At 39.6% G+C, this 144,179-nt stretch overlaps 2 protein-coding genes across 11 annotated transcripts; one reads left to right on the top strand and one right to left on the bottom strand.

Moving 5' to 3' along the window:
* Positions 1-73,949: 73,949 nt before the first annotated feature.
* On the bottom strand, positions 73,950-80,902 carry CHCHD7 (coiled-coil-helix-coiled-coil-helix domain containing 7). Of its 6 annotated transcripts, none has more exons than XM_002819098.5 (5): positions 80,738-80,901; positions 79,663-79,810; positions 77,887-77,956; positions 76,032-76,130; positions 73,950-75,235 (listed from the first exon to the last, which is right to left on the bottom strand). In XM_002819098.5, exons 2-5 carry the CDS (start codon positions 79,719-79,721, stop codon positions 75,131-75,133), a joined length of 333 nt encoding a protein of 110 aa, XP_002819144.1. In that variant the 5' UTR covers positions 79,722-79,810; positions 80,738-80,901; the 3' UTR covers positions 73,950-75,130. The 6 variants fall into 6 exon arrangements, with proteins under 6 accessions (XP_002819144.1, XP_054417607.1, XP_002819143.1 ...); XM_054561632.2 differs by having other exon boundaries at positions 79,683-79,810; XM_009243819.4 differs by having other exon boundaries at positions 75,092-75,235; positions 76,032-76,174; positions 80,738-80,902.
* A 305-nt stretch (positions 80,903-81,207) lies between these two features.
* On the top strand, positions 81,208-131,866 carry PLAG1 (PLAG1 zinc finger). Of its 5 annotated transcripts, XM_024251613.3 has the most exons (5): positions 81,242-81,457; positions 113,008-113,112; positions 121,364-121,462; positions 124,162-124,520; positions 125,044-131,866. In XM_024251613.3, exons 4-5 carry the CDS (start codon positions 124,279-124,281, stop codon positions 126,302-126,304), a joined length of 1,503 nt encoding a protein of 500 aa, XP_024107381.1. In that variant the 5' UTR covers positions 81,242-81,457; positions 113,008-113,112; positions 121,364-121,462; positions 124,162-124,278; the 3' UTR covers positions 126,305-131,866. The 5 variants fall into 5 exon arrangements, with proteins under 5 accessions (XP_009242093.2, XP_024107381.1, XP_063582726.1 ...); XM_009243818.4 differs by lacking the exon at positions 113,008-113,112 and having other exon boundaries at positions 81,208-81,457; XM_063726656.1 differs by lacking the exon at positions 113,008-113,112 and having other exon boundaries at positions 81,244-81,457; positions 124,162-124,311.
* The last annotated feature ends 12,313 nt before the right edge of the window (positions 131,867-144,179 follow it).

Here is a 144,179-nt window from a genome sequence, read left to right as displayed (position 1 = left end):
ATGGTGTATAGGTACCACAGTTTCTTTATCCAATCCACTGTTAATGGGCACCTGGGTTGATTGTATGTATTTGCTATTGTGAATAGTGCTGCTGTAAACATATAAGTGCATGTGTCTTTTTGATAGAATGATTTATTTTCCTTTGAGTATATACTCAGTAATGGGATTACTGGGTCAAATGGCAGTTCTATTTTTAGTTCTTGAGAAATCTCAGAACTTCTTTCCACAATGGCTGAATTAATTTGCATTCCCACCAACTGTGTATAGATGTTCCCTTTTCTCTGCAATCTCACCAACATCTGTTTTTTGCTGACTAATAATAGCCATTCTGACTGGTATGAGATAGTATCTCATTGTGATTTTGATTTGCATCTTTCTGATGATTAGTGACGTCGAGTATTTTTTCATATGTTTGTTGGCTACTTGTATGTCTTCTTTTGAGAAGTGTCTTTTCATCTTTTGCTCACTTTTAGTGAGGTTATTTGTTTTTTTCCTGTTGATTTGTTTAAGTTCTTTATAGATTCTGGATATTAGTTCTTTGTTGGACACATGGCTTGCAAATATTTTCTCTCATTCTGTAGGTTGTCTGTTTACTCTGCTGATAGTTTCTTTTGTTGTCTTGCATTAATTTGTAAACTGTATATTTTTCTAGGAATGTAGTAATTTTATTCCAGTTTTCAGTTATCGTATAGCTATTTATAATACTCTTTTATTAATTTTAAGTCTCTTTTTTTTCTATAATTGTTTCCCCTTCTTCTGTATTGAAAATGATGGCTAATGCAGCTCTTTCTTCTACACCATATTGCCCTTATTAGAAGTTGACGTTCCCATATTTATTTTAACATGTACATAGTTTTTTTCTAGAAAAAAACATAGAGCTTGGCCTTGTTAAAGAGGCTGCCTTTTCAACAGGGATGTTCACTGTTGACCCTCCCAAGGCAAGTAGCGCAGCCAGGTCCTGAGACTTAATTTGAAGCTGAGGTAAGGGCTGAGGCTGCTGCAAGAATGATTTGATAGGGCCAAAAGAGACCCAGATACTGTGATTGTACAACCTGATTTCTTAATCTGTCACCTGCATGCAGCATATTAGCCCTCTAAGTGTTAGGACAGCATTCTGTGACTGCTCCCAAATAGCACAGAGTTCAGTGCACACATCTGAACTGAGGCTGCCAGTCACTGCTGAATGTGACCTGAACCCTGTCTGAAGAAAATGGGCCAATCCTTAAAACTCGAGAGATTTCATACATATCACACACACAATTCTTACTCAAGTCATCAGAAGGCACTGCATGGCAGTATTTGCTTCAGCAACTATCCTTTTGGGGCATCTTTCCTTTCTGTTGGTATGACATCGCACCTGTTTGTGTTACCTGCCTTCCCATGCTGACATTCAAAGTTTTGGACCCTAGTATAATATTGGCCCTTAACAGTCCTCATGGACCCATCATCCGGGAATGTACATGCACAGACCCTCCATCTCCTCCAGTTTACAGGCTGACCAACCTATACATTCAATCTGCTCACAGCTGACCAGGGATGGTATGGACTTGGTATCCCCAGGAAAGCCCTAGCCACACCCTTATTTTTGAAAATATCATATGAAATTAGAGGTTGCTTCTTGTTCTTAAATTTAACTTTTCATTAGGATGATAAGTGTTTAAATATTTATATTGCATTAAAAAATATGTTTCTAAAAATCTTGTGATGAATGAGAAGTGCTAGTGACAATTGATATAAGAAATAGGTTAATAAATTGTGTATAATCACAACTATATAAAATACGAGTTAAAACAATTCAAACTCATTTGGGGAAAACTTTATGGCTTACATGCTGCTTTAATGGGTAACATGACTATGAGTGATTTTTTTGTTTTTGTTTTTTTTTTTCAGACAGAATTTTGTTCTTGTTGCCTAGGCTGGAGTGCAGTGGTGCAATCCTGGCTCACTGCAACCTCCAACTCCCAGGTTCAAGTGATTCTCCAGCCTCAGCCTCCCGAGTAGCTGGGATTACAGGTGTGTGCCACCACACCCAGCTAATTTTTTTTTGTATTATTAGTAGAGACGGGGTTTCACCATGTTGGCCAGGTTGGTCTCAAACTCCTGACCTCAGGCGATCCACCCACAGCCTCCCAAATTGCTGGGATTACAGGTGTGAGCCACCACGCCTGGCCAACTATGGGTGACCGTATATATTTTTTGTTTTTTTTTTTGTTTTTTTTTGTTTTTTTGAGATGGAGTCTCACTCTGTCTCCCAGGCTAGAGTGCAGTGGCATGGACTATGGGTGACTTTTTAAAATTTTTCTGTTTCCTGTGTCTTCAATTAAAATGAGGATGTCATAGATACTGTTGATGCCCCACCCAGATCTCTACCTACTGATACCATGTCCCCAGCTACTGCAAGTGATTGCTAACAGTTTACCCTGTGGTCTTCTCCCAAGACTCTTGCTTGCCTTACTAGAGCCAGTGATAACTGCCCTGGTGGCCAATGTCTATTTGACTCAGGATACAAGGGGGACAACTCTGTGATACAATTTCAGCTCTAAAATGACCCCTCCTCCCCCATCATGTCAAAGTGAGACTTTACTTAGCCAAACCCTTGCTTAGCTCTTACCCCTTCCCTAAAGCTTCCCTCTCTGCCTTATAGGTTTTTAACAATCAACCCATATTTTATGGAGTGATGTCCATATAACTGCTAGTGTTTAGGCTGCTAGTTTTAAGTGGCCCAGAATAAGAAAGGGCTCTGAAGCACAGCCAAGCTCTACTACTTGGACCATAGGACCCAGAAGTTCCCACGATAGTAGATGTACAACAGATGCAGGCATGCTTCTAGATCTCCGGAGCAAGATTCTGCTATCCACAATAGAAAATCAGCTCCCAACATCTCACCAGGCCCTGGAGCATCTGACTATGGGACATCAAGTAAGTACACAACAGAACTTCCCATATAAGATGAGGACTCTCAGATTACCAAGTAAGTCATAAGATCAGGCAAACCCAATATTAATGATCTCATACATTTAGATCTCATCTCAGGCTCTGCTGCTGGGGAATCTGATCTAAGACAGTTGTTGACACTAGGAGTGGGCCTACAAGGCAGGTTCTAAGGAAGGAAGTCTGGAATTGAATCAACTGCTACCAAGGAGGACCCTGCTAGCGAAAAAGTTTGGCATGTTAAATCAATGGAGTTGTTCAAACATCCCCCTGTGATGAGCTGGGATGGGATGCGCTGATTGGTGAAATGGTAATTATAAAAACTGTGGAATTGGGTGGCTGTTTCTGGATACCCTTGATGCATTAGAGGAAGAAAATTACTGGCTCAGTTTGGTTAATCCCCATATAAAGCAAACTGTGAAGGTCAAAGGGCAGCCTTGGTGCTATTTAAAAAGACCCTCAACACCTGTAGATGTAGGACAGACAGAGCTGAAGAGAAGCACAGAGCTTAATTCAAAGAATCTCAGAACTGCAGACAGTGGGAGACTCTGTCTCAAAAAAAAGAAAAGTTATCCACTATTGCGTGCCAATTTGGCACAAGGTGTCAGATACAAAGAAAAACAGATGGGGTATTTCTGATGTGCATTTCAACCTTAAAAGTGAGAAACTAACTTCACTATTCCAGTAAAGACCTAGGGAAAACCTCCTTCCTAATCTGCTTGTTTCTCCAGTTATTTATTTCAGTAATTAAAACAATTTAGTTTTTTTACTTTTTATCTTGAGCTCTAAAGACCCTGGTAAGGAAGCAGTGGGACCCAGGAACTGGGGCAGACAACCCAAGTTGGTGCAGTTGAGACACTTGATCCTCCAGCTTTTCTTGGGCCACTCTCCTTTGTTAGGGAAGAAGCCTGCCTTTCTGGAATAGTGGCTCCTCCCCATACTTGAAGACCATACTAAGCCTCAAATGATGTCCTTCAACTTTACACTTGCCTTCCTCAAGATATGCTCCCTTCTCCCAGCCATCATGCCAATAACTAGCATCAAATCTCAGCATGGTCCTACCAAGAAAGTTATGGGACTGCTGAGGAAGAACAGAAATTATGAGGCAGCAGAGTTACAGTGCCTGGCCCAAGTGGCTGGCCAGTATCAGAAGAGTAGAACTGGGAGCAACGTCTGAGGGACTGGATTGAGATGAGAGACAGAAAGACACAGCTGTGGCCGGGCACGGTGGCTCATGCCTGTAATCGCAGCACTTTGGGAGGGCGAGGCAGGCGGATCACCTGAGGCCAGGAGTTCCAGACCAGCCTAGCCAACATGGTGAAACCCCATCTCTACTAAAAATACCAACAATTAGCCAGACGTGGTGGCAGGCAACTATAATTCCAGCTACTCAGGAGGCTGAGGCAGGAGAATCACTTGAACCCAGGAGGTGGAGGCTGCAGTGAGCCAAGATTGCACCATTGCACTCCAGCCTGGGCAACAAGAGCAAAATTCTGTCTCAAAGAAAGAAGGAAAGAAAGAAAAAAGAAAGAAAGAAAGAAAGAGAGAGAAAAAGAAAGAAAGAAAGAAAGAAAGAAAGAAAGAAAGAAAGAAAGAAAGAAAGAAAGAAAGAAAGAAAGAAAGAAAGAAAGAAAGAAAAAGAAAGAAAGAAAGAAAGAAAGGAGGGAGGGAGGGAGGGAGGGAGGGAAGGAAGGAAGGAAAGAAAGAAAGAAAGAAAGAAAAGATAAGCAGAGCCCACCAATTAGGAAGAACTCTCCCATGACACAAGAGCTGACACCCTATCAAGGGCCCAAGAAAACATTTCCAGGTTCTTACATAGTGCTAAGGTAGCCACATTAAATGAAGGAGAAATGCTCAAATACCCCATGACAGACTTTGAAGGAAGGGATCAAAAGATGCAGAGAAGTGGGCCTGCTGGGGAAATAAGAGCCACTGGCTGGCAATATCCTTGGGGACGGACCAAGTGAGATGTGGCTCACTGAGGTGGTAACAAATTTACTGGCCAGAAGCATCACTGAGGATCTCAGTAGTGTCTGCCGTCTACTAGCTGGAGCTGAAGGTTAGAGATATTGTTACTGAGCAACCTAGTAGAATAAAGATGCTAGGAGCCCCCAAATAGCAGAAGCAAATGGGAGGAATTTCAGCACTGGAAGCCAGGGACCTAAGCAACTGGGCTCTCTGGGGATGGCTCTTAGAATTCAGTACTTCAAATCCTGCTACTGGATATATATCCAAAATAAATTGTTCTACCAAAAAGACACATGCACATATATGTTCATCACAGCACTATTCACAATAGCAAAGAAATAGAATCAACCTAGGTGCCAATCAACGGTGGACTGGATAAAGAAAATGTGGTACCTATATACCGTGTGATATGGCTTGGATCTGTGTCCCCACCAAATCTCATGTCAAACTGTAATTCCCAATGTTGGAGGTGGGGCCTGGTGGGAGGTGACTGGATCATGAATGCAATTTCTCATGAATAGTTTAGCATCATCCCTGCCTTGGTACTCTACTCAGAGTAGTGAGTTAGTTCTCACGGGATTTGATCATTTAAAAGTGTGTGGCACCTCCCTACTCACTCTCTCTTGCCCCTGCCCCTGTCATGTGACACTCCTCACTCCCCCTTTGCCTTCTGCCATGATTGGAAGCTTCCTGAGGCCTCCCCAGAAGCAGATGCCCCTATGCTTCCTGTACAGCCTGCAGAACCGAGAGCCAATTAAACCTCTTTTCTTTATAAATTACCCAGTCTCAGGTATTTATTTATAGCAGTGTGAGAATGGACCAATACACCATGGAATACTCTGCAGCCATAAAACAAGAACAAAATCATGTCCTTTACAGCAATATGGATGCAGCTGGAGGCCATTACCCTAAGCAAATTAACACAGGAACAGAAAACCAAAAATCACATGTTCTCACTTATAAATGGGTATTCATGGATATAAAAATGGTAACAATAGACACTAGAGACTACTAAAGAGGGGAGAGAGAGAAAGGAGCAACGGTTGAAAAGCTAACTGTTGGGTACTATGCGTACTACCTGGCTGATGGGATCATTGGCATCCCAAACCTCAGCATCACAAAATATATTCATGTAACAAACCTGCATGTGCACCCCCTGAATCTAAAATGAAAGTTGAAAATATTTTTTTAAAAAAAGAATTTAGTACTTCTAGAGCAAAACAGATAGGTAGCCCATAAAGATACTGCTATTATATATAATAATCAAATATATATAGTATGTAATATACATATAATTTATATACAGATTATATAATTATATGTATATATAATCAAAAGATAGCAAGAACAGATAAGCAGAAAGCTGGGGTCAGCTGCTCCAGTGGAAATCCTTTGTCTAATTTTCAGACTAGAGCTAGTTCTCAGAGACCAAGTCCTCTGAGGACGGGCCTGGAATTCTGCAACAAAGGTATATAAACAATGACAGCCCCCTTCCTAGGCTTCCCTCAAAAAAACCTATGAAAAGCTGCAGTCACTTGCGTAACTGTATTCTGGGGAAAGAGAATGTCCAGACTTTTTGAAGACTGTCAGAGCAAGTTTGAGTTGGTACTGATATCCGGAGACTCAAAATGCCATCATTATCCTCCCTTTGAGTAAGGACTTATGGGGACCAAGGAATAAACAAAGTGTGGGCTCAGGTCCATTTCACATGGGTCCACTGGATCCACAAGTCCATCCAGGAATGTTTGCCTTGCCTCCAGAATGTAAGATTGAAATGAACATACTTAGTAATTGGCAGAACCCCCACATAGATTCCTTGATCTGTGCAGTAAGAGTTGCTATAATAGCAAAGTGCAAACCACTCACTGTCCACACCACTGACCCAGTCAAGAAAGTAATTCAATACCAAAGTCACTTCCTAGGGGAAATGGCAGAGTGTAGTGCCACCCTCAGAAACTAACAGGAGGCAGAGATGTGGTGCCCCTCTAATATGCACTTAGCTCATTAGTCTGATCCTTACCCATATTAGGTGGATCATGGCAGAAGACAAAGGACTGCTTACTGCAAGAAGTAAATTCTTACCATAAGAGCTCCACATGTGGCTGTTAATTAGATCCCATTTGTCACTTTTGGCTTTTGTTGCCATTGCTTTTGGTGTTTTAGTCAAGAAGTCTTTGCCCATGCCTATGTCCTGAATGGTATTGCCTAGGTTTTCTTCTAGGGTTTTTATGGTTTTAGGTTTTACATTTAAGTCTTTAATCTATCTTGAGTTAATTTTTGTGTAAGGTGTAAGGAAGGAGTCCAGTTCCTGTTTTCTGCATATGGCTACCCAATTTTCCCAGCACCATTTATTAAATAGGGAATCCTTTCCCCATTGCTTATTTTTGTCAGGTTTGTCGAAGATCAGATGGTTGTAGATGTGTGGTGTTATTTCTGAGACCTCTGTTCTGTTCCATTGGTCTATATATCTGTTTTGGTACCAGTATCATGCTGTTTTGGTTGTAGTATAGTTTGAAGTCAGGTAACGTGATGCCTCCCACTTTGTTCTTTTTGCTTAGGATTGTTTTGGCCATACGGGCTCTTTTTTGGTTCCATATGAAATTTAAAGTAGTTTTTTTAGTTCTGTGAAGAAAGTCAATGGTAGCTTGATGGGAATAGCATTGAATCTAAAAATTACTTTTTCGTGATATTGATTCTTCCTATCCATGAGCATGGAATTTTTTCCATTTGTTTGTGTCCTCTCTTATTTCCTTGAGCAGTGGTTTGTAGTTTTCCTTGAAGAGGTCTTTCACGTCCCTTGTAAGTTGGATTCTTAGGTATTTTATTCTCTTAGCAATTGTGAATGGGAGTTCACTCATGATTTGGCTCTCAGCTTGTCTATTATTGGTGTATAGGAATGCTCGTGATTTTTGCACATTAATTTTGTATCCTGAGACTTTGCTGAAGTTGTTTATCAGCTTAAGAAGTTTTGGGGCTGAGATGGTGGGGTTTTCTAAATATACAATCATGTCATCTGCAAACAGGACAATTTGACTTCCTCTCTTCCTATTTGAATACCCCTTATTTCTTTCTCTGGCCTGATTGCCCTGGCCAGAACTTCCAATACTATGTTGAATAGGAGTGGTGAGAGAGGTCATCCTTGTCTTGTGCTCGTTTTCAAAGGGATTGCTTCCAGCTTTTGCTCATTCAGTATGATATTGACTATGGGTTTCTCATAAATAGCTCTTATTATTTTGAGATATGTGCCATCAATACCTAGTTCATTGAGAGTTTTTAGCACGAAGGTTGTTGAATTTTGTCAAAGGTCTTTTCTGCATCTATTGAGATAATCATGTGGTTTTTGTCATTGGTTCTGTTTATGTGATGGATTACATTTATTTTTATTTTTTTTTTTTTTACATTTTTATTATTATTATTATTATACTTTAGGTTTTATGGTACATGTGCGCAATGTGCAGGTAAGTTACATAAGTATACATGTGCCATGCTGGTGTGCTGCACACACTAACTCGTCATCTAGCATTAGGTATATCTCCCAATGCTATCCCTCCCCCCTCCCCCCACCCCACAACAGTCCCCAGAGTGTGATGTTCCCCTTCCTGAGTCCATGTGTTCTCACTGTTCAATTCCCACCTATGAGTGAGAATGTGCAGTGTTTGGTTTTTTGTTCTTGCGATAGTTTACTGAGAATGATGATTTCCAATTTCATCCATGTCCCTACAAAGGACATGAACTCATCATTTTTTATGGCTGCATAGTATTCCATGGTGTATATGTGCCACATTTTCTTAATCCAGTCTATCATTGTTGGACATTTGGGTTGGTTCCAAGGCTTTGCTATTGTGAATAATGCCGCAATAAACATACGTGTGCATGTGTCTTTATAGCAGCATGATTTATAGTCCTTTGGGTATATACCCAGTAATGGGATGGCTGGGTTGAATGGAATTTCTAGTTCTAGAACCCTGAGGAATCGCCACACTGACTTCCACAAGGGTTGAACTAGTTTACAGTCCCAGCAACAGTGTAAAAGTGTTCCTATTTCTCCAAATCCTCTCCAGCACCTGTTGTTTCCTGACTTTTGAATGATTGCCATTCTAACTGGTGTGAGATGGTATCTCACTGTAGTTTTGATTTGCATTTCTCTGATGGCCAGTGATGGTGAGCATTTTTTCATGTGTCTTTGGCTGAATAAATGTCTTCTTTTGAGAAGTGTCTGTTCATGTCCTTCGCCCACTTTTTGATGGGGTTGTTTGTTTTTTTCTTGTAAATTTGTTGGAGTTCAATGTACATTCTGGATATTAGCCCTTTGTCAGATGAGTAGGTTGCAAAAATTTTCTCCCATTTTGTACGTTGCCTGTTCACTCTGATGGTAGTTTCCTTTGCTGTGCAGAAGCTCTTTAGTTTAATTAGATCCCATTTGTCAATTTTGGCTTTTGTTGCCATTGCTTTTGGTGTTTTAGACATGAAGTCCTTGCCCATGCCTATGTCCTGAATGGTAATGCCTAGGTTTTCTTCTAGGGTTTTTATGGTTTTAGGTCTAACATTTATGTCTTTAATCCATCTTGAATTGATTTTTGTATAAGGTGTAAGGAAAGGATCCAGTTTCAGCTTTCTACATGTGGCTAGCCAGTTTTCCCAGCACCATTTATTAAATAGGGAATCCTTTCCCCATTGCTTGTTTTTCTCAGGTTTGTCAAAGATCAGATAGTTGTAGATATGTGGCATTATTTCAGATGGCTCTGTTCTATTCCATTGATCTATATCTCTGTTTTGGTACCAGTACCATGCTGTTTTGGTTACTGTAGCCTTGTAGTATAGTTTGAAGTCAGGTAGCGTGATGCCTCCAGCTTTGTTCTTTTGGCTTAGGATTGACTTGGCAATGCGGGCTCTTTTTTGGTTCCATATGAACTTTAAAGTAGTTTTTTCCAATTCTGTGAAGAAAGTCATTGGTAGCTTGATGGGGATGGCATTGAATCTGTAAATTACCTTGGGAAGGATGGCCATTTTCACGATATTGATTCTTCCTACCCATGAGCATGGAATGTTCTTCCATTTGTTTGTATCCTCTTTTATTTCATTGAGCAGTAGTTTGTAGTTCTCCTTGAAGAGGTCCTTCACATCCCTTGTAAGTTGGATTCCTAGGTATTTTATTCTCTTTTAAGCAACCGTGAATGAGAGTTCACTCATGATTTGGCTCTCTGTTTGTCTGTTATTGATGTATAAGAATGCTTGTGATTTTTGTACATTGATTTTGTATCCTGAGACTTTGCTGAAGTTGCTTATCAGCTTAAGGAGATTTTGGGCTGAGACAATGGGGTTTTCTAGATATGCAATCATGTTGTCTGCAAACAGGGACAATTTGACTTCCTCTTTTCCTAAATGAATGCCCTTTATTTCCTTCTCCTGCCTGATTGCCCTGGCCAGAACTTCCAGCACTATGTTGAATAGGAGTGGTGAGAGAGGGCATCCCTGTCTTGTGCCAGTTTTCAAAGGGAATGCTTCCAGTTTTTGCCCATTCAGTATGATATTGGCTGTGGGTTTGTCATAGATAGCTCTTATTATTTTGAGATACGTCCCATCAATACCTAATTTATTGAGAGTTTTTAGCATGCATGGCTGTTGAATTTTGTCAAAGGCCTTTTCTGCATCTATTGAGATAATCATGTGGTTTTTGTCTTTGGTTCTGTTTATATGCTGGATTACATTTATTGATTTGCATATATTGAACCAGCCTTGCATCCCAGGGATGAAGCCCACTTGATCATGGTGGATAAGCTTTTTGATGTGCTGCTGGATTCTGTTTGCCAGTATTTTGTTGAGGATTTTTGCATCAATGTTCATCAAGGATATTGGTCTAAAATTCTCTTTTTTGGTTGTGTCTCTGCCAGGCTTTGGTATCAGGATGATGCTGGCCTCATGAAATGAGTTAGGGAGGATTCCCTCTTTTTCTATTGATTGGAATCGTTTCAGAAGGAATGGTACCAGCTCCTCCTTGTACTTCTGGTAGAATTCGGCTGTGAACCCATCTGGTCCTGGACTTTTTTTGGTTGGTAAGCTATTGATTATTGCCACAATTTCAGCTCCTGTTATTGGTCTATTCAGAGATTCAACTTCTTCCTGGTTTAGTCTTGGGAGGGTGTATGTGTTGAGGAATTTATCCATTTCTTCTAGATTTTCTAGTTTATTTGCGTAGAGGTGTTTGTAATATTCTCTGATGGTAGTTTGTATTTCTGTGGGATCGGTGGTGGTATCCTCTTTATCATTTTTTATTGCATCTATTTGATTCTTCTCTCTTTTTTTCTTTATGAATCTTGCTAGCGGTCTATCAATTTTGTTGATCCTTTCAAAAAAACCAGCTCCTGGATTCATTTATTTTTTGAAGGGATTTTTGTGTCTCTATTTCCTTCAGTTCTGCTCTGATTTTAGTTATTTCTTGCCTTCTGCTAGCTTTTGAATGTGTTTGTTCTTGCTTTTCTAGTTCTTTTAATTGTGATGTTAGGGTGTCAATTTTGGATCTTTCCTGCTTTCTCTTGTAGGCACTTAGTGCTATAAATTTCCCTCTACACACTGCTTTGAATGCATCCCAGAGATTCTGGTATGTTGTGTCTTGGTTCTCATTGGTTTCAAAGAACATCTTTATTTCTGCCTTCATTTCGTTATGTACCCAGTAGTCATTCAGGAGCAGGTTGTTCAGTTTCCACGTAGTTGAGCGGTTTTGAGTGAGATTCTCAATCCTGAGTTCTAGCTTGATTGCACTGTGATCTGAGAGATAGTTTGTTATAATTTCTGTTCTTTTACATTTATTGAGGAGAGCTTTACTTCCAAGTATGTGGTCAATTTTGGAATAGGTGTGGTGTGGTGCTGAAAAAATGTATATTCTGTTGATTTGGGGTGGAGAGTTTTGTAGATGTCTATTAGGTCTGCTTGGTGCAGAGCTGAGTTCAATTCCTGGGTATCCTTGTTGACTTTCTGTCTCGTAGATCTGTCTAATGTTGACAGTGGGGTGTTAAAGTCTCCCATTATTAATGTGTGGGAGTCTAAGTCTCTTTGTAAGTCACTCAGGACTTGCTTTATGAATCTGGGTGCTCCTGTATTGGGTGCATATATATTTAGGATAGTTAGCTCTTCTCGTTGAATTAATCCCTTTACCATTATGTAATGGCCTTCTTTGTCTCTTTTGATCTTTGTTGGTTTAAAGTCTGTTTTATCAGAGACTAGGATTGCAACCCCTGCCTTTTTTGTTTTCCATTTGCTTGGTAGATCTTCCTCCATCCTTTTATTTTGAGCCTATGTGTGTCTCTGCACGTGAGATGGGTTTCCTGAATACAGCACACTGATGGGTCTTGAGTCTTTATCCAATTTGCCAGTCTGTGTCTTTTAATTGGAGCATTTAGTCCATTTACATTTAAAGTTAATATTGTTATGTGTGTATTTGATCCGTCATTATGATGTTAGCTGGTTATTTTGCTCGTTAGTTGATGCAGTCTCTTCCTAGTCTCGATGGTCTTTACATTTTGGCATGATTTTGCAGTGGCTGGTACCGGTTGTGCCTTTCCATGTTTAGCACTTCCTTCAGGAGCTCTTTTAGGGCACGCCTGGTGGTGACAAAATCTCTCAGCATTTGCTTGTCTGTAAAGGATTTTATTTCCCCTTCACTTATGAAGCTTAGTTTGGCTGGATATGAAATTCTGGGTTGAAAATTCTTTTCTTTAAGAATGTTGAATATTGGCCCCCACTCTCTTCTGGCTTGTAGGGTTTCTGCCGAGAGATCCGCTGTTAGTCTGATGGGCTTCCCTTTGATGGTAACCCGACCTTTCTCTCTGGCTGCCCTTAACATTTTTTCCTTCATTTCAACTTTGGTGAATCTGACAATTATGTGTCTTGGAGTTGCTCTTCTCGAGGAGTATCTTTGTGGCGTTCTCTGTATTTCCTGAATCTGAATGTTGGCCTGCCTTGCTAGATTGGGGAAGTTCTCCTGGATAATATGCTGCAGAGTGTTTTCCAACTTGTTTCCATTCTCCCTGTCACTTTCAGGTACACCAATCAGACGTAGATTTGGTCTTTTCACATAGTCCCACATTTCTTGGAGGCTTTGCTCGTTTCTTTTTATTCTTTTTTCTCTAAACTTCCCTTCTCGCTTCATTTCATTCATTTCATCTTCCAGGGCTGATACCCTTTCTTCCATTTGATCGCATCAGCTCCTGAGGCTTCTGCATTCTTCACGTAGTTCTCGAGCCTTGGTTTTCAGCTCCATCAGCTCCTTTAAGCACTTCTATGTATTGGTTATTCTAGTTATACATTCTTCTAAATTTTTTTCAAGTTTTCAACTTCTTTGCCTTTGGTTTGAATATCCTCCCATAGCTCGGAGTAATTTGATCGTCTGAAGCCTTCTTCTCTCAGCTCGTCAAAGTCATTCTCTGTCCAGCTTTGTTCCATTGCTGGTGAGGAACTGTGTTCCTTTGGAGGAGGAGAGGTACTCTGCTTTTTAGAGTTTCCAGTTTTTCTGCTCTGTTTTTTCCCCATCTTTGTGGTTTTATCTACTTTTGGTCTTTGATGATGGTGATGTACAGATGGGTTTTTGGTGTGGATGTCCTTTCTGTTAGTTTTCCTTCTAACAGACAGAACCCTCAGCTGCAGGTCTGTTGGAGTACCTGGCCGGCCGTGTGAGGTGTCAGTCTGCCCCTGCTGGGGGGTGCCTTCCAGTTAGGCTGCTTGGGGGTCAGGGGTCAGGGACCCACTTGAGGAGGCAGTCTGCCTGTTCTCAGATCTCCAGCTGCATGCTGGGAGAACCACTGCTCTCCTCAAAGCTGTCAGACAGGGACATTTAAGTCTGCAGAGGTTACTGCTGTCTTTTTGTTTGTCTGTGCCCTGCCCCCAGAGGTGGAGCCTACAGAGGCAGGCAGGCCTCCTTGAGCTGTGGTGGGCTCCACCCAGTTCAAGCTTCCAGGCTGCTTTGTTTACCTAAGCGAGCCTGGGCAATGGCAGGCGCCCCTCCCCAGCCTCACTGCCAACTTGCTGTTTGATCTCAGACTGCTGTGCTAGCAATCAGTGAGACTCCGTGGGCATAGGACCCTCTGATCCAGGTGTGGGCTATACTCTCCTGGGGCACCATTTCCTAAGCCTGTTGGAAACACACAGTATTCGGGTGGGAGTGGCCCGATTTTCCAGGTGCCGTCTGTCACCCCTGGAAAGGGAACTCCCTGACCCCTTGCGCTTCCCGAGTGAGGCAATGCCTCACCCCTGCTTCGGCTGGCGCACGGTGCACTCACCCACTGACCTGCGCCCACTGTCTGGCACTCCCTAGTGAGATGAACACAGTATCTCAGATGGAAATGCAGAAATCACCCGTCTTCTGCGTCGCTCACGCTGGGAGCTGTAGACCGGAGCTGTTCCTATTCGGCCATCTTGGCGCCTCCCCCCGGATTACATTTATTGATTTACATATGTTGGACCAGCCTTGCATCCCAGGGAGGAAGCCAACTTTGTCTTGGCTTTTGATGTGCTGCTGGATTCAGTTTGCCAGTGTTTTACTGAGGATTTTTGCATCGATGTTTATCAGAGATATTGGCCTGAAATTTTCTTTTTTTGATATGTGTCTGTCAGGTTTTGAAATCAAGATGATACTGGCCTCATAAAATCAGTTAGGGAGGAGTCCCTCTTTTTCTATTGTTTGGATTCATTTCGGAAGGAATGGTACAAGCTCCTCTTTGTACCTCTGGTAGAATTCAGCTGTGAATCTGTCTGGCCCTGGGCTTTTTTTGGTTGGTAGGCTATTAATTACTGTCTCAATTTCAGAACTTGTTATTGGTCTATTCACAGATTCGACTTCTTCCTGGTTTAGTCGTGGGAGTGTGTATGTGTCCAGGAATTTATCCATTTCTTCTAGATTTTCTTTTTCTTTTTTTTGGGGGGGGACAGAGTTTCCCTCTTGTTGCCCAGGCTGGAGTGCAATGGCATGATCTCGGCTCACCGCAAACTCCGACTCCTGGGTTCAAGTGATTCTCTTGCCTCAGCCTCCCAAGTAGCTGGGATTACAGGCATGTGCCACCATGCCTGGCTAATTTTCTATTTTTTAGCAGAGACGGGGTTTCTCCATGTTGGTCAGGCTGGTCTTGAACTCCCAACCTCACATGATTCACCCACCTCAGCCTCCCAAAGTGCTGGGATTACAGGTGTGAGCCACCGTGCCTGGCCAATTTTCTAGTTTATTTGCATAGAGGTGTTTATAGTATTCTCTGATGGTAGATTGTATTTCTGTGGGATCAGTGGTGATATCTCCTTTATCATTTTTTATTATGTCTATTTGATTTTTCTCTCTTGTCTTTTTTATTAGTCCAGCTAGTGGTCTATCTATTTTGTTAATCTTGTCAAAAAAACAGCTCCTGGATTCATTGATTTTTTAAAGGGTTTTTCGTGTCTCTATCTTCTTCAGTTCTGCTCTGATCTTAGTTATTTCTTGTCTTCTGCTAGCTTTTGAATTTGTTTGCTCTTCCTTCTCTAGTTCTTTTAATTGTGATTTTAGGATGTCGATATTGGAGCTTTCTCACTTTCTGATATGGGCATTTAGTGCTATAAATTTCCCTCTAAACACTGCTTTAGCTCTGTCCCAGAGATTACGGTAAGTTGTCTCTTTGTTCTCATTGGTTTCAAAGAACTTCATAATTTCTGCCTTAATTTCATTATTTACACCTTAATTTCATTATTTACCCAGTGGTCATCCAGGAGCAGGTTGTTCAGTTTTCATGTAGTTGTACAGTTTTGAGTGAGTTTCCTAATCCTGAGTTCTAATTTTATTGCACTGTGGTCTGAGAGACTGTTAGGATTTCCATTCTTTTGCATTTGCTGAGGAGTGTTTTACTTCCAATTTTGTGGTCGATTTTAGAATAAGTGCAATGTGGTGCTGAGAAGAACGTATATTCTGTTGATTTGGGGTGGAGAGTTCTGTAGATATCTATTAGGTCTGCTTGGTCCAGAGCTGAGTTCAAGTCCTGAATATCCTTGTTAATTTTCTGTCTCATTGATCTGTCTAATATTGACAGTGGGATGTTAAAGTCTCCCACTATTATTGTTTGGGAGTCTAAGTCTCTTTGTAGGTCTCTAAGAACTTGTTTTATGCATCTGGGTGCTCCTGTATTAGGTGCATATACGTTTAGGATAGTTAGCTCTTCTTGTTGCATTGATTCCTTTACCATTATGTAATGCCCTTCTTTGTCTTTTTTGATCTTTGTTGGTTTAAAGTATGTTTTATCAGAGACTAGGATTGCAACTCCTGCTTTTTTTGCTTTCCATTTGCTTGGTAAATATTCCTCCATCCCTTTATTTTGAGCCTATGTGTGTCTTTGCACATGAGATGAGTCTCCTGAATACAGCACAGCAATGGATCTTCATTCTTTATCCAATTTGCCAATCTGTGCCTTTTAATTGGGGCATTTAGCCCATTTACATTTAAGGTTAATATTGTTATGTGTGAATTTGATCCTGTCATCATGACACTAGCTGGTTATTTTGCACATTCATTGATGCAGTTTCTTCATAGTGTTGATAGTCATTATATTTTGGTGTGTTTTTGCAGTGGCTGGTACCAGTTTTTCCTTTCCATATTTAGTGCTTCCTTCAGGAGTTCTTGTAAGGCAGGGCTGGTGGTGACAAAATCCCTCAGCATTTGCTTGTCTATAAAGGCTTTTATTTCTCCTTCACTTATGAAGCTCAGTTTGGCTGGATATGAAATTCTGGTTTGAAAATTCTTTTCTTTAAGAATGTTGAATATTGGCCCCCACTCTCTTCTGGCTTGTACAGTTTCTGCAGAGAGATCCACTGCTAGTCTGATGGGCTTCCCTTTATGGGTAACCTGACCTTTCTCTCTGGCTGCCCTTAACATTTTTTCCTCTGTTTTAACCTTGGAGAACCTGATGATTATGTGTCTTGGAGTTGCTCTTCTCGGGGAGTATCTTGGTATTCTCTGTATTTCCTGAATATGAATGTTGGCCTATCTTGCTAGGTTGGAGAAGTTTTTCTGGATAATATCCTGTTGTGTGTTTTCCAACTTGATTCCATTCTCCCTGTCACTTTCAGGGACCCCAATCAATTGTAGGTTTGGTCTTTTCGCATAGTCCCATATTTCTTGGAGGCTTTGTTCTTTCCTTTTCATTCTTTTTTCTCTAGTCTTGTCTTCACACCTTATTTCAGTAAGTTGGTCTTCAAACTCTGATATCCTTTCTTCTGTTTGATCAGTTCATCTATTGATACTGTGTATGCTTCATGAAGTTCTTGTGCTGTGTTTTTCAACTCCATCAGATCATTTATGTTCTGCTCTAAACTGGTTATTCTAGTTAGCAGTTCCTGTAACCTTTTGTCAAGGTTCTTAGCTTCCCTGTGATGGGTTAGAACATGGTCCTTTAGCTCAGAGGTATCAAGGAACCAGCCCCCAATATTTCAATATAGGTTCTTTCTATTTTTCCCTAAGTGTCGGCCAGTCTGAGAAATAAAGAGAAAGAGTACAAAGAGAGAAATTTTACAGCTGGGGCTCCTGAGGTGTCATCACATATTGGTAGGACCATGATGGTGACCTCGAGCCATAAAACCAGCCAGTTTTTATTAGCGATTTTAAAAGGGGAGGGGGTGTACAAACAGGGAGTAGGTCACAAGGATCACATGCTTCAAAGGGATGTAAAGATCACAAGGCAAAGGCAAAATTAGAATTACTGATGAGGGTCTATGTCCTGCTGTGCATGCATTGTCTTGATAAACATCTTAACAGGAAACAGGGTTTGAGAGCAGACAACTGGTCTGACTTGATAGCAGACAACCCGTCCGACTAGAATTTACCAGGCTGGAATTTCCCAATCCTACTAAGCCTCAGGGTACTGCAGGAGACCAGGGCATATTTCAGTCCTAATCTCAACTGCATAAGACAGACACTCCCAGAGAAGCTGTCTACAGACCTACCCCCAGGAATGCATTCCTTCCCCGGGGTCTCAATTATTGACATTCCTTGCTGGGAAAAGAATTCAGCAATATTTCTCTTACTTGCACGTCCATTTATAGGCTCCCTGCAAGAAGAAAAATATGGCTCTATTCTGCCCGACCCCACAGGCAGTCAGACCTTATGGTTATCTTCCCTTGTTCCCAGAAAATTGCGTTATTCTGTTCTTTTTCAGGGTGTACTGATTTCATATTGTTCAAACACACATGTTTTACAATCAGATTTCATATTGTTCAAACACATGTTCTACAATCAGTTTGTGCAATAGTGGTCCTGAGACAACATACGTTCTCAGCTTATGAAGATAACAGGATTAAGAGATTAAAGTAAAAACAGGCACAAGAAATTATAAGAGTATTGATTGGGGAAGTGATAAATGTCCATGAAATCTTCACAATTTATGTTCAGAGATTGCAGTAAAGACAGGTGTAAGAAATTATAAAAGTATTAATTTGGGGAACGGATAAATATCCATGAAATCTTCACAATTTATGTTCTTCTGCCTTGGCTCCAGCTGGTCCCTCCGTTCGGGGTCCCTGACTTCCTGCTACACAGAGGAGTTTGTTATCACCCACCTTCTGAAGCCTACTTCTCTCAATTTGTCAAACTCACTCTCTGTCCAGCTTTATGCCCTTGCTGGAGAAGAGTTGCAATCATTTGAAGAAGAGGCATTTTGATTTTAGGAATTTTCAGCCTCTTTGCATGAGTTTTTCCTCATCTTCCTGGATTCATCTACCTTTGATTTTTGAGGCTGATGATCTTTGGATGGGGTTTCTGTTTAGGGGTCCTCTTTGTTGATGTTGATGTTATTGCTTTCTGTTTGTTAGTTTTTCTTGTAGCGGTCAGGCCCCTCTTCTGCAGTTTGCTGGAGGCCCACTCCAGACCCTATTTGCCTAGGTATCACCAGCAGAGGCTGCAGAACAGCAAAGATTGCTGCCTGCTGCTTCCTCTGAAAGCTTCATCTTAGAGGGGCACTGACCTGATGCCAGCCAGAGCTCTCCTCTGTGATGTATCTGTCAACTCCTGTTGGGAGGTCTCTCCCAGTCAGGAGGCACTGGGGTCAGGGACCCACTTGAGGAGGCAGTCTGTTCCTTAGCAGTGCTCAAGCACTGTGCTGGGAGAACCCTCCTTGTTAGGATCCACTGTTCTCTTCAGAGCAGGAAGGCAGGGATGTTTAAGTCCACTGAAGCTGCGCATTCCCCCAGGTGCTCTGTCCCAGGGAGATGTGAGTTTTATCTTTAAGCCCCTGACTGGGGCTGCTGCTTTCTTTTGGAGATGCCCTGCCCATTGAGGAGGAATCTAGAGAGGCAGTCTGGCCACAGCCTCTTTGCTGCACTGTGTTGAGTTCTGCCCAGTCCAAACTTCCAGGCCTCCTTAGTGTCGTCAGGGGAAAACTGCCTACTCAAGCCTCAGTAATGGTGAATATCCCCCTTCCCCACCAAGCTTGATTGTACCAGGTCAACTTCAGACTGCTGTGCTGACAGTGAGAATTTCAAGCCAGTGGTTCTTAGTTTGGTCGGCTCCATGGGAGTGGGACCCCCTGAGAAAGACCACTTGGCTCACTGGCTTCAGCCCCCTTTCCAGGGGAGTGAATGGCTCTGTCTCACTGGGGTTCCAGGCACCACTGGAAACTCCTGCAGCTGGCTCAGTGCCTGCCTGAACAGCTGCCCAGTTTTATGCTTGAAACCAGGGCCCTGGTGGTGTAGACACAAGAGGGAATCTCCTGGTCTGTGGATTGCAAAAGCCATGGGGAAAGTGTAGTATCTGGGCTATATAGCACAGTCCCTCACAGCTTCCCTTGGCTGGGAAAGGGAGACCCCCCCTACCCTGCTCCTTGCACTTCCTGGGCAAAGTGACACCCCACCCTGCTTCTGCTCACCCTCCATGGGCTGCACCCACTGCCTAACCAGTCCCAGTGAGATGAAGAGGGTACCTCAGTTGGAAATATAGAAATCACCTGCCTTCTGCATTGGTCTTGCTGGGAGCTATAGGCTGGAGCTGTGCCTATTCAGCCATCTTTCCCAGCAATTCAAGAATGTATTAAATGTGTTCTGGGTACAATGGTGTGAGCCTGTAATCTCAGCTACTTGGGAGCCTGAGGTGGAAGGATCACACTTAAGCCCAGGAGTTTGAGTCCAGCCTCACAACATAGCAAGACCCCATCTCAAACCAATAAAATCATGTCATATATTAAATGTGAAAAGCAAGGAATACTATATTCACTTTTTTAAAGGTAACAATTTGGGATTTCTCAGGCATCTTCATTATAGTTAGAACAAGTTTCAGATTAAAAGACAACTCTTCTGAATTGTGCTGTTGAAAATGTTCTCCACTCTGAGCTTCAGCCCTGTGAAGGATTAAATCACTATTCAGCAAATATTCATTCCCTTCCTCTTTGAGATTCAGGCAGAGTATAATTCCATGCTTCACTGACCTTGGACTTGGTTAGGTAAGGTGTCTTGCTTTTGCTTTAGACAGAGGAGCTTCAGTGAAAATGATGCAAGCAGATGTCTTAAGGGGCATGGAAATAGGCTGACTCACATCCTAAACAAAGCCTCTCCTGTAAGCAAAAAAAATGAATACATAAACAAATGCTTATCTTTGTAATTCCTAGAGCTTTGGGGTGGTTCCTTGTGCAACATTATTGGGCAATAGCTGGCAATTACAAATATTATTTACATTGTCTAAGTATGATTCTAGGTAAAGACCATTCATCTGAAAGTAGCTGAGCTGTCAAACCAGAAGATGTGGAGCTCCACCTTGAAAAGACTTGGATGAGATTATTCACCTAGAGAATGACCTGTTTTGTAAGCCTGGAATTATATAGATTACACTGAATCTTATGAAACTGAAGGCTCCATAGATTACCATTGGCTTAGCTTGATTTCATCAACTTTATCGATTTTATCAATGTGCCATGTACATCACACCTGGAAACCCTAAAAAAATGCCTTTGCCCTTGTGCTGTACCTTATGGAGAATCTACAGTCATTTTCTAGTTCACACCACACAAATCCTATCTTCAAATATCCTGCAGCCATATTCTACCTTTAACACAAATAACGTGTCCAAGGTTTATCTGTAACTGACACTAGTTGTGAAAGAATTAGGAAAGGAAGTTTGGGCCCAAATAAGACAAATACAAAATAAATAAAATCAGCCACAGGGAGATGCAGGGAGTTTCCAATCAATTATTTCCCAAATGGAAAGATGACTTGAGCAAATGTTGCTGCAACATGTCTATAGCAAGCACATGACAGTTGAGAGAAGGCTGAGGTAATTGGACAGATATATATATATATATATATATATAAAATCAATGCCCAGAATTACACTTAGCAACTGTGGTATAATAAATAATATTTGGTCTTTGTTCCCAGTTCCAGGCCCACAGTTCCTATAGTCCTTGGGACCCCTGGAGCAATGAGTGTCTTTTAAATGTTAATGGGATGACTGGTGGCTGGGGACTCCTAGACAGCTTCAGGATGGAGCTGGTTGCCCAAAGAACCAATCATGTGATTAGAGGGTTGGAACTTTCAGCCCCACCTCCCAACCTCCTGGGAGAAAGGGAAGAGGCACTGGAGACTAAGTCAGTCATCAATAGTCAATGATTTAATCAATCATGCCTACATAATAAAACCTCCACAAAAACCCCTAAACAACAGGGTCCAGAGAGCATCTGAGTTGGTATACACACTGAGGTGCAGAGAGGGTGGTGTACCCCAGTTCCATGGGGACAGAAGCTCCTATGCTAGAGACCCTTCTGGACCTTGCCCCATATACCTCGTTATCTGGCTGTTCACTTTTATCCTTTATAACAAGCCAGCAAACATAAGACAAGTGCCCTCCTGAGTTCGGTGAGCCATTCCAGCAAATTATCAAACCTGGGGAGTGGGTCGTGGGAATTTCCAATTTATAGCTGATCAGTCAGAAGTACATATGGCCCAAAAATTGCAATTGGCATCTGAATTGCAATTTTTTGGGACCAAGCCCTTTACTTTGTGTGATCTGATGCTAATTCTAGGCAGATAGTGTCAGGATTGAATTCAATTGTAGGACACCTCATTGGTGTCAGAAATTTGAAGAAGTGGACTTTGAAAAGACACCACACATTTGGTGTCAGAAGGAGAGAAACCTTTCATCTGGTGTCAGAAGTGGTGTGAGAAAAAAAATCACTTAGCAACCATCCAGAATACATTCTGAGAGGGGTGTAGTCAAGGGGTACACAAGTCTGAAGCACATGTAGAGTGTCCCTGAAAATGGCAGACTGATGGGTTATGTACAAACATAGTCAAGGAAGCTTTCATTTACCAGAGTCTAAAACACTTTTTGAGGGTGTCGCTTGTCTTTTGATGGTTCTTGTGCTCCTTCTTTAGCCTAGGCTTTTCCTCTGCTGGGTGTGAAGTGTCTCTTCTGTAGCCTGTGTAAGTGCCCAGTACCTGACTGTTCACCTGATTCAGCCGTCCCTTGATAGCTCCTTAACACATCATTCTCTTGACTCAATTCCCACCTTTCTGGCAGCTCCTCCTGTCTTCTATGCCAGTTCCCTTCTTCTACTATAGGTTGCAGTTTTCTGTGTTCCATCTTCAACCCCCTCACTAAACATATTATTTCTGGGTGATCTCATGGCCGCAATCATGATTTAGTTGGTAATAAGCCTAAAATATATGTCTTTTATATAACTCCACATCCACATATTTAATTGCCTGCTTAAACAGACCCACCTATTTCTGAGATACTTCAATCTCAACAAGTCCAAAATTGAACTCATTATTCTTCTCTGGTATTGACCACCCCATCCTCCCATCCCCTAGCCTCTCTGTAATGCACACACAAAAAGGGACAAAGCCATTAAGTTGCAAGTCATCACTGACTCCCCACTCCTGCAACACCCCCATACCCCATATGAGAAGTCTCTTTTTAGATATGGGGTCTTGCTGTATTGCCCAGGCTGGATTCAAACTCCTAGGCTTAACTGATCCTCTTACCTCAGCCTCCTAAGTAGCTGGGATTATAGGCACATACCACCACATCCAGCATCCAATCTAAGAAGTCTTGACTTAAGCTTTTTTTTTTTTTTTTTTTTTTGACAGAGTGTTGCTCTTTTGCCCAGGATGGAGTGCAGGGGTGTGATCTCAGCTCACTGCAATTTCCACCTCATAGATTCAGATGATTCTCTGGCCTCAGCCTCCCGAGTAGCTGGGATTACAGGTGTGCGCCACCACACCCAGCTGATTTTTGTATTTTTAGTAGAGACCAGGTTTCATCAAGTTGGCCAGACTGGTCTCAAACTCCTGACCTCAGATAATCTGCTCACTTTGGCCTCCCAAAGTGCTGGGATTACAGGTGTGAGCCACCACACATGGCAATTTAAGCTTTTAACTAGGAATGGGAAACAAGTTATTCTGTGACTCAGAGATGGAGCCATTGATGAAAACAGAAGAATCAGAAAGGAGAACTATTTATATTAGAAGTGGTTTTTTAGAAATACAAAGTTGAGCTGTTTACTATTACAACATCCATGCATGGCTACTTAACAATCAGTAGGAAATTTGAAATTAAATATATAAACTTGAGGGTTTTCTGGGTGGATGCAACCGTTGAAATCATAGAAATTTTAAAATACAGAAAAAGAACAAGGTTAGAGAACAGAACTTTGAAAAATGCCTAAATTTCTACACTGAGTAGAACAAAGGAATTTAGTGAGAAAGTTTATTAAAAAACAGTTAGACCTAAAGGAAGGACTAAAGTAGTAAAATATATTGAAAGCAACAAAGGAAAGAGTTATAAGAATAAAGCAGAGGTCAACTTTCTCCATTATAAGAAAAATGTAAAGCAAAATTTGAGTAAGATTCTACTTTCACCTATCAGATAAGTGGAGATATAAACATTTTATATTATTCTATGTTAATGAAAGTCTAGGGGAAAAGGCACTCCTGTACATTTTTAGTGGAGTGTAACTTGGTTCAATATCATTGGAGACAATTTGGCAGAAACAATTGTTATTATAATTTGTGATAGTCATTTGACCCAAAAATTTCCTTAGAGAAAAAATTTAGCCCACAGACATATTTACATACTCAAGCAATTATTGTAGAAGACAATTTATTGTAGGATTATTTATTGTAAATAAAGGCAAGAAACAAGTAACCATTATTAAGGACTAGTTAAAGAAATTACAGTACATACATAAAATGAAACAATATGCACTTGTTAAAAATAATGACTTGTGTCTGTATGCACTGATATGGGCAATTCTCAAGATGTATTATTAATGAAAAAGACAGGTGCACACAGGATGCTACCACTTCTACAAAAGGCTGTCTCGTGGAAGAGCAGGTGGGTCTGAATAGGTATGCTTTTATACACACAGACTACCTCTGGAAATCTTCACACATGCACAAACTAGCAACAGAGGGATTTGGGGGACTGGAGAAAAAGGTTTCCTTTTTCTGCATTTGTATTATTTAATATTTTTAATATAAGCGAATTTTTTAAAAATGAGAGACTTTATTTTTTTTTCTTGGCAAATTGGTTTCCCTGCCTTGGCCAACCAATAACAACCACTAGAAGTGCTCAAAGTTTGTTTTCAAAATATCTTTTTAAATGTGTAGGTAAACTGACCAAGAAAGAGGATTCCTAATTGGCCAAAAACTAAGTGGAAAGAGGAATTCGAAGAGATAAGTTGGCATTTTCCCCGACAGCATTTGTTGAACTCAAAGAACTAGACTTTGGGTTTTCAAATATAAAGTCTTTAGGGTCTTCCCAAGTTGGGGAGTTAAATAAGAGACGCTCCTCTTAAAGACACACTCTCGGGATAAAGGTGACCTTTAAGTAACTCTTGCTCCTTCTTTCCACCCTTGGCCCCACCAGAGGACAGAAAGGATATTTTCCTATTATGAAGCTTGGTTTATAGAAAAGAAGGAAAAATTACAAACTAACCTTCACATGATTTTGTTGTCCAAATAACAACCAGTATGAGAGAGCTTAAAATATATTAAGCCAAGAATTTAGCTGAAAATACCCGAAGTTTCCAGTGCTGAGAAGTCCACCATATAAGTCCCACAGATAAACTTCCAAGGAGCTGGACTTCACGATTAGAAATTATGAAAACACGAGGGAACAAAACACTATGAATGAGATAAACAGAAGAAAGAGACCCACAAATACATGTGACTTTTAGAATTTTCAGATACAAAATATAAAATAAGAATGGGTTGAAAATATTCTTGTAAAGTACAAGAAGAATTGTTCCTTACATGAATTGTTCCTAAAATATGATAATATTTTTAAAACAAGCTTATTTAAGAAATAACTAAATATAACTTCTAGACATTTTTAAAACATAATAAAAATTAAAATATCAATAAATGAATTTAGTAGAATCCAGATTTAATGAATTACAGAACAGAATTAGAGAAGTGTTTCCTAATGTAGCACAAAGAAAAGCAAAAGAGAAATGAGGGGAATGGAGTTCAGAGTGTCACGTTCCAATATAAATGTGCTGTGAGAATTTCAGCAGAAGGGAGAAAATGGAAGAAATGTAATATTTGAGCAGATAATGACTGAGAGTCTTTGAGAATTGATGAACTGGTTAAAGAACACCAGTCCTCAGATTCAGATTTGAATAATCTCAAGCACAATAAATAAAATAAATCCACACTTAGACGTGTCGTGGTAAATGTACTGAAAACTAATGACAAAAGTAATCTGCATCGTAACTTGAAAAAAGATACCTAAACAGAAATGACAATTAGTCTGGACAATTGAACTCTCAAAAGCAATAACTGAAGTCTGAAAGAGTGAAATAGGATCTTCAACATGAGAAAAATTAACTGTCAATATAAAACTATACAAAATATCTTTGTAGGAAACAAAAATTCCTCTTAGAAGTATCTTTTCTTAAGTTCCCTTAGAAAAACTTTTTGGAAGATTTTTTAGAAATAAAATGAGCCAAAATGTCTTTTTATCGTATTAAGAATGTCCTTTAAACACAGTATCTTTTGGAACTGAAAATTAAAAAAAAAAAAAACAGTTTCAGTCAAGTAGAAACTGAGAACATTGCCACCAGCAAACCTTGTAAGCAAAATGGTCCCAGAAAGAATGATGAGCAAAGAAAGTCGTAAAATGTGAATAATAAATCCAAACAAACACTAGCTACATACAACAATAATAAGTGTGTTGTTTTAAATGGTTAAGATAAGATTGACACATCCAAAACCATCACAGGTAGAGATGATCAGATTTGAAGTGGTCTGAGGTTCTTGTACTGCTTCAGAGGAGATTGTAGATTTTAAAGAAATAAATAATTGTATATGCTAACATTGCTAGGGTTATTTAAAGAAAGTAGAAATGCAGTATATAACTTATAAACAAAACTAAGAAATGATCAAGCATATTCTATCCTTCCAAAAGAAGGAACAGAAATCACAGGAGAGAGAGAAAAAGAACCACAGAAAAGGCAGAACCAGGGCATTGTGGGGAGATGCAGAGGTTGAGCCCTGGCATTCCAGTATATCCAAATCCACACAAGAGATTTAAAAAACCAGACAGAGCCTCCATAGCAATGACAAGAACCCACAGATAACGTTCCAACAAAATTAGGTGACAAGTGAGAACCAACCAGCAAGACCTTCATGGTATCCAGCTTCCATAGAGGGAGAGGAGGGAAGCAACAGACGGCTGACAGATCAAGGACAAGGGAACCCAAAACAGCCAACAAGTAGCACCTTAAAGTGTGTTGGGCCAATTTGAGAACAGCAGCAGAAATAGAAGGGGTCAACCCACTCCTACAGAAGGTGAGTACAGTGCATCCATGGTAGGAACTGACTGTGCTACTGCAGCCTAATCCCTAGCAAGTCCACACACCCACCCACCCAGGCTCCCGTCCAAGAGAGGGCCCAGCAATGAGGAGACATTTCTAACAGAGTAATTAAAATTTTGGGGGTGGAGCCAAGATGGCCAAATAGGAAGAGCTCCAGTCTACAACTCCCAGCATGAGCGATGCAGAAGACGGGTGATTTCTGCATTTCCAACTGAGGTACCGGGTTCATCTCACAGGGGAGTGCTGGACAGTGGGTGCAGGACAGTGGGTGCAGCGCACCGTGCATGAGCTGAAGCAGGGCAAGGCATCGCCTCACCCGGGAAGTGCAAGGGGTCAGGGAATATTCCCTTTCCTAGTCAAAGAAAGGGGTGACAGATGGCATCTGGAAATTCAGGTCACTCCCACCCTAATACTGCACTTTTCCAACAGGCTTCACAAACGGCACATCAGGAGATTATATCCCGCACCAGGCTCGGAGGGTCCTATGCCCACAGAGCCTCGCTGATTGCTAGCACAGCAGTCTGAGATCAAACTGCAAGGCAGCAGTGAGGCTGGGGGAGGGGTGCCCGTCATTGCTCTGGCTTGAGTAGGTAAACAAAGCTGCAGGGAAGCTCGAACTGGGTAGAGCCCACCACAGCTCAAGGAGGCCTGCCTGCCTCTGTAGGCTCCACCTCTGGGGGCAGGGCACAGACAAACAAAAGACAACAATAACCTCTGCAGACTTAAATGTCCCTGTCTGACAGCTTGGAAGAGAGTAGTGGTTCTCCCAGCACGCAGTTTGAGATCTGAGAATGGGCAGACTGCCTCCTCAAGTGGGTCCCTGACCCCCGAGTAGCCTAACTGGGAGGCACCCCCCAGTAGGGGCAGACTGACACCTCACACGGCCAGGTACTCCTCAGAGACAAAACTTCCAGAGAAATGATCAGGCAGCAGCATTTGTGGTTCACCAATATCTGCTGTTCTGCAGCCACCCCTGCTGATACCCAGGCAAACAGGGTCTGGAGTGGACCTCCAGCAAACTCCAACAGACCTGCATTTGAGGGTCCTGACTGTTAGAAGGAAAACTAACAAACAGAAAGGACATCCACACCAAAAACCCATCTGTACATCACCATCATCAAAGACCAAAGGTAGATAAAACCAAAAGATGGGGAATAAACAGAGCAGAAAAACTGGAAACTCTAAAAATCAGAGCACCTCTCCTCCTCCAAGGAATGCAGCTCCTCACCAGCAACGGAAAGTCAGCTCCTCACCAGCAACAGAACAAAGCTGGATGGAGAATGACTTTGATGAGTTGAGAGAGGAAGTCTTCAGAAGATCAAACTACTCCCAGCTAAAGGAGGAAGTTCGAACCAATGGCAAAGAAGTTAAAAACTTTGAAAAAAAATTAGACAAATGGATAACTAGAATAATAATGCAGAGAAGTCCTTAAAGGACCCGATGGAGCTGAAAACCATGGCACAAGAACTATGTGACGAATGCACAAGCCTCAGTAACCGATGCGATCAAATGAAGAAAGGGTATCAGCTATGGAAGATGAAATGAATGAAATGAAGCGTGAAGAGAAGTTTAGAGAAAAAAGAATAAAAAGAAATGAACAAAGCCTCCAAGAAGTGTGGGACTATGTGGATATTATCCAGGAGAACTTCCCCAATCTAGCAAGGCAGGCCAACATTCAAATTCAGGAAATACAGAGAATGCCACAAAGATACTCCTCGAGAAGAGCAACTCTAAGACACATAATTGTCAGATTCACCAAAGTTGAAATGAAGGAAAAAATGTAAGGGCAGCCAGAGAGAAAGGTTGGGTTACCCACAAAGGGAAACCCATCAGACTAACAGCTGATCTCTCGGCAGAAACTCTACAAGCCAGAAGAGAATGGGGGCCGATATTCAACATTCTTTAAAAAAAGAATTTTCAACCCACAATTTCATATCCAGCCAAACTAAGCTTCATAAGTGAAGGAGAAATAAAATACTTCACAGACAAGCAAAGGCTGAGAGATTTTGTCACCACCAGGCCTGCCTTACAAGAGCTCCTGAAGGAAGCACTAAACATGGAAAGGAACAACCGGTACCAGCCACTGCAAAATCATGCCAAAATGTGAAGACCATCAAGGCCAGGAAGAAACTGCATCAACTAACGAGCAAAATAACCAGCTAACATCATAATGACAGGATCAAATTCACATATAACAATACTAACCTTAAATGGAAATGGGCTAAATGCTCCAATTAAAAGGCACAGACTGGCAAATTGGATAAAGAGTCAAGACCCATCAGTGTGCTGTATTCAGGAAACCCATCTGACATGCAGAGACACACATAGGCTCAAAATAAAGGGATGGAGGAATATCTACCAAGAAATCGAAAACAAAAAAAGGCAGGGGTTGCAATCCTAGTCTCGGATAAAACAGACTTTAAACCAACAAAGATCAAAAGAGACAAAGAAGGCCGTTACATAATGGTAAAGGGATCAATTCAACAAGAAGAACTAACTATCCTAAATATATATGCACCCAATCCAGGAGCACCCAGATTCATAAAGCAAGTCCTTGGTGACCTACAAAGAGACTTAGACTCCCACACAATAATAATGGGAGACTTTAACACCCCACTGTCAACATTAGACAGATCAACGAGACACAAAGTTAAAAAGGGTATCCAGGAATTGAACTCAGCTCTGCACCAAGTGGACCTAATAGACATCTACAGAACTCTCCACCCCAAATCAACAGAATATACATTCTTTTCAGCACCACACCACACCTATTCCAAAACTGACCACATACTTGGAAGTAAAGCACTCCTCAGCAAATGTAAAAGAACAGAAATTATAACAAACTGTCTCTCAGACCACAGTGCAATCAAACTAGAACTCAGGATTAAGAAACTCACTCAAAACCGCTCAACTACATGGAAACTGAACAACCTGCCCCTGAATGACTACTGGGTACATAACGAAATGAAGGCAGAAATAAAGATGTTCTTTGAAACCAATGAGAACAAAGACACAACATACCAGAATCTCTGGGACACATCCAAAGCAGTGTGTGGAGGGAAATTCATAGCACTAAATGCCCACAAGAGAAAGCAGGAAAGATCTAAAATTGACACCCTAACATCACAATTAAAACAACTAGAGAAACAAGAGCAAACACATTCAAAAGCTAGCAGAAGGCAAGAAATAACTAGGATCAGAGCAGAACTGAAGGAAATAGGGACACAAAAAACCCTTCAAAAAATCAATGAATCCAGGAGCTGGTTTTTTGAAAAGATCAACAAAATTGATAGACCGCTAGCAAGACTAATGAAGAAGAAAAGAGAGAAGATCAAATAGATGCAATAAAAAAATGACAAAGGGGATATCACCACTGATCCCACAGAAATACAAACTACCATCAGAGAATAAGAGCTATCTATGACAAACCCACAGCCAATATCATACTGAATGGACAAAAACTGGAAGCATTGCCTTTGAAAACTGGCACAAGACAAGGATGCCCTCTCTCACCACTCCTATTCAACATAGTGTTGGAAGTTCTGGCCAGGGCACTCAGGCAGGAGAAGGAAATAAAGGACATTCAATTAGGAAAAGAGGAAGTCAAATTGTCCCTGTTTGCAGATGACACGATTGTATATCTAGAAAACCCCATCGTCTCAGCCCAAAATCTCTTTAAGCTGATAAGCAACTTCAGCAAAGTCTCAGGATACAAAATCAATGTGCAAAAATCACAAGCATTCTTATACACCAATAACAGACAAACAGAGAGCCAAATCATGAGTGAACTCCCATTCACAATTGCTTCAAAGAGAATAAAATAGCTAGGAATCCAACTTACAAGGGATGTGAAGGACCTCTTCAAGGAGAACTACAAACCACTGCTCAATGAAATAAAAGAGGATACAAACAAACGGAAGAACATGCCATGCTCATGAGTAGGAAGAATCAATATCATGAAAATGGCCATACTGCCCAAGGTAATTTATAGATTCAATGCCATCCCCATCAAGCTACCAACGACTTTCTTCACAGAATTGGGAAAAACTACTTTAAAGTTCATATGGAACCAAAAAAGAGCCCGCATTGCCAAGTCAATCCTAAGCCAAAAGAACAAAGCTGGAGGGATCACGCTACCTGACTTCAAACTATACTACAAGGCTACAGTAACCAAAACAGCATGGTACTTGTACCAAAACAGAGATATAGACCCATGGAACAGAACAGAGCCCTCAGAAATAATGCCACATATCTACAACTATCTGATCTTTGAGAAACCTGACAAAGAGAAGAAATGGGGAAAGGATTCCCTATTTAATAAATGGTGCTGGGAAAACTGGCTAGCCATATGTAGAAAGCTGAAACTGGATCCCTTCCTTACACCTTATACAAAAATTAATTCAAGATGGATTAAAGACTTAAATGTTAGACCTAAAACCATAAAAATCCTAGAAGAAAACCTAGGCAATACCATTCAGGACATAGGCATGAGCAAGGACTTCATGTCTAAAACACAAAAAGCAATAGCAACAAAAGCCAAAATTGACAAATGGGATCTAATTAAACTAAAGAGCTTCTGCACAGCAAAAAAAGCCACCATCAGAGTGAACAGGCAACCTACAGAATGGGAGAAAATTTTTGCAACCTACTCATCTGACAAAGGGCTAATATCCAGAATCTACAATGAACTCAAACAAATTTACAAGAAAAAAACAAACAACCCCATCAAAAAGTGAGTGAAGCATATGAACAGACATTTCTCAAAAGAAGACTTTATGCAACCAAAAAACACATGAGAAAATGCTCATCATCACTGGCCATCAGAGAAATGCAAATCAAAACCACAATGAGATACCGTCTCACACCAGTTAGTAATGGCGATCATTAAAATGTCAGGAAACAACAGGTGCTGGAGAGGATGTGGAGAAATAGGAACACTTTTACACTGTTGATGGGACTGTAAACTAGTTCAACCATTGTGGAAGACAGTGTGGCATTCCTCAGGGATCTAGAATTAAAAATACCTTTTGACCCAGCCATCCCATTGCTGGGTATATACCCAAAGGATTATAAATCATGCTGCTATAAAGACACATGCACACGTATGTTTATTGTGGCACTATTCACAATAGCAAAGACTTGGAACCAACCCAAATGTCCAACAATGATAGACTGGATTAAGAAAATGTGGCACATATACACCATGGAATACTATGTAGCCATAAAAAAGGACGAGTTCGTGTCCTTTGTAGGGACATGGATGAAGCTGGAAACCATCATTCTCAGCAAACTATCTCAAGGACAAAAAATCACACATGTTCTCGCTCATAGGTGGGAATTGAACAATGAGAACACATGGACACAGGAAGGGGAACATCACACACCGGGGCCTGTTGTGGGGTGGGGGGGGGGGATAGCATTAGGAGATATACCTAATGCTAAATGACCAGTTAATGGGTGCAGCACACCAACATGGCACATGTATACATATGTAACAAACCTGCACGTTGTGCACATGTACCCTAAAACTTAAAGTATAATAATAAAAAAAATTTTTATAGGAGAAAAACAGTAGAAAATAAGAGATGAGAAAGGTCCAGGTGAAAGAGATGAGAGGAAGAAAAAGTCAGGAAATCTCAGAAAGAAAGCTACTAATTTTTAAACACTCCAAAAAAAACAAACAAACTTGAAAAGGAGACTTTGGAACTTAGAAGAGCTACCCTGAACATCACCACCTTCTAATATGCAGGAAATATACTTTCTCATTAAAAAAAAAAATACAGGAGAAAACTCTCAAAGTTAAATCTCATGCAAAGTTATTTTAAGAAAAAAAAGGGAACAAAGCAACACCTTTAACACAATAAAAAGAAGCATGGCAAAAGAATTGCCCATAGAACAGGTCAAACTGTAACTTTCTATTTTAAAATTAGTCAGAAACAACCAGGCATGGTGGTTCATGCCTGTAATCCCAGCACTTTGGGAGGCCGAGGCAGGTGGATAACCTGAGGTCAGGAGTTTGAGACCAGTCTGGCCAACATGGCGAAACCCCGCTTTACTAAAAATACAAAAATTAGCCGGGTATGGTGGTGCATGCCTATAGTCCCAGCTATTCGGGAGGCTGAGGCAGGAGAATCGCTTGAACCCAGGAGGCAGAGGTTGCAGTGAACTGACATCATGCCACTGTACTCTAGCCTGGGTGACAGCGTGAGACTCTTATCTCAAAAAAAAAAAATGAAGAAAATAATACAAGAAGGAACATGACCCAGAAACTAGAACTAGAAAAAGTCAGATATAAGTTGACATAACTAAGGAAATAATCCAAAATAAAAGGAAAACTGATTTCAGAAGTGAAGATTAAGCTAGAAGTAACACAAGAGTGAATAAGCACAACAGGTAATACCTTAAAAGAGATAGTTAAAAAGGGGAAATGATAAAAATCAAAGCTAAATGAAAAATTTTACATGAGTATTTATAACAGCATATTCATCATAACCAAAAAGTGGAAACACCACAAACGTCTAGCAACTGATGGATGGATAAATAAAAAATAGCATACACAATGAAACATTATTCAGCAATAAAAATACATAAGTGCATGCCACGATATGAATGTATCTTGAAAACATACTAGGTGCAAGAAGCCAGTCACAAATGCCCACATATTGTATTATTCCACTTATATTAAATGGTCAGACTAGACAAACTCATAGAGAGAAAAGTTACTGATTGCTGGGGACTAACAGAGTTGGGAGGAAATGGGGTATGATTACTCACGGGTATGGATACCTATGGTATGGGGCTATCAAAATGTTCTAAAATTGATTGTGGTGATGGTAGCACAACTCTGAATATACTAAAAACCATTGACCTGTCCACTTTAAGTGGGTTAGTTATATTGTATAAAAGTTATATATCAATTTTAAAAGTAAATAAATGAAAAAAGGGATTTGAGAGAAATTGAGACTAATATTGAAGATAGGCTAAGAAGATTCAACATATTACATGAAAGGAGACTGTGAAGAAAACCAAAACAAGGGAGCAGAATATTTAAATTAAAATTCTAGAAAACTTTCCTGAAATATCAAATAGATTTGAAAATGTATGTTGAAATAGCATGCCATATACCTTATCATATTTATCCAGAAGACGACACCAATAATTATTCTAGAAAAAAAATTGCTGGGCTTTAAGAAAACTAAAAAATTATTTGAATATCTAGACAAAAATATCAAGAAACTTATACAGAAACAAAAATGAATTATCTCTAGACTTTTCTACAGCAACATTTATGCAGGAAGTAATTATGTAACATATTCAAGATACTGAAGGAAAGAAAGTGTGAGCCAAGAATTTTTATATTGAGAAGAATATTAAGTATATAAAGCACAGATAAATATGTAATCAACATTCTCAGGGAATACTGTTCCTATGAATCCTTCTTGTGGAATCTACTAGAGAACAAGCTTCAGTCCAGGCGTGGTGGGCTCACACCTGTAATCCCAGCACTTTGGGAGGCCAAGGCAGGCAGATCACTTGAGGTCAGAAGTTCAAGACCAGCCTGGCCAACATGGAGAAACCCTGTCTCTACTAAAAATACAAACTTAGACAGTTGTGGCGGCATGCACCTGTTGTCCTAGCTACCCGGGAGGCTGAGGCACTGGAATCACTTGAACCCAGGAGGCAGAGGTTGCAGTGAGCTGAGATCACACCACTGCACTCCAGCCTGGGCAATACAGCAAGATTCGGTCTTAAAAAAAAAAAAAAAACAAAACAAGCTTCAGACAAGCAAAAAAAAAAAAAAAAAAAAAAAGGCTGTTAAAAACTATGTAGTAAAGAATTTAGTCTTGCCCAAAAAGAGTTCTGGTCCTTGCCCTCACATTCTGGGAAGCAATGTCTAGGCCCTTGGCTATCATGCCTGATGATAGTATCTCTGTTTGCCTGGGGGGATGGGGTCACACTGGATTGTCTAGCAATATGACTTAGAGGGTGGGTTGGCCCTAAACTTAGGGTAGGAGCTGGCCACTCCAGAAAGAACAACAATGTGATTTAAGGTAAGGGCTTTGAGTCATCTGATATCAGTTGAACTGGAGATCAATCACATGGACAATCAATCAGTGATACCCTTGTGGTGGAGCACCGATAAGTACTCTGAACACCAAGGTTGGGTGAGCCTCCCTGGCTGACAAAACTGCATCTTGTCACACATCAATGCCAGAAAAGTAACACATCCTGACACCATGAAGAAAGGCCAATGGGAGCTCCATTTTTGTTACTTCCACAGATTCCACCCCATGTACTTCTTGAACTCTTGAGTGACTTTAATCCATATTCTTTCCCTATAATAAATGATAATTGTAAGTATAATAGCTTTAGTGAGTTTTATGGGCCCTTATACCAAATCATTGAACATGAGTATGGTTTGGGAAACTCTTCTACATTTGCCGTTGGTGTCAGAAGTGAGGGAGGTCTTGTGTGAACCATGTACCCTCTAACAATTGTAGCTGGCCAAGCCCTTGCAGACCACAACATAAGGATTTGTCAGGCCAGGCACAGTGACTCACTCCTGTAATCCTAGCACTTTGGGAGGCCGAGGTGGGAGGATCACTCGAGGCTAGGAGTCCAAGACCAGCCTGGTCAACATTGTGAGACTCCGTCTCTACTAAAAATACAAAAATTAGCCAGGCATGGTGGCGCACATCTGTGGTCCCAGCTACTTGGGAGGCTGAGATACAAGATGGTGCCACTGCACTCCAGCCTGGGCGACAGAGCGAGACTCTGTCTCAAGAAAAAAAAAAGGGGATTGGTGGTAAGCATTAGAAATATAATTACTATTAGAAGTAAGATTAAGTAGGAGTTAAAAGGGAAAAAGTCTGGTTTGTAATGTCTGTTTGCTCAATTTAGATCTTGTATAATTATAAAAATAAGGGGAAATAGGAACAGCATATACCAAAAATGTTCACTCTTGTCAGTAGATATATTGAGATTGGCAATATTATTATTATTCTAAAACTTGTGTGTGTGATGTGTGATTTGAAAAGAATGAGTAATTATCATTTCAATTCTATAATCTTCTGTGTCCCTTAGAACCAGGATTCTGAGTGTGAAGAAAGGACATGCAGATATAACAAAGAAGAAATTTCTAGAAATATTTTCTAGTCCTATTTGAATGTGTGTGTGAGGCCTAGAAAAAGTAGCCCAATAGCAATGAATATCCCAAGTCCCCAGAAGGTGGTCTTATATGGTCTTAAAATACCATTCACCTAGTTACTAAAGGAAACAAGGGTTTCTTGGAGCTGATTGCAAGACTGGAATATGAAATACACAAGATGTGCCTGGAAAAGTTATCATACCAGATAGCAGGGAAGCTATTTATTAAAGACTGCTAGAGTTGTGTCAAAGGACTTGGGAGACAACTTGAAGAGGCTCCCACTGGCCAGATTAAGCTTTAAAAAGCTCAAATTCATCAATAATTTATCAATTAATAATTCATCAATAGTTTAAATCCATGAGTTCACAATAACACTGTTTTGAACAAATGTGTTTTCCTTAGAGGAATGATATAGAAGAAATTATTATCTTGGAAACTAGTTCAGAAAGAGAAAGAATCAATAATTTCTCCTGCATTTTCAACATGAACTATACCACTGGGAAACTGCAGAGTAAATGGAGAAATTGATAGGCTAATCCTTGTATTTACTTAATATTGTATTCTCAAAATAGATAAAGCTAATAAACAAAGTTATAAGTAACAGAACTAAAAGGAGCAATATACAAATTTATAATCATAAGAGATTTAGCACACCCTATTCAATAATTAATTCCTTAAGGAAACAAAAATTAATGAGTAGTAATCAGTAGTCCTGAAGAAAAAATAAATAAGCTTAATCTACTGGTTGTTTCTAAAGCATTGCAACCAACAAGAGCTATACTAATTATGTATTGCCGTGTAACAAATTATCCCCAAATTTAGCAGCTTAAAATAACAGACATTTCTTATCACACAGTTTCTATGGGTCAAGAATCCAGAAGCAACTTAACTTGTTGGGTAATTTCATCTGAAGGCTCAGCTGGGGAGGATCTGGTCATTCACAGGGTTGTTAGAACTTTGGTAGGCCAGAGACTTCGCTTTCTCACCATATGGGCCTCTCATAGCCTAGCAGCTTGCTTCCCCCAGACCAAGCAGTCTAAAAAAGGCAGGGAGTGGGTGAGAACAAGTGAGAGCATCCAAGATGGAAGCCACAGACTTTTTTTTCTTTTCTTGGTAATAGCTTTAGTGATATATAATTCACATACCATTCCAGTCACCCATTTAAGTGTACCATTTAATGGTTTTTAGTATATTCACTATTCATAGAGTTGTGCAATAATTACCACAATCAATGTCAGAACATTTTCATTACCCCAGAAAGGTGTCCCCCACATACCCTTTCATTGCCATCCCATTAGCCCATCCCTCTTCCTGACTCCTAGATAATAACCAATCTACTTTCTGTCTCTGTAGATTTTCCTATTCTGGACATTTTCATATAAATGGAATCATATAATGCACGGTCATTTGTGACTGGCTTCTTTCCCTTAGTATAATGTTTTTAAGGTTCATATATGTTGTAGTATGTATCAACACTTCATTTCTTTTTAAGGCTACACAATATTCCACATTTTGCTTATCCATTCATCAGCTGATGGATTTTCAGTTGTTTCCACTTTTTAGCTATTATGAATACTGCTGCTATGAACATTCAGGTACAAGTTTTTATGTGAACATATGTTATTGTTTCTCTATCTGGGTATATGGCTATAATAGAATTTCTGTGTTGAATTGTAACTCTATGTTTAATCATTTGAGGAAATGCCAGACTGTTTTTCAAAGCAGCTGTATCATCTTACATTTCCACCAACAATGTATTAGTGTTTCAATTTCTCCACATCCTAACCAACACTTATTATCTGACTTTTTTATTATAGCTACCCTAGTGGGTGTGAAGTGGTATTTCATTGTGGTTTTTATTTGCATTTTTATGATGACTAATAATGTTGAACATGTTTTCACATGCCTATGGCCATTTGTGTAGTCTTCTTTGGAAAAATAGACATTTTTCAGATCCTTTACCATGTTTTCATTGGATTGTTATTTTTGTTGTTATTATTGAATTATAAGAGTTTTTTTTCAGAGCAAGTCCATAAAGAGGAAGAAGTTCTCTATATAATCTAAATGGAAGTTCCTTATCAGATATATGATTTGCAAATACGTTCTCCCATTTTGTGAGTTGTCTTCTCACTTTATTAATAATGTCCTTTGAAATGCAAAAGCTTTTAAATTTTGGTGAAGTTTAATTATTTTTTCTTTTGTTGTTTGTGTTTTTGTTGTCATATATAAAAATACTTTGCCTACACCAAGGACACAAAGATTTACTCTTATGTTTTCTTTTAAGTAGCTCTTACATTTAAGTCTTTCATCCATTTTGAGTTAGTTTTTGTATTTGGTATGAGATAAGGGTCCAACTTCATTTTTTTGCATTTGGATATTCAGTTGTCACAACATTTATTGAAATGACTATTCTTTCCCCCTTTGTATGGTCTTAGCATCCTTGTCCAAAATTAATTGACCACAAATACATGGGTTTATTTCTGGATTCCCAATTATTTCAATAATAGATATGTCTATCCTTATACTATTACCACGTCATCTTGATTAGCTTTTTAGTACATTTTGAAATTGGAAATTGTGCATCTTCCAAATTTGTTCCACTTTTTAGAATTGTTTTGGCAATTCTGGATCTCTTGAGTTTTCATATGGATTTAAGTATCAGCTTGTCAATTTCTACAAAGAATGCAAGTAAAGAGCCAGAATTGGTGGTGGACTACTGTAATCCTAGCTACTCAGGGGGCTGAGGTGAGAGGATCACTTGAGGCCAGGAGTTCAAGACTAGCCTGGGCAGCATAGCAAGACCTCTGTCTCTACAAAAAAAAAAAAAAAAAAATGCAAGTGGGTTTCTGACAGGGATTGCGTTGAATCTATAATTCAATTCAGAGGTATTTCCATCTTAACTATATTAAGTTTTTTGACCTGTTAACATGAGATAGAGAAATTAGAAGAAAATAAAGAAGTTCAATTATTTTCTACAATATTTTGCAGCTTTCCTAGTACAAGTGTTGCACCCTTTTTTTAACTTTGTTCCTAAGTATTTATTTTTATGCTATTGCAAATTTTTTCTTAAATTCATTTTGAGATTGTTCATTGCTAGTGTATAGAAATACAATTGATTTTTATATGCTGAGCTTCTATACTGCAACCTTGCTGAACTCATTTATAAATTAGTTCTGATAGGTTTTTTAGTGACTTTTATTCCATTTTCTTGCCTAATTGTCCGTGATAGAACTTTTAGTACAATACTTAATAGAAGCAGTGGGAGTGGGCATCCTTGTCTTGTTCCTAATCTCAGAGGAAACCATCTACTCTTTCGCCATTAAGTACAATGTTAACAGTGAAATGTTTGTAGATGCCCTTTATCAGGTTAAGAAAATTTCCGTCTTTTCGGAGTTTGTTGAGTATTTTATCATAAAATGTTGTAGGTTCATCTATGCCACAAGGCAGCACTGTCCTTCACACAGTTCTTTGTGCTGTTGCTGTGGTGCCAAAGGAAGTTGAGGAGGCTGGGGTGCCACCACAGAGGCCTGGAGAGGCATCTTTTCAAACTGGAAGGAAAAGTTGCCCACAGCGTCCTGGCATGCTTCAGAAGTGATACAGGTGTCAAATATGGCTTGATGGGACTGGAGCCCACCAAGATGGCCCTGGATATGGAGCGCTTCTGGGAGTGGGCAGTGGTGCTGGAGGACACTGTGGTCTCCAGTGGCAGATGCTACCGGGAGGTGGCAGTTCTGGTGCATGGGAGCCGGGTCTTTGTGGTCCACATGCTACAGATTTCCAGGGTCCAGTGGTGTCTGCCTTTGCTCTTTAGGATGGAGAGCTGCTGACCCATTCAGGGCTCAAGGCACCCGAGGACCTCTAGTATGTCCATGACTGGAGTCCCTAATCATGCTCTTGGCCAGCCACCTTTTGAAAGGGTCAGAAGCCTTTTTACTTTGCCCGAAGCAACCTCTAGCTCCCACAATTCAGTGCCGGGTCCTCTGTGCAGTATCCTAGTCATCTTCCTCTTTCCCGCCCTGTGAAATTAGGGATACAGCCAGGCCTTCCTCCCCTCATTTTCCAACTACTGAAAATTTCCTAGGCTATAATGAGCGTACCTTCCCTGACATGATTCCTTTGGTGCCTCTGCCCAGGCCTTTCTCAGAGCATATTCAGTCCTGGGGTCTTATCCTCCAGCTTTGTTTGAATTTATTCATTATTTTGATATCTCTTCCTCCTTTTGTCCACATGTAACTTGCTTGTTCTTGGAGCTCTACCAAATCTCTCCAGAGTAAATTCTTTCTACCTCTGGGTCAGGTAGTGTTGCACTCAATGACTTGGCCCTTTCTCTACAGTACTGAGTCAGGGCTCTGGCTTCCTCCAAGAGCACTTTATTGACTCTAGGTCAGAATGAAAACAGAGCCCCGCTTCCCTAGTACCTCAATGCCACAGACCCTCAGCCCCACACAGCTGCAGCTATCCTCATCCCGAGTCCACCTACCTTACTCTATACCTCTGACAGACACCTAGGGGATCTGTCATGATCATTATCCCAGTTATAATCATGACCAAAGGGGAAAGGATACTTGGGGGATATGTAGGGGATTCTTGCTAGAAGCTGTTGATTCTTGAGAAGTTCCATCTTCATTTCTTCCACAGTTGTAACTTCCAGAGGAAGGAGGGAGGCCTGAGGTTTTGCGCAATCCATTTTGGAGCCTGTTCAGACTCAAACCTTCACTTCTCTTGGCAGACAAATACCTAAAGCAGTATTATTCTACCTTCTATGATGAGACTGGATACCCCTAGGGGAGAAAGAGAAGGACTGGATTTAGCAAAAATGATTTGTGTCATTAAATTTTATTTGAGCATATGCACACACACAAAGCTGTCATATACTGTAATATTGTAACATGCTTTTCAGTATTCTATTGAAATGCTCATATGGGTTTTTTGGTTTTTATTCTATTGATAGGGGACAACACTTGCTGATATTCATGTTTAAACAATCACGCATTTCTGGCATAAACTCCACTTGGTCATGGTGTGTAATTCTTTTTATATGTTTCTGTATTTAGTTTGCTAGTATTTTACTAAGTACTTTTGCATTTGTATTCATAAGAGATATTGGTTTATAGTTTTCTTTTCTTATGATATTTTTGGTTTGGGTATCAAGAAATATTGGTCCCATAAAATGAATTGGGCAGTACCTTTCTTCCCCTCTATTTTTTGGAAGAATGTGTGAATAATTGATATTAATTCTTCTTTAAGTGTTTATTAGAATCCACCAGTAAAGCCATCTGGGCCTGGGCTTTTTTTCATGGGAGTTCTTGATTACTAATTCAATTTTATTATAAGTCTATTCACTATTTCTTCTTGATTCAGTTTCAGTAGTTTGTGTCTTTCTAGGAATATATTCATTTCAACTAAGCTGTCTACTTTATGGGCACACAATTGTTTATAGCATTTCTTTATAAATCTTTCAATTTCTATAAAGTTGGTAGTAATGTCCCCTGTTTCCTCTCTGATTTTATTATTTGAGGCTTCTCTCTTTTCTTCCTGGTTAATTTAGCTAACAGTTTGTCAATTTTGTTGATAGTTTCAAAGATCCAATATTTGGTCTCATTGTTTGTCTCTACTTTCCATTCTCTATTTTATCTCCTCTATAGGCTGGAGAGAGATCCCCTGAGGTGAGGTGGCAGATGCAGGGGGGCGGAAGGGGTCATGCTTCACATGCTGCAGACTCTCACTGTTCTCAGCAAGTTTTAGTGATTTTTACTGGATAAATGTTTCTTCAGTTGTAGTATATCCTTAGGATCATTTTTAGAGACTTTAGTTAGAGTTTTTATTATAATTTCCATTCATTTCACTGGGAAGTTGGTCTACAGAGCTCCTCACATTGTCTTGCCAGAAGCAGAAGTCCTTCAGTCTATTCATGAGCTAATATTGAAACGATGTGCTGTTTTGCCATATTGCCATACTCATACTCATAGAAGTAAGTCACTAAGTCCAGCTCACACTTAAGGGGAAAGGATTACACAAAGGTATGAATACAGGAGTTGGGGATTATTGGGACTTACCTTAGAGGCTGGGGAACATAGATTAATTTTGAGTATCATGAAACATTTCTGAAAATTTTCGACTAGCTAGACCGTATTTAAGATTCAATGTATTTCAAAAGACTGGGTCTTATACAAATCATATTCTCAAACCAAGGGTAATTAAGTTCGAGATAATAACAAAAAGATTGCAAGGAAAACTTTGTTGGAAAATTACAAAACATATTTATAAATAATATGTTTGTCAAAGACAATTATAATAGGAATAGGAAACTACCTATACCTGAACATTAATGAAAATATAAAGATTGCAACCTATATATGTACCCAAAGAAAGTACTGGATGGAAATGCATAGACATCAGTAATTATAATAGAAAAGAGAAGATTAAATAAAAATTAATAAGATAATTATCTAACTTACCAAGTTAGAAAATAATTTATAGAATAAACATAAAAACAGCAAAAGGAAGAAAATTATAGGGATAAGAGCAGAAATTCAAGAAATAGAAAACCTAAAATTGAGAGGATAAAAAATATCAGGAGTTGGTTATTCAGAAAGTCTAATAAAAAGTGGAATGTAACTGCCAGATCCTGCAAAGACTTAAAAATTACTCAGAGAATATTTTGAGCAATCTTATGTCAATAAACTTGAAAACTTAGATGAGACAGCCAAACGATTAGGAAAATATAACCTGCCAAACAGTACTTCAAGATGAAATGGAAACCTTAAATGTACCTATAACCCTTAAGGAAAATAAACTAGCTAAAAATTTTCCCATAAAGCAAACATTAGGCACGCATGGTTTTACAGGTGAGTTTGAGTAATCATTTAAGAAATATAAAAGAAAAGAAGATTCCACAACTCATTTCTTGAGGTTAACATAACTTTTATAACAAAACTGACAAGTACATTCTGAAAAAGGAAAATTATAGGCCATTATCACTGATTAGCATAGATGCAAAAATCCTAAATAAAATGATGGCAAACTGCATCCAGCAATACACAGCAGAATAAGAATAAGAATAAGAATAGGAAGAAAGAAGAAGAAAGAAGAAGAAGAAGAAGAAGAGGAAGAGGAAGAGGAAGAAGAAGAAGAGGAGGAAGAGGAAGAGGAAGAGTCAATCAAGACTAACTTAAAGTTTGTGGGAAAGCAAATTTAAAGGATTTATGGTTGTCTCAATATATGCAGAAAAAGTATTTAATTATAATGAAATATCAAAGAAACTCAGCAAACTATGGACAGAATGGTATCTTCTTTTTTTTTTTTTTTTTTTTGAGATGAAGTCTTGCTCTGTCAAACAGGCTGGAGTTCAGTGGCGCTATCTCGGCTCACTGTAACCTCCACCTCCCGGGTTCAAGTGATTCTCCTGCCTCAGCCTCCTGAGTGCTGGGATTACAGGCATGCGCCACCACACCCGGCTAATTTTTTGTATTTTTAGTAGAGACAGGGTTTCACCATGCTGGTCAGGCTGATCTTGAATTCCTGACCTTGTAATCCACCTGCCTAGGCCTCCCAAAGTGCTGGGATTACAGGCGTTAGCCACCACGCCCGGCCGAGAATGGTATCTTCTTAATAATCTACTAGTTGTGTTTCTGTTTCCTCCAAACAAGTTCAGAGCTCTTTAAAGGCAAAGACCATAACTCATGCATCTTTACATCCTTTGAGCTTAACAAAGCCTAGCACACAGTAGGTACTGATTGAATGATTGTTGACTGATGATTATTATTATTCTGCCATTACTTTTAATAGCAAAACTGCAATTACTTTTGCACCAACCTAATGAATGAATGAATGAAAAAGTGAAGGCTTGATCTTCTTGATGAAATAGTAGATGGGTCATCTGCCTAGAGTAAGAGATCTAGTAAGTCAGCATATTGGAAAGAAGAGAATATTTAGGAATGTGGCTGCAAGTCATCAAGGGAAAAAGGAATCAAATTTTGCAAACACTAAAGTAAAATACAGGAGTAAACCTCTTTACTGTAGTTGAAATATTGACTTACCCATGCATTTCATTGTTTGTGCAAGGTACTGTAGGTGCTGTATAGGGCTGCAATTAATTAGCTAATTCCCAAAGAGGATTTAATAACTGTTGTAATGGATTATCAGCCCTTTACACCTTAGTGTAAATAAAAGCTCTGAAGGTAGGGGAAGGGTGCCATCTACTGAGAAAAAGGAGCATGACAGAGCAGTGAAAGCTGAAATTTCCCATTTTTAAATTGTTTCTAGGAGTTGCCCTGTCTAATTTCTTGCTCTGTCCACCACATATTTTATTAAGTATTTTTTTCCAGATTATTTTAAAGCATTAATTTTTAAGAAAACTTTACATCTCTTCAATAAATATTTCATGCCCTTTGCAAATACATCACACTTTGTTCATATCTTTCTTAAAATTTGTAAGGTTGTCTAAATATCTGTAATTAAAAATTTAAAAATAAAAACTAGTGAATACTACATCTCCAAAGTCCAGACTATTATTTATTAACAAACAAAACTACCACTTGTTTTGTTAATAAATTGAGGAAAAGTTTTGTTAATGTGAGGAAAACATTTTCACACAAAGTGAGGACAAGGTATGTTCACATTATTTAATGCAAAATGCAAACAAGGTGCAATTATTAACAAATGCCGAGGTGGAGGCTTTGGCAAAAAGGCATGATTGGCACTGCCATAGACACAGGAAAGCAGATGAAATCACCAGATCAGACAAATGAGTTGTCAGTCTGAACAGACAAATAAAGAATGCCACTTAAAACACACTTTAGTTCCTAAGGGCACAGCATGGACAATACTCTCTTTAAGTTGCATGAGATATTTTGTCAAGATCCTTCCTTGTACACAGAGACTCAGTTATTATTCACCTAGGGGCTGAGCCAAACACACAGACTTTGGCTCTGTGGCATTCAAGCTGATCTCCCCTGAAAGTCCAAACATAGCAGAAATGACGTTTATTGAGCACTTTCTATATGCCAGTCACTCGGCTTTTCACCTTATATATGGTGTATCATTTACTTAAGTAACCATATGAGGCAGGTTTTACATTGAATTTAATGATGAAGTAAGAGACTCAAAGAAACTGAAGAAACTTACCCAAGTTCTTACATTTAGTAAATGGTTGAAATGCTAAGGCTAACCTCTTTGATTCTTAAACCTCTAATATTGTTTTGCACTTGTCCAGGCTGCTTAATAAGGAAAAAGTAGACAATCTAGCCAAGAAAAGTACAGTAGGCAACATCAAAGTAGACACTCTAATTCTTACATTGGGGAGATAGAGTTGAGTGAATCCTCATTAATTGGAACTCTTTGCAATATATACAAGGTAGTGTTTCTCAAAGAGTTTCCATTGAAATGCTAATTCCTCACAGTGCCCCATGAAAAAGGAATTCTGCATGTTCAGTTGGGTTTGAGAAATGCTGCATCTGGTATCCTCTCTTAAAGAGCCAAAATGGGGCTACTCTGGGCACACTGCCTGTGGGGTAGCTCTGCTCCGTGAGGAGCAGAAGAAAAAAAAAAGCAGCCAAAATGTACATTCATGTGTTAAGAAGTCCAAGGTAAGGAACTCTGTCTAAATGTGTTTATCCAAAGTTTCACGCAGAATTTTCCTGTGGCACATCTAACATCCCAGTGATCACCGGGTAGAAAATGCTGCCCTGGCCAGAAAGGAGTCATTGATGGGTTGAAAGTAGGGGAGTGCTAAGGTTAGATTTGTGTATTTTTTTAAGACACAGGGTCTTGCTCTGTCACCCAAGCTGGAGTGCAGTGGCACAACCATAGCTCACTGCAGCCTCAAATTCCCGGGCTCAAGCAATCCTCTCACCTCAGCCACCCAAGTAGCTGCCACCACAGGTGCACACTATCATTCCCAGCCTAGATTTTCATGTTTGACATAGAATTCTGGCAGCTTGGGTTTGAAGATAGAAAAGATTGAATGTGAAGGGAAGCCAGAACCTGAAATAGGGATATTTAGGGGAATAGGGATGGAGAGAGAGAGACAAATGAAGAAATGCTTAAGAGATGGAATCAATAGCACTTGGAGATGGATCAGACATAAGAGAGAAATAAATAAACTCACAAATTGCTAGATTGGACAACTGAATAAACGTTGTAACATATGAGATAGAGAAATTTGTTTAACTTTTTTTTTTTTTAGGTGGAGTCTTGCTCTGTTGCCCAGGCTGGAGTGCAGTGGCACAATCTCAGCTCACTGCAACCTCCTTCTCCCAGGTTCAAACAATTCTCCTGTCTCAGCCTCCCAAGTAGCTGGGATTACAGGCGTAAACCACCACACTTGGCTAATTTTTGTATTATTAGTAGAGATGGGGTTTCACCATGTTGGACATGCTGGTCTTGAACTTTTGACCTCGTGATCTGCCCACCTTGGCCTCCCAAAGTGCTGGGATTACAGGCATAAGCCACTGCCCCTGGCCTAATTTGACATTTTAAACCCATTGTTTTCCAAATGTGTTTACCCATTTCCTCCCCCCGCCATGAGATATCCCATGGAACTAGTGTCCTATAGAACACACTTCTGGAAACACTGCTGTGGGAGGATCATGCATCAGAAAGCCAACTGCACCATATCATCCAACTCCTACTGGGAAAATCCTAAGAAAAACTGTGTGGTGACAAAGGAATTTTGCTGTGAAAGGAACAATGTAAACATGATTTAAAGGGATATACACAGCCATCCCTTAGTATTCATAAGGGATTGGTTCCAGAACTGCCCAAAGATACCAAAATATGCACATACTCAAGTCCCAAGGTGGGACTTAAGTACATAAAGTATCTATATGCAGGTTTCAGATCCCAGAAATACTGTATTTTCCATCCACAGTGTTTGGTTGTAGATGTGCAACTCACTGATAAGGAGGGTCAACTTTATTTATTGAAAAAAAATCCATATATAAGTAGGTCCTTGTAGTTAAAACCCACGTTATTCAAGAGTCAACTGTATATCTAACTTAAAACAAAAACCTAACTTTTTTTTTGAGACAGAGTCTCACTCTGTTACCCAGACTGAAATGCAGTGGTGTGATCACAGTTCACTGCTGCCTCAAATCCTTTGTCAGCCTCTCAAGTAGCTGGGACTATAGGTGGGCACCACCACATCCAGCTAATGTTTTATTTTTATTTTTTAGAGATGAGGTCTCACTATGTTGCCCAGGCTGGTTTCAAACTTCTAGTCTCAAGCGATCTTCCTACCTCAGCTTCCCAAAGTGCTGGGATTACAGGTGTGAGCCACCACACCCAACCCTAACTTTTTTGTTGTTGTTGGTGGTGCCACTATAAGATCTGGAGCAAAGGGTTGGCAAATAGTTCTCACACTAAATCCAGGATGCGGGCTGTTTTTGTAACCTTTTATTGGAACACAGCCATCCTTCTTTCTGTAGCTGTTGTCTGTGGTTACTTTCATGCAACAATGATAGCATGGAGTGGTTGAGGCAGAGACTGAATGGCCAGCAGAGCCCAAAATATTTACTATCTAGACTTTTATAGAAAAAGTTTGCCAAACTCTGATCTAGTGAACTGTTAAGCACATAGTGGATTCTTGGAAAGAAATGAGCTGGCTGGATGCGGTGGCTCACAACTATAATCCCAGCACTGGGAGGCTGAGGCGTGCAGATCACCTGAGGTCAGGAGTTTGAGACCAACCTGGCCAACATGGTGAAACCACTTCTCTACTAAAAATACAAATTAGCCAGGCATGGTGGCACATGCCTATAGTCCCAGCTACTTGGGAGGCTGAGGCGGGAGAATCGCTTGAACCTGGGAGGCAGAGGTTGCAGTGAGCTGGGATCGTGCCACTGCACTACAGCCTGGGTGACAGAGTGAGACTCCATAAAGAAAAAAAAAAAAACCTAATTGATACATTAAAATTCATAAATGTGAACATCAAAAAATTTGCAACCCAAGTTTCCTCAGGCTATACCAGCTGATGAGTACAAAGGAATCCCAACAACAACAAAAATCCAGCGTGTAAATCTCTGGTTCAGCCTCCCACTCCACTTGAAGAAATTAGGAACTCCATCCCTCCTAACCTACTAAAGTTTCTAATTATGGCGCTTCTGGTGGCTACCACTTGGCCTCCTTCAGTTCTCCCCCCTGCGACTCCCAATGTTTCCTCGTGAATCTCTGGCTCCCACTCCCCAAAGTGGGCTAGTCCAGCTAGTACCAACACCACCCCAGTGCTCATCAGCAAACACTTAGGTTTCTCAGAGCTTTCATGAGTTAGAAATGCATTCAGTGGCAAGTAGCAGAAATTCATACCAAAGAGGCTTAAACAAAATAGGTGTTTGTTTATCCATTCAAAAAGAAGTCTAGTCATAGATGTCCAGGGCTGATTCTGAGAAGGAAAGAAAAAGAAGGAAGGGCAAAGTGCCGAAGGAAGCATTCCAGCCAAAGTTGTCTTTTTTCAAAAACTTCACTGGTAGCCCAATCTAGTGGCTTCCACTTCCATCTTGTTGTCCAGAACTAGCTCACCTGGCAACCTGTCTGTAAGAGCATCTTTAAAAGTTAGTGTGTGAGCTTTCCAGCTCCCCAGTAGAGGGGGGGGAAAGGAAATTGGAAATGGCTTTTGGAGTAGCCAAACTCCAGTATGTGACTCAGAGCCTCGGCTGTGTTCTCCATCGTGCCCTCACCGTTGTTTGGCCAAGTGCAGACAGTGCCCCCAACTCTTATTGGTGCCCTACTTGGATATGGACCCCATCCAACCCTGTTGGCTGTGTTCAGTGGCTCATTGAGATGTGGAGGCTGTGGCTTCATGTGTGTCACAGCCTCAATTCATCCCAGAGCTAGACATGGGACATAGCATGCTATGGCATATTTGGAGCAATGCCACCTTCCCAAACCAACTTTGCCATGCTCTCCCTCCCATCTTATTCTGAAGCTGGTCATTGAAATAAAGTTTGTAGGTCTGCCAGGCATCTTAAAGAAAATTGCTTCCCATGCCTTCTCTAGCATTTCGTGTTAGTTCATCTTTGGGAGGTCTTCTATGTCTCTCCAGACATGGCTGCGTCTGTAGAGGGCATGCAGCTTGGGATCTGACTCTGGAATCTTCACAAATCTAAAAGGGGGAATGAAAGAAAGTGGAAGGAAATGGAGTTTCAGGAATGCCTGTGCTCAGGGCTTAGGTGAGGCCACAGAAGGGAGTATTGATGGAACACCTACCACTTGCCATAAGCTTAAAGTCTACATTTTAATTATAAATGTGTTGTCTATTTATAAAACAGATCAGAAAAAAAAGTCTTGGAAATACAGTGACTAGTACAACACTATATTCATAAGTTTCATAAGAATTTGTATTTGATTGGTTAGATATTGGTTTGCTGGTTGGCTATTACTTTTAGTTACATTATATGCTAAGAAATAAAATACGTAATTTTTATTGCATATTCTAGAAATAGCCTCACTTTAAAATCAATGATACAGAGTTCTAAATTTTTCAAATCAGAGAAGTTGTACCCAACTCAAATGCATCATGAAAACAATACTTACCCCTCTACTGAATATGTTAAATTGGTCATATGTGAACATTAACTAAGAATATAGCTAACATTATTGCATAGTAATAATTAATTTTGGTGCAGAACATCCAAATCTCATTCATGTGCATTCTCATTTGACTTTTACAATTACTAAGTCACTCCAATTTTTCTAGATTTATCAGCCACTTCAGAAAAGTGACTGCCTTTATAGGCAGATTTTAAGGGGCACTAGTTGAGGGCCCCAGATATCCCAAAATATTTTTGCAACCTGCTCACTAAAGCTTGACATAAGAGAGAAACTTTCATTCCACAATTAGAAGTGAGACCAAACAAAATTTCCACGGGATCGACCATATATTCTTCAGTGTCACAAGAAAGTCCAAAGGCAATGTAGTGATTAGGAATTCAAGCTCTAGACAGACCAGCCAGTGATCAACATTTGCTCAATTATTGTTAACTACGTAAAATGGAAAAATAATTCTCTCTTCTCCCATGTGTTTGTGTCCAGGATTGAAGAAAATAATATTTAGAAAGCACTCAGTGAGTCTGGCAGCTAGGAGGATTCAATAAATGTTAGTCATTTTCTTGTTTTTCTTTTTGTTTTTTATTTTTGTTGTTGTTGTTGCTGTGGTTGTTTGATGGGGAAAGGAAAGACGATACAAAAGGCACCAAGTTATCTAAAGGGAAGTGGATACGTATTCCACAGAGGAGGAGAGAAAAGGACACCAAAAGAAGGGGGAAACTTCTGTGGCACATAATGAACAAACAACCCAACCTTCCCAGTTTTTCTCTTTGGTCCACAGGGGCCAGCCAAGAGCCCACGGGCTGGAGACTAGGACTTACTGAGGGAGGCAATGCAGCAGTATACCACCAGATGGCAGCATGGAGCCACTGCTGTTTTCACCCTTCGGCAGCATTGCGGCTTCATCATGCTGAACTCCACAAGGTTCCAAAGAATTGGTTCACAGCAATGGAAATAGCAAATGTCCCAGCCAAGCTCCCCACCTTGCACCATCTAAGCCCTGAACATTGGTGTTCCTGAAATGCTATTTCCATCCACTTTCCCTCACTCAATCTTGTTGTTCTTGGGAATGTAAAATGACTAGCAAATCTGATTTACTGCAAATTCTCTTAAAAGAGAACCATTTCACACCCAAAGGAAAGAATTGCAAGGCCCACTCTGCAGCAAGTATTTGGCCTGTTTCTTTCAAATCCACAGTGGCTCAGCTACGGCTAAAATATTATTAAAACAAAACAGCTCACATGCTTATAGGCAAATCACATTTTGGCATGATTAGTTCAAAAGCAAAGATGCCAGAGAGAGCTTTTTTGTAGAAAAGTCAAGCATTAGTCTATCAACACCTTTGAAGAAAAATTTTCAGACACTGAGTAGCTTATAAATGGATTCATACAAATAAAGTATATTTCTTCCAAAAACTCAAAAGATTGTATAAAATTTTAGCATGGATCTAAAGAAATGGGTCATTTTCCTTTATGGCTACCAATAGGAATGACTATGAAGTGATCCATCATAGATTAAAGTATACATTATTGTTTACGACAGTCATCCTACAGTGGTACAGAACGCTAGGATTTATTCCTCCTATCTAGTTGTAATTTTATAACCTTTAACAAATCTCTCCCTATCCTTCCCTACCCTCTACCCTTCCCAGCCTCTAGTATCCTCTGTTCTACTTTTGAATATATTCTTTTTTAATTTTTAATTTAATATTTTAAATTGATAAATAATAATTGTACATATTCTGGGGTACCTAATGATGTTTTGAGACAAATAATATATGGTGCTCAGATCAGGGGATTTTGCATATCCATCACCTCAAAGATTCATCATTTCTTTGTGTTAAAAACACTCAATATCCTCTTTCTAGCTCTTGAAACTCTCTAATTAATACATTATTGTTTACAACAGTCACCCTACAGTGGTACAGAACACTAGAATTTATTCCTCCTATCCAGCCGTAATTTTATAACCTTTAACAAATCTCTCCCTATCCCTCCCTTCCCTCTACTCTTCCCAGCCTCTAGTATCCTCTGTTCTAATTTTTACTTCCGTGACATCAACCATTTTCCAGTTTCCACATATAAATGAGAAGATGTGGTGTTCAATTTTCCATTCTTGGCTTATTTCACTTAACATAATGTTATCCAGGCTCATCTCTGTTGCTGCAAAAGACAGGATTTCATTCTTTGTATGGCTGAATAGTATTCCATGGCATATATATCCATATTTTCTTTATCCATTTACCTGTTGTTGGACACCTAGGTTGATTCCCTATCTTGGCTATTGTGAATAGTGCTGCAATAAACAAAGAGGTGCAGATGTTTCTTCAATATACTGATTTCCTTTCCTTTGGATAAGTTTCCAATAGTGAGATGGCTGGATCATATGGTAGTCCCATTTGTAGTTTTTTGAGGAACCTTCATATTGTTCTTCATAGTGGCTGTACTAGTTTGCATTCCTGCCAACAGGGGATAAAAGTTCCCTTTTCTTTGCATCCTTGCCAAAGTTTGTTATTTTTGGTCTTTTTGATAAAGAGAAGGTAAAAAGTGTACATAATATCCCCAAATGCTACAACTTACATTTGGCTCATAGATTTAGTCAACAGATGAGAAAAACATCCAAATAACTCCCTAGAAAATAAGCACATCCAGAATCTGAAAACAAGTTATCCCTGCTTATGTCAGGATTGACTTATACTTAACCTGCTTTTGTATTGTAATAACCTAGCCTGACATAGCAATTATGTGCACACCCCTTTTCTCTGGAGATATGTGTAACGTACTGTGGGGTAAATGTGAGCCCATATTAATTTAAATAGATAATTTTAAAACACCGTTTAACAGTGACACTACTTTGAGCCAAAGAAAACAAAAGAATCTACCATTTAAAATATGTAGTCTTACCTTAAAATTAGTACCACCAGTAATTAACTTTATCAGTGATATTAACATACCATATCATGTGCCTCTAGATACAGTGCACTGGGAAGGACACAACAGCATTTAGATAGTACTATGGCCAAAAAACTCCAGGTTAAATAACTCCAGGTTATTTAAACCTAGATCCAATGATGAGGAAATCACAGATAAACTCAAATTAACGGAAATTCTACAAATAAATGACCTGTACTCTGCAAAACTGCGGAACATGAAAGGCAAAAAAAAAAAAAAAAAAAAAAATGAGGAAGTGATCCAGAATAAAGGAAATGAAAAAGACATGAAAACTAAATGCAATATGTGATCCTGGACTGGCTCTTTGACCAGAAAAATAAATTGCTATACAGGACATTACTGAGACAGTTGGCAAAATTCTCATGAAGACTATATATTAGACAATACTAATTTATCAATATAAAACTTCCTGATTTTGATCATTGTACATAGTTACATAAGCCAAGTGTCCTTGTTCCTAAGAAATATACACTTCAAGTATTTGGGAGTAAATGTACATCTTGTACAAATGTATGCCTTGAGAGGCGATGTACTCTCAAGTGGTCCAGAAAAAATATATAATTACATGTGTAGGAGGAGAGGAAAAAAAGAAAAAGAATGTGCAAATGTGGCAAAATGTTAACAACTGGTGGATCAGAGTAGAGCATATTTGAAAGTCCTTTGCACTATTCTTGCAACACTTCTATAAATTTAAAATTGTTTCAAAACAAAAAATAATCCATTTTAAAAATCATAGCAACATCATCATTCCAGGCCAAAATCCTGTTATTACTTTATTAACAAAGCACCACTGTGCACAAAAAACAAGAAAATTTTTAAAAGAAAATGAAATCACCCATAATCCTCCTCCCTGTTCTCCAGGTATCACCTGTCTACAGGTTTCTTCCCCTGTCTCTAAGTCACGTGTCTCTTGCATCCTCTGCTCCAAGCCTCCATCGTCTCTTGATTGGAGACTGGGTTATCCACTTTTTCTTGTCCCCTTTCCATCTGATCTCAGCAGATGTGTGCCCCTTGTGCTCGGCACTTGGTAGGGGCTCAACAAACATTTGTTGAATTAATGAGTGAATGAATCATAGTAAAAACATTCTGTCATTTGCCTTTTTAGGTAAAGCAAATTGAAATGATGTTGTACACATTCACATTTTTTTAAAAAACAGAAGTAGAGATTTGGGCAAAATGCATTCTAAAGTGCCTGCCTGAATATTTTAGCATTTGCAAAACATCCAAATGTTTAATCTCAGTTAAATTCCTTCTGCTGTAGCTCATCCCTAGAGTAACAAGTGCCCCTGACTTTACCTTTATGCCCCCTTTTCCACACCATCTTCAGCTGGCTGCCCACATTCTGTTGTACACTGTGGTTCTCTACCTGGGCATTATAAATCCAGGTGGCTATATCCAAATCTCTCAAATCAGATTAGATTGGGTTCTGCCTTCTGGTTGAACTAGAGCCTCCTGGGCCTCACTGAAATTGTGGGCCTCACTGAAATGGAAATCTGCAGGCATTTCCATAACCTGCAGGGTTGGGCACCTGATAGTAAGCATGACTCCATCACTAACCAGCTGTAGCCCTTTCTAAATTTTTAAATCTTTCCTGTTCTCAATTTTCAATAGAGTAAAAGGGAGGTGAGATTAAATAATATTTAAAATCACCTTTAGTTCTGAAACACTATGATTCTATTATTCTAACGCCAGGAAAAGTAGAAATCAGATAACAGAAAATCAGGAGTGGAAAATTTTTTAAACTCAGCAGAATATAAGTGTGGTGATCATGATTTATTTTAGGGTTTGGATGCAGAGGACAAAAGAACAGGACTCCCTTCACACAAACTGGTGGAATAGAATTAAGGTAATTACAGACTGGTAGTTGCTGAAGACGATAAATGACTTAATAAAACAGTTGACCATGACTCTTAACAGCTATGGTTGAATGACACATGCCCAAATGCTATAATTAAATTCCTCTGTAACCAAATTCTGGCAGTGAGTAAGCTTTTCTTCCTTTATATTTTCAAAGGCTTGGGAAATTAAGTACAGTCAGTTTTTTAGATTACTATATCAATGGTTCTCAAAGCATGGTCTACAAATCTATTTGACAGATTAGAACAGAGATCAGAGCACTTCAGAGTGAGACAGGAAGGGTTGATGAACAAGTCCCACTTGAGAAAAGTAAAGGCCAGACTAGTTAAGTGGCTTGTCAAAGGTCACATAAAATGACACAACAGACTCACTTCCTGAATGTCTGATTGGGTATATCACCACCATGCATCTCATCCATAAAACACTTCTAACCAGTCATTCATGAGCTGGTAGCTGGTGCTGTTGTTGAAGTCATGGGCATATTTCACTTCTGACATTGATTCACACACTTCATCCTTGTTCACACCTCTGGGACTGCCTGTAAGCTTAGGTAGGTCTTGTACAATGGGACTCTTTGCAGTCCTGGAGTCATTGCACTACCCTGGAATGGAGGCCAAGATGGATATCCCCTGCCTCCATGATGTGCGTCCTTCCCTAAACTGCCTGGCGAATACAATCTCAGACAACTCTTCAGGCACAAGCATTCCATTCAACTGTTTTTGCAATGGTAGTAGGAGAAGAAGGCTACATATTCTTCTGGGGGCTATATTGCCACCAGAGTGCATTCTGGAAATTTGGACCGTTAGAAAGCCATTGCATCACAGCACCTTGTGCATGTTTTGAATTCAAACTAAAATGTTAAATTAAAAAGCCAGTTCTTTTCTATAGACACCCAGCATGCCTCTTTTCTAGATTTGCCCAGATAGACAAGATGGAATTCAGAGGTACTCTCATGATGGAAGATAATTTTCTTCATTGTAACTATTGGCAAGAATAAAGATCACCTTTGCTATCTGACATGGTGATAGTAGTTTCCACTTTACCATGTGATGGAGAAGAATGAGCACATGATCATGCCTGTGCCAGCCTTGCAGTAAGCCACCTTCAGCACCTGGCTAATCCCTTTACCCTGCCAAAGCTAGATGAGAACTAAGCTTTTGCAGGTCCCCCCCTGCTCTGTGTAAAGACTCCTCTCTTCAAAGGCTTGGGATCCAGAGAGACAGCAAAAGAATCAGTCACAGAGCCCCTTGCAGTATTTTCTCACAAAAACCATATGAGGTTTTTTTAAATCAGGTCCAAAGCATCCTTAGGACAAACAAGAATGTGATTTTCTGAATCTCATGGTCTCAGGCTTCTGCACCATCAGTAAGCCTTTCATAATCATTGGGAAGTTTCCATATATGTGGCTCCAGCCTTTCCAGGTCTCTCAAGCTCTTCTGTCATTCATAACAGTCCCATGAAATGAAAGTGATTCCTTGTCAATTCAAAAGTTTGAGCATTCCCGAGCAGGAAATTTGGATTTGGGAGGATATAATATCTAAGTCCCTTTTTCTAGAGAATTGAGACCTGTAACTTAATTTGTGAGATCATTCACAGGAAGGGGAAGTGATCAAATCATGGGGTTCCACTCCCCTTTTTTGGGAATCAGACTGTATGAATCTGTATCCCTATTCATTGTTGTTGGTTTTATTCACATAAAGAAAATGTTCTTTACTTCATCTTTCTGGTGGATGGAGAAGAAAAAGAATTTCCAAAAAATGTAAAATTACCAATAGGCCCTCTTATAGGTGTGTTTCTCAAGTTCCCACTATCAACGTTTCCCTAAAAATTAATAGCCAATAATTCATATTAAATGTTCCCAAATTATTAAAAAGCATATCCTCTCTAAAGAAATGTATTTACAAAGAAGTCTTACAGATAAAGTTCTAAAGAACATATTCATAATCAAAAACCACCAAACACAAACTAGAACAGGACACCACTGCATGCAAACCACATGAAACAATAGGCAAGAGAATAAGATCTGCAGAAATATTAAATACTGGGAACTTCATACATGGAATCACATATATATATGTGTGATTAATAGATTTAAATTAAAGATCTACGTGATGTTCTATGTACAGCAGCGATCCCCAACCTTTTTGGCACGGGAATCGGTTTCATGGAAGAAAATTTTTCCATGGACCGGGGTAAGGGATGGTTTTAGGATGATCCAGGCACATTATATTTATTGTGAACTTTATTTATATTATTATTACATTATAATATATAATGAAATAATTATACAACTCACCATTATGTAGAATCAGTGGGAGCCCTGACCTTGTTTACCTGCAACCAGGCGGTCCCATCTGGGGGCAATGGGAGACAGTGACAGATCATCAGCCATTAGATTTTTATAAGGAGCATGCAACCTAGATCCCTCACATACACAGCACTCCTATGAGAATCTAATGCCGCCTCTGATCTGACAGGAGGCGGAGCTCAGGCAGTAATGCAAGTGATGGAGAGCAGCTGTAAATACAGATGAAGCTTTGCTCACTCACCCTCTGCTCACCTCCTGCTGTGTGTCCCAGTTTCCAACAAGCAACAGACCAGTACCAGTTCGTGGCACAGAGATTGGGGACCCCTGATCTACAAGATTGAACATATGAATAAAGAATGGGAGATTATGAAATAATCAAGAATATCAAGCAAAGAATCAAAGAAAACTTCTAGTAGTTAAAATGTGGCATAATTACAAGTAATAATTAAATGGACAATTTAAAAAGCAGATTAGCCACAGATGAGAAAAAAGCAAATTGGAAGGTAGAGTTGAAGAAATACCAAGACTGCATCTGTTGAAGAAATACCAAGACTACATCTCAGAGACATAAGGAATAGGGAAATATGAGAAGTTAAAACACTTGAGGATAGAGAACTTTCTACATTTCTAGAAGCGAAATGAAGACTGAATACGGGATGGACAATATGTTAAAGGATAACGATGAAGTTTAATTTTTAAAAATTAATGTAAGATACAAATTTTCAAATTCAAGAAGCCTAAAGAAATGCATACCTAGACAAATCAACAAGAAACTAAAAACACAAAATACAAAAAAAAAGAGTCTAAATATATCCCAAGAAATAATACAGGCTACCTATAAAGGAATAACAGCTAGACAGACAGATTTCTCCTAAACAAGAAGAGCAAAATTCTGAAACTATTGTATAACAACTTCACAGTACCAAAACAATAACAAAAACAAAAAGACCCTCAACCCAGAAAGATTTATCCGGAATAAGCAGCTTATAAAGAGGAGGACCCCAAAAAAGGATAATTTTGTATAGGTAAAAATGAAGATAATTTCTAAAAATTATATTATAACTAAATAAAATTATAATTAAAATTCTTTAGAAATATGAAAGAAGAAATTACATGTTTAAGTACATTCATTTTGTTTTTAAAAAGTAGATATTAATGTCTTATTAAAATATAGAGTTAAGAAGATGAATTAAAAACTTAAACATAAGACCTGAAATTATAAAATCCTAGAAGAAAATCTAGGAAAAACTTTCTGGACATTAGCCCAAGCAAAGAAGGTATGATGAAGACCCCAAAAGCAAATGCAACAAAAACAAAAATAGAGAAATGGGACGTAATTAAGGACTCTGCACAGCACAAGAAATAATCAACAGAGTAAACAGACAACCTACAGAATGAGAGAAAATATTTGCAGGTTGGGTGCAATGGCTCATGTCTGAAATCCCAGAACTTTGGGAGGCCAAGACAGGTGGATCGCTTGAGGTCAGGAGGTTGAGACCAACCTGGCCAACATGGTGAAACCCCATATCTACTAAAAATACAAAAATTAGCTGGGCTTGGTGGCATGCATCTATAATCCCAGCTACTCCGGGGGCTGAGGCAGGAGAATCGCTTGAACTTGGGAGGAGGAGGTTGCAGTGAGCCAACATCACACCACTGACCTCCAGCCTGGGTGACATAGTGAGACTCCATCTCAAAAAAAAAAAAAAAAAAAAAAAATTTGCAAATTATGCTTCTGACAAAGGACTAATATCCAGACTCTACAAGGAACTTAAACAACTCAAGAAGAAAAAAACAACTCCATTAAAAGCTAGGCAAAGGACATGAACAGACATTTCTCACGAGAAGAAATTCATGCAGCCAACAATCATATGAAAAAATGCTCAATATCATCAGAGAAATGCAGATTAAAACCACAATGAAATACCATCTTACACCAGTCAGAATGGCTATTATTAAAAAGTCAAAACACAAGATGTTGGCGTGGATGCAGAGAAAAGGAAATACTTATACATTGTTGGTGGAAATGTAAATTAGTTCAACCTTTATGGAAAACAGTATGGAGATTTTTCAAATAACTAAAAATAGAACTACCATTCAACCCAGCAATCCCACTACCAGGTATCTACCCAAAAGAAAAGAAATCACTGTACAAAAGACATCTGTACTCATATGTTAATCACAGCACTATTCACAATAACAAAGTCATGGAACCAACCTTACTTAGTGTCTATCAAAGTTGGCTGGATAAAGAAAAATGTGGTATATACATATCATGGAATACTATGCAGCCATAAAAAAGAATGAAATAATGTCCTTTGCAGCAACATGGATGGAGCTGGAGGCCATTATCCTAAATGAAGTAACTCAGAAATAGTCAAATACTGTTATGTTCTCACTTGTAAGTGGGGTCTAAACAATGGGCATGGGCATAAAGATGGAAATAATAGACACTGCGGACTCCAAAAGTGGGGAGGATGAGAGGAAGTTGAGGGTTGAAAAATTACCTATTGGGTACAATGTGCCCTATTTGAGTAATGGGTACACTAGAAGCCAGTTTTGCAATATACTTATGTAACAAACATAAACATACACACATACTCCCAAATCTAAATTTTTTTAAATAAAGTATAGAGTTAAGATATCATATAACAATCATTAAAGCTGAATGGTGGATAAGGTATTCTAAATGGATCCCTATTTTCTAGCTTACTAGCCATGTGAACTTCAGCAAGTCACTTCACCTCTTCAAATCTCCTTTAGTTTATTTGTGAAAACAAGTTTGACAACCAGTTTGACAATAAACAATTAATACATTTAAACTTTTATTATAAATTCTGCTGGGAAGGTAATGTCACATTACATTTATGCTCATGGGTTCTGGAATTATACTGTTTGAGTTCAAATCCTGGCTCCATCCCATACTACTTATGTGACTATGGGCAAATTATTTAACCTCAAGTCACAGGTTTTTCTCCTGTAATATGAGAATGAGAGTTATTATGAAGAATAAATGAGAAGGAAAAGCAATGTATCCACAGGAAGTGCATGGCATGGTGCTTGGTGCATACTAAGCATTTTTAAAATATTGGTAATTGTTAGCCGGGCGCAGTGGCTCATGCCTGCAATCCCAGCACTTTGGGAGGCAGAGCCGGTGGATCACTTGAGGCCAGCCTGACCAACGTGGCGAAATCCCATCTCTACTAAAAATACAAAAAGCCAGGTGTGGTGGTACACACCTGTAATCCGAGCTACTTGGGAGGCTGAGGCAGGAGAATCACTTGAACCTGGGAGGCAGAAGTTGCAGTGAGCCGAGATCGCACCATTGCTCTCCAGCCTGAGCAACAAGAGCGAAACTCCATCTCAAAAAAAAAGTATATAGGTAATTGTTATCATTAATATTAATGTAGTAGCAGCAGCAACAGTCATGGTAGCAATATTGCTCTATCTGGGAGACAACTTATAATTATTAACTGTGGAATATCTTTGAAAAATGTTTTTGGCAGAAGTTATGTTCCCATTCCTGACTGGAGCTCATTATAAATACCCATCTTCTCTGAATAGCCCAAGGACCTTCGAAAAAGTGTTCTGAGTAAACTAAAAGTGCTCAGCGTCCAGGAACATTCTAGATGGGGAACATTCTAGATGGGGAAAAAATTTTTCCCCCTTGAGGTTCCATTTAATTCATTTAAAATCTTTCTTGTGCTATTTTAACTGACAATCAGCATAATTAAAAACAACAAAACAAAAATTCCTGCCAATATTTCTAACATAAAAATTTTAAATGGCCTAACATTATGAATGTTATTTTACTTGAAGTGAACTTCCTTTCTTTTTTTTTTTTTTTTTTTTTTGAGATGGAGTCTCACTCTCTCGCGCTGGCTGGAGTGCAGTGGCGTGATCTTGACTCACTGTAACCTCTGCCTCCCAGGTTCAACCGATTCTCCTGCCTCAGCCTCCTGAGTAGCTGGGACTACAGGTGCCGGCACAACACTCAGCTAATTTTTTTTTTCTTTTTTCCGAGACAGAGTCTTGCTCTGTTGCCCAGACTGGAGTGCAGTGGCGTGATCTTGACTCACTGTAACCTCTGCCTCCCAGGTTCAACTGATTCTCCTGCCTCAGCCTCCTGAGTAGCTGGGACTACAGGCGCCCGCCACAACACCTGGCTAAATTTTTTTTCTTTTTTCTGAGACAGAGTCTTTCTTTGTTGCCCAAACTGGAGTGCAGTGGCATGATCTTGACTCACTGCAACCTCTGCCTCCTGGGTTCAAGAGATTCTCTTGCCTCAGCCTCCCAAGTAGCTGGGATTACAGGTGCCCGCCACCATGCCCGGCTAATTTTTGTATTCTTAGTAGAGTCGGGAGTTTCACAATATTGGCCAGGCTGGTCTCAAACTCTTGACCTGGTGATCTGCCCGCCTCGGCCTCCCAAAGAGCTGGGATTACAGACGTGACCCCCATGCCTGGCCGTGAATTTACTTTCGAGAGGCTTTATATTATATAATGGATGTGCACTGGATTTGAAGTTAAAACAAAACCAAACAGGCATATTTAAATGATTCTTCATCTACTGTATTAGGAAGAATATTGTGGTCCTGGACATCGCTGATTAATATTTAATCTCAATTTTCCTCAACTGTGAAAATAGAGACTTTAGAATCTGACTTGTTTTACAAAGTTGTTACTGGATATCAGCTGAGAAAAACTTGGATTAAGTTGTAATTGAAGTCATTGTACAAACTTAAGTTTTCTTATTTCAGAATGTGAGCTCACTCACCCATACAGATGCTGGTTCTTGAATTTTGTTTGTAGTAACTGAAAAACAACTTATTTGGTTGGTTGACACATTTACCCCACTGGGGCCTAAATTCAGCTCCCTTTTAGGAGGGACAGTTTCAGAATATGCCATGAGATGTCTGCGATGTAGATCCACGCTCTCTGCAAACGGGGCTGCGCCTCTGTAGCTGAGTCCTTTCACAGACTCCTTTAAGGAATTTCCACAGGCTTTCGCAGAGCTGTGCACGCTCCAAAATATACATTGACATGATAAACCACAATGGATTTAAGTGTTTAGAGTTAGAAATACACTTTTCAAAATAAGTACTTCAGTTGGCCGGTAGAGCAGTAATACCTGGATGCTGAATTGAATTTGTTTAGAATAAACCACAGAGTAAACTTTTTCATTTTAACATTTTGCAATGAAGCAAGGAAAAACAAAGGGGAAAATACAATTCCATGAAATGCTTCCTTCTTTCTACAATATGAAACAATTGCAACTCGTAGCCGACTTAGGCAGCCAAGCCAGAAACCCTGAAGTCTCCATAAAAATGTTTAGATTCGAATTAAAATTAAATATACTTTCTGTGCCTCCAGATCTGTCTGCTTCTTTCTGTCTTTCACTTGTTTCTTACATCTCCTGTAATCCCTTTCTGGTGCCCAGAAAATCTGCTGCAAAAGAATCCCCCAAGCTTGAAAAAAAATTGCAAAAACATTCAAGTGCCTATTTTTCACTTATTTATTCTCTATTTGCCTGTCAGTGTTAAGAAACTTTCTCGTCCTTTGTTGATGTATAGTTCCTATATCACTGTCTAGTTGTCTCCATTGCTTTAATTTGGGTGGAATATTGTGGAATATTTTGATGTAAGCAGCATCTTGTGTGGCTGGGCTACCCAGAGTGAACTCCAGTGTTCTGTAGTGTGGAGGTGATTTTGTCTCATTCATTCCATTCACTCAGACGTCACTGCCCCCAGCATATCCTGAGAAGTGATATATTGTTTTATTATTTTGGAAGCATTCAAGCCCCAACTTGGAGCATCAGAGGCTAAAAACCCTGTTTAACTAGATAGGTGGTTCAGCGAACGCTCACCCCATATCGTGCCTTCCAATCTGTGTGGTGTTCAGACGAAAGGCTGAGCTCACCCTGGGGGTAGCCCTGGGAAGGTCTGAGAACTTGGCACAAGGGCCCTTGCTCCTCTGTTTCTCCTAAATTGGTTCTCTAGTCAAGAGGTGGGAATTGGAAAACAGTACTCCCACTGTGCCATCAATTTATAACAGAGTAGAGGTTGGCAAATTCTCCCTGTGGCTTAGAGGGGCCCTCCACATTTTGAAACGTGGACTCACTGTGCTTGCCTCTGTCAGAAATAAAGGTCCACCACTAAACAATGTGGTTAGGATAGCATGGCCTCCAGCAGCCAGGACAACAAACGGAATGTTTTCTAAAAGAGGGGAAAATGTTTCTTCCTTCTACCTAAGATTGCACTGCTCCAATCTCACACAGGTATCTTACACCAGCCCCCTGATCCCAGCTCCAGGCTTGACCCTGAGTACACAGTGCAATGTCCTGGAGAAGTAAGAAATTGAGGCAATCATCTAGGAGCTTGGCATTATAATAGCAAAGGACTAACTGAATTTTCCACCTAGGACCTTAGAATCCTCTGTGCTAAGGGATTTGTCTTCAAAGACGTTTGGCATATTTTTTTTTAACCTTGCAAGGATGCGTCAGACAGCATAGCAGAGAAGGAGCTGTCTGCCAAAGATGTTTGGCATTCTATACATTCAAAATTGAAAGTATTTTTGAACTTCATGTACAGCCTTCATTTATTTTTTGTACGACAATACACAAACTCACTCCCTGCTGTCTGTGGATTCAAAGTTCATTGCACTGTCTTTGTCCTGGCATCCCTAGAATCCTTTTCTGCCTGAACCCTAGAAAGCTTTCACACTACTATTCACGGCTGCATTTTCATTACCTCAATAAACATTATTTCCAAGTTCCTTAAATGCCCACTCCTGCTCTCATAGGGACACTCATATGACCTCTTTTATTTGCACATTCTAAAACCCAGGAGAGGTTCAATAGATACACAGTCAGATAGGATAGCAAGAAGCTAAGTCACCCATCTGGGTGGTAGCCAGGAAGGAACAAGTTTTGCTGCCCCTGCCCGTTGTCATGTTCAGTACAGTCACACTCCCTCCTCCCCAGCATCCCTTTATTCCCCACCCCTAGCCCTCTAGGCACACACCTCCAGCCCCTCTTATCTTGCCTTATGGATCCTTTTGTTCACAGCATTTATAACTTCCTGATATTGTATCTGGTTCACTTATTGCGCTTATTGCAAATTGTCCATCTCTCTCCACTATCATATAGGTTCCATGAGGGTAGGGATCTTGCCTATTTTGTTCAGTTATGAACCTCCAGTTCCAAGGACAGTGTAACACACGGCAAGTACTCAATATTTATTGTACAAATGAACGAATGCTGAAAGATAGCTATGTCTCTAATGCTCAAGTCATTATGTGTACCCTGCTCATCTCTAAATCTTTTCCTTGCTTGCTTTCCTCATTTCTAGGTGCAAAGCCTTGGCAAAATTTCAAATTAAACTTTGTCCATGTCATTCTTCTCTCTCTCTTTTTTTTGTTTTTGTTTTTGTTTTTGTTTTTGTTTTTGTTTTGAGACAGTCTTGCTCTGTCACCCAGGCTAGGGTGTAAGAGCATGATCTCGGCTCACCGCAACCTCTGCCTCCCAGGTTCAAGCGATTCTCCTGCCTCAACCTCCTGAGTAGCTGGGATTACAGGCACCCGCCACCACACCCAGCTAATTTTTGTATTTTTAGTACAGACAGGGTTTCACCATGTTGGTCAAGCTGGTCTCAAACTCCTGACCTTGTGATCCACCTGCCTCGGCCTCCCAAAGTGCTGGGATTACAGGTGTGAGCCACTGTGCCTGGCTTCTTCTCTCTTTTGTTACCTTCTTCCCACATTCCCCATTGCCCAGAACTTTTATTTAATCTAAACACATCCTTTCCTTGTCCCACTCTAGCCTATATTCTTCAGAGTGCCCAATGTTTCATTATACAATGCAGTCCCTCTTATGGTTACTCACCCCTTCTAAGAAATCCCATCCCATCATTTATTTTATAGTTTAGGAGGAAGGTCTCTATTCCAATTAATTGCTATAATATGCTCTGGCTATCTTTGGAAATATGTTACTGTCTTCTTGAAGATTAATGACTTGCAACACCATGCAATTTTATCGAGTCTGCCCTCTCCCTTAGAGATATCCAGATACTAAAATAACTATAATTAGTTTTATAATCATTCAGCAATAACGAATTCTTACTCAAGACTAGGATGCAATTTTGAGAACATCAGGAGCTCAACAGCATGGCGGTTAGGGAATATTGATCTATTATTTCACCAGATAAAAACCAAAATATAACCCCATTGTTTCAACAGAGATTTCATAAGTGTCTTTTTATTTTCCTTTCTCTTCAAAAGGTAGCAATAGAGAATAATAAAAGTAGCCAATATTTATTGGTGCTTCCTATGAACCAGTCACGGTGCTGTTTTTTACAGACATTGTCTTACTCAGTATCCACAGGTCACTCTTTGAGGCTGGCATTTTACAGTTACAGAACTTGAGACTTTTAAATCTAAGAATGTATCCAAAGCTCCCAGTTAAAAATAAGTAAGGAGAATTATAAATCCAGCCAGTGAAAAGAAGAGACCATGCCTCTAATCACCAGTGACACACCTCCCATTGTATACCCTCTTTCCTCAGCTTTTCATATCTTCTCTTCCATCCCCATACAACAATTAAAAATAAATAAGCAAATAAGTAATGAGATTTAAAAAGGAAACATAGGAAACTGACCCAAACACTAGTCTAACACCCTTGTACTAGGCATGGGGAGTCATAACGCTGAGAAGGCTGGAGATGTACAGCCTCAGCTTAGCAGGATTGCAGGAGTATTGTCTGGGTTTTATGTTGCAGTGGTGGTCCTTTGGTTTTGTTTTCCAGAGAGGGAGACAAATGCAATCTATTAAAGTTACGAAAGACATTCTTCAAAATCAGGAATTATATACAGAAGCTGTCAAGGGTTTGGAATTCTGTTCTACAAGATGACATATATGTATACATGAAGTGAAAGAAACAGGGAGATGACACTCGTTGCCCAGGGTGTGTACCGTAAATTCAAAACACCCCATGCCAGTCCACAACTCCCAAGTCTTTAAGGAGTCCACTTATGTGTTAGGAAACTCCAGCATAAGAAAATGACAAAACCAGCCTACTTATCCAGGGGGGGAGAAGTCCACTTTGCAGATGATCAAGTCTTTTTTCCTTATTCTTCCTTCTGACTTTATGACAAAGGGCATGTTATCATCTCTTACCAATGTCATCTCTCACTGTTATCAGAGGATAACAGTGGATGGGATGAGGGTGTGATGAGGTTGGCAGGGTATACAGAATCAAACATTTTGAAAGACTTCTTAGAGTTCATAAGAAGGTTTAGTAGAGAATCAGTTATCCAATCAATGGTATTTGTTAATTTGTAATTTTCTCCTACAGTATAAACATCCTCATTCACTTTTACATCTTCTACAGAAGCATTTTTTTTGTGCGTGTACCACTCAGTAAGTATGAAATGGTGAAATGAATAGTAATTTGAATAATAGTCACAGTCAGGAGCTGCAAAGGAAATGAAGGACACTGAGCAGGTGGAGTTCACCACAGGAGAAACTGGGCAGGGGGGGCAACATAGAACCCTGTTCAGTAGGCAGGTCACTTAAACTTTGTGAGTTTCCATCTTGCACCTACAAAGTAGGACAAATACCGACTTCATTGGGTTGTATTGCGTCTTAAAGGTGATCATGTTTCTGACAATATCTTATAAACTGCAAAGGGCTGTGCAAATATGAAGTACCCCAGTGGTCTCTGCTTCTGCATTTTCATGCAGGATGTGACAGATAAAACCTATGTGTACAATGTGGGATAAAATGATAGACACCAACATATAATCATGTACAGAGCCACCTAGAGCTGTACTCAGCGCTACAGCACAGGGAAGGTGGAAAGCAAGGAAGCTGCAGGTGAGGTTGAAGAGTTGCTTGAGGAACAGGACTAGGAGAGGCAGAATTAGCACACAGATTTCAGTGGAAGTGAGAAGAGACTAGAGCAGTTCTTGAAGGAAATGAAACACAGCTTTGGAAGGAAGAGAAAGCAGAGGACTTCTGGTTATGGTTAGTGGGACAATCCAGCTGACAGTCAGCTTTACCTATATATGTTGTGCTCTAAATGTTGATGGATGCTATTAAGTTTCTTCTCAATGATTTGGTATATAGGTCCAATTCCTTTTACAATCTCGCCAACTCCCCCCAATAAAATGTTTTTGTACTCCTTGCTTATTGGAGATTCCAGGTATATATCAAGGAACTATGATCATGGTAGGATGTGAAGGAGAAGAAAATTATCGAGAGAGAACATTCTGGACCAAGTTATATAATAAAACTAAAAGGAGTGAAATAAAAGAACAAACAATTTGGCTTTTTGTAACTTTTCATAGGAGAGGTGGAGAAGTTTTTTAAATTGTCATTTTGGATTTTTGAGGGGTGGGTGGGAGAGAGGTTTAAGAGGTGGCTGAGTAAGAAGAGTAAAGTAAGTAAGAAGTAGTAGTTGATATTATGGCTTTACCAGAGTCAATCAACAATTAGCTGAGGCTTTTACTTATTACAAATACATCGAGTATCTATGTAGATGCATTTCAAATATTAATAATGTCTACTTGCACAACACATGGGAACCTTCTTTGGGTTTCACAACAACCTATAGATTATTTTTTTAAATATATATTTCACAGAAGGAAAGGTGCTGAAGATGAAGCAATCTACTCAAGACCATCCAGGTGATAAGAGACAAGGCCAGAACTCACACCCAGATATTTGGACTCTGAATGCAACATTCTTTCCACACCCTGCTCTGTTTTACTTCTGCGTGTGCAGCAGGATTTGTGGTTGAGATTCTGGCATGAGGATCTTCATGTTTATGGTAGATGATCTTTTATCCTCAGGACCTACTGCAATACACAGCCCCCATCCTGTACTCAGTGAACCATTCTCTTCTTCTTGCTAGTGCCTCATCAGTCTCTATCACTTCCTCTCTTCCTGCTTAAACTTCCTTATAACTGGCCCTGTTTCCTTCAGCCCACCAATACTGAAGTATGAGGCTTTGCAATGAACCTGATTTTCCTTTAGTTTCCTTTAGTTTCTTACCGGGACTGGTGGGAGTAATCTGAGTCTATCTCAAGCCTATTCATTTGTGGTCACTAAGCAATGACAAAAGAAGCAGAAAATAGAGTGTACAGTCACCTAAAGTTTTTGTAGGTTAACAGTTTTTTAAATGTAATTTAAGAGTTTTCCTGGAAAAAAAGCATGTGTTCTGAAACAGACTTTGCATTTCGTTGCATAATAGCACCATCCAGTTGTCAGAGGAAAAGCCCAGCAGCTCTGAGAGAAACCGCGGGCTCTGAACGGGGCAGGAAGCCTGGCTTCAGACCTCACCAGCACCACACTTGACACTTGCAGGGCTGTCATGTGCTGACGGACACAAGCAATGACAGACACTACTCATAACATGGAAGATTATGAGTGAAAATTGTTCTTGTGTTTATAACTGAAAAGCAAAACAAATCTGCCTCTTTTAGTCTCCTTTTTGGAATAAAGCAACTGATGCTTAAACTACATTTTATTCTTTTATTTTTCCTCTGCAAAATAAAAACTGAAGGTGAAATAATTAGAGTGCATTTAGGTGACTTGATTTGCCGAATTTTACCACGTTCAGTAATGTACCCAGCTACCCAGAGTACAAAAAGTGAATATTACGGTAGAGATGAGGGCGAATTAAGAGGAAGGGAGAAGAATTCTGACTGGGCATATGAGGAAGGCCTTAGGGAGATTTCATATGAGCTGAGCCTGAACAGACAAGTGAAATTTTAACTGGGCAGTCAAGAGATGGCCATTCAAGTTCAGAAAATAGGATACATTGGGAATGGTGAGTGTGCATAGAAGGAATGCACAGGGTGAGCATCCCAAATTTGAAAATCTGAAATCTAAAGTGCTGAAATCCCAGATTTGACGCTCATAGAAAATGCTTATTAGAGCATACCAATTTCGGATTTTCAGATTTGGGATGCTCAACTGATAAGTATAATGCAAGTACTCCAAAATTTTTTTAAAAATCAAAATAAAAAACATTTCCGGTCCTAAGTATTTCGGATAAGGGATGCTCAGCCTGTAGTTAGATAATTTTATGTTTGTCTATCTAACTAAAATCTAAGGTCATTGAGGACATGGGCTGGGTCTTATGTGTCCAAAACCAAATCCCTTTCTAACTTCCTCAAGCTGCTCCCTTCATAAACGTGTCAGCTCTCAGAGCATTTTGTAAACCAAGGGAAGAAATGTGAACGTGTGCCTGAGGTGGTGAGCAGGTCTTGGGAATTTTTTCCCAAGCAGAGGAATTATTTCATTTGTGTTTTAGAAAGATTTGCCTGGCCATAGTATAGAGAAGGAATGGCAGTGGGAGGTCGGGGGTAAGATTCGATGGGAGAAAAGTTAAGACAGCTGCACTGTGATTCAGAATCACTGTAATAACCTGTCTGCCTCAATGCCTCTAGATTTTTCTAAACACAAACTAGATTTGATCCTCTCCATCTCAAAATCCTTCATAGCTTTCTCTTGCATACAGAATAAGGTCTAAAATACCAAGCATTGCATTCAAGGCCCTTCATAATCTACACTCATTTTACCTTTCTAGACTTTTTCTCTTGCTACCTCCCTTTACACACCCTGGCTCCAGGAAGTACTTCTCCTCCAACATGCTATGTGTTTATTGCCCCTTTGTATTTATTGAGGCTCCCCTCTTAGAAGTTTGCTCTTATTCCTATTATGGTGCTTGTTTCATTTTCCCTTACAGCAGAGTGGAATTCTTTGAGGGCCAGGAAAGTGTTATTCATCCATGCTCCTCCACAATGTTAGCCTAGCATTTTGCACATTATAGACACCTGGCAAATATCTGTGGAGTAGAATTGAACAGTAACAGCAGTACTGGTACTTGGAATCACTTAATATTTATTGAGCTCCAGAAATCATAAATAAAAAAACTGATCCACTTAATTACATTGAAATGTAAAACACTGTACAGAAATATCTTTACAAGCAAAAAATAAAGTTAAAAGACAAACTAGAGAAAACACATAGAATACATACGACAAAAAGGTAATTTCTTTGATAGACCAAGGGTCCCCAAATCATTCACACCAACATTTTTTAAATGGGCAAGAGAATACCAATAACCTGCAGTTCCATTTTTCACTGATTAGATTGGTAAGGATGAAAGAGTTTTAAAGTATCCAGTGGGACTGAGGGTGTCAGGTAAGAAACACTCACAGGCTTTGTTTATAAGCATATAAATTGGTGTGGTCCTTTTTGGAGGGCAATTGATTTGCAGTATCTAGACATTTACAAATGCAGAAAGCTTTAACCTAGAAATTCCACTCTTAGAAATTTTACAGATAAAAACATGCACAGACAAAGACCCAAGAACAAAGATGTTGCAACCTTGTTTATAGCATACTCATCAACAGGAGATTGCTTCAATAATGGTATATCATAAAACAGAAACTGAAGCCACTGAAAGAAATAAAGTAAATCTATAATCACAGATAGAAAATCATTCCAAACTTAATATCGCTTAATATCATTAAATGAAAAAAGCAAGGTATCCTATAGCTCATGTACTATGATGTTCTTTTTATGTAATAGACAAGCTTTTATATGCATGGAAAATCTTGAAAACTTGACACCGGCTGCTTCTGGGGCAGATTTATTGTACACTGTATATATACCCTTTTGCATTGTTTGAACCTGCATGTTTTTCAGTGTGGTCAATTTTAAAAGCCACCACCTCCTCAAACACACACATTTGTTGACCATTTACTATATAATAGAAGCAGACCAGGCATTATGGCTATAACTGTGAATGATATTATGTCCTCCAGGAGCTTATAAATACTAGATCCGATTCTCAAAAAGGAAAAAAAAAAAAGATGCTTTTCCATGCTACAGACACAGTGCACCATCCTCCCCCAACCCACTAAGAATCTGTAATAAGATGGTTCCTGCAAGACAGAGATGCACATGAACACAGTAAAATGCCTTCTCTATATTTTGTTAGTTGATAATTGATATCAAAGGCTTGCCTGACGCCAAAATTTCTCATGGCGCCCACTGACACAATTTATCAAATTAATTAGCTTCACCTCTCCCAGAGTAGAATCTTGGAAATAAATACAATAGAGGCAAATTTAACAGTGGTGATGAGAAAAACTCCCAAGACTGCCACTCAAAAGTGGTGCCATGAGATCTTGAACAACCAGGTTGTAAGAAGAGTATACTGAAGTTTTCAGGGTAGGTGTAAAGAGGCAAACTAGGAATTAGGGAATTACTGAAGACAAATTTTAAACTGAACAAGTTTTGCCTGGACAGAGTCATTACATATATGTTAAGGATTTGCTGATTAAAAATCCCAAAACAATTAGTTTGTTATTGAAAGTACTTTATAAAAAACACACTTATAGAAACCAATCATCAAAGAGCTGTGCCATTACTACAAAGCTACAGTAATCAAGACAGTGTGGTGCTGGCATAAGGATAGACCTATACAGATCAATGGAATAGAATTTCAGGCCAGAAATAAACTCTCACATGTACAAGTCAACAAATTTGCAACAAGGGTGCCAAGACAATTCAATGAAGAATAGTCTTTGTCAATAAACGGTGCTGGGAACACTGAATAGCCATATACAAAAGAATGAAGCCTAACTCCTACCTCATAATGTACAAAAATTAACTCAAAATATACAAAGCCCTAAATGTAAGAGCTAAAACCATAACACTCTACGAAAAAAGGTGGAAATCTTTGTGACTTTGGATTAGGCAATGCTTTCCCTAGATATGATACCAAAAGCAACAAAAGAAAATAAAAAATTGGAGTTCATCAAAATCAAAAACTTTTGTGCTTCAAAGTACACCATAAAGTGAAAATACAACTCACGGAATGGGAGAAAAAAATTGCAAACCACGTATCTGATAAGGAATTTGTATCTGGTATATATAGAACTCTTAAAACTCAGTAATTAAGACAACTCAATTTAAAAATGGGCAAAGGATCCAAATCAACATTTCTCCAAAGAGATACAAACTGCCAATAAACACATTAAAATTTGGTCGACATCATTAGCCATCAAGGAAATGCAAATCAAAGCCATAAGGAGATACCAGTTCACACCCACTAGGATGGCTGTAATCCAGAGCAGATAACAAGTGTTAATGAGGAAGTTGAGAAATTTGGAACTCTCATACACTGCTGATGGGATTGTAAAACAGTGCAGCCACTTTGAAAAACTGTTTGTGCCTCGAAAGGTTAAACAGTTACCACCTGACCCAGCAATTCGACTCCTAGGTACATATCTTAAGGAGAAATTAATGTCCACATAAAAACTTGTACAAAATGTTCAAAAAACAGCATGACTCATAATAGGCAAAAAGAGGAAATCCAAATGCCCATCAGCTGATTCATGGATAAATAAAATGCGGTATAGCCATACAACGGAATGCTAAAGTACTGATACATCCAACAACATAAATGAACCTTGAAAACATTAGGTTGTCAAAGAGGCCAGTCACAAAAGACCACATATTATATGATTCCATTTATATAAATGTCCATAAATAGGCAATAAGATAAACAGAAAGTAGATTACCAGTTGCCTAAGTGTTGGAGGTTGGCATTAGGAGAAAATGGGAGCCAGGCACGCAGATACAACTCCAGGTACTCAGGAGGCTGAGGCGGAAGGATGCTTTGAGGCCAGGAGCTGAAGGCTGCAGTGAACTATGATGATGCCAATGCACTGAAGCCTGGGCAACAAAGTGAAATCTCATCTCTAAAAAATAAAATGAGCCAGGCGCGGTGGCTCACGCCTGTAATCCCAGCACTTTGGGAGGCTGGGGAGGGTGGATTACCTGAGGTCAGCAGTTCGAGACAGTCTGGCCAACGTGGTGAAACCCCGTCACTATTAAAAACACAAAAATTAGCGTGGTGGCTCACGCCTGTAATCCCAGGTACTCGGGAGTCTGAGGCACGAGAATCGCTGGAGCCTGGCAGGCAGAGGTTGCAGTGAGTCGAGATTGCGCCACTGCACTGCAGCCTGAGCAATAGAGCAAGTCTCTCTCAAAAAAAAATATAAAAAGTAAAATGAAAAGGGGAGTGAGTACTAACGGGTACAGGGTTTCAGTTGGGGGTAATGAAATGATTACTTTCTAAAATCGATTGTGGTGATGGCTGCACAACTTCATGAATACACAAGATCACTGAATTGCATACTTTTAAGAGTTGATATACATGACATATCTCAATAAGGCTGTTATCTTTTTAAAGTCTTTCGGGATGTCAAGTAAGAGGCCTGTCTTTGTGTGCACTCCCTGTGCCACAGTCCTAGGAGGGAGGCTCTGGTGATCACTCGAACCCTGCAGCTCTAGTTCTGCCCCCACATCCAGGTTTGGACTGACCTACCCCTTGGTCCTGAGCATTTAAACGTTTCTCCCCTGGGCCAGGTGCAGTGGCTCATGCCTGTAATCCTGGCACTTTAGGAGGCTGAGGCAGGTGGATCACTTGAGGCCAGGAGTTTGAGACCAGCCTGGCAACATGGTGAAACCCCATCTCTACTAAAAATACAAAAATTAGCTGGGCGTGGTGATGGGTGCCTGTAATCCCAGCTACTTGGGAGGCTGAGGCACGAGAATCACTTCAACCTGGCAGGCAGAGGTTCCAGTGAGCCAAGATCACACCACTGCACTCCAGCCTAGGCAACAGAGTGGCACTCATCTCAAAAAAAGTTTCTTCCCCAGTCTCCAGAACTATAGCTCCCTACAGAGTGCCACTGGTAAGCCAACTGTAGTTCTTTTTTTTTTTTTATGATGGAGTCTCGCTCTGTCGCCCAGGCTGGAGTGCAGTGGCGCCATCATGGCTCACTGCAAGCTCCACCTCCCAGGTTCATGCCATTCTCCTGCCTCAGCCTCCCAAGTAGCTGGGACTACAGGTGCCCACCACCACGCCCAGCTGATTTTTTTTTTTTTTTTGTATTTTTAGTAGAGACAGGGTTTCACCATGTTAGCCAGGATGGTCTTGATCTTCTGACCTCGTGATCCACCTGCCTCGGCCTCCCAAAGCGCTGGGATTACAGGCGTAAGCCACCGCGCCCAGCAGCCAACTGCAGTTCTTGAACCTACATCAACCTCAACCCAGAGGCCCAGTGGGCACAAGGGCCTGGTGGAAAGGTGGGTGTCCAAGTCTTTACCTGAAGTGCTCAGCAATAAGGCAAAGTACTGAAAATAAAGACTCAACAAGAGTGAAATCAGGACAACTAGTTACAAGATGAATGTTGATATTGGTATGTACCTTCAAAGAAGTGACATTAAAATTCCAAGCCCTTTAACAAGTGTGCTTAAAAGTACAAAAATACTTCTTACACAGGTATGCATTCATTCTTTTCTGGTCCTATTTTAATCCATCATTTTTATAGCAGTCAATACAAATCAAAAGAATTTTAGAAATGATCCATTTTTTATTCAAATATAACTACATTTAACAATCAAGGTCATGTAGCTTAGAAACCTGAGCTTGGTTTTAGACTCAGACAGACAGTTCATTGTCGGCAGCCATTAAAACAATGTTCTTGACCCAAGACCAGATGAAGAGAAGGGACAAAAGCAATGTTTTCAAGTACACATTAAATTTCATTTAATAATAGTATGTCTTCATAAAACTACCGTGAATGAAACAAACGATTCTAAAAGGCAGTGGGCATAAGGAGGGCTGCTTCACAATCTACCCCAGTCACCACACTGAATAATCGTATTGTGTTTATATCATAAAGTGAAGTTCTAGTCTCATCCCAGTGTTGAGTTCACGGGATGAACCCTGACCCTTTTCCCTGCCCAACTCATCCTGCAAATAAAAATCCTACTTTTAAGGGAATCCATTTGTCTTTCTTCTCATTACTGTGGTTCAAAAACTGATACTACAGCTGCAGAAGGCTACCCAATATTTAAGGATTTTAATCACAGAATCCTGTAACTAAGACTTTCTTTAAAGAAAGACAACCAGTTCTTTTTTATGTCATTTATTTAGAAAAACCCATTTACCCCTAGTGAATGTACTACTTATTTAAACAAAGATAAGTGAGGGAAGTAAGAAGTGATTTGAGGAATGAGCCTGGGATCTGAGGCCCACCACACATTCCTTACCTTCAACTTACCTTTCCAGTCTTCTCCCACCACTGCTCCACCCACCTGAGATTCTAGGTGGAGCAATCTACAGGATACTCTCTGAATGTGGTTCCAGCTTCCCTTGCCTCACACTCTTGCTCATAACATTTCCTTTCCTTGGAAACATGCCTTCATCTCAGCCCCATTCAGTCTTTACTTGTTCACATCATACTCTTCTTTCAAAACCCAGTGGAAAAGCTCAATTTCTCATGTAGCCTTACCTAACTCCATGCCTCCAGAAAGTCATACAAACTCATGTCACAGCACAGCCAGCAGCAACATACCATCAGCATGGCACTGAGAGCAAGCAAAAAGGACACGGGGTGACTTCACTGTCTCCACTTGAAGAACTTAAGATCTGTATGGGTGAGGGGTGTACAGTCCTAAATATTACAGCAAGCATTTATTAGAAATATTCATCTGCTTCTAAGTTATATAAACACTTTTAATGCAAACATTCAATAGGGCATATTTCCCACTGCTCTCAAGATTTCATCTCTTTCTGCTGCTGTAGGCATAAATGGCTTCACTCCGTTCTTTCTTCTCTGCATCATGATAGAATTCTGTGTACAGGCATTAAAATAAAAAAGAAGAAACCAAAATCAGTCATGTATTAAATGCTAATCATTTGCCAGTAATTTGCTATTGCTTCCTCAAAAAGGAAATTCTAAAAACCAAGTTTTTTTAAAAAAAAAAAGAAAACCCAAAACCTAATTATAGGACTCCAGATAAACGTATTTAAATTATTAACAATTAAATAGAAGTAGTCATTCCCACAGGAATACATTAACAGCAATTGGGATGGGAATATACAAAGTACAAAAGTATATACAGTCCGTCAAGAAGAGCTACTGAATAATCGTGAAATAAAACCAACAGTGCATTTAGCAAAGGGAAAGGAAATAGCTGGATCCAGTGGTTCAAGGAAACAGAAATTATATACCAATGTTTTCAGAAAAATGGACGATCTTAACTTCCACGGATGGCAGTGAGAAAGAAAAAGGCAGAAATGGAAGCCTAACATGATGTGTTATGACAAGGGAAGTTAAACATTCTGTTCATCTCCAGGAAAACTAAATTTATAACAAAGACATTGTTTTAGGGCCGCAGATACTTAAATGCCTAAGAAGACCCACCTATATTAAAACCGCATTCTTATAGCTTAGAGGACGACGAGGCAGCTAACAAGAGCTCTCAAGGATCTTTCAGGGCTAAAGTAGCACACAGAGGATAAAGCTGAAAAGTTAAGTTTCCCTACAGCCATGAGTGGGAAAGGATTATGGGTACTGACTAATTTTAGGCTTCAGTTTCAACCCTAGGAGATGGGTTTTAACACAAAGCTAACCAATCTAGGCTTACCCAGAATCTCCGGCAGTTTTTGTACCTCAAGAAGTAAGTGGAACACCTCTCCCTGTCATAGTTATTTTCATCCAGACATCTGGTGGAAGCATCAGATTCCTTACAGACATAAGAGAGGCATCATTTAAAAGGTACAATAGGATCTAAAAAGCAAACAAACAAACAAACAAACAAAAAGCTGCTTCCCCAGAAGCAAATAATGTGAAATAGTTCATTTGTGTTCATTTTGATGGGGAGACTAATAAAAACTGGACAATCTCGCCAACTATCCCAGTATGCACTCTGCTCAGGCTAACACCTTCCTTTTTATAATGTGGGCCAGTTTTCTGAATATGTGATCACAGGAATTTGAACCAAATAACTGTGATCAATTAATCCAGTAACCATTTTAGTAAGAAACTGAGGCAAAGTGCAATGTGTTAAATGACTACTGCACAACTAGAATCAGAATCCATCTCCTGACTCACAGTACATCTCTCCTGCTTTTCCAGATTTTCACTTTGGCTTGAATGTTTGATCATAATATTGGTTTCAAGATTCCAAGTAAATCACTAATAACTGGTCTACATCAAGACAACCTAAATTAACACCATTCATCTCAATGCATTTTTGGCTACCATTTATTCCATTATACAAATACACTATTATATAAGCAATTTTAATAGATATTACTTCAAAACCAAAGTCAACAACACAAGCTATAAATTCAAAGCAAAGTAGGTGCCACATAGGGATTAAATTTAAGCTGTGTGAACTGGAAGTAGATTGAATAACTGGAAGTTTTAAGAAAAACTTAAAAGTGAAAGGTATGATTCTGGGAGGTCACCTAAAGCAGGGGTCCCCAACCCCCAGGCCACAAAGTGGTACTGGTCTGTGGTCTGCTAGGAACCCGGCCAGATAGCAGGAGATGAGCAGTGGGCAAGTGAGCCTTACCGCCTGAGCTCCCCTTCCTGTCACATCAGTGGCAGCATTAGATTCTCATAGGAGCATGAACCCTATTGTGAACTGCGTGCATGTGAGGGATCTAGGCTGCAAGCTCCTTATGAGAATCTAATGCCTGTTGACGCCCACCCCCTTCCCCGTCTGTGGAAAAATTGTCTTCCACAAAACCGGTCCTTGGTGCCCAAAAGGTTGGGCACCACAGATCTAAAGGAAAGCTTTAGCTATATGGGTAGACAGTTTGCAACACATATCTAAGAAACATGTTCTACCTAAACAGAACAAAGCTGAATTTCTATGCCAAATATTTAATGAATGTATATATTTAGAAAATGCATATAACTAAAGAGTATAATTTTCATGGGACCAGTATGATAACTACATTATTCAAACGTAGCAAAGCCACAAGTAAGTATTGCAAATCATACCAAATAAATGCCAATGAAAGCTTACTCTTAAAACATTGTGTTTATCAGATACCTTTGTGAAAACCTTTAAGCTTTAAATAGGCTAATTCTATTATCAGCCCATTACTCTCAGCCAGGTTGTCAAGGACATGATGATATTATTGCTAGTGAAACAATAAATGTTAGTGACAGTTTAAAAATATCATACCTTCCAGTTTTCCATGTTTGGACTAAATATTCTCAGTGTTACATTTTCCTGTCTAGTTTTACAGTGACAACCAAATGCTTGCATATTATACAAATAAGGAAAACTAAAGAAAAGATGAATGTTTGTTAGAGAAATTATAAACATCTAAAAATGCTCTATTTAAATAGGATACGCTGGCCAGCAATATTTTTTCTAGATAAATAACTTTATTCAACAACTGCAGAAAACAAAGGCCCACAAAACTAGAAGCAGCCTGGTTTTCCAACTTAACACTCATGAAAATTAAAGCAAACCATCCTACCGACAAACAAGGATTTATGTCAGGATCTCTCAGCCTCTGTGTTACCAAGGGCATTCTAACAGTCTTCTTACTGAGGGTAGACAGAAAAAAAATAATTATACAGTAGTTGACAGAAAATAAATCAATACATCTCAACACCACTAAAAGTACCTGAAATTTTGATTTTGGCATAATGATCACTTAGTGAGGAACTTCATGTATTCTCTGTATTTTGTGAATAAAAACTTGAACGTGTTTTTCCTTTGTATTGCCATGCCTCAACACAAAGGCCATATATTGGATTCAAATGCATCTACCGGCCGGGTGCGGTGTCTCGCGCCTGTAATCCCAGCACTTTGGGAGGCTGGAGCGGGAGGGCTGCTTAAGCTCAGCAGTTCGAGATCAACCTAGGCGACACAGAGAAACCCCATTTCTACCAAAAATACAAAAATTAGCCTGGTGTCGTGCCGTGTGCCTGTGGTCCCAGCTACTTGGAAGGCTAAGGTGGGATAGCCCAGGAAGTCAAGGCTGCAGTGAGCTGTGATTGCACCACTGCACTCCAGCCTGGGCGACAGAGAGAGACCCTGTCTCAAAAAAACAAAAAAGAAAGATAGTTCAATTATAATCCAGTTGTTGTTTACTCTTCTTCTTAAGTTTAAGCAACCAAATGTACTAATAAAACCTAAGAATACAGTATGCATTCCAACAATTACTTCCTTATTTTACACTAATTAGCATACAAAATAAGAATGAAATTCAGTACAGTCCAACTTTAGCAAAAACATTCATCAACTGAAGTACCAGAGTGCCTATTTTATGGCCAACAGTAGGGTAGCCAACACACCAAAAAGCCAAGTTATTGCTTAGTTGACATTATGAAAAGCTATACTGTTTCAAAAACAAAACAGTTGAAATTTTACTTCCAGTGGCATCTTCTTTTTAACTGATTATTTCCCTGCGTTGCAGGAAGTCAGGGAATGCTACTGTGCTTCAGTAATCCTCCAATTCAATTCCCAGAGATACAGCTTTGCAAAAGTTTAGGAGGCCGAGTCGGGCGGATCACGAGGTCATGAGTTCAAGACCAGCCTGGCCAACATGGTGAAACCACCTCTCTACTAAAAATACAAAAATTAGCTGAGCGTGGTGGCACGCGCCTGTAATCCCAGCTACTCAGGAGGCTAAGGCAAGAGAATCGCTGAACTTGGGAAGCAGAGGTTGCAGTGAGCCGAGATCGCGCCACTGCACTCCAGCCCAAGCGACAGCAGTGGAAGACGCCGTCTCAAAAAAAAAAAAAAAAAAGAGACACCCAGCCCAGTTCTACTATGGGAAAGATCAGGACGTGCAGGCCAAAGGAGACCAGCCTTTGCAAAAAAAAGAATGGAAAAGGGTTTGGTTATTCTGGTGTCCATTAAGTAATCACTGAATAATAATTTTATGATTTTCATTGAACAATACAAGAAAATATCCAGCCAACAGTAACATCTTGGCAAAAAAGAAATCAAGATGCTGTTCAATTATATCTACAAGCTTCTTCCTCTCCTGAAGACAATTTTTTTCCACACTTGACTTCTTCCTAACCTAAGAGAGATGATAATAGTAAATAAATTCACAGCTTTCTTTTTTACATCTATCGTGTGATGGGAGAACACAGAACTCTTCTTAGCTGTTCATACACCTTAGACTTAATAATCTCAACAAGGATCAGACAACCTTGCATTAAATTTAAGTTTCGTGCCTTACATGAAAGTATTCTACTCTATATTTTATTGTCAGTCAGAAATTCTTCAAAAATAATACCTAGGTAACATCACATATACCCAGTTCGAGTTTGGTGCATGAGTTTCTTCACATTTCATTTCCTTTTCCTTCCGGATTCTAAATACAAGGCACTCTAAGTTTGGATTTCCGAAAGTCCCCTCCTTTGCATGAGTTCCTCGTGTATTAACTGGAATTGAAGAGGAAATGTCAATTTACAGTGAGGAGCAGGGCTGAAGTGCAACATCGAGTGCTCCGCTAAAGGGGCCTTATCTATTACTTTTTGAATGTACTAAACAAATGTTACAAGGCTCTACTAATTGCAGAGGATAGCCAGAAAGAAAAACCAAGCAAAGATATGAAGGAGGGGGCCACAAAACCATAGCACATTCGGAGAATAACTCTAAAATCCACTCCAAAGGGCAAACTGCTTAATAAAACAGTTCCTGATTTCCCATCCAGTGGTTCACGTCCCCCCTCTCTAAGTAGCTTTGAAAGACGAGGGGGAAGGAAACGTTTCTGAACACGTTCATGCCCACACGCCCAGTGGTCGGAGCCCGGGCAGGGTCCGCGGCTTTGCTAAACCCGGAAGCTGCACACGCCGTGACGTTAGCCCACTGCCAGGTGCAGAGGGGAAGGGGGCAAGAAGTCAAGGGTGGCCTGCCGGAGGTGGGCGGGCAGGGCAAGGAGAAACGAGGGGCGAACCCGAGGCCTCGCCGCCTTCCGCATTGTAGCCCGTCAGCGTCTGATCCTGGACGGCGCGCACAGGTGAACACACCTTGCTGTGCCCTGAGACCATGCCGAGAGAGGCAAGGGGCGAGGAAAACGCAGGGAACTGGGGGTGGGGCCGGCAACTGCGCTTCAGAGGCTACACAAGAGAGTGGAAGAAGAGCTGGGGTTGCCCGGACTAGGCAGGGGTCATCTTCCTCGCCCCGGGAGCGAACAGACCCGTGTGGCGGGAGGAGGAGCAACGGGAAGAGGTTCACGCTGCGGTGAAGCCTGGCGGGAGCGCCTCCGCGCCGCAGAAGTGGATTCGGGCCCCACTACGGCCCAAGAGCATCCCTCTCTTCCCGCTTTTCTGCGGCCGCCGCGGAGTTAGGGCGGGGGAACCACTCACCTCGGGCCTCCGCTTCGCCAGCACCCAGGCCGTCTCCAGCTCCAAACACGTCAATGGCTCACGCAGCAGGACCTTAAGTAGCGCGCATCCCAACTTGCTGCCCCCGCTCCCCGGCGGCAGCCCGCCCAATCGGCGCGCGCCGCCGCCAGACTGACAGCCGCGCGGGGCCCTGGGCCGCAGGGGCGGGCGGGCCTCGCCCCGCCTCCGCCTGGCGAAAGGAGGGCCGAGGCGGGAGGAGTGGGCGGGGCGGTGAGCGCGACCCCGCCCCCTCTTCCCCCGCCCCACCGCGCCCCCCAGCCGCGGCCCGTCTCTTAACACTTCGGCTTGACGGGCGGCGTCATGGCCCAATGGGCGGGCCGACTCCCGCCAGCGGCGGCTCCGAGTGGCCAGCTCCCGGGCGGAGCGCGCGCGGGGGGCGGGCGCAGCGGCGGGCGGGGGTTGGGGGCGGGCCGACGGGAGGCGGGGGCGGTGGCCGAACAGGCAGGGGGAGGCAGCGGTGGGCGCGACGTCGGCGGCGGCGGCGGCGGCGGCGGCGGCGGCAGCTGCAAGTTGGGCTGCAGGGGCAGCGCATACACTACAATGGCTGCTGGAAAGAGGCGTAAGGAAACAATTTCCAGGCCCGCCGCGTCCAGCCCGAAATATGAGAAAAAAATTATTAGAAATTCCGCGGGCGGTGTAGAGGCGGCGGACGGGCCGGAGGGAGGATGTTAAAGCCCCGCGGTGAGTTCTCCGGGGGTCCGGGGCGGCGGCGAGGCGTTTAGCGGGAGAAATATCAGGGTTATTTAAATTATGGGACTAGCCGAGGGGGCAGAGGAGCAGCGGCGGCGGCAGGAGGAGGAAAAGTTTGTGCTACTCTCAGCCCCTGCTCAGGACCCCAGAGAGAAAAAATAATAATAAAAAATAAAATAAAATAATTACGCGGGGCTGCGAGGACTCCCGAAGTCGCTTCTGACAGGGCAGGGGGCGATGCGGCTGGGGACCCGAAGGTGAGGTCGGTGGGAAAAAAAAAAAAACCTTTATTCAGGGTCTGGAAAGTTTGAAAAGTTTTCCTCCTCCTCCTCCTCCTCCTCTCTGGTGCTGTGAATATTGTGACAGCGGCAGCGGCAGCAGCGAGAGCGGAAGACATTAGAGACCCGAAAAATAAGGGAAAAATTAATATAAATTCAGTTTTGAGAGTAAACTCTCCGCATTTTCCACCAAAACATCCCGGGGGAAGGTCGCTTCCCAAAGGGCCTGGCGGAAACCCGCAGTCGGCAATATTTGGGGGGCACTTTGAGTGACTTGGGGTAACTTTGCCCCTTTTTCAAAAGAGGTTTTTCTTTTCTGGAGAAATGAATTTGTTTTTGCCCTTTCCTCAGGTGGGCAAGCCGGGGTCGGGGTGCGGGGTCTGCAGGGAGGTGTGAGCCCGGGGTGTGTGGCTGCGAGGGGGGGTAGGGGGAGGGGGTGCTAAATGAAAGCAGGAGATCGGCACAGAGCAGGGACAGCTTGTTGTCAGTATCATAAACAACCAAAATGGAGGGAGAACTCAGGCATATAACCAAATAAAAATTTTTAAAAAATCGCAAAAAATCCCTAAAAATCCGGGATGCTCCCCCTTTTCTCGCTAAAGGTAAAAGTATGTACCGCCTTTCCCCTGAAGTCCATTTTGACTTTGCAGGGACCAAGGAGTTAATATTTATTTATTTTTTAAAACTTTCGAAGGGCAAAAGCCTTTTATAACTCAACCGACAATGAGAAAACGTGAAAATCCGATGCAAGAGAAGCAGGGGGAGCGAAGGGGGAGGTGGTAGTGCAGAAACTGCTAAACTTATTGGTAATGTGGACTGATCTGAGATAAGATAAACACTATATTTGCTATTTTATAACTCTCTTTTAATGATCTTTGCGGGGTTTTTTTGGGTGGAAAAAAAAGTGATGCCATTTTCTTAATAGAGTTAATATGTGTGATTGGAAGAATAAACCTTTCCGGCTTTAGATTGCATTTTCGTCGCATTTATGCTTCAGGTTTTGTTAGTGGCTCCCTCCTTTCTTTAAACTGGGCTCTGCAGAGGAGGGATAGAGAGGTGATGGTGCTCAGAGAGGCTGGAGTGCAAGGCTGGAGTACCTTTTTGGGAGGGGTGTGGAGTTGCTTGGTTTCCCCCTTCCTGACACGTTTGCTTCACCTGTTCATCCTTCCTAAAGAATGTTAAGCTGAGGTTTTCTGGTTTTATGTATATAAAAGGATGATGTCTCTTGCATCACATTGATGTTAATGGGAAAGTGCTGCTGATGTTGGTTCCACGTGGGATATGGGACAGAGCAGGGCATTTTAAAGGGACAGCTTCTCTTTTCTTATGGTTTTCATCACCTACACAGAATCACTGTCTGAGGACCAAAAGCAGAGGTGCTGGGAGGGTGTGGTGATGGAAGAGCCTTCCCTTTCTGTTACTCCAGTGCACCCACCCATAGGAGTGATGGAGGGACAGGAGGGATAAACAGCCTCAACCGAAGATGGATATGTGTATAGTTTGTATCCAAGCTGTTCCTTTGTGTAACAAGCCCTCCCAGGAACTTTTCATGTTACATTGCTTTGCTTTGGAAGCTGATTTTGGAAGGAATTGTGGAAAAATGGAAATAGTTTAAGGTGTGTGGTGTAATGGTATAGCATTATTGAACAGTTATGAATTCTGTGCAGTGAGATCAAAGAGCTGTGTATGCCAATAATGTGATTTTACATCCATTTTGTAAAAACTGTAAAATACCTAATATTCAATTTGGCTTAAGGTACATTGAGGACTTCTGGTTGAAAATTACAGAGTGGTGAAGATTCTTTAAAATTGTAAGCAGTAGGCATTTCTTTAGGGGGAAGGAAAGCACACACACCAACACCATGGAAAAGTTTACACATCCATTTTTAAAGTCTATCCTATGCATGGGCTGTAACTTTGCGCCTTTGAAATGAAAAGATTTTTAAAATCCTGAGCCCTATGATTTTTCATTTTCTAAGTTGAATTTATTTGTGTTATTTAACAGAAAGTGTTTACTGACCATAAACTACTATCGGCTCTTATGTTTTAGATTTCCACGATATTTTCAAAATTTAAAATGTGTAAATTGTTAGCTGTACTATAATGGGGATTAAGGTTAATCTTCAGTAGAAATTACTTGTGTTCCATTTTCCACAGGTATATGGAGTTTCTGAAATAAATTCTTATTTCCTCTTCTTTTTATGATTTATAGACATGGATTAAAGTTAGAGCTGAATTTTTAGACTTCTTATATAGAATGTTTTTTCTTGCCCTACTGTATAAACAAGTTATTTTTGTAGTCTATTGTATGTTAACTTGTGTTTACAACTGAGTTCTTCCAACTTTCTGTAAACACCTCCATACAACATCACATCGGTAACGTGTTTGAGTACATCATCTTGTGGTTTCTGATTTTGGAAGCAATTACAACTTTCTAAGAACTCATTAAAAGATTAATCTCATCACCCACAGTTAAATCAAAATTGATTGGAAAAGGATTAAGCTATCAATAGAGAAGGGAAACTCCTCCATGCCCAATGATCTTCTGTCCAGAGGTTTCAGAATGCCATTAAGACTTACAAAGCCTTTTCATTTTATCTTACGTTTTCATTGTATTTTGGCTCAAGACAGTTACATTGACTATAAGTAGTCAGAATTATGCTGTGCATTTAAAATAAATGAGACTTAGATCTTGAATAATTGCCACTTTGACAAACCAGATACTAATATCAATAAATTCAATCTCTATAAAAAAATGAAGGAATTCAAGTTATATTAGATCATCGTGTTATTCAGGTTGTGTGGACACTATGACTGGTTTATTGTCAATCTAAATAAAAGTGCTGTTGTTGTGATTTTTTTTCTTCCTCTCATATAGGGTGGTGTAAAACTTTCTTCATGTTTGTATTTTATGCAACTAGCTACTTGTCTGATTAGAAAATGCACTCAGAGTGCACCAATCTAAAATCTGTAATCGCTTAGAAAGTCTTATTTAGATGGGGCACAGCACAATATTTAATTTGAAGTGATTGTACTGAGCTTTTGTGATGCCTTAGAAATACTACCTGTTGAACATCCTTTTCTGAAGCTACTATTAAATTATACCAATATACAGAAATAATGTCATGATGTTATGTACTCAAAATCTTTATTTCAGTTGGAATCGGAGAAACCTCATATATTGATAGTCTTATTTGAAATTTATGTGCCTACTTTTGCTACTTGAAATTCTATAAAGAATTTAGCTGCTGTGGAAGATTTATAAGTGTGTGCTAATATTGACACATTCTATATCTGTATATTATTACCAAAATATTTTAGTAAATAGTAAATAGATATTTATAGCAAAATAAATTAGTGAATTTGCTTTATCAGTATAGTTTTAAAATTTGAAGGGTGCTATTTGTGTTTTAATAACATGCACAGGTGGGGGTTATTCCTTCATTTTTAATGTAATCCTGATTGTCACTATGTACATTTTGGTTTGATATTCTGCAAATTTTCCTTTCTAAGGATTAAATTTGTTGTTTCCTAAATTAAATGTGATGCTCCTGTCTTAAGTGAGATTTGGAAAGCCAGATAACTAAAACATATCTATAGCTATCTTTGAAGTTTTGTTTCAGTAATCATTTGCCTCTTGAGCTGTGTAGTCAAAATAATTTTATCTAAGAATGTTTTAATATTTTTTCTTTAGAATCCTGTTCTTTGGAAAATTAAGATATATAAAAAATTACCAGTTACACACATCCCCAAGGAAAAAAAACTTCTACTGAAGAAACTTACTTACATTGCTTGGAATACATATTCTTTTTGGTGTGTTTGCAAGTGTATAAGAAATAAATATTAATTTTTTCTCTTTATATTGATAACATTTTAGATTGTTTAATTATTTGAGTAAGGGAAGAGTTTCAAAAGGAGGAAACTGAATCTGTTCAACAAAATCCAAGGTAGTGAATATGATCAAGGTAAAAGGGCTATAAATCATCCCTTGAGCCATTTTTAAATGTCTTAAGAACCTGATAAACACCTTTTCTGAAACATTGAATACTTTGAAACTATATCAGTCACTTCTGAAAAACAAAGGTAGACCTTTAGTTTCTTTAGTTTTAGCGGGAATTAATATAGGTAGCATATTTAACCAATTAGAAAGTGTTTAGGTAGTCATGGAAAAGTATTTACAAATAAGTAAAATATGAATGCAGGGTAAATCAGATTGATTAGCTGTAAAGTTAACCTGATTTTAGAATTCATGCATGGGAATTCTTTTCTATTTTACCGTAAGAATACTTTGGAGGTAACTAATTTTTGCTTTTTGTATTTTATTGCCTAAATTTTTTGAAATGCTCAAACCTGAAATCCGTTGTTACTACTTTTCATTTATATTAGGTTAACTTTTATATCTTATTTGCAAATTTCATTGTAAAATATCATTTGAGAAATTAAATTAAGATTTTTAGATTATAACATTTTATAAAAGTATTGAGCTATTAACATTTGAAGTTATAAGAAATGTATGTGTATGAAAGCCTAGTAGAAATTATTACAGGGACATAATTTGATTTTTACTTTTAAATCGATTAGCCTGCTGCCCAGAGGTTTGCATTATACTCACTGTTTATAGCTATCCCTGCCTCCTCTTTACAGGGTGGTACTGACAAGGATATGGTGGTGTGGAACTTCCAAGGGCACTTGGGTATTTTTGTTTTCTGATTTTGCGTATGTATTGGTGTTTGTTGTTAAGAATTTTGCTCTTTTAAAAAAAATGCTTATCAGAACATTTAAAAATTTTATAAAACAGAAATATCTTATTTTTTTAAAAAGGTAGTGTTATGCTGCATTAAAATTGTTAGTATTTAAAAGTCCCTGGATGTCTTATAAACAGAGTTACTACAGGATCATGGTATTAAAACTAACCACAGTGTGTGTTGGGAATTTGAGATGACTACCTAAAAAATGTGTGTGCATGTGTAGAATGAATGAACTTATGCAGTTATGTCCTAGGTTAATAGGACAAGAAATTTGCTTAAAATATTCCCTTACATTTAAAAGTGGAATCTTCTTAATCTAAAAACATAGAAAACCTAGCAATGTGAAGGTGTTAGGAAGCAAAAATTTTTTTTGGTGCCTTTTAAAAATAAGAATTTTAAACAATGAAAGTATATAACAATAAGTATGGACTAAAATGTCCAAAATTCATGGTAAAGAATTTGGTAGATAAGAATTTCAGAGTAAAATAACAATTGTGGTAAATTAAAAATTCATCTTATGTGAATAAATAATAACCAACTACAAGGCAAAAGTTATAATTTTGCCTTAAAAATTAGATAATTGGGGAGATCTACCAAAGAATATTTTTAATACCAATTGCTGGTTTCATAATGACCTTTTTAAAATAGATCCCCAAAGCCTGCCTTCCTTCTCTTCTTAGATTTGAATTAAACTAAATTAAATTCTAAGAATAATTTGTAATGGTTATTCAGAATTTTTTTTAAATAAGAAAAATTACTTTTTGCTATTTTTATAAAAGATTTTAAAGATTATTTTAAATGTGTGTCTTCGTGAAGTGTCCTGAGAAAGTTAGAAATTATTGAAAATCATTTTCTTCATTGTTCATCAGAAAGCTTAAAACTTTAAGTTAATGAAATAAATTTTAAAACCTCAGTCTAAGAATAGTTTGCTTCATGGACTTTTTTAGAGCAATTTAAATAATTTGTTACAGACTTAGTCACATTTAAAAAGCCTTTCACAAGATAATGATAACATTTTACCAACAAAGTTCTTAATTTCTGGTATGTTTTTAGGTCTATGCTGCCGATTAAAGGAATTTTGTCTTTCCCATTTATTAATTAGCAATTGCTTTTCTGAAAGAGTATCTAAACTTCTGGTATTATCTTCTGGGATAGAAGTTGCCTTTAGTATTAGAAAATATTTTGAGGGAGGAGGGGGCATCTTTTCTTAAAAGGCAACAGAATCTTTTACAGATTGTGAAGGATGTGCCATTAGAGAGTCTTGAACTCTTCTTTTTTGAGAATGAGAGCCCCATTTTAGCCTTTCACTCATTAAATATTTGAATTATTATTGCAGACCAATATTGGAATTGCACATATACATATTGATTGTGATTTCCTATTTTTTTGTTTCTGAATGTGATAATATTCTCAGAATAAATGCTACATGTAAAAGGCTGCCATATCAGTTTTTAAAAAATTATCTCTCTCTAACCAATGGTTAGACATTAGAGCCCTTTAACTTTAAAATACATTTTTGGAGACTGTTAAACTAGAAATCAATTAGCAAATGAGGAATTTAGCCCCTTTGGCTCAAAGGCAAAATTGGAAAGTGTCATAATCAATTTTATTCCTTTGAAGATACATTAGTAAATATTTATTGAATTGTTCTTGATCATGAGAATTTTAAGAAATTAAACCTGGAAACTTAAGATAGTTCAAGTGTACAGGTTCAAAATAACACCGGTTGGATTTTAGTCTACCAGATTTTCTCAATAACTTGATTTTTTCTTGTATTGTCTTAATGCTGGAGTTACATAGAGCTCACATCACTTTTCATCATACCCTGAGAGAGTTATAATAAGTAGGTTTTATTTTTATCAACTTTGGGCAATGAAGGGAAAATGCTGTTTTATTATATATGAGCACTTTCCTTTTCTTAAGCTATCTTCTGTATTTCCTAAACATAATTCATTTAAGCATTGCATTCCATTGAAGAGAAATTATCTCCATTATTCTATGTTACACAATTGCAACTTATGGAACAGTTGTCACTTTATATATTTGGATTGTTATGACCTTATAACCTATTATAAGCCTAAAAACAAATATTAATATGACCAGCATATCCTATTATAAATAAGCTACACCTCAAACATGAATTTGTTTTCCTTGCACCTTTAAAATTGTTTCTAAATAAATCTGAGAAAATGTTCTTCGTGTGTTTTGCTAATTTGTCATAGACTGAGGTAATTTAATTGTATAAATTTCAATCTAGATTTTTCTCTTCTAATATTGGTAGCATTTTACTTGATGTTTACTATTCAGTTTCATAGGATTTTAGCATTAGAGTAGAAATAGATGTATAATAAAATAGGTTAATTACACCAAGAGTGGTGGAAGCAGCCCTACTAGTTATTTGGAAGATTTTTAAAATGTTTCAAAGAAGGAAAGTTTCTGTGATGATCGGGCACACCAAACAGGAGTTAGTGACATTTTATGTTTTTCTTTATCTTGCTTCATAAAACGTGAGCATTCTCAGGGCTACTGTCATACAAACAAATAACTGATTTAACTATGCTGTATGTTAAGCACATCTATCAGGTCTAGCTTTTAATGTAATTTGCTCAGTTCATTTTTAAGAAAAATGTGTAAGACATTTTTTCAGCAATAATTTGGCATATATTACGTTTTGAAAGATGCTGTATTAAAATATATTGTCATATTTGCTTACCCAAATCAAAATGAAAGTAAACTATCAAGTAATAGGCTTAATTAGACATAGAATGAAAGCTTTAAATATTTAACTGAATAACTTGATTTACTGCTGAAATATACATAATTTTAATTCAAATAGTTGTTTTTGTATCTGAATCTACTTTTTATGCCTAGAAGTTTGTAAACAAAGTACAAAAAATACATATAAAATTCTGTAGAAGTTACTAAGCAGCTAGCCTTTAACAGTTAATAAATTTATTAATTTTTTTTCAAATATATAGTCAAAATTACTTAAAGATCATGATACAGTCAATTATTTTTATTATTTTTCAAAGGAAAATAGTGACAAATAGGTCAGTACTTGGTTGAATGTCTGTTGTATTTAAATTCTTAGTTATCAAGCATTTAATACTTTTAATGGTATTTCAACTTTTTAAGTACAGTTACAGATGTTTTTCTTAAAAGCCCTTCTTTTGGGAAAGTATAAACTAATGTCTGTACTTCCTATCTCACAATATTGCTGTTGAGAGATTGCTGATAGACAGTTATCTTAAAACTTTACTTCTGTAACTGCTTTTATTTAATATGTTCTCAAGATCGTGTTATTCTTAAATTCCTATCTGGGAGCACTTTTAATCATAGCCTGGATTATCTTTTCAGATGTATACCAGAGATACAGTTGCTCTACTTAAACGTTAGATCTCATGTGGTGCTTGAATTTAATTATTCTTAGTTCACCTTTTATCCCTCAGTGCAGGGAAAAGTAGAGAAAGCAGTTTGTTGTGGGAGAAGTGCAATTGATCACATTCAGAGGCTGACTCATAATAGCTTTTGTACAATGCATGATACTCTTCCAGAATTAAAAGAAATGTTTTAATTAAAGCCAAAATACCCGCATGTCTAAGTTTGTCCTAATCAGATTTCAGGCACACTTGTGTGCTTCCATTGGCCCTTCCAAGTGTTCTTGCTGTTTGCATGTGTTTGGTTCTCAGTGCTGCCACCCTGTGTATGGCAGTGCCTTACGTAGACTAGTTTTCTGTGCTTTTTAAAATCAAGCAATAACATCCAAAATCACTTCTGGAAAATGAGCATACGTATTAAAATTAATATAAAAGTCATTGTGGTATACTCCGGTTCTGCGTTTAATGCTGTACTAAAATCTAGATCTTTTTCAAGTTGCACAGTTCAGAAGTGTGGTCTTCAACTGCTAAGTATAAAATTCAGAAAATTTTAAAGATAAGTAACTTTATTTCATCCATCATTTCACTGAAATAAAGTAGAATTAGACTAGTATTTTAAATCTAGCTTGAAATTGATCAAATAAGAAAGCAGAGGTTCTGATCCTTTAAAGATGAGATGTTACAAAATTTTTTATTTCTGCCAAGTTTTAGTTAAAGGTTTTTCATAGTAAAAACAAAACAAAAAAAAAAGAGCACAAAAAGAAACTGTTTATGTTTAAAAGAAAAAGAAACTCAACTTGATTGGTTGAATTATTCCCTGAATCGTTAGCAACATGACTTTTATAACTCTCAAAATATTTTGAGTATTAATGCTATGCTTCAGACATAAAATACTTTGGCTACCTCTCAGTCTTTGCTTTTACTTATATTATCTCATTTAGTTTTCACAGCAATCTCATGAGATAGGAATTGCAGGGATAATGTGTATGCAAGAAGCAATAATGATTTCAGAAATTGGAATTCTGTTACTTTTTATAAGTAAATCTTTAGAATGGACAGACCTATAGCAGCTAATTATTATATGTTATTTGGGTAGTATAAACCTAAATTATGTCCATATTGAAGTTCATATATTTAAGAAAATTGTACATTCTTACAAAATGAAGAGTTCAGGCATAGAGTTGACAGAGTATTTCAAGTTAGAAAGTGCTAAATGTCAACTTATCTTTAAGCTGTACATAAGGAATTGGGGAAATTTATCAACTTATTAAGCTAAAGGAGATTTTTCTAAAGATATAAGCATAAACTTTGTCTCATAATAAGGATCTTAAATAGGTAGTTTTATTAATTTTGGCCTTAAACAAATTTGTTGCAAAGCTGTCTGATTTCAGAATAATGAATAAACATTTTTCCCCAAATTTTTGAATGGTCTTATTTCATTAAACAATGTAATTCTACATGATGACAATTGAAAATATTGCTTAGCTTGGTTAATTTTAGATGTTAGGCTTCCAAGCTAGAAATGCCACTGATGATCTTCCCACCCAGGAGAGTTAAAAGAATTTAATACAGTATATGGTATATGTCCCAATTACTAAAGAATTCCAAGTTTCACATCTCCATTTTGTTATTCATGTAATCTCCATGGGTTTGGGGGATTTGAGTATTTCTCTCTTCCTTTGTGTCTCCCCTATAATAGACACATAAATATTCCTTAAATTTATTTTAAAATAAAAATGTGATTGTCACGGGAAATGTGGCTAAATGTTGAATTGGGAGAAAAAGAAAAAATTTTTAAACTTCTTTGCTTTTATGCCTTTGGATGATGAGTTAATATATAAAGAGATCCCAGAGCATTATTTTTTAAAATGCTAAATGAATGGTAAAGACAGTAAAAACTATGGGTGCTCAAGGGAGGGAGAGGTGGAACTTGAGATGGGCTTTGAAAAAGGCATGAGTTAGGAATCAGCAGAAAGAAGCAGGGCTGTTCAGGTGAGAGGAATGGTTTTGGCAGAGGTTAGGAGACAGAGAAGACCAGTCTGACTGGAGAGGATGGTTTGCAAGGGGACAGTTCAGGAGCCGCTAGAAAGGTGTGCTGAGATCTGATTGTGAAAAGCCTTTATTACCAGCCTGAGAAATGTGCACTATGTGCTGCAGAAGGCATTGTAGCTTTTTGAGCAGAGGAGGATGAATTAGGAAAGTTAAGTTGATCCAGAGTCCAGAATAAGCTGACCCCATGGATGTAAGACTAGAGTTACAGGAATATGAATATATTCCACATTGGAAGTGGGGCCCGCTGCACGCAGAGGTCTCAGGTCTTTACCACTAGGTCCATTCTGCTAGCAATTCAGACTTCAGGTATTCTGTGAATGGCTCTACCATTTTTTAGTTCCCCAGTCACGGAACCACCTTTTTCTATATTCAGTTGGAACTTCCGTCATGGGTTTAATACTTGTGTTATAGAGACATTAACGAAGTGGACACATAGAAGAAGTTAATACCACCTGGGGGAATTAGACTCACAGAGGAGGTAGCTGTAGAGCCGAGAATGGGGGGGAAGGCCAGGGAATCCAGGGAAGGATGCTTGGGCCCGCATATGCAGCACGTGCCCCATTGTTCTGCAGTTGAGTGTCAGGGTGTCAGGGGTGAGCAGAATGATGGTGGAGAAAGCTAGAAAGGGAGACAGGCCAGGAGGCATCAGGTCCCGAAGGCCACACAGAAGGGGTTTTATTCCGTTGAGAGGGTACCCACTGAGGTTCAGAGCTGGGTCTTTCATGGTGTAAACCCACTCTTTTACCTGCGTCCCCATTTTCTCTCCTTTTGCTCATTCCTCTCACCAGTGATTCTCAACATCTAATGTTCTCCTATAACCCTCTCACCAGATGTCTAGCTTAGTTCCCAGAGAAGACTGGGACTGTCAGTGCCCTCTTTACCTCTGGATTCCTCTGTAATGATGCCCAGCCCTCCTGTAGGGGAGGATCGGGGGGGTGGCAGAGACGTACTGCCTAGTGCCAGGAAGGGTTGGCCTAGCTGGGGAGGCTGGGCCCCAGGGCTGTATGCCGGGGCTTCTGGAGCCAGCCCGTTACTCCAGCCCCTCGTAGGTCCTTGTATTGTCACTCACCCCTCCCATCTTGGAATTTCCCATCTCTTCCTCTCCACTTGCAAAATATGCTCAGATCTCCCCAAATCAAAAAAATAAAATACACCTTTGGCTTCATCATCCCCCTTCCCTAAGTACCTTTCTCCTCATCAGTGCCAGACTTTCTGGAAGAGTGGTCCATGTGCTGTCTGATTCTTTCATCTCCCCTTACTCTTTAGCTATCCTGCCCCTTCATTTTGAGTCTGCATTTGAAGGGAACATCCATCAACAGCCTCCCAGGCACCAAAGCTGGTGGCATCATTTCCATTTTATCCCCACTTGCCTTTCTGCGGGATTCCACATGTTTGGCAAACTCCTGCATCTCTGACTTTTCTGGCTTTGCTGTTCCTTCTCTGGCACCTCCTTTGCACTTTGGTTGGGTGTCACCGTTTTTCTACCTGTCCCCCCAGCCACCAGCATTTTGGCATTCCCCAGGGTTTGCAGCATTCCCCAGTCCACTTCTCTCAGTGTACACTTTTCCTGAGCACCCGTTCCCACTCCTGCGGTACCTTTAGCTTGCAGCTTCTTGCTAATGAAACTTTAGTCTCTACCTCTCTCTAGGGCCTCCATGTCTCTTTTCTGTTTACACTAACATCTCCACATCTATGTGCAAGACACCTTTCCTTTTATATCTTATTCATTCAGCAAATTTTACAAAGTGCCTGCCACACAGGTCAAGTACCATGCTGGGTACTAAGCCAGGCCCCACCCTCAATGAGCAAAGGACACAGTAGTTAGTAGAGCTCCCTCGGGGTGCAGTAGGCAGCATGAAGGAATTAAGAAGGAGTTCAGAGGTGAGGAGTCCTTGGGGCCAGGGAAGAGGGACCCTAAGAGACAGAGATCCGGGGAGACCTCTTGATAAAAGGCCCTTTGTATAGAGGCCTGAATAATGAGAAGGGGTGGGCCAGGAGTGACCTGGAGGGACGCTCCAGACAGAGGCCCTGAGGTCTTCAGGAGGAGCTCTACGTGCTGGAGGCAGAGGGAGCGAGATAGGGGACCGGGCAGAAAGCCATCTTGCTGGACTGTCTTGTAACCTCTGTGAGGACCGCTGGCCCTGAGTGCAGTAGAACTCCGGAGCAGAACGGGGGTTGTCCTTTGCAGGGTGGCTGTCACCTCCAGCCTCATCCTCATCTGTGCTGCCCTCTGCACATGGCTATAGGACCTGGGTGCTCCCGTCACCTCCTTCCTCCCCTGCCCCTTTGAGAGGCGTATTGCTGGGGCACCTGCAGCCTGCCTGCCATAGCTGTGGTGACCCCTCTGTGCCTGCACAGCCATGTCCTTCTCACTGGCCCTGGAGCACCACTCCATACCATGCGTGCGTATGCAGCTTCCTCTCGGGGCTGAGCCTTGGAGGGCAAGGACCGCGTGCTGTCCTCCACCTCGCTTTCTCTGTCTCAGAACCGGCACACAGTAAATTCCTGAAGAGGAGTGCTCTGTTTTCAGGGGCAGTCCAGAGGTTTGACTGTGGTGAAGGGAAGCTGGAGGAAGCCCTGAGCAGCAGTTAGAGGCTGTGTGATGCGGGTCATCCATTCCAGAGGGTGTCTGGGATGACATGAGTTCCAGGGAGAAGTCAGTAATAGGAGGCCTGGGATCACTTCTTTGGAGTCACCCAGCCCCTTGTTAACTGTGAAGTGTGGAACAGCAAGGTTGGGAGAGAGGAGGTGGTTAAGTTTGTCTCTGCTGCTCCCTACCCACCCTGTTCCCTGCTCCCTCCATAGCTAAGCCCTGCCCAACAAGTACAGACAGACCTCCTGACCGCCACCAGGCCAGCCCTCACCTGCAGCAAGCCTTGTTACCATGGGGGTGGCAGAGACAACTACACATGCTCCAAAGAAAGACAGACACAGATGCATGAGGGAAAAGGATGCAGACCCCCCAGAACCCAGAGCAGGGGAGACCCACAATCCCAGACAGAGAAACACGTGGACCTAAGCACAGTGGGCGTGGGAGGCTGTATCTGTCTGTGCAGGTATGTGTAAATTATGTTTACATTTATATATTTCAGGAGAAAGCCAGTGGGAGAAAGACAAGCACAGAGAAAGAAGAGAGAAATACACCCAGTTCACACCCAGAGAGGGGAAAGAGATGCACCAGCAACTCTGACTCTGTCTTTCCCCTGCTTGAGGGGAGACCCCAAAGCGGGGAAAGACACTGCACACTCACCAGGATAGGCTGGGAAAAGACACTGAGGACACCTGGACTTGGGGAGAGAGTGACACATCCAGAAGGTGGAGGTGGGAGAGACAGATTCCAGGATGGGCGGGAGAAGGAGTTACACTCACGCCAGGATGTGAGCAGAGACGCACTCATTCCCACGGCGGAGGGAGACACACAGTCCCGGATGTGAGGGCAGGACACCAGTCCCACCAGGATTTGGGGAGAGAGGCACACATGCTCAGATGGGGGTAGACACACAGAAGCATGCAGAGGTGGGAGAGAGACACAGACACCTGGTCTGCAGCAGGGAGAGAAAGACCCCCAGAGAGAAAGAGAGAGACAGACCCCCAGAGTTGGGGGGAGAGAGAGAAATACACGCCAGAGTGGGAGGGCCCCAGAGATCCACAAACATACACAGCCCTGGAGGGGAGAGAGGAGCACACACACATACACACACACACACACACACACACACACACACAAGGGAGGGAGAGGGTGCCTGCACCCCATGTGGGAACACAAGACAGAGCAACTCCAAAGGGAGGCAGCACATGTGTGCATACACATGCACACCCCCACGCATCTGGATGGGGTGAGGGGAGAGAGAGACACATGCATAGAGGAGGATGCACACACGTGTACGCACGCCAGGAGGCAGGAGGGAGGCCCACACCCTTGCAGAGGAGTTAAGACAGGCCAGGTGAAGGACAGCACACCAAGGGCAGTGAGAGGAGACACACGAGGTCAAGAGATGTGCACACGCTACCATCCCCGAGACTTGGGGCAGGAAACGCTCGTGGTGCCACCCAGTTCTGACTGACATGTCTTCACACCCCACTGGGTGTGCCCATAGAGCCAGGTCTGAATGGCAGTCAGCGCTTGGCCCCTGAAAGTACCTGAACTCTTCCTGTCCTCCTCAGGTCACCCATATCCAGACAGAAGGTCACACCAAGTTCCTTTACCCTAATTAAAATGCTGGAAGTATACAACGGAGGCATCACACACTCATATAGCTGGTTCTATCCTCTGAGTGTGATGTACACACTTGAGAGTACAACAGTAGAGTGAAGAACCCCTTGGTTAAACCAATACAGTAAATGCTGGTGTATCACCAGTTTCAACAGTTAGTGCCTCCACAGCCAGGCTTGTTTCTTCTATCCCGTACCCATGCCTGTCCCCATTCCCTTGGGCTTGTTTATTTTCCTGCGGGTGTGAAGTTATTTCATGTCATTTGTATATTTATGATCATGTGCCTTTGGCTCCCCAGCTTGTTCTACTAGGGATTCTCTTTTCCCCTGCTCCCTAGACAGCACCTTTCCGGCCAACTCTGGTTCCATGGCACTTCTGTGCTCCCCAGATTCCCCTGTGGTGCCCATGTTATAGCAGTGAGCATGCAGCTGGCTTGCCTTGCAGTTAGGTGTGTCCTCCCACACCCGCGAGACTAGGTCCGTCATCTTGATATCACTACTCACCTGCACACAGCAAGCACTTGGGAGGTTTTGTGAGACAAGTGCCCCGAGCTGTAACAGCTCAAAGGAGAGACTTGTGTTGCCCATCTTGGGCCCTGTCTTCTCACCAACCCAGGGTTCCCTGGGTGCTGGCCCCCTCCCGGCTTGCACTATCACCTGTTCTCCCACAAGAAGCCAGGCACCTTGAGCTTCAGGACCTCCTGCCTTCTTAGATTTGGGCTGAGGTGGCCTCAGGCAAGGGAACCTGCTCGATGCTCTCTCCAGCCGCTGGCTATGAACTTTGGGCCTCCTCACATCTGTCTCGCCCCCTGCAGTCTTCACCAGCCCTGGACACTGGCTTTCTGGGTCCTGGCTCCACCACCACCCTACCCCAGCCTCTCTGGCACCTGCCCTCTGCATATTCTCCCCTGCTGGCCCAAGAAGGCTGGTTAGCTTCCATGAAGAGTGCAGGTGGTGGGCCAGCTAGCTCTGTAACAGACCTCGTGAACTGGGAAGTGACTCCCTTATCTGGAATAATAGTGCTGTCTGACTGAAGTGCTTGCCCTGTGCTGACTGTTCAGGGCACCTACACATAGTGATGCCATTTATCCTGGTAATGGCTCCCTAACATGGGTATTGTCTTGATTCCCAGTTATAGAGGAAGAAAATGAGCAGAGAGAATTTAAGTCACTAAGTATTAAATGAGATAATGCATGAAAAAAATTATCAGCATAACACCTGGTTCCATTCAAGTGGTCAAATGGTTTTTGGTTGTTTGTTCTAAACAAGCTTATTCACTCTATTTCATGAAATTTTGGCTAATAGTTATAATAATAGTCTCTAATAGAACTAGAAATCTCTGATAGTCATTAGGTAACTTTACCCCCCAAGTTCACTGAGAAAATTGAGTCTATCAGATGTGCACCCTCAGCAGCTTCTTCTCTCACCACCCACCTTATTTGCTTTCTAACCCCTCCTTTTGTTGGCTGCAGAGGAGCTCTGCTCTTCTGCCCAAGGCTCATCCACTCTTTCACTGTCCCATTGAATATGGGATTGTGTTTGGTCCCACTGACTTCTTCCCTTCAGCCAGAGGTGGTGTTCAAGATTCTCCAGACCAAAACGGTTCAGACTCTTCACTTGTCTCTGCCATCTCCATTCTCTTTCTCCTACAGGCCTTCACGTCTTTCTCAAACCACACCCGACAGATTCCTGCCTCATCACTCCCCCGAAGCAACTTTGGCAAAGGTTTCATGATGGCCTCCTGCCGCACACGCACGCTGCACCCACATACACACATGCCCCCCAGCCCTCCCCCCCAACACACACACACACACACCCGGTGCTGAGTCCAGCAGATGCTCTTCCGGTTCCTCCATCTGCCTGCTCCACGATCCAAGTCTCTCCCACTGTAGTGCACCCACCGCATGCATGAGCCACCATATTCTGCCACCTCAGCCTGACACAGCTCCTTGATCTTGGTACGCTCATTTATTCTCCACCTTTATTAGTTAAAAAATAATTAGTCATCATATGCTGAATAGTTGCTTGATAGCCTAACTGCAATATTTCTTTTTCCTTTTTTTTTTTTTTGAGACAGAGTTGTGCCCTCTCACCCAGGCTGCAGTGCAGTTGCACGATCTCAGCTCACTGCAACCTCCGCATCCTGGGTTCAGGTGATTCTCTTGCCTCAGCCTCCTGAGTAGCTGGGACTACAGGCATGTGCCACCATACCCAGCACATTTTTTGTATTTTTTTAGTAGAGATGGGGTTTCGCTATGTTGGCCAGGCTGGTCTCAAACTACTAGCCTAAAGTGATCCAACAGTCTTAGCTTCTCAAAGTGCTGGGATTACAGGAATATTTATTTCTAAAAAAAAGTTTACCTAATGAAGGCCGGGTGCGGTGGCTCACGCCTGTAATCCCAGCACTTTGGAAGGCCGAGGTGAGTGGATCATGAGGTCAAGAGATCGAGACCATCCTGGCTAACATGGTGAAACCCCATCTCTACTAAAAATACAAAAAATTACCCAGGTGTGGTAGCAGGTGCCTGTAGTCCCAGCTATTCGGGAGGCTGAGGCAGGAGAATGGCATGAACCTGGGAGGCAGAGCTTGCAGTGAACCAGGATCGTGCCACTGCACTCCAGCCTGGGCGACAGAGCGAGACTCCGTCTCAAAAAAAAAAAAAAAAAAAAAAAAAAAGTTTACTTAATGAAAGATCTGACTGTTAAACATCTGTTACTGTGTTACTTGTACATCAGTCTCGAATGCTTAGAAATAACCGTTTAGCCTCTCAGTAGAGTAGAATTATCAGTTGAATGGTCTATGGCCTTTGTAGCAGGGTCAAGGGTACAAAAATGATCATGTGCATTCCTTAGGTTGGAGAAGATGTAAACATCATAAACTGTACAATAATTTCTGACTTTGTCATTGTCAACCAGCTTTTTTTATGTACCCAGAGCTTGTGGTACATGTACATGTAGGTTTACTGGGTAGGGTGAAGTGTAGTGCTGCCTTTAGTTATTTTTAAAAAACTTTTTATTGTAGAATATTTTAAAGATATACAGAAGTACAGAGAACAATAGAATGAATCCTCACACCCATCGCCAGTTTCAAGTCACCACACCTCAGCAGCCAGTCTTGTTTCCTTCGTCCCCTACCCATACCCATTGCCTCTCCTGCAGACTCTTTTGATGCAGTTATTTCATATCATTTGTATATTTCTTGGTGTTTCCAAAAAGTATAGGCTCTTTTTAAAGGTATAATTACAATACAATTGTCACACACCGAAAGAACAATAATTCCTTAATATCTAGTGAGTTTTCAAATCTGCCTACTTATCTTTTGTTTTTGAAGATTTCCATGATCCAAATCTAGTAAGGTCCATACCTGCTGTTAGCTGTTATATTTCTTAAGTCTTTTTTGACCCACAGTTACTCATTTTTTTTTTCTTCCTTAAAACGCATTTGTTAAAGAAATGGGTGTTTTGTCTTTTGTTTTTGTGTCTGTCTGTCTGTCCTGTAGTGTTTCCCCCAAGTCTGAGTTCTGTGGATTGCATCCCTGTTGTATTCTTTACATGCTCTGTAAGGTTCAGGTTCTGCTTTTTGCCTCCAAACACGTTATAGTCTCTTAAAAAGGAAAGCTGGAAAGATTGAATGTGGAAGAAATACATATTAAATTAAGTACCATAAGCAATCATGATAACATTGCCACCAATATAGTAAATATAGCTATTTATCATAGCTGTAGTATTATGGTGTAGAATTAGTGTTCCCATCATTTTAAAAAATGCATTAAAAACTAACAGATATTTGCTTCTGGAATGTTCTTCTATAAAACTATGTAACACTTTAAAAAATTGAATTGGAATCTTTGTTTTGTATCTTGCTTTTTAAAAACGTAACATTGTATAAAGATTGTTTCCCATGTACTTGTATGTTACTTCTTTGTATTCCTCAAAAGCTAGACCACTTGAGAATGAATGACCACAGTTTATTTAGCCTTCCCTAGTTGTTGGCAAGTAGGTAGTTTCCAGTCCAGTCTTTAAATAATGCAGTAATGAATGACCTCATGCATGACTCTTTATGGGTGTCTCAGGTTATTTCTTAAGTTAAATGCTTAGGTGTAAAATGAGTGGGCGAAAAGATAAGTGCCCACTTTTCTTTGGCTTGGCAATTGCATGGCAGCTTTGACCTCCAGGGAAGACTTACAGTCGCTGTCGCTGGTAGTACACAGGAGTGCCCATTTCCTTCACTTTCCCCACTATGGGCCACAGCCACTTACAGCAACCTTCCCTCTCTCTACACTTGTTGATTTCTTTTGTTTTAATTTGTCCTTCGTGTTTTCCATTCTTAGCCATCACCCACCTGCCGTCATTGCATTTCCCTTTGATAACTGGGGCTGCTAATCTTCCCTGTACCAAAAATCCCAGTTAACCCCAACTTGTTATGGTTTTGCCTAAAAGATTGACACTGAATGAGAGTGCATAGTACATTCCTCAATATGAAATGCTTGATATGTGTAGATTTGTAGTATCTACCTTGGCTGTTCAGAACCTGTGTTCCTCCTTTCTGGGTTTTTTTTTTTCCCCCTGTGTTTTAGATTATTGATGTTGCCAGATAAATGAAAGATCACCGTATGTTAATACCGCAGGTTCTGTCAAGGTGGGGAGAAAAACACACCTGCCAAACTCTGAATTAAATGGAATTTGTAAAGCAGATAAATTAAGGGAATAATTATTCACATTACCCAACAATTTGCCTTTAAAAAAAAGAAAGGATTGAAATTGGCACCTCTTTTGGTACCTTTAGTTGTTATCTATCTGAGCAATGTCAATTGAGAATCTAAAGTATTAGAACTCCAAAAGTCATCATCGAAGTGCTCTGAAATTACAGTGCATACTAAAAATACCTCACATTTGCATAATGCTTGTAAAGTCGCATCATTGTCTGGAACACCCCACCCCTGTGAATTTGAACCCTAAAATGGCCATTGCTGACCACAGGCTCGCGTCCTCTGCCTCCACTTCCTTCCTTGCTCCTGCCGACTTTGTCTCTGCTGCTACAGTTTATGCTTCTGGGCCTCCTTCTCTCTAGCTCAGGTCTCACATGCTCCCTGCTGCCACCGCTGGTTCCTGCTAGTGCTCTAGAATGTTCTGCTTCTCCACTGCTCTCTACTTCATCTTCCTGCTGCCAGCCCTGGGAGAATCCTCTCCTCTTGCCTTTTCCAGATGACTCAGGACAGTGACATTACTGGGTGATCTAAAAGCAGCGTGTGTAAAGCAGGCCTGCAGTGATGGCATGAGTCCAGGGCCTGTGGTCGTTTGGCCCTCCTTGGTCACTCTCCAGCCCTGTCATGGGAACATACCCCCATTCCCTTTAAATTCCATAGCGTTGGGCTCCCACGTTCCTCCAGCACGTCAAGCCACATTTCCCATGCCTGCCCTTGCACGTGCTGTTTCCTCTGCTGGAATGTTCTTACCCCTTTAGTTCACTGGACCAATACCTATTCATCCTTGAAAACTGCTCATGTGTCACCTACTCTATGAAGCAAAATTAATTACTGTGTCCTCCCCCTGTGCCTTGATGGTCTTTGGTTTGGCATCTGCACACACCCTGTCCTCCTCTATCTCTTCTTATGCCCTGGGTCCCGTCCCCTCTAATTCATTATCCTTTCTCTCCCTTTCCCTCTCCACCTGCTCCTTCCTGTCAGCATTTAAACATGACAAATCTCTGCCTTCTTCTAAAAAATAAAACAGTGACAGCTCACTCTCCTCTCTGTACCTTCCCCTTCAGCTGATAGCATTTCTCCAAAGAGGGATGTGGACTTAGTGCCCCAGGTTCCTCATGCAGCACTCCTTCCTCACCCCAGGCCTCCGTTCTGGTTCCCCAAAATATAATAGTTCTTTTCAAGTTTACTAAAAACCTGTATGTCACACAACCAAGAGGAAGTAGGGTTTAGTCCTTACCTTGGCTGTGCCTCCCTGAAGCATTCTCTTCCCTTGGCTTCTGTGACCTTAGAGCATCCTGGCTTTCCCTGCTACTCAGTGGCATACCTTCGACCTGTTGCTGGCTTCCCCACTCTGTCCATTCTCCAGGTAGTCCCTCCTTTCCCCTCTCCATGCCCCTTTCCACACCTTGCAGTGCCATGGTCTCTGCCGTATGCCATCTTCCCCCTAGTCTTTACCCTGCTCTTCAAATCCTTTGCTGGTGTGCCACTCACTGTTATGTGTCTTTACATGCAGTATCATTTATTCCTCACAACAACTCTGTAGGGCTTCATTATCTCACTTTATAGCTGAGGAAACTGAAACTGAAGAAAGATAAGTCATTTACCCAAGGCCGTGAGCTAGTCCACTTGACTTGCAGTCACCAGGTGAGATTGCTTCCACACCACTGGCTGAGTGACCTGTCCTGAAGCCCTTCCATCTCCAGTTACACTTGTTAAAGCAGCAGCTCTCAGCCTTCAGTCGACTCCAGCCTTGCCTTTCTGCAGCCTCCCTTCCCACCACTTTCCTTAAGACACCATCAGCTCCAGTCACAGGAGGAATAAGCATTTCTACCCTAGTCTGCCCTTTTCTTCTTCTCCCCCGACTGGGACGCACTCCCCACCTCTCCAGCCTCACCTGTGCAGGCCCACATCTTACCTCCCCCCAATCTCAGTTCATTTGGCTCTTCCGTCCCAAATTCCCATCTCCAAAGCTTGGAAAGATCTTTTCTTTCTGTGAATTCCCACTGTACCTAATCTATACTTACCTTGTGGCATCTTCTACCTTCTGTTTTGCATTATCAATAATTATAAATTATGAGTATCCTTTTGGGATACCTCCCCTACTAGACCCCAAGCTCCTTGATGGTAGAACTGGTGACTGATTAATCTTTGTGTTCACCATGATACCCCTTGATAGTTAAATTAAATGATAAGGATTTGTTTATCTGTAAGTTTGTTCTTATATCCCTTACCCGGAGCTCTGTGCAGATAGGGGGACTATACTGGTCTGCTGGGGAAGACGAACTTTCTGGACATGACCACAAGATGGCAACAGTGACTGCAGCGTCCTGTTATCTGTAGAGGGTGGGCCAAGTCAAGAAAGAAAACAATGTCTTCTTGATTGCAGGAGACTCAAGGAAAATCCAAGAGAATTTTCAAATTTAAAGCATTGTGTCAATTCCCAGTTATTCACAGAGGTGAGCAAATAGATGAGACAACTGTTTTCTTCTGTGGGTTCATTTGGCCAACAGCATGGAAAGCTCTCCTCCTGCCCTTCCTCTCATCTTCCTTTTATTCATTCAGCGCATACTTGAGTTTCCCCTGTGTGCATCCGCTGTTCTAGGTACTAGACATACAGAACTGGTCAGTAAAAGGCAGGATCCTGTTCTGATGGAGCTTACATTTTGTGGCCTTCACTGGGACCCAGTGGAAGATATTGGAGACAGAACCAAGAGTTTCCTTGCTGTTTTTTGTTATTTCTGGAGTCATCTTTTCCCCTTTCCCCCAGCATGGATCGATCCGTAGTTTTATATTATCCACACACGTTTCATTTCAACAAGCAAAGGCACCACTGGTCAGCAAATCACAGTGACTAATTTTGTTTTAGCCATGATTATTGGTGGCCTTCTCCCCTGCTTCCCAGTTACCCAGTTAATCAAGAATCGACTGTGTTCTTCTTACAGTTGAAGATATGGAAGTTAAAGAAAGGTAAAAAATCATGTCTAATGTTGCACAGGTAGATACATGAGAAAGTACATACTCAGGTCTTGGTATCATTCATTCCTTTCTGATCATTGTCAGTAAAGTTTTTTAAAGCAAAAGAAAGCAAACAAGTCCAGCATTGTGATAGGTGCCTATAGACAAATTTGACATACACTGTGTCCGTGCTAAAGGTGACTGATAAGGTGGACCTAATGTAAGTTTACTTAAAGTTGCATCTAGTGTTTAGAAACATTTCTTCAAGGGGTAAACAAGAGTGTAAGAAAAATATACATGTAATAATTTAGAAGCATCAGCTATCACACATTGCTTGTTTTAAGACTAAGAAGTTACTATCTGTTAGAGCAGCCTCCTTTGCGGTATGAATCTTAGTTGAGTATTCATTTTTTTTCCAGTATCAGATCCCTGTCCCCTCCCTCCATCTTGCCCGCATACCAAATGGCTCTGCAAGATGGGATTCAGTTCCACACAACCTCTTGCCAAACCTTGCCTTCATTTCAGGAGGACGAAAGAAGGGGATTAATTTGAAAGGCTACGTGAAAGAGGCATCCTGTGTTGTAGAAGTCACAGTATGGAATCTTGGCTTCTGTGTGCTTCAGTCGAGTAGATTTTTTTCTGACATGTAGCTATTTTCTCTGATTTTTAGCTATTATAATATTTTCACAGGTGCATTATCATCTTTTACCAACCAAAGTTAAGCCATAAACAGGGATCAGTCCATTGCTGGATAGTCAATAATTGCATATTACCCAAGTTACATTTCAGTTTAACATGCGAACTGACTGCTGGCTTCCGGTGGATCAGTTTTACTTTAGCTGTGATTTGGGTTTATGTATGACCATGGCCACCATAAAATTTAAGGTACACCCTGCCTATGCCACAGAGATGAGTAAAATCAGAAGTATGCTACTTCACCAAATATCACTTTTAATACAAATCTCATTATATATGAGCCTTCTTCTCAGGAAGTATTCATTGTTTGTCCTTCAAAGATTCCATTGACTGTGATTCTGTATAAGAGCCTGTGCCCAAAAAAAACAAACCCTTATTTTTTAAATCCATATCAGGCCAGGGCAGCACTTACTTCTGAGTAACACTCTGAATATAATAGCTTTGCATTTTGAGCCCTCAGAACTATGCTAGAGACTTTACATACATCACTTTAATTCACACACTACTGCAAGGTAAGTGTTTTTCCCATCCTACAGAGGAAAATGCTGAAGAGAGACTAAATACATCATTGAAAGTAGTTACACAGATAGTGAAGGTCAGACAGGATTCAAGCCTAGTTCTGATTCTTGCCTTCGCCCCTCTGCTGCTATTCCCCTGCACTGCTTTAGGCTCTGAATGAGGGCAAGGATTCATGTTTTGGGGCCCTCTCCAAGTCAGAGTTTTAAAGTAGCATTGCAAAGGTGATTTCCAGAGCTATACTGCCTGAGATGATGGAAAGACCTTCTCTCTGTAACACATCTGTGTATCGCAGTAGGGAAGGAGACCAGGGGAATGGGGGCAAACTGAGGAGTGTGTCGTCATGCAGTGTAGGGGCCACCCCAGATCCTGGTGCTGAAGCTTCAAGAAAGGGGAGGCTGGGACTTTGCATTGATGGGTTTGAACCCCATTTTGTTAATTAACTGTCAGCAAACACTGCTAAGGCTTAAGTGAGTTTATAATTTAGGAAGGTCAGGCCAGGCACAGTGGCTTATGCCTGTAATCCCAACACTTTGGGAGGCTGAGGCAGGTGGATTACCTGAGGTCAGGAGTTCAAGACCAGCCTGACGAACATGGTGAAACCCCATCTCTACTAAAAATACAAAATTAGCCAGGCATGGTAGTGCATGCCTGTAATCCCAGCTACTCAGGAGGCTGAGGCAGGAGAATCGCTTGAATACGGGAGGCGGAGGTTGCAATGAGCTAAGATCGCGCCATTGCACTCCAGCCTGAGCAACAAGAGTGAAACTTGGTCTCAAAATAATGTAATAATAGTAATTTAGGAAGGTCGCTTTTTTTTTTTTTTTTTAATGCTAACCAGCTGGGCGCCGTGGCTCACGCCTATAATCCCAACACTTTAGGAGGCCAAGGCTGGCAGATTGCTTGAGGTCAGGAGTTCAAGACCAGCCTGGGCAACATGGCAAAACCCCGTCTCTACCAAAAATACAAAAAATTAGCTGGGCGTGGTGACATGCACTTGTGGTCCTACCTACTCAGGAGGCTGAGGTAGGAGGATCACTTGAGCCCAGGAGGCGGAGGTTGCAGTGAGCCAAGATTGTGCCGCTGCACTCCAGCCTGGATGACAGAGTGAGATCCCATCTCAAAAAAAATAAAAATAAATAAAAATGAATAAAATAACCTAATTAGAAACTGAAAGGAGAATGACCACTTAATTGTTTCGGAGAGCAACAAAGGCACACAAAGATTGGTTGCTTTCTGAAGAATCTAAGGCATTGGGTATAGGAGTTGGGGAAGCAAGTTGTATAGGCACCTACACTTAAGATAATTTGTAAATTATACAAATAATTTTTAAAGTTTAAGCCCCTTCTGACATGACACGTCCATGGCTCCTTCACCCTTCTTGTCTCCTGCAGAGCGCCAGTCTGCCTCTCTTGCTCTTAGCTCCAAAAACAGTGAATCTCCTGAAGTTGCCTAGACCCACCATACAGTTTGTGACTCCCTATACCTGGAGTACCTGCCCATGCCTGGCTAATTCTTGTTCTTTTGTTATCTTGGCTTCTGTGTTACTTCATTTGTTTTATTGAATTAATCAAAGGCAAGCCTATCAATTAGCATGGGACTTCTTTCTTTAAAGCATCTGCTAATGAACATTTTTTAAAAGACTATGCAGAGGCTGAATTGAAACACTTCAGGGGGTACTTCCTTTGGTATTTGATAAATGGAACGTATCCCAGAACTATTTATCATCTGTAGGTCTCAGTTCCAGTTAGATGTATTCTTGGAGCCTTTAAATCACGTAGTGTGATACGCCAGCCCATAACGCAACAGGTGAACCGAACTGGCTTCCTCCAAGTTTGACAGCTGAGAATGTGGCTCTAAAACCTGCCTAGATATATATCCTTTTCTAGTAAGGACTGAATGCAACTCACATTTAAGCCAATATTCCTTTCCTCTTTTTTCCCTCCCTCTGAATGGGAAGGAGAGATTTTAGTCATTTTGAGTCATTGCACTTAAAGGCTTTTAGTTTATCAGTTTGCAGAAAGTTTTATTTTCATACTTCTGTAAATTTATATGATGACGAGTTTCTCATCCTCATTAATTTTGTTTTTTATAATATGAAAACTCTGCCATTTTGTTGCTTTTTAACAGTTTTGGGGGGTATAATTGATATTGTACAAACTGCCCATATGTAAAGGGTGCTTGCAGTTTTCACATATATATGCATACATCCCTGAAAGCATCACCATTATCAACATAGTGAGCATATCCGTCATTTCTAAAAGTTTGCTCATGCCCTTTTGTGATGGATGCCTCCCTATCCTACCTCCTGTCGCTAGACAACCACTGATCTGCTTCCTGTCCCCTATGGATAAGCTTGCATTTCCTAGACATTTGTATAGATGGAATCGTGCAGTATGTACTCTTTGTTTTGCCCAACTTCTTTCATTCAGCCTGCTTATTTTGAGGTTCATCCATGTTACTGTATGCATCAATAGCTTATTCCTTTTTGCTGCTGATTAGTAGCCCATTATAGGAATATACTACAACTTGTTTATTTGTTTTGGGGTTTTTGTTTTTGTTTTTCTGAGACAGAGTCGCACTCTGTCACCCAGACTGGAGTGCAGTGGCATGATCTTGGCTCACTGCAACCTCCGACTCCCGGGTTCAAGCATCCCAAGTTCACGCCTCCCAGGTTCAAGTGATTCTCGTGCCTCAGCCTCCCGAGTAGCTGGGATTACAGGCGCCCGCCACCACAGCCGGCTAATTTTTGTATTTTCAGTAGAGATGGGGTTTCACCATGTTGCCCAGGCTGGACTCGAACTCCTGACCTCAAATGATCCACTCACCTTGGCCGCTCACTCATCTTGGCCTCCCAGAGTGCTGGGATTACAGACATGAGCTACTGTGCCCAGCTAAAACCTGATTTTATCCATTCACACAAGGATAGACCTTTGGGTTGCATCTAGTTTTGACTATTATAAACAAAGCTACTATGAATATTCATGAACAAGTCTTTGTGAAGACCTGTGTTTTCAGATCTCTTGGTAAATAGCTAGATGTGAAATGCTGTGTCATATGGTAGACACATGTTCAACTTTTAAATAAATTGCCAAACTGTTTTTTAAAACAATTGTACCAGTTTTACCTTCCTGTCCATGGTAGATAGGAATTCTGTTTGTTTCACATTCTCAGCAGCTCTTGATACTGTCCAGTGTTTTTAATTTTGGTCATTCTAATGGGTAGATAGCATTATCTCACTGTGGTATTAATTTGCATTTCCCTAATGATCAATGATCTTTTCGTGTGCTCCTTTACCATTCATATATTTTCATTGGTGAAATGTCTGATCAGATCTTTTGCTCATTTGTTAATTGAGTTGTTTTTTTATTGTTGAGTTTTGGAAGTTCTTTATATATTCTGGATACAAGTAATTTATCAACTTACAGTTGATCTCTGCTTTGCAGAGATGTTCTAATCTTCTGATGGCTTGTCCTTTTTATTCTCTTAACATTGTCTTTTGTGGGGAAGTTTTACATTTTGATGAAATCTGACTTATCAGTGTGTTTATTTTATGGGTTGTGCTTTTGGTGTTGTGACCAAGGACTTTTTGACTAAATGAATGCCACAGAAATTTTTCTGTTTTCTTCCAGAAGTTTTATAGTTTTAGGTTTTACACTTAGGTTCATGATCCATTTAGAGTTAAGTTTTCTATATGGTGTGAGATGTGATTCCAATTTCATTTTCTTGATGTGTAGATATCAAACTTTTCCAGCAGCATTTGTTAAAAAAACATTATTTTTGGTGAAATAATTTTTTCTGATTATAAAGACATTTGTAAAGATTGTAAAGACATTATAAAGATTATAAAGACATTTGTACAATGTAGAAAAGTATAAAGCTTATATCTTCCTAATCTTCTGTTTGTAATTTACCCAGGTACATTTAACAGTATTGGGAGAAGGAGAGCTAGTTTTAAGTGCATACTTTTAAAAAATTGGAATAATAGTGTAAATGCTTACTGTATGTCCTGCTTTTTACAATTTTAACATTATAACTTTCCCCACGTAACTTAGTATTCTTTAACTGCTCTTTCCCGTAGGATTTAATATTCTTTAACTGCATGGTTTTTAATGGCTGCATAGCTGTTCTATCACATGCATATCACACTTCACCTCTTTTGACATTATCAATTTTTAATCTTAAAATATACTTTGAACATCTTTATACTTAAATATTTTTTATTTTTGCTTAAATTTTTCTAAATGAATTATCAGGTCAACATATATTAACTTTTATATGGCTTTGATTACATAGTTGCACAATATATTCCAGAAAGGTTTCAACAATTTACACTCCCATCAGCAGTAACTAAGCAATTTAATCCTTTATTGCAAGTTTTGTTTGTTTTTGTAAAACCCTCAAGGATACCCTGGACACTCCTGTGCTTCTCTTAAAGGCAAATATTTTTCCCCTAGCCAAGTGCCATTCTCCTTTCTCATTCTTCCCAGACATAGGACCCTTCTACTCAGCACTGGCCAAGGTGAGCAAACTCCATGCATTTCTTGCCTTTGCTACCAAAAAACTTAGCAGGATGAACATACCTCCCTCCTAAGTCTAGTTTGATAAAGAAGCCCCTTTTCTTATCCAGGGCAAAAGCCTCTCCATCTTCTCTAGATCCCATTCTACCCTGATTCTTCCAAGAATGCCCCACTTTCTTCCCCGCCTCTTTATCTTCAGCATGGAAGCATTCTCTAGTCTCTCCCTCTGGGATCTTGAGTTTCCCTCTACCTTGTTTTTCTCTTCTCTTTAGGTGCAAAGCTCCTAGAAAGAAAACATCCTCTTGTTGGATGTCATTTCCTTATCACCCAATGAGCTATCCTTATTTACACATTCTCATTCTCCCTGCCCCCATTCTCTCACTCCCTCCCGCCCCACCCAGTAACTTCTCTTGCTGAAGTTTGGCGTCCTCATGCTTAAGTGGTGAACCTATGGGCCAGTTCTGTAGCTCTTAGCATTTTTATCTTTTTATGGTTTCCGCCACATTTTTCTTCCTTCTCCTTAAAGTTCTATCTCTGCTCTTTCTCCCCTTAAATTAGCTGATTTTGCCTCATAGAGGTGATCTTTAGGCCCTATCAGCAATTAACCAGTAACTTGGCTTGAATCTGTCTCTGTAAGAGTTGTCTGTACAACTATCATTGTCTTTCTTCCTCATATCTCTTTTTGTTAATACTATTAGGCACGTAAGTGGACTTTCTTCTAGTAAATCTTATTTTTGCTGGTTTTCATCTCTGCTTTGGATAACTCCAACACATATCTTCTGTGTCTCATTCAAACAAGCACTTCCTTTCCTCCCTCTCCCGTCCTACCTCCCCAAGCATTTGCTGTTCTCAGTGCTTTCGATCCATCTCATAATGAGTACAAGAGTGTGAACAGTCCAGCCCATTGGGCACTTTTCTCATCTGAATCCGTACAGCATGTATAAATTACGCTTCACGGTAGCCAGAAGGTCATCTTAGAATCTAATCATCTGTGGTTCTAATCTCTGACTTCTTTTTTGGCAGTCATGCCCTCCCCTACAACCACACACGCACTTTTTTCTTTATCTTTCTTAATTGTACATTTTTGAAGGCAAAAATCACCAAATATCCATAGTACTCTTTTCCTTTTCTGACCTTCCGTGGTACTTTTTTATACCATATAATATTGTTTTTAAATGTTGATTTGTCACTCTGATACCACCTTATGGCAGATCTTATTTAACATTTATATTTCTTAACTTGACAAAAGGTATATATTTTTTTTTATATACATACTTTAAGTTCTGGGATACATGTGCAGAACGTGCAGGTTTGTTACATAGGTATACACGTGCCATAGTGGTTTGTTGCACCCATCAACCCGTCATCTATATTAGGTATTTCTCCTAATGCTATCCCTCCCCTACTCCCACCCCCCACCCAACGACAGGCCCCGGTGTGTGATGTTCCCCTCCCTGTGTCCGTGTGTTCTTATTGTTCAACTCCCACTTATGAGTGAGAACATGTGGTATTTGGTTTTCCGTTCTTGTGGTAGTTTGCTGAGAATGATGGTTTCCAGCTTCATCCATGTCTCTGCAAAGGACATGAACTCATCCTTTTTTATGGCGGCATAGTATTCCATGGTGTATATGTGCCACATTTTCTTAATCCAGTCTATCATTGATGGACACTTGGGCTGGTTCCAAGTCTTTGCTATTGTGAACAGTGCCACAATAAACATACGTGTGCATGTGTCTTTATAGTAGAATGATTTATAATCCTTTGGGTATGTACCCAGTAATGGGATTGCTGGTCAAATGGTATTTCTAGTTCAAGATCCTTGAGGACTCACCAAACTGTCTTCCACAATGGTTGAACTAATTTGCACTCCCACCAATAGTGTAAAAGCTTTCCTATTTCTCCACATCCTCTCCAGCATCTGTTGTTTCCTGACTATTTAATGATTGCCATTCTAACTGGCGTGAGATGGTATCTCATTGTGGTTTTGATTTGCATTTCTCTAATGACCAGTGATGATGAGCTTTTTTTCTTATGTTTGTTTGAAACATTTCATATGTTTCAAATGTCTTCTTTTGAGAAGTGTCTGTTCATATCCTTCGCCCACTTTTTGACTGGGTTTTTTCTTGTGAATTTGCTTAAGTTCCTTGTAGATTCTGGATATTATCCCTTTGTCAGATGGATAGATTGCAAAAATTTTCTCCCGTTCTATAGGTTGCCTGTTCACTCTTTGATAAACCTGACAAAAACAAGCAATGGGGAAAGGATTCCCTATTTAATAAATGGTGTTGGGAAAACTGGCTAGCCATTTGCAGAAAACTGAAACTGGACACCTTCCTTACACCTTATACAAAAATTAACTCAAGATGGATTTAAGACTTAAACGTAAGACCTAAAACCATAAAAACCCTAGAAGAAAACCTAGGCAATACCATTCAGGACACAGGCATGGGCAAAGACTTGATGACTAAAACACCAAAAGCAATGGCAACAAAAGCCAAAATTGACAAATGGGATCTAATTAAACTAAAGAGCTTCTGCACGACAAAAGGTATATATTCTGTAGCCACAACTAACTTGTGTGCTCCCACGGAGCAGGGATCATGTCGGTCTATACCCACAGTAACTCAGATGGGTACCATACGTAATAGGTGTTGGTAATGTTTATTCCATCAGTGTCAGATAATCGTCTTAGTAGAGTGGTAACCATGTATAATTGAGCCTTGACCCTCTGTTGTAGGGAAATGAAGCAGGTGATTTTCTGCATAGAACTTGTGGCTTCTTTTTCTCTCTTAGTTAATATCTCTAGAGATCGGTCTTCATAACCTGCACCAACAGACGGATGCAAACATTGAATACTTCAGAATACATTTTGCATTTTCTTTGTATGTCGTTGAGGATGGACATGACCTGGGAATTAATTGAAAACAAGCAATAATCACATCATAAAGACTAATTCAAGAGCTCAGAAATTGTCCCTGGCCCCTTATTCCGCCTCTGCTTGAGGGCGCTCAGTGGCTTGCACCCTTCTCTGTGGACAGGTGGCCTGGTCTCTGACTGAGGAAAGCACTCATGGGGCAAGATTTCTCCCATAGCGATTGTTAAGGACAAGATAGACACCACAAAAGGTTTTTCTGAAAGCCTTTTGCAGAGAAGATAATGGGTGTGTTTAGAACATAAATAAAGAAAATAAGCAGCAGTTTTGAGAAATGACAGTAAACTTGAAATAATTTATCAAAATAAAAAAGTGAATAATCTAGATAACTGTGATTCCAGAGGAAATATATAAATCTAGGGATATTAATTTGTGTACTTTTCATTTTTCTATGTACTATACATTTTTAACAGGATTTAAGATGCATTTTTCAATAAAGTGCAAAGAATGTGAATAAATGATAATGAATTAAAAGCAGTTTGGTTCATATGCCATTAACCAGATTGGCCTGACTTTTGGAATTTAAAACTAACTCTTCTTTTCTTTTTAGGTTGCCTCTTGGTGCTGCCTTGGCCGTATTTGGCACCCAGAATGCTTCATTCTGTGACGGTCTATTAATAAGGTTGCCTTGCTAGAGTTTGGAGCAGGGCCTCAGGTAGGTGGCTTTTATCATTATATGGCATGACTTTCAAAGTGATTAATTATTCCAGTTCCTAAATACTATAAGATATAATATTAAAAGCTTTGAAAAGCATGCCACATAATAAGCATGCCACTTACAATCTTAGGGTCTATCAGTATGTACTGTGATGGGGACTTCAGTAATAATTGTGGTTGAATGGGAGGCTTGAAATACTAGCAAGGAGCAATCTTCCTCACTCTTTGCACAAAACACATAGCTGCTGTAAAAACTTAATTTGTTCCTGTTCCCCAGATAGCCCACAGATGTACTCTTAAGCTCTTCTTTCTCTAAATCTTGCACAGTGATACACTATCCCATGTTGCCCATATATATATATATATACTTTTTTTTTTTTTTTTTTTTTTTTTTGTCTCCTGAGCGGGATCCTATTACCTATGGGCAGGTGGAGAGGAGTACTAGACTTGCTCACAGGGATGGGGCAGATGCTAGAATAAGGAACCCAATGCAACAATAGCAATTTGCCAGCATTGTTGGGAAGAGGACACACACAAGCTATCTAGATTTCCCAACCTGTAGGCGCAGCTCAGTGTCACAGAATCAAGGTGTAGCAATACTTGGAAATCCAGGCACACGTGGATTTGGTACCAGGTAAGTCTGTCAGTACGACCTTCAAGATAGGGTAGAGGTTGAGAGGCCAGGACCCCCAGCCCTAGGACGGGGAGACTGAAAAAAAACCAATGGTGGCTGTGACAGATACCAGGGGATGGGCTCCTGAACTCTTCACTGATGGCAGATGGGGGAAAGGAGGCCTTGGGCAGGGTTTCACAAGATACATGAACAGAGCTTGACGATCAAATCAAAGGTACACGAATTAATCGGGCTAAAATTTTCTATAAGAACAACATTCTATGGGTTTAAGCATCAACACCGTTAGCATTAAAATTTTAGCTATCTGTATACTATAAATATTTTAGCTATCTGTATACTATAAAAATTTTAGCTATCTGTATACTATAAAAATCTTTAGTGTTAGGGGTTATGGATTTTTTTTTTCTTTTTCTACTTTACTGTAGTTTTTAAACTTGTTTTCAATGAAGTTGTTTTTTAGTAGCTAGAAAAAGGAAAAATGACTAGTTTTACTTAGCCAAACTAAATTTATGCAGGTTTTCTCCTTTTTTATTCTCCTATATCTGTAATCAGTTGAAAATTTTCTCTGATATTTTAAACATGATCCTCACATTTTATTTTCACATGAAGGTTACCCTCTTTTAAAGATTTTGAATTTTACTTTGTTCCTTTTTCCTTCCCATAGAACTTCACTGGCTATTTCTAAATGATAAATCATGATCAATACAGGTTCCATGTGCTTAAGGAGCTATGGAACAGGACATTTAAAGCAGAAGTATTCTAAACGTCCAGGCTGGCTGAGTGCTACCCAGGTTTGTATCCGTGCTTGGTGGGCTCTGGGTAGCACGTGCCTGAGACTCCCTGGCTTTTGAGGTCTGCCGAAGCAGGTGACGCCTCTCCTGGGGACACAGAAGCAGTACGGACTCCTAGGTGGCGGTGGTGTTTTCCCTAAGTTCCTACCTCTCTGCCAAAACAAACTAACCATGTATTTCTCTGGGGCTTGTCTTCTGAGCTTGCTTTATAACCAATTTGAAATTTCAGGAGACCTGAAACATATTTACCTGCTAGCTTTGATTCCTGAAATTTCCTTAAAGGGACCTCAGTTCTGTTCAGCAAATGTCTATCAAATGTCTGCTACATGCTAGGGTGCTGACCAGGTGCTAGGGATACGAGGATGAATAACAGCATCCCTGCAGATGAATTTACTGTCGCTGGGGGAGAGACATGTCAGACAGGTCATTTCAAGAAGAGCTTTCCAGTCCATATTAAGGGTGAAAGGTTCAGAGAGGTAAGGTTTTCAAGGTAATGACCTTGAATAGAATTGGTCAAGGAATATAGATAACTAATCTCTTCTAATTGTTCCAGCCAGGAGAGTACATGGGGTCCTCTGGAGGCAGAGGAGAGAGCGGCTACCCTTGACATGACGGTTTTGCCTAGAACTGATCCTGTTTACCCTTAACTATGTGGAAATAAATAGAAATGGTTGTTTCTGGAAGTGATTTTATCCTGGACATGCACATGAGCATAACTTAGGGAGGACAGATGGATGGTATGTGCAGACCTGAACCAGGCCACGAATTCTGTTTTCATTACATTTTTTAGTGCTACTCAAGCATCAGCACATACACAATATTTATGCCATAGCACAAGCCCGTCTTTAAAGTACACTTTACTTTGAGATGGCTTAAAACTAGTTTCTGCTTGAGCTTTTATAGATAAGTAAAACTTATATTTATAGCTAAGTAAAACTTTCTTTCTTTAGCACTTTTCTTATAAAGTGTCTGATGTCTGTCTTTTTGTTTGAATTTATAGACAGATTCAGTATGGGTGCTTGACAGTTCAGACATGAAATCTGGATTATTCTGTATTTGCGATTTTAATAGCATTAGGCAATTTACTATACATGAATGGAGGCATGTTCTCCAGATGTTTAGGGTCCTTCATTGTGAACATTTTTATAGTTGGTGTCAAACATTTTTGTTGTACCCCCAGAAACTTAAGCAGTTACTGGTAATAAGATCAATAACTTACCACAATTTGGGATACATGCAGTTTTCAGATTGAGCTGACCTGTGGGCTACCTACTTTGTAATCAGACCCAGATCACCAATATTTTGGGACTGTTTTATAGAAAAAAAAAAAAGCACAGGAAATTATCTAAAAATAGAGTATTGATTAAGCAATCTTACTTTGCATTCAGATACAATTGTCCTCCTTTGCTCTCTGAGGCATCATTGCTTCCCTTTTGCACAATTTCTTTTTCATTTCCTCTTTGAAAATACTAATGGCCCTATGTGAAGAAAATGAAAATATCTCAGTGTTGTACCACCCATTGTATTTTTAAGTCTTTTTATTTTGATAAAAATACACAATCATAGGGAACCCCCCACCCCCACCCCACATAGCAGTTAAAATGAAGTGCTTCTAAGTTGTGGATCATTAGAAGGGAGCTTTCAGTTGGGCATGGTGGCTCACGCCTGTAATCCCAGCACTTTGGGAGGCCAAGACGGGTGGATCACTTGAGGCCAGGAGTTCGAGACCAGCCTGGCCAACATAGCAAAACCCCCATCTCTACTAAAGACACAAAAAATTAGCCGGGTATGATGGTACATGCCTGTAATCCCAGCTGCTGCGGAGGCTGAGGCATGAGAATCGCTTACACCTGGGAGTTGGAGGTTTCAGTGAGCCGAGATTGCACCACTGTACTCCAGCCTAGGTGACAGAGGGAGACCCTGTCTCAAAAAAAAAAAAAAGAAAGAAAGAAAAGAAAAGGGAGTTTTCAAAAGAGAAAAAAAAATTTTAACTTAACGTGGCATTTTTGCTCTATAAAATAAATAACCAAGGAAAATATGTCTGAATTGGGAGATAAAATTTGCTTGATACTCCTTCTTCATTGGGTTATCTGTTCATTCTCTCTGGCTACTCTAGAAAATGAGTGGCCTGAAAAGGAACATCTTGCTTGTACAGATAAGAGAACTGATATTGGAGTTTTCTGATTCCACTTTGGAATTCATTGACTTTTTCCTGTTGGTTCTTACAGACAAAAAGTTATGCCATTTTTCCCCTCACTTCTCACTTTTCAATTAGTTTTTATTAGCTGTATACTAAATATAAAACATTTCTAAACATCAGTAAGGCTAATTTTTATGGTAAATTTCAAAAAGATGTCCTAGAACTATATTTTAATGAATTGCTCAAGATGAGTTAAAAATATAAAACACAATAATTCAAAAAGGGCATCCTTATTTTTGATTAACTTTAGTTAACTATGACATCTAATTTAGGAAAGTAAATACTGTAGTTTTCCACAATCCAGTTATAAAATACATTTTTGGGGACCTGCGGTAAACTCAGGCGAGTTAGGTGCATGTCTTGGCTATGTCTCCTGCTTCACAGTAGTTGCTCCAGCTCCTTTCTGTTCCCCTCTGTAGGGACCAGCAGCCCCAACTGAGAGTCTCGTCCTTCCTGCCCCATACCAAGGACTAATGCAGGCATCAGGCATGTTTTCACTTTGGAAATTTTTATTAGGAATGGGAGCCAGACTGATGTTATCTACTTGTATTAGTTGATTTCTTAGTATTAAGATTAGAGAATGCTTGTTTTCTGAGGCAAAATAAGTATTTTTAGATAACCTTTTATTACAATTGCTATTGTTTTAATCTAAGACTTTTCAAATAGCTGCTTAGTTTCAAAAAAAAAAAAATACTGTTCTATTAGCTTATTCAATTTGTTGGACCAAATTGTGTTCATACTACATTGTCTTTGACTTGAATATAGATACACACAGTTGTCCCTTGCTATCCATGAGGGATTCGTTTCAGGACTTCCCTGGGATACCAAAATTCACAGATGCTCAAGTCCCTGATATAAAATGGCATAGTATTTGCATATAACCTATGCACATCCTGCCATGAACTCTTCACATCGTCTCTAAATTACTTATAATACTTAACACAATGTAAATACTATGTAAATAGTTGTTATACTGTACTGCGTAGGGAATAATGACCAAAAAAGTCTGTACATTTTCAATACAAATGCAGTTTTTAAAAAATATTTTCAATCCATGGTTGGCTGAGTCCATGGATGCAAAACCCACAAATACAGAGGGTCACCTGTAAATTCTGTCTTATGTCTATTACGATGACTAAGCAAGCCTGTGGTCACTGTGATGCTGTAAGCACTTAGCTCTGTTTTAATTTTTTTCATTCATTCAACAGTTATTTTAATTGCCTTTTATGGGAAACAACAGTGAATAAAACTGGCACAACCTCTCTGCCCCTGTACCGTCTGCAGTTGATTTTTCATTCTTAGGTTTTTATAAGATAGTTTTTTTCCTGTTATTTTTCACTAATAAGTGATTTTACAGACCTATGGAAAGTGAATGCTATAAAAATTTACAAATTATGCAGAAACACCGAAGTTGTTTCTTAAAAATATTCTAAGTATACTGTTGCCCTTACTTCAAAACTGACTGCCTTCAGTTGGGTTATCTTAGTAATAGATTCTTTCACATTATTCAAAACTCTCTTGTGTTTCATACATGTAAATTACAATATTAAGAACTGGTAAGTTTCCTTTTGCAACCTACTTTATTTACTCTATATGAAAAACCTGTTTTAAGGAAATTTTTTGACATCTTCTGAATTACTTACTAAAGGCATCTTGTAAGCATACAGGAGAATAAAGCTTTGATGCTTGATGGTATTTGCCCTTAATTAGCAAAATCTATGTTTGACTTTTAAATATGAAATAATTATTGATGCAGGTAAGTGAAACAATTCACAGCTCTTAGCAAAATGATTATCAGAACTATGGAATTTAAAATAAGCAGTTTTAATACAGGCCTATTCTTTCGCTGGCATCTCATAGGAACTGATTTTAGTAGACCCTCTGATGTATGACTCATTTTGGCTTGTTAGTTTTTTATATGAGTCACTGTTTTAGAATAATGTAAAACATCGGAAGATAAATCTGAGTGTGTGTGCACAAAACACACCATACTCTCTCTATTGTTTCTGTATGCAAAGTTGCCCTGGAAAAAATTGCTTCTTCTGGTACCAACAAAAACTAGAAGTGTATTCTGAACTGCTGTTCATCTTAGAGTGATTTGAAATGGGTGTATGTATTTTCTACTTTGGTTCACAGTTCATCAGACCAAGGCAAAGAAGAATTTTCATCACTTGAAAAGCACAATAACCAATCTTTGTGAGTTTTGTTTTTTTTTAAGTAGAAAAGAAAAACATGAGTACAAAACCAAGTTCTGTTGCACTTTTCAGAATAGTACTCCTGGTGCTTTTTAAGTTTTTCTTAATCCTATACAAGAGAATATACAGATAATTTTATCTAACTTTTCAGTTAGGATTACATAAATACAAACTGTATATTTTTTATTATATCAATCCAAAGAATAATTTCTAACCAGTCCTGCTTTCTTTTTTGGGGGGAAATATTTAGCAGAACTTTGAAATTATTTGGCAACTCATAAGAACTCAAAATAGGTTCATTTTAGGGAAATTAAGAAATTAAAGATTATGTTTTGGGATAAAATAAAGTAAAATGATTGGCTGTGTTATTTTAGACTGTAAAATACATGGTATGGGTGATTTCTAGACTATTGGAATATGTCACAATATACATAATTTTAAACTGTGTTGAAATACTTAGATGCTAAAGGTTTTTATTCTAAAATGCCATTGAACAATAAGCATAAAGATTTTATGAATGTATTTGAGAATGCAATAAAATTTATATGGATTGGAGAATAAAGGAAAAAATACATAAACTTATTGTTTACTAGTTAACTTGGGTTTTCAATTTGTTTCTACCCAAATCGTTTTCCACTCAGACAGATGTATTAGCTATTACTTTACATTAACAGTTGTTTAAATTATTTAAAACTGCCTTTATAAACTGTCTTTTAAACTTTTTAAGTCTTAAATTTATTTCCTTTTGGATATTTGGCAGCTCTAAAAGAGAAAATAGGCATTATCTCCTCTTTTGATCTTTTAAGTATAGTGACAGGATTTATCCACTTGCAAATTGGTTTGCTAACCTGCCTTGTCATAGAAAACAGTAGAATAAAAGTGAAGTCGCGGTTTTAGGGCATTCATCCCTTCTTTATCACACACATGCTGTCAAGTTGTTCATCTTCTGTGGGCCTCTCACCTTAAAATGGCAATGATGGTAAACACATCCACCTCTCAGATTCACTGAATTCCAGGGAGATAATAGAGATGAAAACACTCCACACGTGTCAGGTATTTATATTCTTAAAATAACATAATACACAAAATGGTCTTTCATATTCTTAATTACCCTACAAAAAACTCAGTATGTGCCCTGGGCAAGTAAGTATTTACAAAGTTAATGTTATTATTTTGTAACTTTGATGTGCAGAATTCCGTTCTTCCATTTATGCATGTCCTGTGCTTTACAAAAGAATGGAGCTTTTGCTTTAATGTTTAAAATATCTTTTATAGGTCTAAATTTTTGCTTTTCTTGTCTTTTAAACTATAAAAAAATGCTGCTTTCAGATATACCCTTGGCATTTTTACAATGATGCTTGAATGCCTTCTATTAAATCTTTTATTTAGACATCATCAAATTCTTCAAGTATGAAAGTGTTATTACAGGGGATATTTTTAGATTTGTGTTAAGAATCTGAAAGTTATTTTTATTTAACCTGTCATTAACATATCTGTTATTTTAACTGTTTGATTTAATTATCCCTTTATAATCATGATTTCTGAATGTTCATCTTTAAAATACTCTGAGTTTACTGATCTCTCATGCCTTGTGCTCTCTACAATAGGTGATTCTAGATTATTCTGCCTTTTGACCATTATTCTTTTCATGTTTACTTGTACAATCAAGAATTAACAGATTATTTTCTGTGTCTGATCTCAGTCTACTAATGATCATACTACTGATAGACATTATAAGCTACTTCAAGAGTTTTCAACAATGACCTCTTAAACCAAATGATGCTCTCTTCCTAACACCCCTGTCTTCTGTAGCAAATCTATATGTAACTTCTCTTGCATGCTTTTGAAATCTTAAAGAGTGCAGAGTTGTTGCTACATTTCAGCCATCCTTGCAGCATCCTGAAAAATAAATTGGCAGGTGTTGCAGATAGCAAAAGTGTAGCTCTGAGAGGCCCCCATTGTGCTAGTGTGCACAGTATGGGCATGAGTGGTTTCACCGGGAGCCTGTTGTTCTTTCGGTGGCTCCAGATGTACCCTCCGAAAGGGGCCTAAGATTGTCACTTCCATAATATTAATAAACTTAATAAAATTTTGATCATTTGGTTTATAAACAGTAGCCCTAATATCCATTTCAGTAGGTAAGTCAGATTTTAGAAATAAATAAATTTGGGAAAGAAGTGGGGAGTCATTCAGCATCACAAATTGCTATTTATCTAGGTAATACTTTTTATTTATGCATTTATTTGGTCATGTAAATGTGCTTAGACCTAATAAACATATGTAGTTGGTGAAAATTAATGCATGACTCGTAAGCAGAGTATGGAATGTAAGCATGTGCCATGAAACTGCAATTCTTTTATCCTGTATTTTCCATCATTTACATACCAGTTCCATTTAGAGGATAGTCCATTTTCACTTTTTTTTCATAGATTGGCCAAAATGGGAAGGATTGGATTCCACTCTCTTCCACGAAGAGTCAATGGGACTGGCTAAGATCAAAGTCTGAGGCTTTTTCCATCTGTAATCAGGTATGCATTGAACTAAAAATCACTGTAATTCTATGCATGCACCTTTAAAGTATTTGACTGATATGCATATTATGAATGTGGTCTTTTATTAGATTTTGAGCTCACAACCTTATCCTATAGTTTGAAATGCACCTATGATAATTAATTTGAGTTTTGTAATATACTAAAATAAAAAGGTATTATCAGCCATGAAAAAATTTCAGCTGGTCTTAGAAAAGTGTAATATTTGAAATCAGTGCAATCTTCATTGCTCAGTATGTACATCCAGAGATAACAGAATTCATTTGTTACTCCATATTCATTATCACCAATTTTAGTAACAATCAAATGTTTGTATACTGCATATTGGTGCACTTCTAATAATTTTTTTTAATAACTTAGAAGTTGTTTTTCTTAACTGGAATTCTTTGCCCATTATGGTTGGATTTTATAACACAATGGCAAATATGACCAGTCTTTGAAGTATTTTCAGATATTAGTTATATACAGGGATTTAGATACTTGCATTCCATGTAGATTCTGCAATTGGGAAATGATCAGTTTGTTTCCCACGATGTTCTAAATAGGTGCGTAAAAGTATCAGGTTAGGAAATCAAATAATGAAAATTAAGGTTTGTTTCCTGCCTTGGTAGAATGCCTTATACCAGTTTATAGTGTCATTACTGGTCACAGCAGAGTAGCTGTTTAGATATTTCCGAGGGAAGCAGAGGAGCTAGCTTTTGAATGAGAATATAACAGAAATAGAGCAAGAAGTCCTTGAGACCCAGAAAATCTAAAACAAAAAGAACGTATGTTACCGTTGGTAATGTCAGTTGCATTGTGTTAATGTCACTTTTAAACAGCAAGGCGAATTTTTAGACCATTTGAATAGCACAAAGGCCTTGCCTGTATCTACCTAATAAAGACATATACTTGAAGCAAGTACTGATGAACTTACCCATATGCCTTACTGTGTTAATAAAGTGAGTGGATAATTGCTGTATTTTGCCTGTTTAGAAACAGCCTTTGTATTAAAGTTAGGCCTATTGTAACATACAGTTAATTTTACAAAAATGTAGGTATTTAGAGCTCCTGCGAAAGTATAACTGGAATCCGTGAAAGTCAGTCTAATAGTAGCTTGGTAGTAGCTTGGGACAGCAAGTGTCAGTGTCAGTCTGGTGCCAAAACACAGGTGCTATAAGGAACTTGGTTTTAAAAGAGGTTGCAGGTATTATTTCTGTGGTCTCTTAAAAGTACATCACAGGCCAGGTGTGGCGGCTCACGCCTATAATCCCAGCACGTTGGGAGGCTGAGACTGGAGGACTGCTTGAGCCCTGGAGTTCAAGACCAGCCTGGGCAACATAGTGAGACCCTGTGTCTACAAAAAATAAAAAATAATTAGCCAGGAATAATGGCATGTACCTGCAGTCCCAGCTACTCGGGAGGCTGAGGCACTTGAAGATAGCTTGAGCCCAGGGAAGTCAAGGCTGCAGTGAGCCGTGATTGCCCCACTGCACTCCAGCCTGGGTGACAGAGTGAGACTCTGTCTCAAAAGAAAATAAGTACATCACTCAACTAGCCTTTATAAACGTTGAGGAATTGGATCTTTGAGGAGTTGGTTTTCTTACCCTAGAAACAGAGTCGATAATATTTACTGTTTTGTTGATGAATTTTTAAAGGTTTTAATTCATTTTTAAATTTTTTGTTTAAAAAGATATACTCCTTGCTCTACAATATGTACATTTCATTCTTTTTCACAGCACCAATAACACATTGAAACTCTGACACACCTTTTTACCAACCTTAAACACCTCTTTGATGATGTGTTGTGTGCCATGTCAGAAGTCCACACAGGTCTGCTGCACACGGGTTGCAGGTGTGTCCAAAGGCCAATGCCCTCAGCTCTCGGGGATGCCTGCTGACTCGTTTACCTACTAACCTCAGTGTGCCTAAAATTTTTGTGATGTGAAAAACGATGAGGAAAATTATATTAACCGTGTCTTTCTCCCAAAATGACAAAGAGCCATGCTCTTCACCTAATAAAACATCAAAAGGTTTTACTATTTGAAGAATTTGTATTTGTTAGGAAGATGAATCATTTCTGCTCTTGACTCAGGAATCCCTCAGAGTATGATGACACTGGTATAATGCATCACTTCGGGTGGTGCATTCAACTCTTTCAGGCCTCTAGTGTCTGTCCGTGAAGTACCTCTTCCAAAGACTCAATGGTTCACAAGGTGCCTAAAAGAGTTTTCAGTTGCTTATCTCTGTTTTCCTATAATGCAGTCTGACTAGAGCTGACATGCACAAATCAAACTGATTTTTAGAGACTGAAATATTTGCTGAAACGTTTTTAGTCAGATTTTATGTTCTCTCACCTTTTGTAAAAATTGAAGCTTAATAATGCCACTTTTTAGAGTCATGTTTTGATGCTTCATGAGAGTTCCTGAAATCACTACTGCTATGCCTAAGTAAAACATGTGTCAAGTGGAATTTCAGGGTATGTATGAACTGTTCATTCTGAGCAATGCATTTCTATGTATTTTGACAAATATAAAGAAACCTATGGGGTTTCTAATGTAATGTGATGATATTACATTAGACCAGCTGAATCCATTTTATTGGTTTCTTTTTTAATTCAAAAGCATCACATAGCAAATAAAATTTTTAAAAATTGAGTTTAGTTACAAACTAGTTGTTTCTTATTTTTTTTTTTCCAGTCCCTTTTTGCTTTCTTTTACGACCACATGAAACTTGAGAAGCCACCTAAAGCTATATCATTTAGTGGAGTTGGGCAGTTCCCAAGTGTCCAACAAGAAGGCCTGGTTTAGGCTGCGATGGCCACTGTCATTCCTGGTGATTTGTCAGAAGTAAGAGATACCCAGAAAGTCCCTTCAGGGAAACGTAAGCGTGGTGAAACCAAACCAAGAAAAAACTTTCCTTGCCAACTGTGTGACAAGGCCTTTAACAGTGTTGAGAAATTAAAGGTTCACTCCTACTCTCACACAGGAGAGAGGCCCTACAAGTGCATACAACAAGACTGCACCAAGGCCTTTGTTTCTAAGTACAAATTACAAAGGTATTAAACTCTATTTGTCTTTCAGATTATATTTTCTCTTATGTTGGCTGTTTGAAGCCATTGTAAACGTATGTATTTGTATACACATTTTTCAGCTAATTTGCAAAGAGGAAATGTTAAGTAGATTAGACATTGGTTAGTTTTTAGTATTCTAAATCACATACTTTTATGTGTTAGTGTCTTTGGACTTTTTAAAATAAAATGCTTAATGAGTAGAATTTCCATTTGTAGAAAGAAATTACAACAAGAAAAGGGTAAGGACGTTTACGTGAGTATATTCAGTCTTGCTCATTTGCTTTTGTAATGATGGCTGGAAACCAGCAAAAACTAAAGTGGCAACTTAAATGGCTCAAGTTTTGCAGTAATTAGGTATATTAACTATCCTTGTGGTATATATTAAGTTAAACAGTTTCCATTACTAAGGGAATTCTGTGTTAGCATAGTAGTTTAGCTTCCATTTGAAAAGTGAATACATGCCATTTTTGTCATAATAACTACTTATAGATTACATCTGTGTTTAAAGGCACATGGCTACTCATTCTCCTGAGAAAACCCACAAGTGTAATTATTGTGAGAAAATGTTTCACCGGAAAGATCATCTGAAGAATCACCTCCATACGCACGACCCTAACAAAGAGACGTTTAAGTGCGAAGAATGTGGCAAGAACTACAATACCAAGCTTGGATTTAAACGTCACTTGGCCTTGCATGCCGCAACAAGTGGTGACCTCACCTGTAAGGTATGTTTGCAAACTTTTGAAAGCACGGGAGTGCTTCTGGAGCACCTTAAATCTCATGCAGGCAAGTCGTCTGGTGGGGTTAAAGAAAAAAAGCACCAGTGCGAACATTGTGATCGCCGGTTCTACACCCGAAAGGATGTCCGGAGACACATGGTGGTGCACACTGGAAGAAAGGACTTCCTCTGTCAGTATTGTGCACAGAGATTTGGGCGAAAGGATCACCTGACTCGACATATGAAGAAGAGTCACAATCAAGAGCTTCTGAAGGTCAAAACAGAACCAGTGGATTTCCTTGACCCATTTACCTGCAATGTGTCTGTGCCTATAAAAGACGAGCTCCTTCCGGTGATGTCCTTACCTTCCAGTGAACTGTTATCAAAGCCATTCACAAACACTTTGCAGTTAAACCTCTACAACACTCCATTTCAGTCCATGCAGAGCTCGGGATCTGCCCACCAAATGATCACAACTTTACCTTTGGGAATGACATGCCCAATAGATATGGACACTGTTCATCCCTCTCACCACCTTTCTTTCAAATATCCGTTCAGTTCTACCTCATATGCAATTTCTATTCCTGAAAAAGAACAGCCATTAAAGGGGGAAATTGAGAGTTACCTGATGGAGTTACAAGGTGGCGTGCCCTCTTCATCCCAAGATTCTCAAGCATCGTCATCATCTAAGCTAGGGTTGGATCCTCAGATTGGGTCCCTAGATGATGGTGCAGGAGACCTCTCCCTATCCAAAAGCTCTATCTCCATCAGTGACCCCCTAAACACACCAGCATTGGATTTTTCTCAGTTGTTTAATTTCATACCTTTAAATGGTCCTCCCTATAATCCTCTATCAGTGGGGAGCCTTGGAATGAGCTATTCCCAGGAAGAAGCACATTCTTCTGTTTCCCAGCTCCCCCCACAAACACAGGATCTTCAGGATCCTGCAAACACTATAGGGCTTGGGTCTCTGCACTCACTGTCAGCAGCTTTCACCAGCAGTTTAAGCACAAGTACCACCCTCCCACGTTTCCATCAAGCTTTTCAGTAGGATTCTGGGACATGGATTCATTACAGAAATGTATGTGTAGCCGTGCCCTAGATGACCATTTTTATTTTAGTGCCTACTTTAAAACAGTATAAAAATTTCTGCTTTTGTATAATACAAATTTTCATTAAGCCAGTATAAAATAGAAACTAGCTTTTAAACTGAGCTTTGGAACCATTTGTGTTCAGTTAAGTTTACCTGGGTATTTTGTCCTGATTCACTGCCAATTGTCACATTTTAAGACTTTTTTTTTTTCATATAGGAAAGCCATTATTAGTAGTAAACTTTTACAAATCCCATTTTCAAATTACTTTTAGATCTTAAAATTTTCATTTTTGTCTAATAACAGTGGCTCTACCTTTTGACATCTGGCTCATTAAAAAATTTAGCAATAGAATGTAAATTGTATAAAATGTTTGTGAATAACTCAAGGGTTTAAATTTTCTTACTAGCTTCTAAATGGATTAATAATCAAGTGCTTCAAATGAATTAAGAGTCCAGTTTGGGAAGATAACAAATGTTTGTTAGATACACCATAATTTCAGATCAGTATATTCTGAAGACTCGCTATTGTCTGGCTAAAATATTTGCCATCTTTATTATGAGCCTTTAAGGAAAACAAACCCTAAACACAAAGCATCAGTATTTATAGCAAAAAGAGACTCTGTTAGGTGACATGGCATTTCGTGTCACTTAATAGTTGGCCCTAAATTAGTACACAGGATATTTTGTCGTGTTTCATCCTTCTTAACATGCTATCTTTTCATTTAATAATAGTCTAGTGTATGGCATTGGGGTCTTCAGAGTCGATATATAGGTAGATCTCTTTAGTCTTTTCCATCTTTCACATCCAAGGGGTGGGTCAAGTGCAGCCAGCAATTTATTTTCATTGTTGGTCCACGGTTAGTCCATAATCTAGAGCCATTGTGGAAACTGCAGCCATGAGGTGTGTTTATCCCACAGTGGATTGACTCAGCCTCTGTGGGTGACAGACTTCTAAGCAGGAAGATAGACGTGAAGCACATGGTTACGTTTGGGAACTTGTCTAGGGATCATGGCCCCTGGAGCCAGGGTTAAAAACTGGACTTTTTAGAAGTAAAGTAAAAGCATATCGCTTATATCATTTCTTGCTGAATTTGATACGTTTTTCTTTCCCTTAAGAACCAAAAGCAGAAAACAAAAACAACAGTCCTACTCCCATGTTATCTTTCTGATTCAATGTGAATCCATCTTTCCTTGCAATATTTTGGATGGAGAATTTGAAGTTAAATGCATTAGAAAACTACCTGAGGAACTACCACAAAGTTTTAAGTGACTAGAAATATATACAGTAAAATCCCACTTTCATGCATCTCTGGGAAATGATAGGAGTATTGCAAATAAGTTGAGTTTGTAGAGGGTAACAAAGTAAAGTAAAACAAACCTATCTTGGTTAACATGAAAATAACAATTGAGAATATATTATATTCATTGAATAATTATAGGCTTTTCCTCACATTAGACAACCAACATAATCTTCTTAAAGGTCTAATTAATATATTTTTCTAAGGGTCAGTTGGGACATTAACCTAAGACACATATCTATTACGCACTTGTTAACACCTTATTTTAGGACCCTCTCCGTTGGGGATGGGGGCAAGGGTGGGAGGTTTTTAGAAGAGTATATATCTCTTTAAAAAAAAACAGAAAGAAAAATATTTCTGAGCACTCATTAGCCCTATGTGGAAACTTCTTTCCTTTTTGTAGGGCCAGTTATCACTGCAGATTGCAATGTTTACCAAGAATTTCTAAAAATGAGTGCAGATTACTGAATATAATACATTATTTAAAATATTTGGGAGTAGTATAATTTGTGGAGAAATGTAAATTGTAATAATGTAAATGGGGGCTTCAATATATATATATAATACACACACACACACACCCCCCGCACTTCATAGAATCAAAGTTGCTCTCTGAAGGAGCTTTGGCTCCTGATATTTTATCATGCTCCTATATTTTTTTAATCCTTGGAGCAGTAGTTTTTATACTTATGTATTTAAATTTTATTATGAAAAATTACATTTATTAAAAAAGTGTGTTCCAAAGGCATTAAAATTATATATGTTAATAAGGAAGTACATTTTTAAATTTTTCAAACTGCTCCTAGCTTTTGGTTAGGAGAATATTTGTTCTGAAAGTAGGCTTTTCGCTCTGCTTCATTACTGCTTCCTTTAGTTTCTATGAAACAGATTGCTTACCTAAATCTTTAGTTGAATGATTAGTGTTCAATATTGCTTTAATCACCGTATAAAAGGAAAAAAAATTGGTGACGGAGCACAAATAGAAAACCTATTTTTAAATAGAAATCACAAATAGCAAGTGTGGAAGCACTACTTTATTCTGTTTAAAATGTACTTAAGAAGTCATCAAATTAGTGAACTGAGACATTGGCCTTAGTAGGCTGTATTCACTGCTAATTTAAAAAAGGGAGTACCAGGATTTATTAAGTAAAGCATTTTGGAAATGGGGAATAGCGCCATATATGTATGTGTGTGTGTATGTGTCTGTGTATATATATATACACATATATACACACACACACACACACACATACATACTTAAATCTTGCCCTGCATGAAATTCAAATACATGGAGGCACATCTTCAGGGTACCAGTGTTAAAATTTTGGAGTCTTAATTTTCATGTGTACACCTCTTTGCCTGTTCCCGCCCCCACAGACTTGAAATAACACTTCAGAGTAAGAGGGAATTCAGCTAATTTGTTTTTAAAATTGACTGTAGTGGTCACTAAACCCTTTTTGAGAGAATTTCTATTAAAGATGAGGCAGACTCGCTTATTTGAATTGCACAATGTTCTAACAAGGATGTAACACAGAATTGGCTTTTGTTTTCCTAGAAAAAGATGGTTTGTTTCTATGTCAACTAGATATGATTAAAAATAAGTATTGCCAATGCTGTTTTCATTCTCTAGTGGCCAGAATCATTATCCTTGAAATTTCTGGTAGTGCCTTAGCTTGGTTAAAAAAAAAAAAAAAAAAAAAAAGGGATTAACATTAAATAAAAGTAGTTTAGAATTTGGACCTCAGACAAGATATTGAACCTCATTCAGTTTCACTTCCACATGTATGTACAAATTAGGTCACCAAACACGGAAGTGTGAGTGTGGAAGGATCTTGGCACTGTAAGCAATGCTATCCATTGATGTATACAAGTACCTTTATAGTTATCGATCACTGTTAAAACTTTCATTTTAAAATCCTATTACCAAGTTCAGTTTTTTAAAACTTCAATTTTCCTGGCTGATTATGCATCACTCTGTGTGCAACTTTTTAATTTCATTTAGTGTTTCTTTCAAGCTGTGTATTTTTGCCTATTTGTTGTTTGTGTTTTTTTTTTCTTAGTCATTTGTGGAATATAGTGATATATTGTGTTAATTTGGACAGTAGCGGTTTTTAAAAACCATATACTGACTGAAACATGAGCCAGAGCCGATTGCTTTATTAAGCTAATAATGAATGTTAAAGAGTACATATTTTCAGGATCGTTCATCTAGTGAGCAATACACATATTATAGGCCAATATTTTTTTAAAAAATAGAGCTTGGTCAACCTCTATACTACACATATTACAAGATATAGCACTTTCAAAATGAATCTAAACCTTTACAGAAACTTTCTTATAGGTTATGCCTTTTATTTTAAGACTTATTATAATTCAAGTGCCATTAGATGATATATATGTAGGCCTTTGATATATAATGCTTTGTGTACAAAAATGGTAGATGGTATTTTAAACAGGTACATTTTTACAGTGTTTTCTTATCAATTTGCTATATTGCACAGAATCAGTGTGTGTCTTTTCATAAGGTTTTACAATGGTTTATTTTTTTACAAGGTTTACGTGTCTCAAAGCACACTGTCTTCCCAGTACGTAAGTTAAAAAATACCAGTTCACCCAAGTTGCTTCTAGCCTACTGAGATCCATGTGACATTGGAGGAGATCTTTTAAATATTTAGTATTCGTCATTAGCAATGGCTGGCTGTTAGTTCTGATAAATGTGTGCCTAAGTTGAATTTGTCTTGTTTTTCTCACACTGTGTCAGCAGCCATGTCTACAACACAGATAGTCTGTTGTGATCACATAGATCTACATAAGTTGTGTAGTTTTGTGCTAAAAACCCATAGGGAGCTTCTTTGGGATCATAGAAAAGAAGATCATGCGACCAGCATTGGTGAAGGCACACTCAGATTGCACTTAGGGCCTTTCTATGATGTTGTCAACCCTCTGAGGATGGAAGGCGGTGTCTTTTGATGTTATCTAGCCTAGAAATGACACAGAACTATTGCTAATGTATAAAACACTTCATTATATAAGCTTCAGTGGTACAGATGACCCAGAATGAATGTTTATCTTCTCAGAAACACTCCTTCAATATTATGTTGGATCATGCTGCTAATGTAACTTGGGCTACAACTCTTCATGGTGCTACAAACTTCTCTGTCTCATTCAGTCATATTTTTTTATCCATAGAAAAAGGACTACATTAGGTGTAAAAGTGTACAATATATTTTTATACTGTGACTTAATTTGTCATTAACAAACTTTTACACCACCACAATGTATTCATGTGCACTTGCAAAAGGAGATCTCGGACATGCAAATGTTACCAGAACAAACCCAGCTTTTGTCCACAAGGTGACTGTGACTCACAATGGAAAGTGGGCTTTATAATAGGGTGTGGAGTGAAGAACATGCTGTATGTTACTAACAGCCCTTTGAATTTAACAAAAACTGGGAATCCATTAGGAAACGGATTGCATCATACCTGAACATAAGCTGGACTGCTGAAATTGTATTTTTAGCTAATGAAAAAGTGTTTGGACTAGTACTCTAAAAATGTTCTAATGATAAAGTTTTGAGTCAAAATAGAAAAGAAAAAAATCTGCATTCCAGGCCGAATTTTGTATATTTTTATTGCATTTAAAATTGCTATTCTGTAATATTGGGAAATCAAGTGGCTTATCATGTATATCATGTACTTAAAATGTATTCACAAACTACTGTTGTATTTGTCTAAAATATAGACAAAGATCATATTTTTTGTGTGTATAAGCTCTGTAAAATAGCAATCACATTATGAAGCTGCAGTGATACTACATTTTAAACATTCACATCCAAAGAAGCAGACTATTTATTGTCCATATACCAGATTTAAAATATTAATTTGCTGCTAATTAAACAATAGTACTGCAGCTTCTTGTGGCCTACAGTGTTATGTTTGCTGTAAGAATAAGATATGTGAATTCCACAAAATATATGAATAAAATTATAGAATGGCTTTAGATAATGTAGATCTTCCTGAAATTTTAATAGATGAGACTTTTCTATTTGCTATCACATTTTTTCTTCAAATTATAAGTATTTTCTCGTTTGATTAATAGTCTAATAGCTGGCTCTAGGACAATATTGTTGAAATGTAAAATCTAGGTTTTTGGTTTGTTTTGAAACTTTTGTATCTTTAGAGGAAGGATAGAAATTTTAAATAAAAAAAGTCAAAAGATGATGCATCAAAACTTGAATCCAGATGAGTTTAGAATTCAAAAAAGGATATTAGTTGCTTGTTTCTGGGAGATAAAATTGGTATTTAGCATTTATTTAACATTTATTGTTTGTCAGTACTAAAATTATTCTTTCAGAGTTCCCTTTGGGCTGTTTGCCTAAAATTTTGCTGAAGAAAGCTCCCTTGACAACTTATGTGGACCAAAATGGCAATCACACACATGTTTCAGCTAAAACTCATCTGCTAAATGATCAGCAACACAGCTTCCGAGACAGGTATTAATTCTAAAAATTCGGTTAATACCTTTCCAGGAACCAACTGTAGAAATAATTTGTTATGTATCTCATGGCACTTCTTTCAGTATAATAGGAAAAATCCTTCCTTTACCTTTTTGACTTTCCTATTTTCAGAGGGGTAAAGAAAATGAACATAATTCCAGTGTGGCAATTCTTTCCTCTTTTCACTTGTTTAATTTCTGCAAATTAATGCAGTATTTCTGTATTCTTAGAATTAACACTAAATATGTTTTAAATTCATATGAAATCATTCAAGGACTTCACAGAAGGAAAACACTGTGCCCTTTTGCCTTTTTCAGAATATATCTGCCATTCTTTGGAGGAGCTAGTTTTACCTTAAAGGAAATGAAAACACTTTTCTCCCTGATACACTGTTAACAGCATAGCACATAAATTCCCAGGTTCTTTCTGCTTGAGAAAAGGAGTGGGAAAAGAGCATGGTGCTTGATGGAGACTGTATCCATGAAGGAACGCACAGAATATCTTCTTTACTGTAGTCTTTGGCTGCCGTTATTGCAGATGTATACAGGCTAACTTTGTGTTACTCAATAGATAGATACTTTAAATGTAAACCAATGTTTATTATAAATGCAAAAGTGGAAAATTCTATAAATTTGAATCTTTTTTTTAAACAGGCAGATAGTCCCTTTAAAATAACAACTGAGTCAAGGTCTTAGGGTTTTGAGAGAATGAGAGTGGGAAGAGTAAAGGCCCCTCACATAAGGTTTTCTGCTTTATGGTATTAGAATTATTGGAAAGGTATTACTTTTGGTTTATTCTATTTGTCATTAGAGAACTTTAATAATTTCTTGAGGCTCCTTTCAAAGTGTTGCTAGTGCAGCTAGTAGTCTTACTGGAATAATGTTAGTAAACTGCTGTTTCTAAAAATAATTGATCTGTTATTAGGATTCACACACACCTGATATTTTTAAGCAGGTTCCTATAAACAGATTCTCATGACCTAGGAATGTTCATTGTGTAAGGAAGTTAATAACCTAAGCCATGATGCCCTATTTAAAGATTTTTGAGTTATGTCGGCTTTTCCCACCCCAGAATTAATGGTGATCAGTGGCTGTAACAAATATAAACCCTGTAAGTGTCTTGAAGACAATATTGTCTAATAACTTCCAGCCAGTAAGTTCAACTCATCCCCAGCTTTCTGAGTTAAATTATTTTTTTTACAGTGGTAAAGTGCTACTTTTGTATTTTGTCATAAATTCTTTTATATGATATGTCCATATTTATTCCTATATGCTAGCTTTATTGAGTTAGTCAGTGACCCTGAAAATGTTCCTCCATCCTTAATCGTACCTGCCCATTTCCTCCTCTGCCTTTTTCCATCATTATCTTATGGAGTTACTCACTGTTCCTTCTACTGGAGCCTGTGCTTATCTGTCCCTTCACCTCCAGTTGTCCACCATCCCTGGAATGCTGGATTTCTCCTCCTGCACAAGAATTCCACATGCCAAAATCTTACCCATTATCCATCCTCCACCCCTTTTTTAATTATCTCTCTTCCACAAAGCCTTGTGGTCTCATTCACTGAACAGTAATTTATTTTCCCTCTAAACATATATTACAGTTGTGTAGATCATCTCAGAATAATATATTTTCTAGTACTTGAGGGCAAAACCCTATCCACATACAGTTGATTAGATCATCTCAGAATAATATTTTTTCTAGTACTTGAGGGTAAAACCCTATCCACATAGTTCCAAGCACAGGGCAGATAATCAAGTATTTTTTGGATGAATGACAAACAGTGCTTCCCTGAAAGACTCAGCCATTTTAAGATTTAGGAGACTTTTAAAAAACCTTTTCAAAATTTGACACTAGAAATTAATAAAATAATTTTGACATGGGGCATCTCTGTTCTATGGAAAAGTTTGTTTTATACCCTGAAGAGTGTGTAATCATCCTAAAACTTCCTTTTGTTCTGGTTTTCTGCATCAGTGTGAGGAGGTGCTACATGTGTACTGTGTCTTCACAAGTACATCATCACTAAATGCTTTCCCTACAATGGACCAAAACTAGGGAGCCATTGAAGATTCTAATCCTCCTTTAAACTTCAAAGGCTCATTAAGCTCTGAATTAGACGGATAAAAAGAAAAAATACACAGGTCCCAGAGACCTACAATTTCAAAGAGAAGGAGACTTACCTGAAACACTGAAAGAAGTCAGTGGAGCCCGGTGTGGAAGTTATCAACGAGGTGTTGAAGCAAAAGACGAGTTCTGATACGTAAGGATTCAGAAAGTATACTTTGTATTTTTTTAATTACAAATAATCCAGAGAAGCAAAAATCGAATCAATATGGACATCTCCAGAAAGCAGAAGGTAAATGTGATGATAAGGAGTTACCAATAACTTGGTTAAATCTAAATTATTGATAAATTTGCTAGTGAATAAGTATTTTTGAAAGTGATTGATGCTAATGTAATATAAATGTTCTCAATGACTATTTGATAAACATAAAAGTGGCTAGGGTTGACATATCAAGTTCCTATCTCCCCCTCCCTCTCCCTGCTCTCCTCCCCACCCCCACCCCCACCCACACAAAGGAATAAAAGACCCCTGTTAACCCTTTGGAGACATACGTGGAACCATAGAACAAGGTGCTGTGGAGTTCGAGTTGGAAAATCCAGTTTGGGGAGCAATTTAGAGCAAAAGTAATAACAGTATTTTTCTAGTGTCCATGCCAGTTATTTCATGTTCTTGTTTTATTACATTTACTAAAACCTCCAAGAAAATACAATGGCGATAGGCATTGGTGTCTCATTCCCGACGTTAACTGAAATGCATTTTTTTTTGATAGTTAAGATACTCTGATAGTTTGGGGAAAATCCAGGCGTTTCTCCTATAACATCGTTTCCTGAAGAACCTAATATTCTGTAAACACTGCGCACGAAATAACGGGGCTTACCAACGAGGAGTGCCAGAACCTGCCGGGCGGACGCCGGGCCAGGGGCTAAGAGTCTGCGGCACCTGGACCCTCCTCCCTCAGGGGGTTGGGCCGGGGCGCCCCGCTCAGGGGCGGAGCAAGGCGGTCTGGCGCCCCCACCGCAGTTCTGTGCGGTGCGCAGCTCGCCCTGCGTAGGCGCTTCGGCCCGGGGGCAGCCTGTACCCACCAGCCTTCTCCCGCGTCCGCTGCGCCGCTTTCCCGGGCGCGCGGGTCTCGGCCGCACCTGGCTGCAGGCTCCGCGCCGAGGACGCGGATGGTGCGGGGCCTGCGGCTCTGGGAGAGCCCGGACGGCCTAGGTGTACGACCTGGGGCGGCGTGGATGTGACGCCTGCATCCGGCCCCTCCTGTCAGGAAACCCCCTCCGAGCAGAACAGACGGTCGCCTTTATCACACGCAAGAATTACCAAGTTTGGCTGCCGACTTCTAGGAAATGCCTTTTCAGCATCTGTTGATGCGTCCATATAGGTTTTTCTACTTTTCGTTTATTGGTGTTTTCATCTTTGTTGAAAAAGGTTGGCATTCCGGGAACTATCTGCTTGTTGTCGACACATTACTGGATTCTCTATGCTAATACTTTGTTTAAACATTTGACTCCATATCAATATGTGAAATCGGTACCTAGTTTCCTTTTTACTGAATTTATTAGCCTTTGGAACTCAAGTTATTCTGGCTTTAGAAAGACTGGTTGGGCGGGGAGGAGGGTGGAGGATGGGGCTCATTTTCTTGCCGTTCTGGAAGAGCTTAACTATGGGAAATTCAGCCTGCTCTCTAAAAGGCGGATGGTGCTTGAGGCGCCCCTTCCTCTGAGCAGTTCCTCCTTCCCATCTTTACTCAGGCAATTGCTCACTTCAAGTGCTCCAGTTGTTCTTGGATCCATTTGGGGACTTGGAATTGCCAGGAAATCGCCTATTCCCTGCAGTCTCATCTGTGCTGCCACAGGATTTGCATGCTGAGAGTCTTTCATCTCCACTGAAAGGAGACTCCCTTATGTCTGTCCCCGTTCTAGTCTGACTTCACCAAGCTGACACTCAAAAAATCTCACCATCATTTGTGATGTGGTCACCCTTTGTTTGCTTTAATTTTGTGCGTGTGATAGTTTACTATTGGTTTTCAATTTTTCACGTAGTCTAACAGTCTTTGTCTTTAATGAGTTTATTCAGTTCATTCATAGTTAAGACTGTTTGATTTTATTCCTCTTACTCTGTGCTTATTACTTTAAGGATGGTTTCTCTTTTTCGTTTACCTTATTTTTCTGAGTTTGATAGAGTTGTTAATCATTCCACTTCTTCCCCTTTTTAACTTTGATGTTCCTTTGTATGTTTTAGTCTCTTTAATCACTACAGTCCCTTTTCCCCTGCTTTTTATTTTTTGTTTGTTTTGTTTTTGTGTTTTTGAGATGGAGTCTCGCTCTGTTGCCCAGACTGGAGTGCAGTGGCGTGATCTCACTCACTGCAACCTTCCCCTCCCGGGTTCAAGCCACTCTCCTGTCTCAGCCTCCCAAGTTACTGGTATTACAGGTGAGTGCCATCACGCCTGGCTAATTTTTTGTATTTTTAGTGGAGATGGGGTTTCGCCATGTTGGCCAGGCTGGTCTCGAACTCCTGACCTCAGGTGATCAGTCTGCCTCTGCCTCCCAAAGTGCCGGGATTACAGGTTGTAAGCCACCACGTCCGGCCTTCCCCTGCTTTTTAAGTCTTATCACACATGACTCTTATTTGTAGATGAAAATAAGAACTATTTTCCTCCATTGAGAACGCCCCATAACACACTAATTCTTCCCTACTCCTTTTCTCTACCCTGTTCCTCACAAATGGACCCATTTACCACCCCCACCTACACACACCCCCATGGCACTTCTCGGACAACTCCAATACTTTGCAAGGAAACTTTAGCATTATTATTTTCCATAACTCTGGATGACCATCTAATTAAATGTATTCTGATGGTGGATTAAGTGCTATAATCTTTATTTGGTTCTTTATTATCATTTCTCTTTGTCTACTGAGATTTCCTATGTGTTCATTCAGTGAGCATGTACTTTTATGTCTTTCAGTATCACCTTCAGGTCCTTTTCTGCTGATCCCAGCCATTGCTCCTTCCCAGGGTCTTCCCACGGATCACCTTTTCTCTTGTCTATGGCTCACGTGTTCCTGTTCGTTGTTGTTGTTGTTTTGTTTTGTTCTGAGACGGAGTCTTGCTCCATCACCCAGGCTGGAGTGCAGTGGCGCTATCTTGGCTCACTGCAACATCCGCCTCCCAGGTTTAAACGATTCTCCTGCCTCAGTCTCCCGAGTAGCTGCGATTACAGGTGCGTGCCACCACACCCAGCTAATTTTTGTATTTTTAGTAGAGACGGGGTTTCACCATGTTGGCCAGGCTGGTCTCGAACTCCTGACCTCAGGTGATCCACCTGCCTGGGCTTCCCAAAGTGCTTGGGATTACAGGCATGAGCCGCCTCACCCAGCCTCTGATATAGAGATTCTTTTAGCCTAAATTTGGCCCCTTGGGGTCTGCCCATTGTATGGGTACAAGAGTCAGACAGAAATGTGGGCAAAGTTTATATACAGAATTTGGCTCCTGTTCTGGGTCTCTCTGCTTTCTGGGATTCTCACCTCCTCCTTCACTTTCCAGCTGCTGTTTTCCCTCCAAACTCTATCGTCTGATTTTTCAAGTCAGTACGACTACAAAGTTCTATCTGAGATTTAGTTGCCCCGGGAGTGTGATACACTTGGAAATTGAATTTTATTTGCCTTGGTTTATAATACCTGCATCTGAAAAAGCTATGAAATCTGTTAATTCTCAGAAAAAGTTCCCAGTTTTTATGGGTTTATGGCCTTTACACACAATAGGAATGAAGGATTGTGTGTGTGTGTGTGTGTGTGTGTGTGTGTGTGTAATCTTTGTAGGTAGCAAAGATTCTGTGTGATGCCTAGGTCAAATAAGTCTATGATTAACTTTATAACAAACTTTCATACTGTCTTCCAAAATGGCTGTACCAGTTTTTTATTCCCGTGAATAATGAATGAGAATTTCTGTTGCCCCACATTCTTAAGCTGTTTTGATATTGGTCTCAGGGGGTTTTAGCTAATTGTTGTTTTAATTTACATTTCCCAATAACAAATGATGTTGAGAACCTTTATATGTTTATTTTCCAACTGCATAAAACATTTTTAGTAAAATATCTGTTCAGATCTTTTGTCTATTTTGTATTGGATTAATTTTGTATTAGGTTGATTTTTTTTATTGTTGAGTTTTAAGAATTCCTTATGCATTCTAGATATGAATGCTTTATCAGATAAATGATTTGCAAACATTTTCTCCCAGTCTGTGGCTGGTCTTTTCATTGTTTCAACAGTATCAAAAAAAGCAAAAGTTTTCCATTTTTGTAAAGTCCAATTTATGTATTTTTTTGTTTTGTGGATTGGGCTTTTGAAATTGTATCTAAAAATTTATAACCAAAACTAAGGTCATGAAGATATTCTAGATTTTTTTCTATAGGTTGTGTAGTGTTATGTTTTACATGTAGGCCATGATTTAATTTTTGTATAAGATGTAAAGTATATTAGGTTTGAGGTTTGTGTGATTTGGGTTTTTTTTTTTTTTTTTTGCAAATGGATGGTCATTTGTTTTAGGACCACTTGTTCATTTCTGGCTTTTCTATTCTGTTCTATTGTTGTGCGTATTTATCATTTCACCAGTCTCACACTATCATAATTACTGTAATAGTCTTGAAATCAGGAAACATGCATCTTCCGAGTATATTTTCCTTTTTAAGAGTTGCCTTGGCTATTCCTTTGGTTCTGTGTACATTACATAGATTGTATATATTTTATAATCTACATATTGATACCTATTAAAAAGTTGCTTTGGATTTTTATTTGGGTTGTGTTGCATATATAATTTGGGAAACATGAACACCTTTCAAATATTAAGTCTTTCAATCCATGAACTTAGTATCTTTCTTCAGTCATTTAGATCTTCTTTGTTTCACTGGTATTGTATAGTTTTCTACATACAGATCTTCCACATATATTATAAGACTTATATCTAAGTACTCCTCTAGTGTTACTGTAAATGGTATTTTTTTAAATTTCAGATTCCAGTTTTTATTGGTGATGTATAAGAATAAAAATGACTTTTGTATATTTACCTTATATCCTGTGACCTTGCTAAACTCACTTATTAGTTCCAGGTAGGGGTGTGTGTGTGTGTTTCTTGCTTTCTGCTGTATATACCTTTTATTCCTTTTTCTTGCCTTATTGAACTAGCTAGAACTTCCAAGATGATGTTAAGTAAATGTGTTAATTAAAAACACCTTTGCCTTTTTCTGTATTTTATAGGGAAAGTATTCAGTCTCTCGCCATGAAGTATGATGTTAGTTGGAAGTTTTTCATAAACATCTTTTATTAAGTTAAGGAAATTCCTTTCAACTTCTAGTTTGTATGAGTTTTTTAAAATTATGAGTAGATGTTGCATTTTGTTGAATGTTTTTTCTTCATTCACTGATATGTTTTTTCTTATCTAGTCTACTCATATAGTGAGTTGCACTGATTGATTTTGAATGCTGAACCAGCCCTATATTCCTGAGATGAGCCCAACTTCGCTGTGCAGTATTATCCTTTTTTATGGACTACTGGATTTTATTTGCTAATTTTTTGTTAGGGATTTTCATGTCTGTGTTCACGAGAGATGTTGATCTGAAGTTTTCTTGTGAATATATGAGAAAATGTGTGTATATATGTGTGTGTGTATCTATCTCTATAGATATAGATATATATATACATACAGATAGATATATCTCTACCAGTCCATACTTATGCATCAGCAAATTTTAATACAACAACTCAGAGTTCAGTCTAACCTTCCCCCTTTTCAAATATTAACTCTCTTCTCCTGGTTCTTATTATCCACAATGTATTTACTTACTTACCCAATTTTATAATATACATAAAAGTGCTTCATAATTGCTAACCCATATCTACTCACAAGAGCATAATATTTGTTTACAGTTCTTTTGGTCTTTACCCTGAAGGCGTATAGTCAAAATACTGTGTTCACAGTTACCCCCCATCACTTTCAGTTTAGTCATGTTATCCGTTTAAAATATAGCTGGGTTTGGGAGAGGTTCCAAGATGGCTGAATAGGAACAGCTCCAGTCTACAGCTCCCAGCGTGAGCGACGCAGAGTACGGGTGATTTCTGCGTTTCCAATTGAGGTACCGGGTTCATCTCACTGGAACTTGATGGGTGGGTGCAGCCCACGGACCATGAGCCAAAGCAGGGCAGGGCATCACCTCACTCGGGAAGTGCAAGGGGTCGGGAATTCCCTTTCCTAGCCAAAGGAGGCCGTAACAGATGGTACCTGGAAAATCAGGACACTCCCACCCTAATACTGTGCTTTTCCAATGGTCTTAGCAAACGGCACACCAGGAGATTATATCCCGTGCCTGGCTTGGAGGGTCCTATGCCCACGGAGCCTCGCTCACTGCTAGCAAAGCAGTCTGAGATCAAACTGCAAGGCGGCAGCAAGGCTGGGGAAGGGGCATCTGCCATTGCTGAGGCTTGAGTAGGTAAACACAGTGACTCACAAGCTCGAACTGGGTGGAGCCCACTGCAGCTCAAGGAGGCCTGCCTACCTCTGTAGACTCCACTTCTAGGGGCAGGGCATAGCTGAACAAAAGGCAGCAGAAACTTCTGCAGACTTAAATGTCCCTGTCTGACAGCTTTAAAGAGAGTAGTAGTTCTCCCAGCATGGAGTTTGAGATCTGAGAATGGACAGACTGCCCCCTCAAGTGGATCCCTGACCCCAGAGGAGCCTAACTGGGAGGCACCTCCCAGTAGGGACCAACTGACACCTCATACGGCTGGGTGCCCCTCTAAGACAAAACTTCCAGAGGAAGGATCAGGCAGCAACATTTGCCATTCTCCAATATTTGCTGTTCGGCAGCCTCTGCTGGTGATACCCAGGCAAAAAGGGTCTGGAGTGGACCTCCAGCAAACTCCAACAGACCTGCAACTGAGGGTACTGACTGTTAGAAGGAAAACTAACAAACAGAAAGGACATCCACATCAAAACCCCATCTGTACATCACCATCATCAAAGACCAAAGGTAGATAAAACCACAAAGATGGGGAGAAACCAGAGCAGAAAAGCTGAAAATTCTAAAAATCAGAGCGCCTCTTCTCCTCCAAAGGAACGCAGCTCCTCACCAGTGATGGAACAAAGCTGGATGGAGAATGACTCTGAGGAGTTGAGAGAAGAAAGCTTCAGACGATCGGTAATAACAAACTTCTCCAAGCTAAAGGAGGATGTTTGAACCCATCGCAAAGAAGCTAAAAACCTTGAAAAAAGATTAGACCAATGGCTAACTAGAATAAACAGCCTACAGAAGACCTTAAATGACCTGATGGAGCTGAAAACCATGGCACGAGAACTACGTGATGCATGCATAAGCTTCAGTAGCTGATTTGATCAAGTGGAAGAAAGGGTATCAGTGATTGGAGATCAAATGAATGAAATGAAGAGAGAAGAGAAGTTTAGAGAAAAAATAGTAAAAAGAAACAAACAAAGCCTCCAAGAAATATGGGACTATGTGAAAAGACCAAATCTACTTCTGATTGGTGTACCTGAAAGTGACGGGGAGAATGGAAACAAGTTGGAAAACACTCTGCATGGTATTATCCAGGAGAACGTCCCCAACCTAGCAACGCACGCCAACATTCAAATTCAGGAAATACAGAGAATGCCACAAAGATACTCCTCGAGAAGAGCAACTCCAAGACACATAATTGTCAGATTCACCAAAGTTGAAATGAGGGAAAAATGTTAAGGGCAGCCAGAGAGAAAGGTCGGGTTACCATCAAAGGGAAGCCCATCAGACTAACAGCTGATCTCTCTGCAGAAACTCTACAAGCCAGAAGAGAGTGGGGGCCAATATTCAACATTCTTAAAGTAAAGAATTTGCAACCCAGAATTTCATATCCAGCCAAAATAAGCTTCATAAGTGAAGGAGAAATAAAATCCTTTACAGACAAGCAAATGCTGAGAGATTCTGCCACCACCAGGCCTGCCTTACAAGAGCTCCTGAAGGAAGCACTAAACATGGAAAGGAACAACAGGTACCAGCCACTGCAAAAACACACCAAATTGTAAAGACCATTGATGCTAGGAAGAAACTGCATCAACTAATGAGCAAAATAACCAGCTAACATCATAATGACAGGATCAAATTCACACGTAACAATATTAACCTTAAATGGAAATTGGCTAAATGCTCCAATTAAAAGACACAGACTGGCAAATTGGGTAGAGTCAAGACCCATCAGTGTGCTGTATTCAGGAGACCCATCTCACGTGCAGAGAAACAGATAGGCTCAAAATAAAGGGATGGAGGAAGATCTACCAATCAAATAGAAAACAAAAAAAAAGCAGGGGTTGCAATCCTAGTCTCTGGTAAAACAGACTTTAAACCAACAATGATCAAAAGAGACAAAGAAGGCCATTACATAATGGTAAAGGGATCAATTCAACAAGAAGAGCTAACTATCGTAAATATATATGCACCCAATACAGGAGCACCCAGATTCATAAAGCAAGTCCTTAGAGACCTACAAAGAGACCTAGACTCCCACACAATAATCATGGGAGACTTTAACACTCCACTGTCAACATTAGACAGATCAATGAGACAGAAAGTTAACAAGGATATCCAGGAATTGGACTCAGCTCTGCACCAAGTGGCCCTAATAGACATCTACAGAACTCTCCACCCCAAAACAACAGAATATACATTCTTCTCAGCACCACATCACACTTATTCCAAAATTGACCACATAGTTGGAAGTAAAGCACTCCTCAGCAAATGTAAAAGAACAGAAATTATAACAAACCATCTCCCAGACCACAGTGCAATCAAACTAGAACTCAAGATTAAGAAACTCACTGAAAACCGCTCAACTACATGGAAACTGAACAACCTGCTCCTGAATGACTACTGGGTACATAACGAAATGAAGGCAGAAATAAAGTTCTTTGAAACCTATGAGAACAAAGACACAACATACCAGAATCTCTGGGACACATTTAAAGCAGTGTGTAGAGGGAAATTTATAGCACTAAATGCCCACAAGAGAAAGCAGGAAAGATCTAAAATTGACCCCCTAACATCACAATTGAAAGAACTAGAGAAGAAAGAGCAAACACATGCAGAAGGCAAAAAATAACTAAAATGAGAGCAGAAATGAAGGAGATAGAGACACCAAAAAAACCTTCAAAAAATCAATGAATCCAAGAGGTGGTTTTTTGAAAAGATCAACAAAATTGATAGACCTCTAGCAAGACTAATGAAGAAAAGAGAGAAGAATCAAATAGATGCAATAAAAAATGATAAAGGGGATATCACCACCGATCCCACAGAAATACAAAAACCATCGGAGAATACTATTAACACCTCTACGCAAATAAACTAGAAAATCTAGAAGAAATGGATAAATTCCTGGATACATACACCCTCCCAAGACTAAACAAGGAAGAAGTTGAATCTCAGAATAGACCAATAACAGGCTCTGAAATTGAGGCAATAATTAATAGCCAACCAACCAAAAAAAGTCCAGGACCACACGGATTCACAGCTGAATTCTACCAGAGGTACAAAGATGACATGGTACCATTCCTTCTGGAACTATTCCAATCAATAGAAAAAAAGCAAATCCTCCCTAACTCATTTTATGAGGCCAGCATCATCCTGATACCAAAGCCTGGCAGAGACACAACAAAAAAAGAGAATTTTAGACCAATATTCCTGATGAACATCAATGCAAAACTCCTCAATAAAATACTGGCAAACCAAATCCAGCAGCACATCAAAAAGCTTATCCACCACGATCAAGTTGGCTTCATCCCTGGGATGCAAGGCTGGTTCAACATACACAAATCAATAAATGTAATCCATCATATAAACAGAACCAAAGACAAAAACCACATGATTATCTCAATAGATGCAGGAAAGGCCTTTGACAAAATTCAACAGCCCTTCATGCTAAAAACTCTCAATAAATTAGG

Source organism: Pongo abelii, chromosome 7 (genome assembly GCF_028885655.2).
Source record: "Pongo abelii isolate AG06213 chromosome 7, NHGRI_mPonAbe1-v2.0_pri, whole genome shotgun sequence".
In the NCBI taxonomy this organism is placed as follows: Eukaryota; Metazoa; Chordata; class Mammalia; order Primates; family Hominidae; genus Pongo; species Pongo abelii.
This window is presented reverse-complemented; position numbering and strand designations above follow the sequence as displayed.

What these genes read in the sequence shown, in the direction of transcription:
- CHCHD7 (XM_002819098.5), bottom strand. Translation starts at nt 79,721, where the DNA reads ATGAAATGTGAAGAAACTCATGCACCAAACTCGAACTGGGTATATGTG. An exon ending in ACATAAATCCTTGTTTGTCG is followed by an intron (nt 76,131 to 77,886) that starts GTAGGATGGTTT and finishes TATGTCTGTAAG; the next exon opens with GAATCTGATGCTTCCACCAG. An exon ending in AAAACTGCCGGAGATTCTGG is followed by an intron (nt 75,236 to 76,031) that starts GTAAGCCTAGAT and finishes GCCTGTACACAG; the next exon opens with AATTCTATCATGATGCAGAG.
- PLAG1 (XM_009243818.4), top strand. Translation starts at nt 124,279, where the DNA reads ATGGCCACTGTCATTCCTGGTGATTTGTCAGAAGTAAGAGATACCCAG. An exon ending in TCTAAGTACAAATTACAAAG is followed by an intron (nt 124,521 to 125,043) that starts GTATTAAACTCT and finishes CTGTGTTTAAAG; the next exon opens with GCACATGGCTACTCATTCTC.